The following is a 144179-nucleotide window of genomic DNA, read 5'->3' on the forward strand; positions in this document are numbered from 1 at the left end:
CAGAGAATGCAATGTATCCTTATGTATCAGTGCCTATAACTCTGCACCTTTCATACACTGCAACAATGTACCAGATCTGATCAGAGAATGCAATGTATCCTTATGTATCAGTGCCTATAACTCTGCACCTTCCATACACTGTAACAATGTACCAGATCTGATCAGAGAATGCAATGTATCTTTTTGTTTCAATATGAAATGTCCAAAACTCTGCATTTTCCATAAACTGCAACAATGTACCATATGCTGCTGATCAGAGAATGCAATGTTTCTTTTTGTATCAGTATATACTGCCTATAACTCTGCACCTTCCATACACTGCAACCATGTATCGGATCTGAACAGAGAATGCAATGTATCCTTATGTATCAGTGCCTATAACTCTGCACCTTCCATACACTGCAACAATGTACCAGATCTGATCAGAGAATGCAGTGTATTCTTATGTATTAGTGCCTATAACTCTGCACATTTAATACTGTGAAACAATGTACCACTGTACCAGATGCTGCTGATCAGAGAATACAATAGATCTTTATGTATCAGTATATACTGCCTATAACTTTACACCCTCCATACACTCCAACAATGTACCAGATGCCACTGACCAGAGAATGTAATAGATCCTTATAAATCATTCTATACTTCCTATGGGCCGGTACACACCAGACCGCAGTTTCCCGCACTGCGCTCAAAACACACTGCCTATGTGATCTGCTGCGTGTGTCAGTATATTCCTAACAACACCCCAAACACAGATGACAAATGCAGAGCATTGCAGGTGGTTTAGCAAGCAGAGACAATGCCAGACACAGCAGAGGTTCTAGGTCCAAGTCCAGGCCCTGACACAATAGGTCGGTAAGGCTTCCCCGCTGAGAGCTGAATTTAAAAAGAAAATGTAAATAAAGAAAAATTGTTATAGATTACAAATGCAGTGCATTTGCCTGCCCCAGATCATATGATACCACAGTGATTTGGTGCAGCAGTGCAGTGGCAGCTGGTGCTCCATGGCCCGGGGGGGGGGGGGTGTCAGAAACACCATACCCCCCCCCCCCTGGACCACACCAGCCCACTCACCTCGAACATGTGGAGGGCAGGCAGCAGCAGCTTCTTCTCAGTCTCCTGCATCTCCTTGGCCAATGGCATGGCTTCAGCCAATCAGGAAACAGGTCTCAGTGAATAGTGAATATTCATTCGCTATTGTCACACAACTGGGTGGGCTCAGGGCGCAGTTCTCTGCGCCCCTAGCCCACCCTTTTTTTGAAGCCTATTAGAGCCTATAGCTCTAATCACATGCTTCAAAAAAGAAAAAACCCCCATTGGAATCCATGCGTCCGGCGCCCTGCATGTAGATAAGGGGGCCGGACGCATCTTTAGGGCGGCGCCCCTGCGCCCTAAATGGGCGGGCCGCCACTGGTGCAGTGCATTTTTGAAAAGTAGCGCATGCATTACTTTTTGTGCAATTTCAGCCCATTCAAAAGAATGGGCTGAAAATTGCACTGCACTGAATTGCACAGGAATGGAGACCGCCCTAACATCTACCATAGTGAATACGATGTATCTGCATTCATCAATATTTGATTTTATGATTTGTGATGTTGAAGTAAATGTTGAAACGTAAGGAACAAACCATAACCTGTTACTGTTTGGGAAAAATGTCTTCCCTACTAAAAATAGACGGTGTTATCTGCAAATAAACTGGGTGGAAGTCTTTGTAAAGTGGGTGAAGTCCATCTGCAACTGGTATTTGTGGGATTATTTTCACCTTATAGAGATATGGGAAACATGGGTGGAGGAATTGTCCATGGAAACTTTATAAACAGCTATATTATTATGATTATTATTATTATATTATTATTAGTATAATTATTATTGTTATTACTATATTATTGAATTACAAGTAAGCGCTGGTTCACATGTATGTGATAACAGACATTGCATGTGATTCGGAGCACACTGCTCTGCAAATCACATGCAATGTCTGTGTGATGCGAATTCAGCCATACAGATTGTATGGCTGAATTTGCATCGGATTCGGACACAAAACGCACAGGATCCTTTTTTGGGTCCGCACCAGAATTAGATTGCATGGGTTTTCACACCTATGCAATCTGATTCATGTCCGAACTGACAGATCGCCCTGCGATATGTGAACGGATCTGGGGTGTCATTAACTTTGTATTGACACCTCCAGTGATTCGCATATGGCAGTGAGAACTGCCTGCGAGTCGAGTGTGATGCAGGAACCCACAGTGGATTCGCAGGCTTCCTGCATCGCATATGTGTGAACCGGGACTAAGAATATATGTTTTTTTTTTTTTTTTAATAATACCTTGGTATTTTTTTATTATTATTTTTAAATCTGTAGTAAAACCAAAAGCAAACATTTATTAGGCCTCTGGCACACGATACACCTGCTTGAGCATCTACTTTTTAAGACATTTTTTTAATGTATTTGTGCATATTTATGTGCCCCCCCCCATAACCCAAAGCACCTTGACCCTATGTTGATAGGGACAAGGGCCTCTTCCTGACAACTGTGGGCTGTGGTTGTGGGGGTCTGGGGGCAGGAGGCTTATCGGAACCTGGAAGCTCCCTTTAACAAGGGGGCCCCCAGACCCCACCTCCCCCCTACGTGAATGAGTATGGGGTACATTGTACCCCTACCCATTCACCCCCCCCCCAAAAAAAAAAGCAATGTAGTGTAAATAAAATCAAGAGATGGTTTTTGACAAGTCCTTTATTAAAAGATATCCCCTGTTGTAGCTCCAATGTGTCTTCTCCCTCCCGCTGCTGTGTTCTTCCTCTAGTCTTCTCCCACCGTTCTTCTCCTTCGGGTGCTGTGTTCTTCCTCCGGTCTTTTCTGTTGGGTGCTATCTCTCCGCTGCTGCTATCTTCTCCGCTGCCGACCCGGGACATCACAAGGGGAAGAGTCTCATTGTGACGTCACCTCATGGCTATATATGAAACGGAATGGCAGAGGCCGGGTCGGCAGCGGAGAAGATAGCAGCGGCAGAGAAGATAGCAGCAGAGGAGAAGACAGCACCTGAGGAAGAAGACCGGAAGAAAAAGACACATTGGAGCAACGAGACTGGAGACAGGGATCTGGAGGTTCCCTTGTTAAAGGGGGCTTCCAGATTCTTATAAGCCCCTGTCCGCAGACCCCCACAACCACCATCCATGGTTGTCAGGAAGAGGCCCTTGTCCCCATCAACATGGAGACAAGGTGTTTTGGGGTGAGGGATGCAGTTCCTGCCTGTAATAAGCTGTTGCTGAGCTGACATCAGGCCTGTCAGCTCCTTTTAAGAAGTGAGCCAGCAGAAACCAAGTGTGTGCAGGTGGCTGAAGAAGAGGGAGCTGTATATACAAACTATATATAGGAAGTTGGCCCTGAAGTTCTTGAAGTCAAGTGGGCATCCCATAACCTCCCATCCCAATTCAAGTTGAAACTCCCTAATAAAACATAACAACAAAGCTTTGGACTGTTCTCTGTCTCTGGAATGATGGTGAAGATTTGGTGTGCCTGGCTGTGCAGAGTTAGGGGATCCCTTTAACCAGTTCCTGCCCGCGCTATACCTGAAAGACGGCTACTGCGCAGGCCTAAATTTCCGGGAGGGTGTCCATTTACATCCTCCCGTGCATGAGCTGCCTGCGCACTCCCTGCAGGCATGCGCGGCTCTCTCTGTGATCAGTGAGTCCATGAGACTCGGCTGATCACAGATCGGAGTAAGGGGGTGGTCTCGGTCCTATACCACGTGATCAGGTGTCAGCCAATGACAGCTGATCATGTGATGAAAACTGAGCCGGTAATCAGCTTTTTTTTCCGTGAGAAGAAAAAAAAAAAGCTGATCGTCCCGAAGAGGAAAAGACAATGCTGCCTCATGTGTGCCCACCTGTGCCACCTACCAGTGCCCACCTGTGCCACCTATCAGTGCAGGTCAGTGCCACCTATCAATGCCTACGAGTGCCACCTATCAGTGCCAACTAGTCCCCCATCATCAGTGCCGCCCATCAGTGTCACCTACCAGTGCCTAACAGTGTCACCTACCAGTGCCACCTATCAGTGCCCATGATTGCCACCTATTAGTGTCCTTCAGTCCCGCCTATCAGTGCCATCCATTAGTGCTGCCTTATCAGTGCCCATCATTGCAGCCTATCAGTGCCGTCTCGTCAGAGCACATCAATGACGGAGAAAAATTACCTGTTTGCAAAATTTTATAACAAACTATTAAGACCCCGTTCACATTAGGTCGCTCCGACTTAGGGGGCGACCTGTGAAGTCGCGTGCAGCGCGACTTGCACGGACTTCACATAATGGAAGTCAATGCAAGTCGCCCCCAGGTCGCCCCCAAGTAGAACAGGACCCTTTTTCTAAGTCGGAGCGACTTGTGTCGCTCCTATTAGAACGGGTCCTGTACTACACAGTGGCAGCGACGGTGCACGACTTGTCAGGCTGACCAAGTCGCCTGACAAGTCGTACCAGTGTGAATGGACACTTAAACTGTTTTGTTTTTTTGTTTTTCAACATTTTGGTCTTTTTTTGTTTGTTCAGCAAAAAATAAAAATTAATCAAATACCACCAAAAGAAAGCTCTATTTGTTTGAAAAAGAAAAAATGATAAAAATTTAATTTGGGTACAGAGTTGCATGACCGCGCAATTATCAGATAAAGTGCGACAGCGCTGAAAGCTGAAAATTGGCCTGGGCAGGAAGGGGGTTTTAGTGCCCAGTGGGTAAGTGGTTAACCACTTGCCGACCGCCGCACGACTATCTACGTCGGCGGTCAGCCCCTCACAGGCAAACTATCGTAGGTCTACGTCGCTTGCTTGTGAGGGTCTAGGGAGCGAGCGCGCGCCGCCGGAGGCGCGCTCCCGCGTGGTCACGGACCCCCCCGCGCGTGTGACCAGCGGACCCGATGTCCGCCGGTCACTCTGCGATCGGCGGGGGAGAGGGAGAATGTCAGGCAGCTTGTGTAAACAAGCCACCTGTCATTCTCCTCGCTGTAAAGACACTGATCACACGGATCTAGTATGTAGATCCATTGATCAGTGTCCTTACAGCTGAAGCCACAGCCAATCACAGTAGAAAGCACGCCCCTAGGGACACACACAGCCCCTCCCTCCCAAATAAAGTTAACCCCTTCACTACCAGTGTATTTTTACAGTAACAGTGCATATATATAGCACTGATTACTGTAGAAATGTCACTGGGACCCCCAAAAGTGTCAAAAATGTCAGTCAAGGGTCCGATCTGTCCGCCCAATGTCGCAGTACCGCAAAAAAAATCGCAGATCGCCGCCATTACGCGTTAAAAAAAAAAACAACAAAAATGACAAAAATCTTTCCCTTTGTTAGTAAACGCGATAACTTTTGCGCAAACCAATCAAAATACGCTTTTTGCGATTTTTTTTACCAAACATAGGTAGCATAAAACAAATTGGCCGAAAATGTTAAAAAATTTTGATTTTTACATTTTTTTGGGGGGGAATTTCATATAAAAAAATGTCAAAAATATTGTTATTTTTGCAAAATTGACGCTCTTTTTTTGTTTATAGCGCGTGATCAAAAAATCGCACAGGTGATCAAATACCACCAAAAGAAAGCTCTGTTTGTGGGAAAAAAAGGACGCCAAATTCGTTTAGGTACAGCGTCGCACGACCGAATCGCAAAATACCCCCTGGTCAGGAAGGGGGTAAAATCTTCCGGGGCTTAAGTGGTTAAACTGCAGATCCTATGTGGGGTGTGCTACATTATATAGCAGGGACATTCGCTTATGAATAATAAAGCTGTAAATGTACTTATGGGGTGAATTGGAGTTGTAGAAGTTCTTTCCTTTGTACTGATCTTCCGGGTTTCTTCATAGTCAGATCACATTATAGAAGAAGACACGTCTGCAGTGTTTGTATGACTCATAGACAGGGAAAAGCCCGTCTGTCTGTCTGGGAATACATTGGTTAGTATGGGTTGCACTTTTCTGTCACTCTGCTGTCTGGAGTGCAGGAAAACTTCGAGCCAAACATGAAATTCCGGAAGGAAAGGAATGTGACTTTCTAATTATTTGTTGTAGGATTGGAAGAAAGAATACTGTCCTGTAAATGGGACTAGTGAAAAGTGGCTGCAACATCCTCCTGCTTTTGTGGGTCCATGGGGCCAGATATTAGCCGTTATATGCAAGGCTGCTCTATCTAAAAGTGAGCCCTGCCTGTCCTCAGGCTCGATGAATGGGGGCAGGGGAGGACTGGGCCAAGGGGCATGGGGGCAATTGCCCACCGGGCCGCTCTGATGCCCTGTAAAAAGGCTGCACCACTTCTGACACAGACGTGCCTAAAGAATTCCTGGTGAAGAGAAGTAAAAATTCCCCACCGTTGACCTACTGAATGCGGGATTAGGACAGAGTGTGGCCTCCCACCAGTATTGATGGTGTAAACTGTGTTTGAGCGGAGGCTGGTTTCATGCCCCACTGGAGACTCTCCTCCCCCGGCCAACCTCGAGTTCAGCCAGTGAGTAGAGAGTACCTGGAGTGGAGCTTCAGCCTGGAATGGGGGTCAGGAGGAGGCCAGGAAGAGGCAGAGTGGGAGGGGGGCCGAGTTGCTGTACCATGGGCCTCTGGTTTGTACTTGCCCCCTGGGCCGAAAGTTTCCAGTCAGCCCCTAAACGGGGGATGTACAAATGGGTGCCTCAGTATCTGCTGCTTGAGTGCCGGCAGGGGATAGAGCCAATCCTGGCTCCTGTATTGGCTCAAAGGGAAAAGGGGTGACCCCTGATGCCGCACATCTGAAAGATCCTAGGGAGGTGAATGGAGTGGCAACCTCAGCCTCGATTCTGACCAGGCCACGCCCCAACACGTTTTGCTCCACCCCCTGGAGCTTAGTCATGGGGGCGTGGCCTGGTCAAAGTCCAGGCCTAGGTTGCTACTCCACTCACCTCCCTAGGATCTTTCAGATGTGCAGCATCAGGGGTCACCTCTTTTCCCATTGAAATATGAGGGACTGACGGTCAGTACGGATTTGTAAACTGTATCCCTCAGCAGAAGGTGCAGCTGCAGCTCAGTCATTCATGGCGCTCCAAGATCACATTTCCCGAGTACATTGATTTGTGATCTTGAGTGGAGCCATTGATCTACGATCCCAAGTTTCAGTAGGGTTGATTTACTAAAACTTAAAATCTTGTGCAGCCAGGGCCGGCCCTACCATGGGTCCCGTTGGGTCCATTGGACCCAGGCAGAACTTGGGGAGGGGCAACAAATTGACTCCCAAGATTTTTTTTTCATAGCAGTTTTGTGTGCCATCACGGGCGGCATTTCCCCATCTCATACTGCCGCCTGTAGTGCAAACTGATGAGTATGGGGAGGTGTAGCGTCTCTCACATGATTGTGATGTGCGCAATGACGTCAGACATCAGCGCACACCATCTCACACAGGGCAGGCTGGATCAGAGCCCGGAGTCGTGCCGGAAGTGACGTCAAGACATGTCAGATGACGCATTTCAAAGATTCTGTTTTTTTCTTCACATCTGGGATCTGGGGTCTTAGGATCTGAAGAAAAAGCAGGAACTTTGAAACGCGTCACCTGACACGTCCAGATGTCACTCCTGGCATGGCTCTGGGTGCGTTCCATGCTGGTTTCCATACTGTGCAGCAGGGTCCCGGGCCGGCTCATCCACCGGCCCTGTCTGTAAACCGCCTGCTATACTGTGATAGACCCCATGACCCTCCAGAGTGACTACGAACTCCATTTTAAACTCATGCTTGTTGATTCTTACATTATGTGAGCAGCCATTTGACTGACACTTTTAATAAATTTCCTTCCTGATTTTATCTGCTTCACCTAATTTGGCGCACCTTGTTGTCTCTTATTTGCCTTCCAGAGAATTGCTTCACTCTCAAGGGAGCTGCCACTAACGTGTGACATACAGTAGTACCTCATGGACTATATGACTTTTGCTATTCATATGTGATGTTACTAGTCCAGGATTTATGCTTATTTCTTTGTCATCATCTTCACTGATTACTGTGTGTTCCTTAACCACTTGCCAACCACCCGTCGCAGATATACTGCGGCAGGCTGGCTTAGCTGCGCGAATCATCGTACCTGTACGGCGATCCGCGGGAGTGATCCTCCTCCCCCCATTAGCCAGCGGGGAAGCTGACTAAGCTGACAAGCAATTGCTGCCGGGCACCAGGGATCACTCCCCGTGGAGAGAGAACGGCTGTCTGCTGTTTTTAACTGATTGGCTACCATGCACAGCTGCACCAGATTTTGCACTTCCTGGTTTTAGTAATTCAACCCCAGTGTGTCATTGTTCTGGACCCCCAAGTGTTAGTGTATCATTGTTCTGGGACCCCCAAGTCTCAGTGTGTCATTGTTCTGGGACCCCCAAGTCTCAGTGTGTCATTGTTCTGGGGTCCCAAGTGTCAGTGTGTCATTGTTCTGGGGTCCCAAGTGTCAGTGTGTCATTGTTCTGGGGTCCCAAGTGTCAGTGTGTCATTGTTCTGGGATCCCCAAGTGTCAGTGTCATTATTCTGGACCCCCAAGTCTCAGTGTGTCATTGTTCTGGGACCCCAAGTCTCAGTGTGTCATTGTTCTGGGACCCCCAAGTCTCAGTGTGTCATTGTTCTGGGACCCCCAAGTCTCAATGTGTCATTGTTCTGGGAACCCCAAGTCTCAGTGTGTCATTATTCTGGATCCCCAAGTCTCAGCGTGTCATTGTTCTGGGACCCCCAAGTCTCAGTGTGTCATTGTTCTGGGACCCCCAAGTCTCAGTGTCATTGTTCTGGATCCCCAAGTCTCAGCGTGTCATTGTTCTGGGACCCCCAAGTCTCAGTGTGTCATTGTTCTGGGACCCCCAAGTCTCAGTGTCATTGTTCTGGACCCCCAAGTCTCAGTGTGTCATTGTTCTGGGACCCCCAAGTCTCAGTGTGTCATTATTCTGGGACCCCCAAGTCTCAGTGTGTCATTGTTCTGGGACCCCCAAGTCTCAGTGTGTCATTATTCTGGATCCCCAAGTCTCAGCGTGTCATTGTTCTGGGACCCCCAAGTCTCAGTGTGTCATTGTTCTGGGACCCCCAAGTCTCAGTGTCATTGTTCTGGACCCCCAAGTCTCAGTGTGTCATTGTTCTGGGACCCCCAAGTCTCAGTGTGTCATTATTCTGGGACCCCCAAGTCTCAGTGTGTCATTGTTCTGGGACCCCCAAGTCTCAGTGTGTTATTGTTCTGGACCCCCAAGTCTCAGTGTGTCATTGTTCTGGGACCCCAAGTCTCAGTGTGTCATTGTTCTGGGACCCCAAGTCTCAGTGTGTCATTGTTCTGGGACCCCCAAGTCTCAGTGTGTCATTGTTCTGGGACCCCCAAGTCTCAATGTGTCATTGTTCTAGGACCCCCAAGTCTTAGTGTGTCATTGTTCTGGACCCCCAAGTCTCAATGTGTCATTGTTCTGGGACCCCAAGTCTCAGTGTGTCATTGTTCTGGGCAGTGGTGTATTTTGGTTTTGTGCTGCCCTAGGCAAGACTAAAATTGGGCGCCCCGCTACCACCCCCCCCCCCCCATGTAAATTTGCCCCTCTCCTTTTTTAACAGATGTGACTCCCTCCAAAATTGAAGGACTACAAGTCCCATGAACCCCTGAGATCTCACAAGAGGGGGGGGGGGAGAGAGAGAAGGGTGAGGGAGAGAGAGAGGGGGCTGGGTGAGGGAGGGAGAGAGAGGGGGGGTGAGAGAGAGAGGGGGAGAGAGAGGAGGGGATGAAAGAGGGGGGTGAGAGAGAGAGGGGGAGAGAGAGGAGGGGATGAAAGAGAGGGGGGTGAGAGAGAGAGAGAGAGGGGGAGGGAAATCAAAGAAAGAGAGGGGATGCGAGAGAGGGGGGGGGGTGATAGAGAGAGGGGTGATGAGAGAATGGATTGAGAGAGGGGGATGAGAGAGAGGGGGGATAAGAGAGAGAGGGGATGAGAGGGGGGATGAGAGAGAGAGAGAGAGAGAGAGAGAGAGGGGTGAGAGAGAGGGGTGAGAGAGAGGAGGGGGTGATAGAGAGAGGGGTGATGAGAGAATGGATTGAGAGAGGGGGATGAGAGCGAGGGGGGGGGATAAGAGAGAGAGGGGATGAGAGGGGGGGGGGTGAGAGAGGGGGGATGAGAGAGAGAGAGAGAGGGGTGAGAGAGGGGGATGAGAGAGAGGAGGGGGGTGAGAGAGAGGGGGTAAATGGGAGAGAGGGGGGTGAGAGAGGCAGCTCTAACAACCAGTGGCCAATAGAGTCTCACGTAGAGGGGGGAGGGTGGCTTTTTTGCTGCCCCCCTGCAAAGTGCCGCCCTAGGCCTGGGCCTTGTTGGCCTAGGCCAAAATACAGCACTGGTTCCGGGACCCCAAGTCTCAGTGTGTCATTGTTCTGGGATTCCCAAGTCTCAGTGTGTCATTGTTCTGGGACCCCCAAGTCTCAATGTGTCATTGTTCTGGGACCCCCAAGTCTCAGTGTGTCATTGTTCTGGACCCCCAAGTCTCAATGTGTCATTGTTCTGGACCCCCAAGTCTCAATGTGTCATTGTTCTGGACCCCCAAGTCTCAATGTGTCATTGTTCTGGGACCCCCAAATCTTAGTGTGTCATTGTTCTGGGACCCCCCAAGTCTCAATTTGTCATTGTTCTAGGACCCCCAAGTCTTAGTGTGTCATTGTTCTGGGACCCCCAAGTCTCAGTGTGTCATTGTTCTGGGACCCCCAAGTATCAGTGTGTCATTGTTCTGGGACCCCAAGTCTCAGTGTGTCATTGTTCTGGGACCCCAAGTCTCGGTGTGTCATTGTTCTGGGACCCCCAAGTCTCAATGTGTCATTTTTCTGGGACCCCCAAGTCTCAGTGTGTCATTGTTCTGGGACCCCAAGTCTCAATGTGTCATTGTTCTGGGACCCCCAAGTCTCAATGTGTCATTGTTCTGGGACCCCCAAGTCTCAGTGTGTCATTGTTCTGGGACCCCCAAGTCTCAATGTGTCATTGTTCTGGGACCCCCAAGTCTTAATGTGCCATTGTTCTGGGACCCCCAAGTCTCAGTGTGCCATTGTTCTGGGACCCCCAAGTCTCAGTGTGTCATTGTTCTAGGACCCCCAAGTCTCAGTGTGTCATTGTGGCGGGTGTACGGATCGGTATGCCCCTGTGAATGAGGTCTTACTGCAGAAACTGTTGGATGTTGAAATAAACTCTGCCAAAAAGTATCAATGTGTGACAATAAATCCGTCCCTTCTTATTCTTTTGATACAATGATGCTGACCGTCAATGATCTCTAATGTGAAATCCTCTGTCGGCAGGAGATTGTGTGACGGAGGAAAAGAGGATTATGGATCGGGATTGAGATCATTCCATGGAAAGTGCACCAGGCTGAATCCGGCCACCTGCCAGAGTCTGTGGATAACGTGCGGCCCCAGCGCCCGGTGAGTAATAGATTACTGTGACCTTGGACAGAGGCAGATGGTATGGCGGCAGAGATCCACCATGCCAGATAAAATATCAGCGCTCTGTGTGCTGTATCAGTATATCCGTTTTAGTGCATAGATCCCAAGTGTCCCATAAAGGAACCCAATCCCTGTCCCTCGTTTTAGCCTCTATATATCATTGGACTATGCAAAAAGCTGGTTATATGTTAGCTTTTGGTGGAGAATCTGTACAGCATTCTGCTCATCAGACTCTGTACTATATCTCTTCTAACCTTCCCTCCCCAATTGTAAGACCTGTTCTTTGGTACCCCATGCATGCACCCCTTTAAGGACTTCAGACCAGGCAGTTAACCTCCCTGGTGGTATTCCCGGGTGTGGCTCGGGGTTAACTTACAGTACCAAAAGCGGTAACCCCGATACACACTCGAGATTACCCCAGAATGTTATGCCTCGTACACACGTTCAGATAATCATACGAAAAAAATTGCTTTCGACTTGATTGCACGATAATCTGATCATTATTACACAGCTTTCGACAGCCGATCACGACAGTTTGTCCAACAAAATCCGAAGGTACAACAGGAAAACTTCTGTCGTATGATAGCCTAGCGAACAACAATCGTTTAATCAGTACAGTATGCGTCTGCTAAAAATCGATAGACAAAGACCACGCATGATCAGAAGCACAAAAATAACCTGGAAAAAGCCTGGCTGCCATTTGATATGTAGCTACGCAACCAGGAAGCTTTTCCAGAATCGTATGAAAAAAAAAATCATACGCTAAGTACGCATTATTGAATTCGATATTAGTATCATGCAACAAAATGCAAATGATACGTCGTACGATTATCTGAACGTGTGTACGAGGCATTACTCGCCTTCCCTGCGATCCCCCGGCGTCCTCACACTCTCTCCCCGCTCTGTGCTCAGCAGATGCCGACACCTGTGTTCCGGTTCCCTTCCCTGCGAGCGTTGCGACGCAGGGGGGTGGAACCGGCGGCAAATTCAAAAATGTAAATACACCAAATGAGATGATACAAAGCTGTGATCCTAACGGATTACACTGTATCATCCCATTTCACCACAGGATTTCACCTGGTGACTTTTCCAGTGCCCTGCCTGTGCTTTTCCAGTGCTTTGTGCCTGGAAAATAGAGAATGACCATGGCGTCCAAAAAGCATTCTTTTTGCGCAAAATCGCTTTTAGACGAACTGGAAAACAGCGACAGCGAAACCGAATTACTTGAAGAACTGAGCGATAGCGATTCGTGGGGAAAATTTGTCATCAGGTACGGAAAGTGACGACAGCGATGATTCTGAAGTGACAGCCGGGATTGGCATAGGGCTGACTGCCTGTCACTCACTGAAGCTCTAATAGGCTTCAGAAAAGGGTGGACCCGGGTCGCAGAGCACTCCGCCCTAGCCCGCCCATTTGTGTGACAATAGCGAATGAAAATTCACACGGATCCTCCTCCTGGCCAATCGGGAAGCGGGTCCGAGACCCGCTTCCTGATTGGCCGAAAGGCGAATTCATGCCATTGGCCGAGGAGGACTCGAGGAGACGCGGGGTACTGCGGAGAAGTCGCCGCTGCAGGTAAGTGCACTGGTCTCTCTTCATTGAAGGGGGCACGGCACGCTGTGGTCACTCTGCATTGAAAGGGGGCACGCTGTGGTCACTCTGCATTGATGGGGGCACGCTGTGGTCACTCTGCATTGATGGGGGCACGCTGTGGTCACTCTGCATTGATGGGGGCACACTGTGGTCACTGCATTGAAAGGGGGCACGCTGTGGTCACTCTGCACTGAAAGGGGGCACGCTGTGGTCACTCTGCATTGAAAGGGGGCACGCTGTGGTCAATTTGCATTGATGGGGGCACGCTGTGGTCACTCTGCATTGATGGGGGCACGCTGTGGTCACTCTGCATTGAAAGGGGGCATGCTGTGGTCACTCTGCATTGATGGGGGCACGCTGTGGTCACTCTGCATTGATGGGGGCAGGCTGTGGTCACTCTGCATTGAAAGGGGGCACGCTGTGGTCACTCTGCATTGATGGGGGCACGCTGTGGTCACTCTGAAATGATGGGGGCACGCTGTGGTCACTCTGCATTGAAAGGGGGTACGCTGTGGTCACTCTGCATTGAAAGGGGGCACGCTGGGGTCACTCTGCATTGATGGGGGAATGCTGTGGTCACTCTGCATTGAAAGGGGGCATGCTGTGGCCATACAATATTTATTGTTTTATTTATATATATATATATATATTGTTTTTCCTGTTTTTTGTGCAAATAAAATATGCGCATTGGAATTCGTTCATATTTTTTTTTTCAAACTATAGTCCGGCCCCCAACAGTGTCTGAGGGGACATCTTCTTACACCCACGCAAGTCTTGAATTTTACATTTATTTGAGCAGTAAACTCACCTTATAGACTAAATAACAGTATTATATTTCTATTATTATTGTAATATAGTAAATATAGTGAGAAACCTGCATGTAGAAGGTGGCAACGGCCATCTTGGTACATCCCGCACTGCTCTGAGACAAACTGATTATATAGTGAAATAGAATATTTTACTCGGTCACGGTGAAATAGTCTATTTCAGTCTATAAGGTGAGTTTACTGCTAAAATAAATGTAAAATTCAAGACTTGCATGGGTGTAAGAAAATGTCCGCTGCTGCTTCGTGTTCTGTCACATTTGGGAACCTATTGGAATGCATAGCGGACATGTTGGAACGTATGGCGCATGCGCAGTAAGTTGTTCTCGTCCGAACGTCGCTTCCTGTTGCAGAATCTGATAGGTAGTGGTATTCCGATAGAACACCTCCTGTGCTACTCCATCCAGAGTGGGGGGGGGGGGGGGGAGTCTAATACAGGAGGTGTTACTGACCAGATCACCAGGTGAAAAAACTTAAAAAAATAAAACAAATGCAGCCACCACATCTAATGATTGGCAAGCTGCAATATATTACATTTTATGGTTTTGGGTTAAAAGCGGAGCTCGACCCAAAAGGGGAAGCACCGCTTATTTGCCTCCTCCCCCCTCGGCTTACACATTTGGCATATTTCAGGGGGGCGGGTACCTGGCTCCCAATTCCGGCTGACTTCGGAAGTTCAGCCCCCCTCCTCTTTCCTCCACTGCCGAGCCATTCACAAAGCTCAGTGTGCTTTGCACATGTGCAGGAGATGGCGTTGGCAGCACCCGGGAGCTGATTAAAAAATCAGCTGGGGTGAAGACACCGCTGGATTGGTGGACAGGTAAGTGTGCAAATATTAAAAGCCAGCAGCTACAGTATTTCACATTTTTTCTGAAGGAGCCTGGAGTTCCACTTTAATACTGCCTTAAAACTGGATGGACCAATCAGAATCATTTTAAGGGCATCCAGTAGCCATTGCTGTAACTATTTTTTTCTTTAACTTTTTATATAGAGAAGAAAATCTGAATGTCCCTTCCCCCCTTTCTGTGTCCTGACCAAGCTGTGCAAAAGGAGCTGAAGTGAGGATCCCATCAATCCTGAACCTTTTCGGGAAGACTCAGGACCCTTCTCTGGCCTGGGTGCCTCAGGTGAAGTGAATTTCAGTTTCAAGAATTTATATTAAGTTTTCATGGTGAACTTCAAATACAACATTTGTAAAGTGTACCCGTATTGTCATCACAAATAAGTTGAACTGCATTTGACACATAGCAATGTCCCATCACATCTCTCTTTGTAGAAATGCCTATGCAAATACTGACTGTAACGGAACCGCGACCCACAATGCGCTTGTGTGCTTCCGTCAGAATACCGCTTCCTTCAGCCTTGAACATAGATATCAGATATTATAGCCACCCCCACACAAAGCTAGCCGAGAATAGCTTGTATAAGATCTGGAACATTTATTTAAAAAAACACACGCCGAATATATACCCCACCAGGTCAGGTGCCTGATTACATTATCATATGCAGCTGAAATTGTGTACAGAAATATAACTAACATATCTAAGGAACAACCAACACAAACAGTATTCTACTTTCCCACTAGCAACTAATAGATGACAGTGATTTAATTAACTTGAGCAAATTAACTAGCAGACTTGCCGTCACCGAGCTCATGAAGTACAATACACATTATTATAAGTGTAAACACATCACACCTTATTAATACACAGACTAAGCTTTGATTATTTAGGAGTCACAGACTTCATGGCAACAGGCTATAGGTCTCACAGTGTAAAGTGGGATTAAATCTTCATATATTTCTTTAGAGATATTGTTGATTAATATTACTCAGGGCTGGCCCTACCATAGGTCCCACTGGGTCCATTGGACCCAGGCGGTACTTGGAGAGGGGCGGCAAATTTAATCCAAATATTTTTTTACGGCAGTTTTGTGTGTCATCAGTTTGCGGCATGTTACAGGTGGCATTTCCCCATCTCATACTGCCGCCCATAGTGCAAACTGATGAGTATGAGGAGGCGGAGTGTCTCCTCCAGGGAATGTCCCTCGCGTGGAAAGTCCCTCGCGTGATGGTGGTGTGCGCAATGACGTCAGACATCAGCGCACTCCATCTAACCAGGGCAGGCTGGATCTTCTAGGGCGGTGTCCACAGCAGACACAGGAGTGACAGGAGGACTGAGGACAGACAGCGGGTGTTTGGTGGACTGGTCCAGTGGTAAGTTATGGAAGAAGATAACAGTATATATAATATTTTCTAAATGTTATATTTATATTAAATAATGGATGTTGGGGCCTTTTGGTGGGCGTAATTTTTTTTGGGGGGGAGGGGGGGGCAGCATTTCATTCTTGGACCCAGGCAGCACAATTTCTTGGGCCAGCCCTGATTTTACTGTCCCTTTTGAAGTAATCCAAACCATATTCTCAGTGTCTATTAAGTAGTTGTCCATCATTTTCTTGGTCACCCTGTGCCCGTAATAGACACAGGGTGACTTACACATAAGACGGGCCTAGGGAGCTGAGAGAGGGATTTCCCAACCTCTCTAAGGGAAGCTGTGTTCCACGGGCCCCCCAACCATAGTGACTCCCGTCACACTGACTTTCTGAGAGTCTGTATTTGCATAAGTGTAAAGACGCCTCCTTTTGGCAGTACTACAGTCTGGTGAGAGGTCATTCAAGCACTGAATGCTGAATTGTAGAGGGGAAAGGGGTGGCCTTCTTTTCCCGTACCCCAAAAGTCCTCAAATTTGAAGAGGTGTTTTATTACACTATGGGTGAGATCTGGCAATCAATGCTTAGCTCATAGCATTGTATCTTGTATATTGATGTACATTGTTGAGCCAAGAGATGTCATCAGATGAGAAAGGCCAGGACTCGTCTTTAGATCAGGGGTTCTCAACCATCAGGCCGCGGCGAGCCGCAGCCTCCCACCTACTTGGCCTCTAGCCAGCTGCAGATCCCCTAACTTCCGAAAAATGTCTCTCAGCTGCCATAGTGCCTCCAACCTTCCATAGTGCTCTCCAACCTCCCGCAGTGCCACTCAGCCCCCTGCAGTGCCCCCCAGCCTACTGCAGAGCCTCCAGCCCACCATAGTGACTCCAATCTTTAACAGTATCCTACACTGCTGTATCCTATCCTACACTGCTGCTTGACTTCCCTGCTGCAGTACCCTCCAGTCTCCCACAGTTTATCTGCAAAGACCCCAGCCTTCTGAGGAGACCCTCCAGTCCCTTTTAGAAACTCTATCTCCCACAGTTTCCCCAGTGCCCTCTTTCCCCAGTGCCCTCTAGAAAACACATTCCCTACAGGCTACTAAGTCTCGAGTCCCCCAACCCTCCAGAAACCTCTTTACCCCACCACCATATTGGTGTATATATAGATGTTCATCGCCAAGAGATATCATCAAAGAAAGGACAGGACTCCTCTTTAGATCTGTGGTACTTGGCCGTGGCCTGCTGCAAGGTTATGGCTTCCCTCTTGCCAGGGCTCTAGCCAGTTGCAGATCCCTTAACCTCCGATAGTGCCCCCAACTTTACATAGTGGACCTCAGTGTCTCTCAGCCCCCACAATGCTCCCCAAACTTCCACAGTGGTCTTCAACCACCCACAGTGGCACCCAACCCCCTGGAGTGCCTCCCAACCTACTACATAGATTTCAGAACCCCATAGTGATCCTATCTCCAGCAGTGTCCCACAGTTCCCCTTCCAGACCCGCAGCACCCTACAATCTCCCACAGTGCCCCTGCAAAATCCCCAGCCTCCTGGAGAGACTCCCAGTCCCCTCCAGAAACCCCATCCCCCAAACTTTCCCCCAGCCCTTTCCAGAAAACGAATCCCATACAGGCCTGCTAAGTCTGCTGCAGAGACCCCTAACCCACTCCAGAACCCCCCTCCTCCATATTGTTGTATACAGTATATTGATGTAAATTGAGAGGAGATATCATCTGAGAAAGGATGGGACTACTCTTTAGATCTGTGGTTCTCAACCACCAGGATGTGGCAAGCCACAGCCTCCCTCCGACCAGTCCTCTAGCCAGCTGCAGATCTCCTGACCACAGTGCCCCTCAGTCTCCACAGTCCCCCCAACCCCTACAGTGTTCGCCAGTCCTCCCACAGTGCCACCAGCCCCCTGCAGTGCCTTCCAGCCAACTAGGGTTTCTAGACCCCAATAGTGGTCCTATCTACAGCAGTGTCCCACATTACCCCCTGACCTTCCACGGTGCCTCCCCCCAGCCCCTGAGGCACCCTTCCATATTGCCCATGCAAAGTCCCCAGCCTCCTGGAGAGACCCCATCCCCCCAAATTTCCCCCAGCTCTTTCCAGAAATCTCATCCTCTACAGGTCCACTATGTCTGCTGCAGAGCCAGCTGCAGATTCCCTAACCTTTCATAGTACCCCCAACCTTCTATTGTAGACCACAGTGCCCCTCAGCCCACGCAGTGCCCCCCAACCTCTACAGTGTTCTTCAGCCTCCCAGATTGCTGCCCAGCCCCCTGCAGTGCCTCCCAGCCTACTGCAGAGTCTCCAGTCCCCAATAGTTGCCCTGTCCCCAGCAGTGTCCCAACCTCCCAACCTCTACAGTGTTCTCCTGCCCCCCAGATTGCCGCCCAGCCCCCTGCAGTGCCTCCCAGCCTACTGCAGAGTCTCCAGTCCCCAATAGTTGCCCTGTCCTCAGCAGTGTCCCTCATTGCCCCCTGACCTCCCACAGTCTCTGAAGCACCCTCCAGTCTCCCACACCTCCCCCTGCAAAGTCCTCAGCCTCCTAGGGAGACCCCTATGACCCCCACTCCCCATGGTTTTCCCCAGCCCCCTTCAGAAACCCCACCCCCTACAAGGCCACCAACAGGGCTTCAGAGTCCCCAAACCCTGTCTGGAACCCTCAACCCTCCTTTCCCTTCCCACAGTAACACCCAGCCCCACCCAGAGCCTTTTCAACATTTTAATACATACCTTGCATTCCCATACTTTTATTGGGTGAGTATAAACTTTTATTTTACTGTTGGGGCATGGTAGGCTTTAGAAGAATTTATTGGGCCCCATATATATATGTATCTGGGTGTAAGCACAGAGCCCCAGGAAATTATTAACAGATTTATAGCCCGTGCCATAATACAACCCTTTCAGAGTTCCTATAAGAAACCTCCTGCTTGTTTCCAGATGCTGACTTCATGATTGGGGCGAAGGTGAATACCCATGATTCTCTACGCCTGCCTTGTGAGGCTGCAAGATGGCCTCCCTCTCTCCGCCTCCACCGATTTCCACCCGAACATGCAGATTCTGGAGTGCAAGAGATGGGTGAAGAGGCTTTCCATCACCCTGTCGCAGCGCCCGCCCAGAGGCACCACCAACGTCTGCAACTTTCATATACAGTAAGTACACCTTGTTATACGAGGGCCGGTTCACCCACATGTGGTCTTCTGCGGAAACGGCAATTCAGTGTTTGAGTTAGGGCCCATACACAGGCGCATATTCCATTGTGGTGCATTAACCCACCAGTGTTAATCTGTGGTATGGCACATGAAAACATGGAGTTAAACCCTCTCATTTGGGCCTCATTCACACCTCAGTGTTTTGTAGCTGGAAGATCGAAAACTCCAAAATGCCGGAGAAGAAAAAATCAATAATTCTCTATGGAGATGGTTAATATCTCCACTCCAAGTCACCTGAAGCCAAACGCTTGAAGCTCAAAAAAGTTCTGGAGCTTTTTTTGGAGCTCGAATTGGGCAGATTGTTTTTTTTCCATATAGAAATGCACGGAAATGCTTGATCTGGGCGTTTTTGAGTGTTTTTCTGCAGAAAAGCAATAATTAACTAAAAATAAATAATAATTGAAAATAAGTAAATAAATAACAAATAAATGAAACACAAAAATAAATAATAAATTAAATAAAATCTCAAACCCTAATATTAAACCCAAACCCTAATCCTAACCCTTAATCCTAACAGATAACTCCAAAACTAATCCCAAACTCTGATATTGACCCCTAACTTTATTCCTAGCCCTAATATTAACCCCTAATCCCAACCCCTAAACCTAATAATAACCCCTAATTCTAACCCCTATCCCTAATATTAAGCACTTATTCTAGCCCCCTAACCCTAATCCTAACCCCTAATTCTAAGCGCTAACACTCATCCTAATCCCTATCCCTAATATTGATCCCTAACGCAAAATCCCCTAACCCAACAAATTATATACATAAAATTAAGTAAATAAATAATCTATAAAATTAATAAATTAACCCCTAACCTTAACCTTTAACCCCTATCCCTAAAACAAGTAAAAAAATAAATTAATTATTAATAGTAAATAAAGAATGAATCAAAACTTATGAAAAAGCTGAAAAACATAGCAACAAATGATGAAACAGATGATATTTTTTTCTATTGGCTAATAAAAAATAAAAAAAACGCCAAAGCTAAAAAATGCTTTAAAAACGCTGTACAAAAACACTCCAAAATGCGCATACAAATGCCCAAAAATAGAGCCGATAAAACGCTATAAAAACGCAAAGCTCAGGTTTAAATGCAGCCTAACAGCCAAGGAAGATGCCATTTTGGCCCCTGTTTTATTGATAATGACACAAGCCATTTAATGGCTTGACAGGTTTGTTGAGAGCACATGCATTTGGATTGCGAGCATAATTCGTTCTGGAAACATGCTTGTAATCCAAAGCACTCTTATATCAAAGCGAATTTCCCCATAAGAAATAATGGAAATTCAGATGATTTGTTCCACAAGTCCTTCAGTTTATAGTCCTATATACAAAGATTATAGCAATGTGATAGGTTGTGTAACCAGAAAATGTCCATCCACAATATGCAGCCTTCCCAAGGGGATTAGAAGCAAAAGCTAGCAGAGCTACAGAGTATAAAAGAGAAGAGAGGCGCCTCTAAGTGTAGCAATATGGTTACATTTAATGAAGGTTCAACATTTAGCAACTCACATGGTTGATGATTAAAATAGGCACATCTAAGTATGCAGGCATCCGGGGTAAAGCTGTCCACATAGACCATCTTCTGAATCACCGGCTCTCACCACTGTCAGTCTGCAATCCTGACCGGGAAGAATAGCCTGCAGTAGAGTGATCTGAAAGTGAGGCTTTGAATCACTCGTGGAGTGCAGCGGGGAAGGGATGATGAAGATGGCGGTGCAGAAGATGGTCTATGTGGACAGCTTTACCCCGGGTGCCTGCATACTTAGATGTGCCTGTTTTAATCATCAACCATATGAGTTGCTAAATATTGAACCTTCATTAAATGTAACCATATTGCTACACTTTAGAGGCTCCTCTCTTCTTTTTTATACATGACGCTACTTGTATATCAAGACATCGCTTGTATATCAAGTCAAAATTTATTTAAAAAAATGTGCTTGTCTTGCAAAGCGCTCTCAAACCAAGTTACTCTCAAACCAAGGTTTTACTGTATCTCTTTAGGAAATGGTTGAAGTATTATGTTAGCCCTTACCTTGTAAAACAAAACCATTCAAATTGAAATAGAAATGCAAGGCAAAACATTTGTGTATATATACAGTATGCTGTATATATACATACATATATATATACATATATATATATATATATATATATATATATATATACACACTTCTCAAAAAAATTAAAGGATCTCTCCCCCCCCCCCCCCTCAAAAAACATCTGATGTCTCATTACAGAGAACCTGTCACCTAAAAAGAGATCACATGGGGACTGTTTGTCCCCTTCGTGATAAAAAAAATAGTTTAGTGAAAAAAAATAAAATAATAAAAAGTGTAAAAACATAAAAGCTTCACCCAAGCATCTAAAATCCCTCCCTAATAATTTTCATTTCAGTGGAATATTTGTAACCATTCTATGTTTGTGCAGTTTTTTCTCATCAGGTGACATCTCCTCCTTGGTGGTTTGCTCCAGCACTTTCCCCTCCACCGCGGCATTCAACTTCCTGGAAGAGCTGGTCTGGGAGTTCTCCACTTCTTACAACAGCACAGCCATCACCCTGGCCTCCAGGCCCTACGCCTTCCTGGAGTTTGGTGAGTGTTTCCTACAGGATATGGCTTTGATGTTTATTCTGCTTATATCCTGTCTTCCTTGGTCCCAACCCTCCCTCCTCATCCATACAGATGGGCCGAACACCCCCCCACCCCCCGTTCGGTTTGCAGCAGGACTCCTGAACTGGGGAAATGTTCTGCCCCGAACTCTATTGAAGTCTATTGAAGCTGAACATGAGAAATCAAAATTGCTCATTGTGAAGGCTTATATGCAGGTAATTGGCCATAAAGGGGGTGTGGGGGGGTCCGGTTACTGCCCTAGGGTACATGTTTCAATGCAAATTAAAAAGCAGTGATTTAATTATGCTTAAAGCGCAATGATAAAAATAATAATATTCCTTTAAAAATAGTGCCTGGGGGGGGGGGGGGGGGTCCCATTAGTCTCCCTGTAAAGTGGCACATCTGTACCATGTATAGAACCTGCTGCAGCAAACATTACATTTCTAAAGAAAAAAAACGAGTCAAATCAATTTTAAATTGCTGCCATCCGGCTATTAAATAAAAAAAATAAAATAAAGAAAAAAACGATGTGGGGTGTCCCCCCTCAGCCCCAGTCCATACCAGATCCGAACTGGTATGGATATTAAGGGGAATACCATGCCAAAATGAAAAAAAAAAAAAACAACGTGGGGTCCCCCACCCCAAAATCCATACCAGCCCCCTATTCGAGCAAGCAGCCTGGCAGGGTCAGGAAAGGGGGGAGATGAGCAAACCATACCAGGCCACATGCCCTCAACATGGAGGGGTCCTTTGGTGCAGGAGGGCCCGCCCAAAAGCACCTTGTCCCCATGTTGATGGGGGCAAGGGTCTCTTCCCCACAACAACTGTTTTTATTTATGTTGACACTTTCTTGGTGAATGGGTAGGGGTGCTATGTACCCAATACTCATTCACATGGGGGGGGGGGGCGGGATCTGGGGGCCTCCTTGATAAAGGGGGCTTTCAGATTCTGATAAGCCACCTGCCTGCAGACCCCCACAATCAGAGCCCAGGGTTGTGGTGAAGAGACCCTTGTCCCCGTGGGGACAAAAATGCTTTGGGGTGGGGGCCCTGCCCCAAAGCACCCCCTCCTTGGCTTGTTGTAGGCATGTGGCCTGGTATGGTTCAGGAGAGGGGGGCACTCGCTCGTCTCCCTCCTTTCCTGACCTGCCAGGGTGCATGCTCAGATGAGGGTCTGGTATAGATTTTGTGGGCGACCCCACGCCGTTTTTTTTTTTTTAAATTTGGTGTGAGGTTCCCCTTAAAATCCATACCCCCACACTATTTTTTTCTTTCTTTTTTTTTTTTACCGGCAAATGTTTTTTTTTTTTTTTTATTCAACTGTCAGCGGGGAAGCCCATTGACAGCTGAGGATTCATTGGTTGTTAATGACGCCACAGCCGGCTACCTGGTACCGCTCCTTAACCACTTCTGGACCAGAAGGTTTTACCCCCTTTTTTGCGATTTTTTTTTTTTCCCCACAAATAGAGCTTTCTTTAGGTGGTATTTGATCACCTGTGCGGTTTTTATTTTTTGCGCTATAAACAAAAAAAGAGCGACAATTCTGAAAAAAAAAAAAAAACAATATTTTTTACTTTCTGCTATAAAACACAGCCAATAAAAAAAAAAAATGTAAAAAATCTATTTTTTTCATCAATTTAGGCCAATTTATATTGTGCTACATTTTTTGGTAAAAAAAAATCCCAATAAGTGTATATTGATTGGTTTGCGCAAAAGTTATCGCGTCTACAAACTAGGGGAAAGATTTATGTCATTTCAATTTATTTTACTTTTTTTTTTTTACTAGTAATGGTGGCAATTAGCGATTTTGATCAGGACTGCGACATTGCGGTGGACAAATCGGACCCTAACTGAAATTTTTGAGGAAAACAGTGACATTACTACAGTATTCAGTGCTAAAAATATGCACTGTTACTGTACTAATGACACTGGCAGGGAACGGGTTAACACCAGGGGCGGTCAAAGGGTTAATTGTGCTCCTAGGGGGTGTTTTCTAACTGTATGGGGGATGGACTCACTAGATGAACATGGAGATTCGTGTTTTAGTGTGTGTGTGTGTGTGTATATATATATATATATATATATATATACACATAGACACACACACTGAAACAACTTATAAAACTGAAACATTGTTTCTTCAACCCCTACCAATATATATATATATATATATGTGTGTGTGTATATATATATATATATATATACAGATTTATTTATTTATTTTAATTATACAGATATTGTCTGATCACTGGTGCTGTCTCTTAAGCCCCGTACACACATGTCGATAATTGGCCGTGAATTTTCGGCCAACGTCCGATCGGCCGATTTTCGGCTTGTTAGTATGATGCTTCCGAAAACCGACTCCGACTTTTCGGGCCGAAAAAAATCTGGTGTGCAGGCTATACAATTTTTGTTGGCCGTCAACACAACAGCCGATTTTCCATCAGTCAGTACAGATTTCGGCAGACAAAAAGCTGATGAGCAAGACTGGGCATGCTCAGAGAAGAAAAAACACACGGAAAGTAAACCCAGCACATGACATCACTTCTGAAGTAGATTTTTGTTGGGCGAGAAAATTCGTGTGCAGTCTAGGCACATTCCAACCAACGAAACACCACTCTGCACAAAAGTCGGACGACCAGTCGGCCGATAATCGTTGCGTGTGTACGAGGCTTTAGCACTGTTCAGTTCTTGAATCTCAATGCAAACTTTATTGACATTACAGCTTGTTTCCACCAGGTGGTGCTGTGTTTACACAATACAGCCAGTGTTAATTTCGTCATCTAAAATATTTTCGTCTACTAAATTCACACTATTTTAGTCGACTAAAATACAACTAAAACTAAAACAATTCAGATGACTAAAATACGACTAAAACTAAAATGACATTTTAATCAAAGGACTAATGACTAAAACTAAATTGAAAATTGACATCAAAATGAACACTCCTCTGCTGGCCATTTCTAAATCCACAACACAATTCCATCCGGAGCCTGTAATAATCGCACATTAAAGTGTAAACGTGTATTGCTCTACCGCATACGCATAAGTAAAAGGCATCTACTGATCTGCTGAAAGAGAAAAAAAATAAAAGCTTTTCTTATATTTTTTTTAATAATTAATGTTTAATATTTAATGTTGGTAATATATTCAGGTAAAATGTGCAATGACATTACAGCCAATACAGTTTACAGTTTTTGTGTTTTGTATTTTAAAGTTGCACTTCTGTTTGTCAAAAATAAATATTTTTGTTTGTTTATGAAATTTGGTTTTATTTAACCACTTAAGGACCGCCAGCCGCAGTTATACTGCGGCAGGCAGCCCCTCCTGCGCAAACCCGACGTAGGCATGCGTCGATCGCGTGCTTGCAGCTAGGGGGCGAGCGTGCGCCACTGTCGGCATGCTCCCGCCTCCACTTGGCAGCAGGGACTCCGATGCACGGGGCAAGCGGCTTCGATTGCTGCCTGACACCCACGATCGCTCCCCACTGAGAGAGAAGGACGGTCGGCTGTTGTAAACACAGCTGACCGATCTTCTCCCTGGAATGATCACAGAGTACCTGTGATCCTTCTATATATGATCACAGGTCTCTATGGTCATTCCATAAGTCCAGCCCCCATACAGTTAGAATCACTCCCCTAGGGTCACATTTAACTCCTTGATCACCCACTGTATTAGCCCCTTCCCTGCCAGTGTCATGGGGGAAGATGATTTGTGCTAGCAGGGAGGGATTTGGGGGGGTTGTACAGGGGGGAGTAGAATTGTCCCTAATAGGAAATGTTTTTTTGGGGGGGGGGGGTTGTGCTAGCAAGGATGATTCGGGAGTACTTGTGCTAGGAGGAAAAATTAAGGGGGGGGGGAGTATTTGTGCTAGGAAGAAGGGGGGGGGGATCTGAAGGGTAGAAGATTTGTGCTAGGAGGGATGATAATTAATTACAATTTTTTTTTTTTGGTGGGGGGGGGGGGGTTGTGCTAGTAAGGATGATTAGGGGGTATTTGTGTTAGGAGGGGAAAATGGGGAGGGGCGGGGAGTATTTGTGCTGGTAACTTGGGGGGGGTCGGTGAATGTGTACTCAGAGACAGAAAATTTGGGGGATTTGAAGGGTAGAGGACTTGTTCTAGGAAGGGTGAATACTATTTTTTTGGGGGGGGGGGGGGGTTTGCTGACATATACAGATCATACATTTTGGGGGGGGGGGGATTTGGCAGGTCTGTTCTGGGCTCTAGATTACATTCATCATTCTTCATTATGACAGAGGGACAACGCAGGACCACATATGGGAGACAAGGACAGAGCGTTGTCACCCCATAACAGGAAGTAGCTGAACAAGGACCCTCCTGGTAGGATCACCAGGGATTATTTTATTGAAAAGACTGAAAATGACTTTTGGAATGACATGAATGTGTTTAATCCTCCATGGGAGTTGTGTGATTGGGTCACATGTATTATAATGTCTATATAAAGCCTGTGTTGTGTCTCCTACAGATAGTGTTATACAACGGGTGAAGCACAATTATAACTCTGCCGGCAGCACCCCCCCAGTCCGCCTGGATCCCAGCCCCCCACCTATCTATGTAAAGTTAGAAGATATAGGGGAGGCCAACGGCTTTGCCAACGGGCACATAACTGCACAAGTGCACACAGGTAAGGGGGGGGGGGGTCAATTCTATTTATGAAAATGTAAAGCCAAAACTTTTTATTGTAGATGTAAATGGAGTAGGCAAGGGTTAGAACCCCTGTAAGGTTTTTATTGCTGTCTGTGTCCCCGATAGGAGATTCGCCCTCTCTGTTGGTCCACAAAAAGTCAGGATCTATCCAAAGTTAAAGCTGAATTCTTAGATGAGCAAATATTGTCTAAATCCATTCATTATATGTCTTCTTCTGGAATCTCAGTGTGCTTTGTGTATTTCTTCCAGATCTGTGCAGTGATCCAGTGTGAGACTTCCTGTAATAAAGACCGCCCACTGCTGCCCTCTCTCCTTGTGCAGGGTGACTGGTCTTGTCTCCGCCCCCTCCTGTAGTTTTCTGCAGGCAGTCTGTAGAGGGTGGAGCCTTCTGGGTCCCTCCCATAGGTCTGCGCTCTGCATAGTGTCTTGAAAGTGATCATGTGACTGAGGACCAGACAAAGCCTTCTTATTCTCTAAAATAATTCCATAAACATCCACTATTTAATGGCCCTGTAATCTATTACTCATGGAATTGTTTCCTCTGATCATCTCCTGTATCATGTCTGCAGTCTCTGACCATCTCCTGTATCATGTCTGCAGTCTCTGACCATCTCCTGTATCATGTCTGTAGTCTCTGACCATCTCCTGTATCATGTCTGCAGTCCCTGACCATCTCCTGTATTACGTCTGCAGTCTCTGACCATCTCCTGTATCATGTCTGCAGTCTCTGACCATCTCCTTTATCATGTCTGCAGTCTCTGACCATCTCCTGTATCATGTCTGCAGTCTCTGACCTTCTCCTGTATCATGTCTGCAGTCTCTGATCATCTCCTGTTCCATGTCTGCAGTCTCTGACCATCTCCTGTATCATGTCTGCAGTCTCTGACCATCTCCTGTATCATGTCTGCAGTCTCTGACCATCTCCTGTATCATGTCTGCAGGCTCTGGCCATCTCCTGTATCATGTCTGCAGTCTCTGACCATCTCCTGTATCATGTCTGCGGTCCCTGACCATCTCCTGTATTACGTCTGCAGTCTCTGACCATCTCCTGTATCATGTCTGCAGTCTCTGACCTTCTCCTTTATCATGTCTGCAGTCTCTGACCATCTCCTGTATCATGTCTGCAGTCTCTGACCATCTCCTGCATCATGTCTGCAGTCTCTGACCATCTCCTGCATCATGTCTGCAGTCTCTGACCATCTCCTGTATCATGTCTGCAGTCTCTGACCATCTCCTGCATCATGTCTGCAGTCTCTGAGCATCTCCTGCATCATGTCTGCTGTCTCTGACCATCTCTTGTATCATGTCTGAAGTCTCTGACCATCTCCTGTATCATGTCTGCAGTCTCTGACCATCTCCTGCATCATGTCTGCTGTCTCTGACCATCTCTTGTATCATGTCTGCAGTCTCTGACTATCTCCTGCATCATGTCTGCTGTCTCTGACCATCTCCTGTATCATGTCTGCAGTCTCTGACCATCTCCTGCATCATGTCTGCAGTCTCTGAGCATCTCCTGCATCATGTCTGCTGTCTCTGACCATCTCTTGTATCATGTCTGCAGTCTCTGACCATCTCCTGTATCATGTCTGCAGTCTCTGAGCATCTCCTGTATCATGTCTGCAGTCCCTGACCATCTCCTGTATTACGTCTGCAGTCTCTGACCATCTCCTGTATCATGTCTGCAGTCTCTGACCTTCTCCTTTATCATGTCTGCAGTCTCTGACCATCTCCTGTATCATGTCTGCAGTCTCTGACCATCTCCTGCATCATGTCTGCAGTCTCTGACCATCTCCTGCATCATGTCTGCAGTCTCTGACCATCTCCTGCATCATGTCTGCAGTCTCTGACCATCTCCTGTATCATGTCTGCAGTCTCTGACCATCTCCTGCATCATGTCTGCAGTCTCTGAGCATCTCCTGCATCATGTCTGCTGTCTCTGACCATCTCTTGTATCATGTCTGCAGTCTCTGACCATCTCCTGTATCATGTCTGCAGTCTCTGAGCATCTCCTGCATCATGTCTGCTGTCTCTGACCATCTCTTGTATCATGTCTGCAGTCTCTGACCATCTCCTGCATCATGTCTGCTGTCTCTGACTATCTCTTGTATCATGTCTGCAGTCTCTGACCATCTCTTGTATCATGTCTGCAGTCTCTCACCCTCTTCTGTGTATGCCTGCAGTCTGTGACTATCACCTATTTCATGTCTGCAGTCCCTAACCATCTCCTGTATCATGTCTGCAGTCTCTGACCATCTCCTGTATCATGTCTGCAGTCTCTGACCATCTCCTGTATCATGTCTGCAGTCTCTGACCATCTCCTGTATCATGTCTGCAGTCTCTTGTAAAAACAAAACCCCAAAAAATGTAACTTTGATATAAAAAAAAATTGACTAAAACTCTGTTTCTATGTCATCCATGACACTTGTCCTATACTATCCTCAGGCGTGAATTGCCGAATGTCCCCGGTGAGCCCTCTGGGTATCCTGTCCATGATGTTGAGCATCATGTGCGCCGCTCTAAGTCTGATCCGTGGAGTTCACCTGGCTGAGAATTCCTTCCAGGTAAGATCTCTTCTGTGCTAATGGGAAAAAAAACTCTGCGTAAGTCAGGACCGTACTGATGCAGCCATATACTCTTATGTTCATGCAAAAGCTCCGTCACTCACCAACTGTCATTGTGCAGCAGCTGGAAGGTGAAGAAGATAAAGTACTATAATATATTAGTCATTTGGTGTCCCTCAGCATTAGGAATGAGTTTTCACCTATTGATTAGAAGTATTAATATTAGTGGATGGAATATTCTACTTTATATTGCAGGGGGTTGGTTGCGGCACGCGCCTATTTTCTTGAATGTGTGCAAAACACAACGGGGTGGTAATTTTTACTGAGGCATGTATATAACCCCATTCCACCTTAAGGGGGCGGTAGGGGTTGTCTTTGGTAAAACAAAGCGACACAACCACCCTTTTTTAACATTCCCCCCCCACCCCAACCACTAATGTAAAGGAGACTATACTGCCATTTCAATCACAGGCGACTGGAAGATTCACCTGCAGTGAATGTTTGGTGAATGTCTGATTCTCTGCTTTACTAGAATACCTCTTACTGGGGAAGCTGGACAGACTCCCAACCTCCCAGAAGCAATCTGGGTTCCACAAGCCCCCCCCCAACCAAAGTGACTCACGTTACAACCGCCTACTTGGAAAATGATGTATTTTCAGTGACCGGGCCATTTTTTGCTAATTTCTTTACTTTAACCTCCCTGGCAGTCTGATTATGTCAGGATTTCTGTGCTGAAAGCGTTACATTGTTTTGCATAGAAATCTGTTGTTTTATATTTTAAAACTCACCTTCCCCTGAGATCCCCCGCCGTCCTCGCCCGCCGTCCTCCCCCGCCGTCTTCGCCCGCCGTCCTCCCCTGCCGTCCTCCACCGCCGTCCTCCCCCGCCGTCCTCCCGCTCTGTGCTCGTCCGATGCCGGCACTTGTCTTCCAGTTCCCTTTCCTGCGAGCGTTGTGACGCAGGGGGGTGGAACCGGCGGCAATTCCAAAAATGTAAATACACCAAATGAGATGATACAAAACTGTGATCCTAACGGATTACACTGCATCATCCCATTTCACCCCAGGATTTCACCTGGTGACTTTTCCAGTGCCCTGCCTGTCTATGTAAACAAAGCAGAGCTCTGTCCTGTCAGTGGGGATGTGCTGGGCTTTATTTCCCTGCAAAGCACATCCCTTAGTGAAAGCACCACATAGTACACACAAAAACACTGGCTAGGCACACATTTAACCCTTTGATCGCCCTAGATCAGTGATGGTTAACCTTGGCACCCTAGATGTTTTGGAACTACATTTCCCATGATGCTCATGCACTCTGCAGTGAAGTTACGCATCATGGGAAATGTAGTTCCAAAACATCTGGGGTGCCAAGGTTCACTATCACTGCCCTAGATGTTTAACCCCCTTCTCAGCCAGTGTCATTAGTACAGTGACAGTGCATATTTTTTAGCACTGATCACTGTGTTAGTGTCACCGGTTTCCACAGAGTGTCATAAGTGTCAGTTAGTGTCTGATTGTTTGCTGCAATATTGCAGTCCCGCTATAAGTCGCTAATCGCCACCATTACTAGTGTAAAAAACTAAAATTCCAGTATATATCCCATAGTTTGTAGACGTTATAACTTTTGCGCTAACCAATGAATATACGCTTATTGAAATTTCTTTTTTACCAAAAATATGTTGTAGAATACAAATTGGCCTAAAATGATAAAGATTTTACCTTTTTTTTTTTTTTTTTTGGAATGTTATATAGCAGAATGGAAAATTTTGGGCAGTTTTATGACTTTAGATGAGACACCGGCGAGCACTGCTCAGCGTCTCCATCCCTGTGTATAACAGAACTGAAGAGAAAAAGGGGATTAAAGAAGGTGTGTGTGTAGAAACCAAACGGCCCTTAGTTTGCTGTACTTACCCACCAGTCTGCTGACAAACCATATTAACTTGTCTAACATAATAGGTTAAAAACAGGGGTTTAGTTAACAGACATTTGCAAACGCATGTATAAGCTGCAGGCCACTCCAGGCACCCTGTGTATCCTGCAGTCCTAACACTACCTAACACTACTCAACCTGAGTGTCTACTGAGTGTCTCCAACATGGGAGTCCATGAATGCTAATGGATGGATGGGAAACAGGTGAGCTTGGAGGTGGCCCAATCCTCCCCCAACCTGCTCCCAGCCATGACTGGTATTGAAAAACTAATGGCTATGTGAAAGCCATAGGGTGCAAACTAAAAAATGACCAGCTGGGAGACACACACCCCCATCCCAATAATATAGATGGTAAAGGCAAATTGGGACTTTAGATGAGACACCAGCCTGTAAAGCAAGCGTCTCCATCCCTGACAACATGGAAAATTTTGGGCAGTTTGGGACTTTAGATGAGACACCGGGGAGCACTGCTCAGTGTCTCCATCCCTGTATATAACAGAACTGAAAGCAAAGAAACAAAAAAAGGGCGCACCGACCTAGCGCATTATCCTCAATAGAAGGCTTTATTAAAGTAACATTAAAAAATGGCTACTCACAGACGTAGATAAAGTAAGTCATATCAAGCTCAATTGCTCAAACGTCCGGGTGTAGTCTATACAATCGTTCATAACTGATGAGATGACGGCTGACGCGTTTCAAGGCCCAGCCTCTTCCTCAGAGCCACTGTGTCATGGCTATCTCCTTGGTTTAAGTAGTGATGTACTTATCCAGTCCCTACCCCTAGGTGGGAGTGTCTCTTCCCCCGGGGGAGTGGCTAAATCACTACAGCTCTTCCTCTCATGACCTCATTATTAGTGGTACACAGTGTCATAAATCAATCATGCAGATACAAAACAATGCTAAAAATATATGCTAAAAGTATATGTATACGTATAGTTAAAACCATGTGCATGAAAATAGGATTAAAATAAAATAAAAGTAAAAACCATATGCATAAAAACTATGAGCAGATACCAAAGACTGATGGAGTTGCTTGCTGAGTGCATATAGAGACACTGTAGGAGCTCCCTGAAACGACAATGGAGGGCAGCTAATGTGATCACTATTTGATAATAACCCCCATAATTTTCCTTTTTTACCTTTGCCGGTCTGCTGTGGTCTGGGCCATAATCAGTCAAAGGAGTCAAAACGGGGGTGGGGAGCCGATCGATCACCCCCGTTTTGGCTCCCCACCCCCGTTTTGACTCCCCCTGTTTGGAGCAGATCTTCTCCGCGCCCCCCCCCCTCCCCCCCTGTATGATGGAATCAATTTGGGGATTGTATGGAGAGGAATGGGTGAGATTATGGCCCAGACCACAGCAGACCGGCAAAGGTAAAAAAGGAAAATTATGGGGGTTATTATCAAATAGTGATCACATTAGCTGCCCTCCATTGTCCTTTCAGGGAGCTCCTACAGTGTCTCTATATGCACTCAGCAAGCAACTCCATCAGTCTTTGGTATCTGCTCATAGTTTTTATGCATATGGTTTTTACTTTTATTTTATTTTAATCCTATTTTCATGCACATGGTTTTAACTATACGTATACATATACTTTTAGCATATATTTTTAGCATTGTTTTGTATCTGCATGATTGATTTATGACACTGTGTACCACTAATAATGAGGTCATGAGAGGAAGAGCTGTAGTGATTTAGCCACTCCCCCGGGGGAAGAGACACTCCCACCTAGGGGTAGGGACTGGATCAGTACATCACTACTTAAACCAAGGAGATAGCCATAACACAGTGGCTCTGAGGAAGAGGCTGGGCCTCGAAACGCGTCAGCCGTCATCTCACCAGTTATGAACGATTGTATAGACTACACCCGGACGTTTGAGCAATTGAGCTTGATATGACTTACTTTATCTACGTCTGTGAGTAGCCATTTTTTAATGTTACTTTAATAAAGCCTTCTATTGAGGATAATGCGCTAGGTCGGTGCGCCCTTTTTTTGTTTCTTTGCTTTCAGGACCGGTGGACTACCCCAGTCCGATATGGGCAGCAAGACCTAAGCCATCTGAGAAGCCAGTTGTGAGTCCCGTGAGGAGTGTGGTCGAGGGGTTTGGATACCAAGCGCAGGAGGAGGGTGGTTACACCTTATTGTTTTTTGGAGCATATAACAAAACGGAACTGTTGTCAGGGATGGAAACGCTCGCTTTACAGGCTGGTGTCTCATCTAAAGTCCCAATTTGCCTTTACCATCTATATTATTGGGATGGGGGTGTGTGTCTCCCAGCTGGTCATTTTTTAGTTTGCACCCTATGACTTTCACATAGCCATTCGTTTTTCAATACCAGTCATGGCTGGGAGCAGGTTGGGGGAGGATTGGGCCATCTCCAAGCTCACCTGTTTCCCATCCATCCATTAGCATTCATGGACTCCCATGTTGGAGACACTCAGGTTAAGTAGTGTTAGGTAGTGTTAGGACTGCAGGATACACAGGGTGCCTTGGAGTGGCCTGCAGCTTATTCATGCGTTTGCAAATGTGTGTTAACTAAACCCCTGTTTTTAACCTATTATGTTAGACAGGTTTATTTGGCTTGTCAGCAGACTGGTGGGTAAGTTTAGCAAGCTAAGGGCTGGTTGGTTTGCACACACACACCTTCTTTAATCCCCTTTTTCTCTTCAGTTCTGTTATATAGCAGAAAATGAAAAATATTGTTTCTCTTACGTCCTCTGACAGTCGCCGCCCACTCATTCAGTCTTCACCAATGGATATTGACCTCTTATCCATAGGAGCAAGCCAGGCATAAGACTTGATAAAAACAAAGTAATTTACATAGACACACCTATGGGGGCTGTCCCACTGGTCCAATACCCCCCTGCTATCAGCCACCCCAAATCAGTTTGTCTTCTGCCTAGTTAGGAGTAAGATAGGCTCTCCTTGTGCTGGGGCTACAGTCTCAGCCTTCTTCTTCTATTTTTATGATTTTATTTCTGCAAATGCATTTTTCTTTGCAATACTAGCTGTTTATTTATCAGCCTTTAGTTAGTCACTTCTTCAAGATTATGACGGCGTCGCGGAGCTGGGAGTCACACTGGTCGTCCTGGTATCCCAGGACAGAGGGCCTTATGAAATCCCAGCCCGCCATCGAGCATTTAGCAGGCTATGCGTACGCCCTGGCCTCGCAAACGACCTGTTCCTGTCCTCATGGATGTAAGCCCGCGAGGTGGCCACCTCGCCTGGACGTCTCACCCAAGGTTCCGTGCGTTGCTAGCGTCCTGTGTTTTTGGCTGACGGCACCCCCGCCATCTGGGGTGGGAGGTTTCCCGTCGATGTGAGGCACCCCACGCCATCGGGTACGGTAAGTACATTCTGTGTGGGGCCTCTGTCTGGGGCTGGCAGTCCTGTGTGTCTGCGGTATCCCCTAATGTCTGTGCGTTTTTTTTGGGGCTCCCTTTCTCCCGGTCCCTGCGGGGGCTCTTACACAGCTAGCTCGCTATGTGGGGATGTTTTGTGTGGGTCCCTCTCCTATGTGACACTTATGGTGTGTGTGGAGGTGCAGACACGGGCGGCGACCGCTGCGGGGTTAAAAGCGGCCAGTCCGCCATTTTAGGTGTGGGCAGCATGCTGGCTTCACTGTGGGCGCTTCTACAGCGATGTATGTAGTGTTTTTTGGCGCCTTGCGGTGCCATCTTGTGTGTGGCAATGTGTTCTTCTGAGCACATGTCGGCGGCCATTTTCCCGGAGCCTCCCATTACTTTCTATGGGCAATCATTTTTCCTCTGTTGCCCCAGAATCCTAAGGGTAAGTTCTTCCGCGGCAAGCAGGGCCCCTCCTTTAAACCGAATCAGGGGTCCTTTCGTGCCTTCAAGGCGCAGGACAAGGGGAAACCTTTCAAGGGCCAGGGTGGCCAGAGAAAGCCCTGGGCGGGCAAGCCAAAAGCCGCCCAGGCTGGTGCGGCGGCCCAGTCCGCCAATGCCTGAAGGGGCGCCCTCACCCGTTTCAGGGGTGGGAGGACGTCTGCGCGGTTTCCTCCAACCTTGGCTGCTCGGGATTCCGGACAGGTGGGTTCAGGAAATCATTCTATTAGGTTACAAGATCAAATTCCTTTCATGACCAGGGGACAGATTCTTTACCTCAAATCTTCATTTCACCCCAGATCGGTTGCAAGATCTTCATCGGGTGGTTCAGGATCTACTCGCCCAGGGGGTTATCGTCCCGGTGCCACATCGGGACAGGTTTCGGGGGTTTTACTAGAATCTGTTCACTGTGCCCAGAAAGGAGGGCAAGGTGCGTCCTATTCTGGACTTAAAAGCTCTGAATCGCTTCGTGCGCGTTCAAAAATTCTGCATGGAATCGCTCCGCTCGGTGGTGGCCTCTCTGAGTCCGGGAGATTTCCTGGCTTCTATCGACCTAAAGGATGCGTATTTACACATCCCCATATTTGAGGGTCATCAGAGGTACCTCCGATTCGCTATAGCGGAGGAACGCTATCAGTTTGTGGCGTTGCCTTTCGGTCTCGCTTTGGCTCCAAGGGTGTTTACCAAAGTGCTGGCTCCTGTTCTGGGCCTGTTACGGGCACAGGGCATTGCGGTCTTGGGTTATCTGGACAATCTCCTGTTAAGATCGAGTGCCAGTCAGAGCCTGCTGCGCGATCTGTCCACTACGGTTCAGACACTCCAGGAGTTCGGATGGACCATCAACATTCAGAAGTCGACTTTGTCTCCTTTGGTTCGTCTCCCATATTTGGGAATGGTCTTGGACTCCACCCAAGCGAAGGTGTTTCTGCCGGAGGACAAGCTCCGGACCCTGCAGAGCGAGGTCAGGTCCCTCAGGGACAACAAGTCCTCGTCACTCAGGACCTGTATGCGGTCCCTGGGATTGATGGTGTCAGCCTTCGAGGCGATACCGTTTGCACAGTTTCACGTGCGGTCTCTCCAAGCGGAGATACTGGCCAGATGGGACCGGCTTCCTCAGTCCTTGGACCTGAGGGTGTCTCTGAGTCGCCAATCCAGATTGGATCTTCTGTGGTGGCTCCAGTCCCCGGCCGTATCTGAGGGAAAATCCTTCCGGCTGTTGCTGTGGATGGTGATCACCATGGATGCCAGCCTGTCGGGCTGGGGTGGCGTCCTGGGCAACCTGTCTGCCCAGGGCACTTGGTCGGTGGAGGAATCATCCCTACCGATAAACATCTTGGAATTGAGAGCGATAAGGCTGTGCCTGCTCCATTGGTCGGATCGTCTTCAGGGCCGCCCTGTACGGGTGCAGACGGACAATGCCAATGCAGTGGCTTACATCAATCACCAAGGGGGCACCAGGAGTGCCCGGGCGGCCCAGGAAGTGACCAGTATTCTGTCTTGGGCCAAGACTCACGTCCCGGTGATTTTGGCAGTTCACATTCCGGGTGTGGAGTATTGGCAGGCCGATTATCTGAGCCGCCAGACCCTGGACCAGGGGGAATGGTCCCTACACCCGGAGGTGTTTCAAATGCTGTGTGCGAAATGGGGATCCCCGGATGTGGATCTGTTTGTGTCCCGGCTAAACAACAAGGTGGGAAGGTTCGTGGCAAGCGTGCCGATCCTCTGGCAGACGCCTCGGATGCGCTGGTGGTGCCTTGGCACCGGTATGGTCTGATGTATGCCTTTCCCCCCGATTCGGTTGTTGTCCAGGTTCCTGCGCAGGTTGGTCTCGGAACCAAAGTTGGTGATTCTGGTGGCCCCGGACTAGCCACGCCGGTCCTGGTACGCGGACATCATTTAACTGGCCGTCGGGCCTCCATGGCGGCTACCGTTATGAGACGATCTACTGTCTCAGGGACTGATCTTCCATCCTGCTTTACAGCCGCTGGCTTTAAGGGCATGGCTGTTGAAAGCCAGGTCCTGAGAGACAGGGGTCTCTCATCTGAGGTCATTCCTACTTTGCTCAAGGCTAGGAAAGCCTCGTCCGGTAAGATCTATTACCGTACCTGGAAGTGTGAAACCAGAGGCTTCCCTCCTCGTTCATACTCGGTAGCGAGGGTGTTAGCCTTCCAATAAACGGGTGTGGACCAGCGTCTGGCGTTGACCACGATTAAGGGCCAGTTGTCTGCACTGGCCGTCCTTTTCCAGCGCCCACTGGCGTCTAACTCTTTGATTCGCACCTTTATTCAAGGTGTGCGTCACTTGGCCCCTCCTCGGAGGGCGCCTTTACCTCCTTGGGACTTGAACTTGGTTCTGTCCGTTTTGCAACGTCCTCCCTTTGAAAACATCAGGGAAGTTTTCTTTGCCTCTGCTGTCAAAAAAGGTTGCCTTTCTGGTGGCGATCACTTCTGCACGCAGAGTGTCGGAGTTAGCGGCCTTGTCTTGCCGTTCCCCTTACCTGGTGGTTCATAGGGATAAGGTGGTCTTGGGACCCAACCAGTCCTTCCTTCCAAAGGTGGTTTCTGATTTTCACCTTAAAGAGGAAGTAAACCCTCCTCTACAACTTGTACCTATAGGTAAGCCTATGATAAGGGTTACCTATAGGTACTGTAAATATCTCCTAAACATGTACCGTTTAGGAGATATTTACCTTACATGTCGCCAGTGACGTCACTGGCGCATGCTCTCTGAAGGAACGGCCGATCGTGCCGTTCCTTCAGAGCCCCGTGCCGTGACTGTCGGCTCCCGCGTGCGTGCACGGGAGTGACGTCACCGCGGCTCCGGCCAATCAGATGGCCGGATGCCGCGATCCCGGAAGACGGGCGACTAGACATGTCGCCCGTCATAGAGGTGAGTGAGCGGCACGGCGGGGGCTCGTTCTGAGGTAAGTATTGCATAATGAGCTAATATGCGATGCATACTAGCTCATTATGTCTTTCTTTTGCAGGGTGTAAGAAAAAAAAAAAAATGTATACGAGTTTACAACCTCTTTAATGAGGACATTGTTTTGCCTTCGCTTTGTGCGAATCCCAAACATCCTAAGGAGTTTGCCTTACATTCCTTGGATGTTGTCAGGGCAATCAGGGTTTACCTGTCGTCCACTGAATCCTTTCGGAAGTTGGATTCTCTTTTCGTCCTTCCTGAGGGACTTCGGAAGGGTATGGCTGCGTCTGCGGCGACCATTTTAAAATGGATCAGACAGTCGATTGTACAGGCCTATTGGATTAAGGAACGGGTACCGCCCTTCCCTGTCAAGGCGCACTCTACCAGAGCGGTGAGCGCGTCCTGGGCCTTCCGGCATCAGGCTTCGGTGGCCCAGGTGTGCAAGGCTGCGACTTGGTCGTCAGTGCACACCTTTTCAAAGTTCTATAAACTTGATGTTCTGGCATCGGCAGATGCCTCCTTTGGCCGCAAAGTTCTGTGTGCCGCAGTGCCTTAAGGGGACCCTAGTTTTGCAGGGCCCTGGCTGTTGGGGTTGTTTCCCCCTTGTTTATTTGCTTTCCTGGGTTGTTGCGCCAGTTGAGCTTTTCTGTTGCCCAGAGGATTTACCTTTCTGTTCGTACGTAAGGTTCCTTTCTCTGACGTGGGTGCTGCATTGCCTTTATGACGGTTGCGTTTCCCACCCCTCATGTCTACACTGCTTTGGGACATCCCATTGGTGAAGACTGTATGAGTGGGCGGCGACTGTCAGAGGACGTAAGAGAAAACTGAATTTTTGTAAAATCTTACCGTAAAATTCCTTTCTCTGAGTCCTCTGACAGTCACCGCCCCCGCCCCTCTATTTGGGGTTCTTTGGACTTTAACTGCTTGCTACCAAGCAGGATGGCTGATAACAGGGGGGGGGGGGGGTATTGGACCAGTGGGACAGCCCCCATAGGTGTGTCTATGTAAATTACTTTGTTTTTAACAAGTCTTATGCCTAGCTTGCTCCTATGGATAAGAGGTCAATACCCATTGGTGAAGACTGTATGAGTGGGCGGCGACTGTCAGAGGACTCAGAGAAAGGAATTTTACGGTAAGATTTTACAAAAATTCTGTTTTTTTTTCCAGAATTGTCGCACTTTTTGTTTATAGCGCAAAAAATAAAAATCGCACAGGTGATCAAATACTACCAAAAGAAAGCTCTATTTGTGGGGAAAAAAGGACGTCAATTGTATTTGGTTACAGCATCGCACGACCGCGCAATTGCCAGTTAAAATAACGCAGTGCTGAATCGCCAAAAATGGCCTGGTGATTAAAAGAGTAAAACCTTCCGGGGCTGAAGTGGTTAAATACCACCAAAAGAAAGCTCTATTTGTGGAAAAAAAAAGGACATCAACTTTATTTAGATACAGCGTTTCTCGACCGCGCAATTGTCAGTTAAAGTAACGCAGTGCGGAATTGCAAAAAATGGCCTGGTCATTAAGGGGGCAAATCCTTCCGGTCCAGAAGTGTTTAAGGGGGGGTAAATCTTCCGGAGGTCAAGTGGTTAAACATGAACGTGCATTGCTATCAATTTTCGCAACAACTTCGACAATACAGAAGAAGTCCATTGTAAGTGATGAAGTGCTCCTCGGTTTGGCGGTAATCCGCTCTTATTATAGTCCTGATCATATCCGCTCCATCCTGGAATTAGCACACGTTTCGGGGCCGATGGCCTCTATTGATATCTGGCCTCCTCCGCTGGGGAACACAAGTGTGCACACTTCAGCCGAGCTGCAGAGGTACTTGAGACCCGATAATAACCTGAGATTGCTGTTCCTGAGAAATGAACAAGCACAACAAGGGCTCAGCGAGGAGATGAGTCCTATTACAGCTAATGTGCGGAAAGTGCTTCGAGATACGTTGGCTCTCCTATAGTGAGTCATCCCGAGGAGTATATTGATTAATCTGAGAAGTAAACAGTTTATGTAGGAGATGAAAATATGGCGGTTACCAGTGCGGGGCGGGTCAGGGTGACAGGCGCTAACACCCATTGCAAACACTTTGGAGCTGAAGTCCGGACAAACTGCTAAATACATGTGTAGAGCACCCCCTTCTGGACCGGAAGATTTTCCCCCTTAATGACCAGGTAATTTTTTGCAATTCGGCACTGCGTTACTTTAACCACTTAAGCCCCGGAAGATTTTACCCCCATTCCGACCAGGGGGTATTTTGCGATTCGGCACTGCGTGACTTTAACGGACAATTGCGCGGTCGTGCGACGCTGTACCTAAACGAATTTGACGTCCTTTTTTTCCCACAAACAGAGCTTTCTTTTGGTGGTATTTGATCACCTGTGCGATTTTTTGATCACGCGCTATAAACAAAAAAAGAGCGTCAATTTTGCAAAAATAGCAATATTTTTCACATTTTTTTATATGAAATTCCCCCCAAAAAAAATTTAAAAATCAAAATTTTTTAACATTTTCGGTCAATTTGTTTTATGCTACCTATGTTTGGTAAAAAAAATCTCAAAAAGCGTATTTTGATTGGTTTGCGCAAAAGTTATTGCGTTTACTAACAAAGGGAAAGATTTTTGTCATTTTTGTTGTTTTTTTTAACGCGTAATGGCGGCGATCTGCGATTTTTATTGCGGTACTGCGACATTGCGGCGGACAGATCGGACCCTTGACTGACATTTGTGACACTTTTGGGGTTACCAGTGACATTTCTACAGTAATCAGTGCTATATATATGCACTGTTACTGTAAAAATACACTGGTAGTGAAGGGGTTAACTTTATTTGGGAGGGAGGGGCTGTGTGTATCCCTAGGGGCGTGCTTTCTACTGTGATTGGCTGTGGCTTGAGCTGTAAGGACACTGATCAACGGATCTACATACTAGATCCGAGTGATCAGTGTCTTTACAGCGAGGAGAATGACAGGTGGCTTGTTTACACAAGCTGCCTGACATTCTCCCTCTCCCCCGCCGATCGCCGAGTGACCGGCGGACATCGGGTCCGCTGGTCACACGCGCGGGGGGGTCCGTGACCACGCGGGAGCGCGCCTCTGGCGGTGCGCGCTCACTCCCTAGACCCTCACAAGCTAGTGACGTAGCCCTACGTCACTTTGCCTGTGAGGGGCTGACTGCTGACGTAGATCGGCGTTAGGCAGTCGGCAAGTGGTTAACTGACAATTGCGCGGTCGTGCAACGCTGTACCCAAATAAAATTGATGCCCTCTTTCCCCACAAATAGAGCTTTCTTTTGGTGGTATTTGATCACCTGTGCAATTTTTATTTTTTTGCGCTATAAACAAAAAAATAGCGACAATTTTGAAAAAAAAACAAACAAACAATTTTTTTCACTTTTTGCTAAATAAAAAAAAAAAAATATATAAAAATCAAATCTTTTCATCCTTTTAGGGCTCTTTCACACGGGCTTTCCATGTGAGAGCTCCGCTGCGGTCCTTTTTTTTTTTTTTTTCATGGAGCGGATGACATTTCTGTCATCCGCTCCGTAGGTCCGCATATCATCCCATCCGTTTGCGGATGATATACGGACATAATGTAAGTCTATGGGGATTGCGGATGTCAGCGGATGACACCGCTGACATCCGATTTTCCTTCCTTTCCGTTTTTTGAACGGAGGAAAAAATAGGGTTCTGTTCCGTTCCAAAACACGGAACAGAACTGAAAGGAAGGAAATCGGATGTCAGCAGATGGTATTCCGCTGACATCCGCAATGCCATTCACTTACATTATGTCCGCAAATCATCCGCAAAAAAATAGGATGATTTGCGGACATACGGAGCGCCCGTGTGAAAGGGCCCTTAGGCAAATTTGTTTTCTGCTACATATTTTGGTAAAAAAAAATCCCAATAAGCGTATTTTGATCGGTTTGCGCAAAAGTTATCGCATCTACAAACTAGGGGAAAGAATTATTTATGTAATTTCTATTTTTTTTTTTTTTTACTAGTAATGGCGGCAATCTGTGATTTTTAGCAGGACTGTGACATTGCCCTTTTAATGACCAGGCCATTTTTTTTTATTCGGCACTGCGTTACTTTAACGGACAATTGCGCGGTCATGCGACCCTGTACCCAAATAAACATGATGTCCTTTTTTCCCCACAAATAAAGCTTTCTATTGGTGGTATTTGATCACCTGTGCGATTTTTATTTTTTGCGCTATAAACAAAAAAAGAGCGACAATTTTGAAAAAATATATATATTTTTCACTTTTTGCTATATAACATTCCCAATAAAAAAAAAATGTAAAAAATCTAAATTTTTCATCATTTTAGGCCAATTTGTATTCTGCTACATATTGTTGGTAAAAAATATGCGTATAATAAGCGTATTTTGATTGGTTTATGCAAAAGTTATTTGCGTCTACAAACTAGGGTAAAGATTTATTTATGTTATTTTTATTTGTTTTTTTACTATTAATAGCGGCGATCTGCAATTTTTAGCAGGACTGCAACATTGCGGTGGACAGATTGGAACCCTAACTGACATTTTTGGGGGGGGGGGGGGACCAGTAACATTACTACAGTAATCAGTGCTAACAATATGCACTGTTACTGTAATAATGACACTGGCAGGGAAGAGGTTAACACAAGGGCGATCAAAGGGTTAAATGTATGCCTAGGGGGTGTTTTCCAACTGTGGGGGGGGGGGGGGGGCTTATGGAATCAACACAGGTCCGCACCAGAATCGGATGGCACCTATGCGATCCTATGCCTGTCTGAACTGACAGTTCGCACTGCGATATGCGAACTGATCTGGGGGCGACGGTAACTTTGTATTGACACCCCCAGCGATTCGCATATGGCCGTGTGAACTGCCAGCGAGTCGGGTGCGATGCGGGAATCCACAGTAGATTCCCAGGGTTCCCGCGATCTGGTGCTAAAGCTGCAGTAATGTACAGTGCATAGCCTGTGCCGTCCCCCTGTTAATACTCTATTGCCAACCTTATTCCTGTCCCTTTAGCAGGGTGAAAGTAACTTTACACATGTGCAGGATAAGTGTCAGATTATTTCACCATGTTAAAAGGGCAGATTGGAATAATAATAATAATAAAAAAAAAGGGCAGCAATATATGGTTAGCATTACAGTGACTGTTATTAATTATTTATTTGTAGCACTGCCCCCTTGAGGACTGCTGGATAATACACTCTCGGGTCCCCCTGGGTTACTGTTGGCAATTTTGGCATTCACAGATTAATACTTTTTTTCTTGGCTCAGACAATGAACAGTCCAGGGGTTTGTAGTTGTTTTTGGTGTTTTATTTTAAATAGGGATGGGAGAAGGGAATAGTGCGATACTCCAAATTGAACTAATCACAATAGATGAGGACTTCTGTCTGAAGATGCAGCCCGGCTGCAGGTTCACCTTGCCACTAGATGAATTTAGGTTAAGTCTCTGTACAGATGACTTAGTTGGGTAGATTATCTTCAGGATACCTGCTTAGTAGCCTAGTATCCCCTTTCACTCCACAGACTGACACCCGTCCTCTGACTATCTGGCTACACTGGGGTGGCCCCCCTCAGGTCAGGTCCCTAGACACGATCCCCTGTACTCACTATACTGTTTTTTGAGGGTCTCCAGTGTCTCTACCCCTCCAGTCAGTTCTCCCGGACCTCTGGGTTCAGTTCCTTTATTCTGGTCCCCAGGCCAACCACCTGTGACAACGTGCCAATGCTACAGAAGAGGTGGCAGCCGCCACCCTCCCTCCGGGACTCTGCTCACCAGCCAAAGACCCCGCAGCACATGTGCTCCTGACTTTTATATAATATCCCATAATGCACTGAGACAGCCAGTCTCTACCAATTACTGGGACTGTATCAAAGCCTGTGTACTCATTGGTCAGGTTTGCTCCCATTGTCCAACATGCTTCCCTATTGGACCAGTATGAAACACTCCTCTAGACCAGATGAATCACACACTGAGCACACTGAGCAGACCTCACTCACAGATCCTGCTCTCTGATAGGCAGAAAGCAATATAGATTTCCCTGCTGCCCCTCTGATAGGCAGACAGAGCCAAAAACTATTCTCACTCACCAGCACCTACCTAGGAGGGGGCTACACTCCACCCCCCGCCAAACCGAGCCATGTCCTCACCAGCACCTACCTAGGAGGGGGCTACATATTAATTATTATTAATATTATTAATAATCCAGCTTCACTAAATTAGTCAAAGCTCTAAAAAACGATCCATGTGGCAGAATGACAGAACGGGGGTCTTCCTATGTAAACAAAGCAGACAGCTGTTCTGTCAGGGAGGAAAAGAGAGATCCCTCTTTTCCTCTAGTGCATCCACTCCCCCTACAGTTAGAAAGCACTCCCTAGGAGCACACTTAACCCCTTGACTGCCCCTGATGTTAACCCCTTCCCTGCCAGTGTCATTTTTACAGTAACAGTGCATATTATTTAGCACTGATCACTGTGTTGGTGTCACTGGTCCCCAAAAAGTGTCACTTAGTGTCAGATTTGTGCGCCGCAATGCCGCAGCCCTGCTAAAAATCATTGATCGCCGCCATTACTAATAAAAACAAATAAAAAAAAATAAAAACCTCCCTGAAATTAGTTTTAGCAGGTTGGGATGTCTGCAGAGAGCAGTCCGTAACTTTGTTTTTTCATACTTGAAGATAGGATGGGTGACACAGCTCACACTTTCCCTGAAATTCCTCTCTGTGGTCACTGATCCCAGAACCACCTCTCCAGGCACTGCCAACCCACCTGGCTGCAACTGCCCCTTTTACTAGCCCTCCAGGCTAACTTTCCCCCCACAGTCCTCCAGACTGACCCTCTCCCCACAGTCCTTCAGACTGACACTTTCCCCACAGTCCTCCAGACTGACAGCCTCTCCCCACAGTCCTCCAGACTGACCCTTTCCACACACTCCTCCAGACTGACCCTCTCCCCACAGTCCTCCAGACTGACACTCTCTCCCCACAGTCCTCCAGACTGCACACTCTCCCCACAGTCCTCCAGACTGACACTCTCTCCCCACAGTCCTCCAGACTGACACCCTCTCTCCCCACAGTCCTCCAGACTGACACCCTCTCTACACAGTCCTCCAGACTGACACCCTCTCTCCCCACAGTCCTCCAGACTGACACCCTCTCCACACAGTCCTCCAGACTGACACTCTGCACACAGTCCTCCAGACTGACCCTCTCTCCCCACAGTCCTCCAGACTGACACCCTCTCCAGTCCACACAGTCCTCCAGACTGACCCTCTCCCCACAGTCCTCCAGACTGATACCCTCTCCCCCACAGTCCTCCAGACTGACACCCTCTCTCCCCACAGTCCTCCAGACTGACACCCTCTCTACACAGTCCTCCAGACTGACAGCCTCTCCACACAGTCCTCCAGACTGACACTCTGCACACAGTCCTCCAGACTGACCCTCTCTCCCCACAGTCCTCCAGACTGACACCCTCTCCAGTCCACACAGTCCTCCAGACTGACCCTCTCCCCACAGTCCTCCAGACTGATACCCTCTCCCCCACAGTCCTCCAGACTGAACCTCTCCACACAGTCCTCCAGACTGACAGCCTCTCCCCACAGTCCTCCAGACTGCACACTCTCCACACAGTCCTCCAGACTGACAGCCTCTCCACACAGTCCTCCAGACTGCACACTCTCCACACAGTCCTCCAGACTGACCCTCTCCCCACAGTCCTCCAGACTGATACCCTCTCCCCACAGTCCTCCAGACTGACCCTCTCCCCACAGTCCTCCAGACTGACCCTCTCCACACAGTCCTCCAGACTGACAGCCTCTCCACACAGTCCTTCAGACTGACACTCTCCCCACAGTCCTCCAGACTGACACATGAGGACGGCAAACAACCATTTTTGTTGTTGCTGTCAGGTGTAGATACTCTGCTCAGCAACTGGTCCCCATTTTTCTCCTTCATGTCTCAATTTTCATATGTTTTTTGTGATTTTGCAATAGTGATTTACAGCAGCGGATGCATGTGGTGTGCATGTTTTTAGTGACTACGTAGTCAATTTCTTTGGGTGGTGTGGTGGAAGGTTCTTTGTCTATTTTAGCTCCCTTGTTCCTGAATTCAATAAATTTAAATTTTATATTTGGAACTTTTGTGGGTGCATTTTTTGGAAAAATTACACAGTTTACACCTCTATACTCTACAGGATATGACGCTTTTGGGCATTTCTGTCTATATGCCCTTTTCTTTTTCTTTTTATGAGGTGGCCTGCCCCCTGCCAGCCTCTTTTTGCTGGGGATTGGCTGGGGCCCTCATAAATATTTTAAACAGCCCCTCCTAGCATCCACCAACTATATCTGGAAGCTTCTCCAAGGTTCCAGAGCACAGGGGGAGGCACCAGAAGAGCTGTCTGAATGAGTCATCCAGTCTTCCTGAGTCACTTATCCCAGACCCAGATTCATAACCCAGGCCTGGCTCTCAGCTAGGCCAATTTGACTACACCAAAAACTATGTATACCTAGCACACTAGCTAAAGGGTGCTACACATGGATTAAATATACAAATATGGGGGCGGAGCAGGGTGGGGGCACAGACAGGGGAGACAGATGAGAAGGGCAGAGCAATGTGCAGGAACCAACAGGGGAGATAGGTGAGAGGGGTGAAGTAGAGGGGGGGGGCACAGACAGAGAAGATAGGTGAGAAGTGTGGAGCAGGGTGCAGGCACAAACAGGGGAGACAGGTGAGAGGGATGGAGCAGGGTGCAGGCACAAACAGGGGAGACAGGTGAGAGGGATGGAGCAGGGTGCAGGCACAAACAGGGGAGACAGGTGAGAGGGGTGCAGCAGGGAGCAGGCACAAAGAGGGGAGACAGTTGAGAGGGGTGGAGTAGGGTGGGGCCACAGACAGGGAAGGCGGGTGAGAGGGGCAGAGCAGGGTGCAGGTTCAAACAGGAGACAGGTGAAAGGGGTGGGGTCACAGACATGGAAGACAGGTGATAGGGGCAGAGCAAGGTGCAGGCACTAACAGGGGAGACAGGTGAGAGGGGTGGAGCAGGGTGCAGGCACAAACAGGAGAGACAGGTGAGAGGGGCGCAGCAGGGTGCAGGCACAAACAGGGGAGACAGGTGAGGGGGCACAGCAGGGTGCAGGCACAAACAAGAGAGACAGGTGAGAGAGGCAGAGCAGGGTGGGGGTCCCAGACAGGGCAGACAAATGAGAGGGGCAGAGCATGGTAAAGGCACAAACGGGGGAGACAGGTGTGAAGGGTGGAGTAGACAGGGAAGACAGGTGAAAGGGGTGGAGCAGGGTGAGGTCATAGACAGGGAAGACAGGTGAGAAGGGTGGAGCAGAGTGGGGTCACAGACAAGGAAGACGGGTGAGAGGGATGGAGCAGGGTGGGGCCACAGACAGAGAAGACCAGTGAGAGAAGTGGAGCAGGGTGGGGCCACAGACAGCTGAGAAGGGTGGAGATGGGTGGGGTCACAGACAGGGAAGACAGGTGAGAGGGGTGGAGCAGAGTGGGGTCACAGACAGGGAAGACAGGGGAGAGGGGGGGAGCAGAGCGGGGTCACAGACAGGGAAGACAGGTGAGAGGGGTGGAGCAGGTTGGGGTCACAGACAGGGAAGCATAGGTGTGCGCAGCCTATTGCATTAGGGTGTGCACCCCAAAGTTTAAATACACATGCATGTGTTTGCCTACATGTATATGGCCCCGGTACATTACTCTCCCTGCTGGCAAAGTGAAATAGATGTGTGTGGCACTTCTCTTATGGCAGAGCAGGTCCGAGGGAGATCTTTCCCATCTCCTCACTGGCAAACAGAGTGATAATGCTAATGTGCCCTAGGTGATTAGGGTGTGCCCAGTCACACCCGGCACACCCTGTGCGCACGCCTATGCAGGGAAGACAGTTGAGAGGGGTGGAGCAGAGTGGGGTATTAGACAGGGAAGACAGGTGAGAGGGGTGGAGCAGAGTGGGGTCTTAGACAGGGAAGACAGGTGAGAGGGGTGGAGCAGAGTGGGGTCTTAGACAGGGAAGACAGGTGAGAGGGGTGGAGCAGAGTGGGGTCTTAGACAGGGAAGACAGGTGAGAGGGGTGGAGCAGGGTGGGGGTCACAGACAGGGAAGACAGGTGAGAGGGGTGGAGCAGAGTGGGGGTCACAGACAGGGAAGACAGGTGAGAGGGGCGAGTAAGAACACAGAATGATTGGACACTCACAGCAGCAGTAAAGATGTAGAGGAGGGACAGGAAAACAAGCAGGTGAAACACAAAATGAGCCAGAGAACAGAAGATGGGATCTCACAGATGGACATTGGCCATTGAAGGCTCATATAATTCATACAAAACGTCTACAAAATTATTTTAAAAATGTCCGTAAAATAAACACTTGAATGGGTTCTAGAAGCCCTGTGGGAAGCCTGCTGGATCTAGCTACCAGAGACCCACAGTGGTACCGATCCATTGTTCTCCTTGTCCGGAGTCGCTGTTTAATCTCTGCATTGAATAGTGTGGCCAATCACGTGGCCCGTCTTCCACCCGGACATCTTATACAACGTGATCTGGATGAGAGCAAAGTCTTTGTTCTGGCAGGGATCTCCTCCATTCCTCGTCTCTTCCCCGAGTGTTGCGAATTTCGTGCTCTCAGGCGATCAGTTTCATCCAGCGAAGAACAAAGTACAATTAGAGGGCTTTCCACAGCGATAGAAAAAAAAAACATCAAAGGAATTGCCACCATAACAATAAATTCAGATTTGAAGAGAAGCGTGTCTCGGCTAATCTGCCCCCCTTCCAAAGGAGAGTGATTGAACAGACGCACACCTTACAGTTTAATAGAGAGCTCGATGCATTTGTGTTCAGTATATCTTATGGGGGGGGAGGATATCAAGAAATGTCTAGGAGGCATCACAAGTACCATGCACATAGACACAGAGAGGGGGATAGTAGAGTGCCAATCAATGCGGAATGTTTGACACTTACGTGTTACTTTTATTCATGAGTATTACCTTCATTGGGTGTATTTATAAAGAACTCACAGAACCATTCACCCGGTGAAAGTGCGTGTACATTCATTCTGTGCGAGTGGGGCAAAAGAAAATTAATGTTATTGGGCTATTTCCTGTGCATGAATGTGTTTCATTGAATCAAAACAGAAATTACTTATTTGGCCACTAGATGGTGCTAAGTATCATACTTTACGCTTAGCGGCCGAACAGGAATTAGCTATGAAACTTAGCACCATCTAGTGGCTATATATAGTATTTTACACTTTAAGTCAATGAAAAACATTCATAAAGCACAAGGAATTGTTCCTTCTTTCTTTTATTTTCTTTCTCTCTCTTTCTTTCCCTTTTTTCTTTTCCCTTTTCTTTTATTTTCCCCAGAATGAAAATTTAACTTTTGCTGGGTGAATGACTATGCAAACTCTTTATAAATCAACCCCAAAATGTATGTCCACACATGACCCAAATTAACTTCTAAACTTTTCTCTGCCCCCCTCTAGATCATGTCCCAGTATTATTTATTTGTTTTTACTTTCTTCGAGAAACTGTTTTTTTTTTTTTTATCACTTCCTGTGACATCATCACCAGGCTTTTGAGATTATGGCAGGAGCAGCTGCTGAAAGTTCAGTCCCCATTGATGTAAGCATGGCCCCAGAACTACATCTCCCAAGAGTCCAGTCCCTATGCACAGTGTCTGGGCAGAAACCCCTCATAATGGGCACAGCAGGTGTAGAGACCCGGGACCTCAGCACAGGGATGGTGGGAACCCCTCATAATGGGCACAGCAGGTGTACAGACCCAGAAACTCAGCACAGGGATGGTGGAAACCCTCATAATGGGCACAGCACGTGTACAGATCCGGGAACTCTGCACAGGGAAGGTGGGAACCCCTCATAATGGGCACAGGAGGTGTACAGACCCAGGAACTCAGCACAGGGATGGTGGAAACCCTCATAATGGGCACAGCAGGTGTACAGACCCAGAAACTCAGCACAGGGATGGTGGGAGCTCCTCATAATGGGCACAGCAGGCGTACAGACCTGGGAACTCATCACAGGGATGGTGGAAACCCTCATAATGGGCACAGCAGGCGTACAGACCTGGGAACTCAGCACAGGGATGGTGGAAACCCTCATAATGGGCACAGCAGGTGTACAGACCTGGGAACTCAGCACAGGGATGGTGGGAACCCCTCATAATGGGCACAGCAGGTGTACAGACCTGGGAACTCAGCACAGGGATGGTGGGAACCCCTCATAATGGGCACAGCAGGTGTACAGACCCGGGAACTCAGCACAGGGATGGTGGGAACCCCTCATAATGGATACAGCAGGTGTACAGACCCGGGAACTCAGCACCGGGATGGTGGGAACCCCTCATAATGGGCACAGCAGGTGTACAGACCCGGGAACTCAGCACAGGGATGGTGGGAACCCCTCATAATGGGCACAGCAGGTGTACAGACCCGGGAACTCAGCACAGGGATGGTGGGAACCCCTCATAATGGGCACAGCAGGTGTACAGACCCGGGAACTCAGCACAGGGATGGTGGGAACCCCTCATAAAGGGCACAGCAGGTGTACAGACCCGGGAACTCAGCACAGGGATGGTGGGAAACTGCCATTCCACTCCCTGACAGCGAGGTGTGAGGTTGCTGATTCCTTAGCTCGTGTGCTTCCAGAAGCCAGGGGCTAGAGTTGTTTCTCTGCCCCAGGAGGGATGCTGGATCCTGGGGAGGACCCCGGCGGGGGCCCCCTGGATAGGCCTGAGACTAGGCCTCAGACTATGGAAGACATGGAGCTCGGCCCAAGGAGGGGTGAATCCCTATCTACCTTTAGACGGAGGATTGTGGACAAGCTGACAAGGATTGAGAAAGAGGAGGAGAAATTGGCAGCTTTAAAAACTGAATTTAAAAAGAAAAAGTTGTATTGTGCCAAACTGTACAGTAAGAAGAGACCGGCTCTGAGGCCTGAATTAAAGGACTTGGAGCAAGCTTTGAGGAAGCAGAAAGAGTTGGTGAGCTCTCTGAAGGAAAGTAGCGGAGCTTTTAAGGAAAAATACAGGAATGAGGAACGTTTCAGCCGTATGAGGAGAGGAGCCGTTTCCAGCATGGAGAGTGACCCAGCCAGTGAAGAGATGCAGGTACCGACAGAGTCAGCAGAGAGTGAGAAAGTAGGCCCGGAGGATGAGCCCAGCTCTTCAACACCTCAGACATCTGCTGAGCCCCCAATGGCGGAGGCCTCTGTCTCCCTCCCTCTGCAGCAGCAATGTGGAACATCTGAGCAGGAGGTTGAGGGGGGTACTGGCATGTTGGAGTTCATCGCTGAGCTGGAAACCCCTCTGGATGGAAGAAAGTTACATTTTTCTGCGGATTCCTCAGATGAGGAGATGGATACCGTTCCTCGCCCTATGAAAGAGAGACCTGTGGAGAGAGGAACATTCACCATGAAGCCTGCAACAACCAGGAGGAAGTTTGATCCCACCATCAACCATGACACTGCAGAGGTAACAACACAGCAAGCAGGTACAGTGTGTGTGCAAGGTGGTGATGTGAACTTTAATGACAATGTGCTTGCTGAGGGTTGTAGTGCTATGGGCTGTCAGCCCACACCCATAGACAATGTGCAGCATGCAGTGCAACCTGATGCACCTGCTAAAAAAACTTTAAATGCGATTGGTGGGAAAACTGAAAATAACTTTGAGCTTTTGGTTGAAGTGTCTGCAGAGAGGAGCACCACGGACATTGCAAAGGCTTTTCCTGACCCAAATAAAGCTGTTGTTCCTGAAAATGGTGCAGGAGATGCTGGGAGCAGTAGTGCTACAACTGTTGGGGATTCTGCAGTAAAAAAAACTGTGATTGAACCCAGGAAAGCAGCTGAGTGCTTAGAGAAGGGGGAGGGGGTGGGTCTTGTCTCTGCTGCTCCAAAGACTGCAAGGGATGTTTCAGGCTCCTTGTCAGCAGGTGTGGCTGTGTCTAAGGACAATGCTGTAATTACTGGTATGTCTGGGAGGAAAACCTATGCTGGTGCTGCTACAGGATCTGGTAGGGGGGAGCATGGAAATGGTTTATCTTCCTCACTATTTAAAAGGAGGAATGTGGTTCAGCTCAGATGGGAAGGCGAAGGTATTCCCCCATATAGGAGAGCTGTGGTTGATAAGATTCTGCAGATGGGGTTTAGACCCGAAGATATCTTCGCCCTGATCAGTCCGACCGGCTCCTATGAGTATGATTTGTCCTTTATCCGTCCGGAGTCTTTGGACATATTTTGGGAGAAATATGAGCATGTGTGTAGGAGCCTGCCGGACTGGAGAGGGCTCATCCCCAAAGTTGTGTCACGTCAGCCACTTATTAAAATGGTGACGATTCTTGTGCGCAATGAGTCCATACCACAAGGGGATTTATCTGTATGGCTGAGGAGATATGGAGACATCCTGAGCCCCTTACACAAAATTATGGATGACCGAGGAATATGGACGGGGGGATGGTCTGTGCAGCTAAAACTGAGGGTTATTGATAATGTCATCCAGCATCTGCCATCCTCAGCTTTCCTGGGGAGGGACAGACTGACCATCTTCTATCCAGGCCAGCCAAAACTGTGTAATAAATGTGGGGATAAAGGGCACTTTGCATCCTCCTGTCCAGTGATGAAATGCTCTCTGTGTCAGGATTTAGGGCATTTGGCAAAGGATTGCAACATTATAAGGTGCAACTTGTGCAATTCGGTTGGGCATCCTTATAGCCAGTGTCCCGAGGCAATGCATAACCAGCCTGAGCTCATGAGAGAGTTCTTCCGCCTGGACATGGAGGATGCTCAGAGCTCAGCAGCTAGGGTGCCTGCGATTCCCTCTGAGTCTGTGCCAATGCCCAGTGTGCCTGTGTCTTCCCAGTCTGTGCGTTTGCCTAGTGTGCCTGTGTCTTCCCAGTCTGTGCGTTTGCCCAGTGTGCCTGTGTCTTCCCAGTCTGTGCGTTTGCCCAGTGTGCCTGTGTCTTCCCAGTCTGTGCGTTTGCCCAGTGTGCCTGTGTCTTCCCAGTCTGTGCGTTTGCCCAGTGTGCCTGTGTCTTCCCAGTCTGTGCGTTTGCCTAGTGTGCCTGTGTCTTCCCAGTCTGTGCGTTTGCCCAGTGTGCCTGTGTCTTCCCAGTCTGTGCGTTTGCCTAGTGTGCCTGTGTCTTCCCAGTCTGTGATTTCCCAGTGTGTCAGTGTCTTCCAAATCTGTGGCGCCCCAGTCTGTGCGTTTGCATGTATCAGTTACCGAGAATGTGTCCAATCCTTCTGTGTCTATGTCCTCCAAAATTGCAGAGGCCGCAAGAGGTGCTGATGCAGGGGCATCAAGTGCAGTGCCAGTCCCACCCCCTCGACATTTCAGGGCTTCTATTGGGGACCAGGGGATGCAGAGGAGTGGGGAAAATGGTGAAGAGGCTGGCCTGGTGGCAGATAAGGTAAGGGAGAGTGGGGGTGAAGGGGAGGCTAAGAGTGGGGAGACTGTAATTTGCAGTTTGTCCAAGGATGATGTGGAATGGTTGGAGGAGAAAAGGAAGAAGGGCAAAAGAAAAAAAAAAAGGTGTTCAGTTGCCCAAAGTCCTAAGGTTTTGCCCTTGAAAAATAAGTTTGGGGTCCTGTCAGATGATGACGATGAATGGGACTCGTTGAGTACGGCGTCTTCTATGGATGATGAGTCCCAGGGTGCATTGAAGCGCACTGGTTCTCCAGGGAGAGAGAGTAGTCAGGCTAAGAAACGGCTGCCTCAATTATCCTAATGGCAGTTCCCACTCCGTTAAAAGTGGCAACCATTAATGTTGCCAGCTTAAAATCAGTGAGTGCTCGTCATATGGCCTTATTTTTGCTCAGCGAGTTTGATGCTGACATTTTGTTTTTGCAAGAGACCCATCTCAGTAATCTGGCTGATATACATCTGGCAAAGAAGGAGTGGAAGCGTGGTCCCTCCTTTTGGTCTCTTGCGGCCGAGCCTTACAGCGGGGTTGCGGTCCTTTTTTCCGGTATGGTAACATGCCGACGGGTAATTGAGGTAGAGATTGGGAGATGCATGATTTTGGATGTCTCTGTGAGGGGGCAGGACCTGCGCCTGATTAACATCTATGGTCCCCAGACAAAATGGGACAGGAAATGCCTCTTTACAAAGATTAAGCCTTTTCTTTTTACGGCTCAGCAGGTTATCTTTGGAGGTGACTTCAACACCATTACTAGGCCTAAAGACAGGAGAGGTTTCAGAGATAAGCTGGGCTATGACAGCCTTTTCCTAAATGCAATGGTTAGGGAAGCAGGTCTGGTAGATGTGCACATTAAGCGCTGCCCAGACAGCACGGGGTTCACTTTTCAGCGAGGTAATAGTCAGAGTAGGATAGATAGGTTTTTTTTAAAGGAGGACTCTGCTTTTTCGGCACCTGTTTGTCGGGCAGTGGAGTTTTCTGATCACTGTATTCTATATTTGACTCTGAATGCCTCAGGCGTGCCACCTAGGGGGAGGGGTATCTGGAGATTGAATTCGGCCCTCCTGGATGACGAGGAAGTAAGACAATCCTTTGAGGAATTTTTTCAGGCACAGGTAACTATCCTAGACTTTTGCAACAGTAAGTCAGAATGGTGGGAGCTTATAAAACAGCGGACTGTTAGGCTTTTCAAGGCCATAGGGAGAAAGAGACAGCAAGATAAGTATATCACCTACCAGCGTTTGCGGAGGAAACTTGACCGCCTTGTATCGAATGGAGGAGATTCTGGGGCGATCTCTGAGGTGAAGCTCCTCCTGAGGACCCATCAATATGACCGGCACGCCTCTTTGGTTCAGGAAAGGGACTATGGGAAATACCATTCGCTTGACCCTTACCAGAATTGTAAACAGAGCGTAGCAGTTAAGACGGTCAATGGCCTGAAGGACAGTACGGGCTCTCTGACGAAGTCTAGGTCAGGGATCCTGGAGGTCGTCAGGTCATACTATGCTGATCTCCTGGGAGGAAAGAACCTTGATCGGACAGGGATGTTGAGTTTTTTGGACTCTACGCCAGGTCTGGAAAATATTGTTCCTTTGATGAATTTGACAGATGAAATCACTGCAGATGAGGTGATCCAGGCTATTGATAAACTAGCCATCAGGAAAACGCCAGGGCCAGATAGTTTGACAGCCGAATTTTATAAATGTTTTAAGAAGATCCTGGCTTCACTCCTTGCGGAGGTTTTTAATGGCTGTTTGCATGAGGGTTCTCTCCCTCCTTCCATGAGGCAATCTGCAGTGGTTCTTCTGTCAAAGGGCAAAGATCCTTCGATGATTGAGAATTGGCGCCCCATTAGCCTTCTTAATGTCGATAGAAAGATACTGGCAAAGATTTTTTTCTGGCGATTATCATCAGTGGCAGGCGATTTGTTATCCCATCACCAGCACTGCGCAATCCAGGGTAGAAGCACTTTCTCAGCTGTGTTAGCTGTCCGGGAGGCCTTGGAGCGTTGTAGGGCTGCTGGTTGGGGTAAATATCTGCTGACATTGGATCAGGCTAAGGCCTTTGATAGGGTTAATCATGAGTACCTATGGCTCCTTCTTGGCAAGTATGGCCTGGAGGGGGGTTTCATTGATTGGCTCAAGATTTTGTACAAAGGGGCTGAAAGCTTTCCTCTGGTTAATGGTTGGGTTGGGCAGCCCTTTGTGGTTGGCTCAGGTGTGCGTCAGGGGTGTCCTTTGAGTCCTCTGCTATATGCGTTTGCAATCGACCCCTTCATTAGAAGGCTAGAGAGTGGACCATTGTGTGGGGTACCTTTGGGCATCGCTGGTGAGCCTCCTTTGAAGGTTGTGGCTTATGCTGATGACGTTTCTGTTTTTGTCTCTGGGACTGGGGAAGCGCAGGAGGTGGTCTCAGTGACAAGGCAGTATGCGGAAGCATCAGGTTCAAAGGTCAACCAGGACAAGTGTGAAGCTTTCTGGATGGGTGTGGAAGGTGAGAGCTTTGTTCTCCCGGATGACTTCCCGGAGCCCCAACAAAAAATTAGAGTTCTAGGCATTGAATTTGGCCCAGGTGACTATGGTCATGCAAATTGGGTGAGCAGGCTGGAGAATGCCAATGCCAAGGTGGCGAGCTGGAAAAGTTGGCGGTTTTCCTTAAGGGAAAAGGTTGATCTGATCAAAGGTTACCTGATTCCAATTTTTCTGTATGTCAGTTTTGTCTGCATTTTGCCAGTGTCTCTCTATACCAGGATCTATAGTTGTTTCTTCCAGCTGTTATGGGGAAACAGAATAAACCTTGTCAAAAGGAGTGTGACTTATCTTCCTAGGCGGGAGGGTGGTCTAGGAATGATCAACCCTGTAGTCTTTTTCTCTCTGATGTTTGTAAAGTACAACCTTGGTAACATGTTGGCAGAGAGACCGCCTGGGTGGGTTGGTATTTTCCAGTCCTGGTTTAGGCCCTTTCTGCGAAACTGGGAAAATGGTGGGCCAGTGAAAAGCCTGAGGGTCAAGCATGATAAGCTCCCGACTTATGTTGCCCCGTGTTTGAAAATACTTCGGCAGTGGCAAGTAACGGCAGGGGAGATCAGATCTCTTCCAAGGAAACTTCTTGAGAAGCGGATCATGAGCTCTGTTTTTTGCGAACCACTGGCCTTAAGGGATTGCCCAAGCCTAGTTTTGGGGGAGGGTTTGCGTTTGATTAATTTGGAGAGAATCCCAATGAAGTTTAGGGATCAGGCTTGGCTCGCTTTCCATGGAAAACTATATGTGAAGGGCAACCTGAAGTTTCTCTCTGTGAGTGATCGTGGCTGCCCGAGAGTAGAGTGTGGAGGTGCGGTGGAGTCCATGGATCATTTTTTGCTTCAGTGCCCTTTTAATATAGAGGTGTACAAGAGGGTAGGGAGGGCTCTGAGTGTACCCTTCCTCCCCCATATGAGTTATGCAGAGTGGGTGTATGGGGCATTCCAGACTCGCCGGGATTATGATTTGGAAACACTTTTTTTAGTTAGTGTAGTAGTCCGTTATTTCACGTGGAGTGCACGGTGCCAGGTATCCTTACGGAGTAAAATCCTCCCTGTTGAGGTGGTGGTGCAGAACATTCTGGGTGAGGTTGGGAAGATTCGGGGTCTTGAGAAAGACAGGTGGCAGCAGGAGGCCTGGATAAAGGCGTGGAGGAATATCAGGACTCTGTAGCTGCTGCCTGTTGATCTCGGGGTGTGCGGCTTTTCTTTCTGTCCTTGCTTCACTCCCCTAGATTTTCAGATAAAATATATTTTTGATAAAAGGCTACATGCATGGTGACGGTGATGTTCCTTAGTCTGGCTCTCTCGTAGGGTTTATGCTGTGCGCAATTTGGTTTATTTATTATGTTCTTGTTTGGTTTTTGGTTTTGTATAGTTATATTTAATTATTTTGTAAATATGTTATTTATTAATTTATTTATTATGGTTTTATTGTATATAAGTTGTTGTTTGTAAGATTTTTCAATAAACAAAATTAACCCCTCATAATGGGCACAGCAGGTGTACAGACCCGGGAACTCAGCACAGGGATGGTGGGAACCCCTCATAAAGGGCACAGCAGGTGTACAGACCCGGGAACTCAGCACAGGGATGGTGGGAACTCCTCATAATGGGCACAGCAGGTGTACAGACCCGGGAACTCAGCACAGGGATGGTGGGAACCCCTCATAATGGGCACAGCAGTTGTACAAAACCAGGGGCTCAGAGATTTTACCCAAAAGAGTCCTCAAGAGATGGAAAAAACCTGTTGGGTGGTTAAACTCTTCAGAATCCGCTAAACTCTGGAATATTGGTTTTGGGTGGAGAGAACATTGCAAGATCAAATTTCAAACCTTTCTTTATTGCTTTTTATTTAGGACGGGTATGAAAATACAGGAAGAGTTGTGGCTTTTCTTGCAGCCTTCTTTGCAAGCATATCGCAGGTAAGTTGCAGTTTGTAGCATTTTGTAGATGAGATTTCTTTCTCTCTCCTTATATTATATCCCCACACCTGTATGAAGCTTCCTGTGAAGATAATATACTGTAAGTAATGTGATGAGGACATTAGAGTGTGAGCCTTCTTGGGACAACACCTGTGACCGGCTCAGAGATCTCTGTACAGCACTGCGGTATATGTCAGCACTATAAGAACGTATAATAATAAAAATGTGTGACTGTGGGGGAGAGGACATTAGAGTGTAAGCTCCTCTGGTGACTGGGGAGGGGGGTGTATTAGAGTGTAAGCTCCTCTGGTACAGTGACTCATGTGACTGGCTCAGTGATCTCTGTACAGCACTGCGGTATATGTCAGAGCTATATAAATGTATAACAATAGTAATATTAGTGTGTGACTGTAGGGGGGCATTAGAGTGTAAGCTCCTTGGGTGCAGAGACTGATGTAGGTGGCTGCATGTTCTCTGTACAGCACTGAAGTATATATCAGCGCTATATATATATATATATATATATATATATATATATATATATATATGTGTATTATAATAATAATAGTGTGTGTGTGTGTGTGTGGGGGGGGGGGGGGGCATTAGAGTGTAAGCTCCATGGGTGCAGAGACTGATGTAGGTGGCTGCATGTTCCCTGTACAGGGCTGCAGTATATATCAGCGCTATATATATATATATATATGTATTATAATAATTATAATGTGTGGGGGGGGCATTAGAGTGTAAGCTCCATGGGTGCAGAGACTGATGTAGGTGGCTGCATGTTCTCTGCACAGTGCTGCAGTATAAATCAGCGCTATATATATATATATTTATGTATATGTGTATTATAATAATAATAGTGTGTGTGGAGGGGGGGGGGGCGCATTAGAGCGTAAGCTCCTCTGGTACAGAGACTGATATGACTGGCTCAGTATTCTCTGTACAGCACCACGGTATATGTCAGAGCTATATAAATGTATAATAATAATAGTGTGTGACTGTGGGGGGGGACACGTTGTACGTTTTTGCTTATTAAAAATCTTACAAACATAATAAAAACATATTTACATATATATATAAAATATATAAAAATATAAAATAAACAAAAATAGCTTACATCAGCATAGAAACAGAAAACTGCTTTTTTTGCCATAAAAAAAAAACAAGGAAAACTAAATATACCAACCAGACAGATTTTCATATTATTATCATGATTTACTCAACAAAGCCCTGACCTCCACCTAAACACCCCCTCAGGCTCAGAAACGATCACACATTGATCCCATGCATGCAGCCTTTTTCCAAAAATCCAATCTTTTAAAAAAATCTAGGGGACGTGAAAGGACAGAAAGAAAGGCCACACACCCAGAGACTGACAGACAGCAGCTACGGGGACCTGATATTCCTTCATGCATTTGTCCAGAGTCCCGGCCACCACCTGTCCTTCTCAAGACCCCGAATCTTCCCAACCTCAACCCAGAATGTTGTGCACCACCACCTCAACAGGAAGGATATTTTTCCGAGTGGAAACCTGACACCATGCATTCCATGTGAAGTAACAGACTACTAAGCTAACTAAAAAAAAAAAGTGTCTCAAAATCAAAATCCTGATGTGTCTCAAAAGACTCGTACGACCACTCCGCATAACTCAAGCGGGAAACGAAAGGGATACCCAGAGTCCCACCCACCCCCTTATAGACTTCTATATTAAAGGGGCACTGAAGCAAGAAATGATCCATCGTCTCCTCCACACCGCCACACTCCACTCTTGGACAACCACGCTTCTCTGCAGAGCGATGCTTCAAGTTGCCCTTCACATAGAGTCTGCCATGGAACGAGAGCCAGGCCAAATCCCAAAACTTTAAAGAGATTCTCTCCAGATTAATCAAACGCAGACCCTCCCTCATAACAAGGCCTGGGCAATCCCTCAAGGCCAGTGGCTTGCTAAAGGCAGATTTAACAACCCTCCTCTCCAGGGCCTTCCTAGGAAGAGACTTAATTTCCTCGGCCGTCACTCGCCACTGCCAAAGCATCTTCAGGCACAGGGCAAAGTAAGCCGGGACCCTCAGGCTTTCCACTGCCCTTTATATATAAGCTCTTCTGGTACAGAGACTAATGTGACTGGCTCAGTGATCTCTGTACAGCCCTGCAGTTTATGTCAGAGATATATAAATGTATAACAATAATAACAGTGTGTGACTGTGGGGGGGGGGGGGGCATTACATTGCAAGCTCTTCTGGTACACAGACTGATGTGATGTATAGCAGTATGCATCACATCTATATAACGGTATAATAGTAGTGTGTGACTGTGAGGAGACATTAGAGTGTAAGCTCCTTGAGTGCAGAGATTCATGTGACTGGGGGGGGGGGGGGGGTATTAGAGTGTACTGTTCTCTGTACAGCACTGTGGTATATGTCAGAGCTATATAAATGTATAATAATAATAGTGGGGGGGGGGGGATTGGGATATTAGAGTGTAAGCTCCTCTGTTACAGAGACTGGTGTGACTGGCTCAGTATTCTCTGTACTGGTGTGACTGGCTCAGTATTCTCTGTACTGGTGTGACTGGCTCAGTATTCTCTGTACTGGTGTGACTGGCTCAGTATTCTCTGTACTGGTGTGACTGGCTCAGTATTCTCTGTACTGGTGTGACTGGCTCAGTATTCTCTGTACTGGTGTGACTGGCTCAGTATTCTCTGTACTGGTGTGACTGGCTCAGTATTCTCTGTACTGGTGTGACTGGCTCAGTATTCTCTTTACTGGTGTGACTGGCTCAGTATTCTCTTTACTGGTGTGACTGGCTCAGTATTCTCTGTACTGGTGTGACTGGCTCAGTATTCTCTGTACTGGTGTGACTGGCTCAGTATTCTCTGTACTGGTGTGACTGGCTCAGTATTCTCTTTACTGGTGTGACTGGCTCAGTATTCTCTTTAATGGTGTGACTGGCTCAGTATTCTCTTTACTGGTGTGACTGGCTCAGTATTCTCTTTACTGGTGTGACTGGCTCAGTATTCTCTGTACTGGTGTGACTGGCTCAGTATTCTCTGTACTGGTGTGACTGGCTCAGTATTCTCTTTACTGGCGTGACTGGCTCAGTATTCTCTGTACTGGCGTGAATGGCTCAGTATTCTCTTTACTGGTGTGACTGGCTCGGTATTCTCTTTACTGGTGTGACTGGCTCAGTATTCTCTTTACTGGTGTGACTGGCTCAGTATTCTCTGTACTGGTGTGACTGGCTCAGTATTCTCTGTACTGGTGTGACTGGCTCAGTATTCTCTGTACTGGTGTGACTGGCTCAGTATTCTCTTTACTGGTGTGACTGGCTCAGTATTCTCTTTACTGGTGTGACTGGCTCAGTATTCTCTGTACTGGTGTGACTGGCTCAGTATTCTCTGTACTGGTGTGACTGGCTCAGTATTCTCTGTACTGGTGTGACTGGCTCAGTGTTCTCTGTACAGCACTGCGGCATATGTCAGAGCTTTTTAAATGTATAATAATAGCATGTGATTGTGGAGAGGATTTTAGAATGTAAGCTCCTCTGGTGCAGAGATTTATATGATTGTCTCAGTGTTCTCTGTACAGCGCTGCAGTATATGTCAGAGCCATATAAATATATGATAGTGTGTGACTGAGGGGGGACATTAGATTGTAAGCTCCTTGGGTACAGACACTGATGTGACTGGCTCAGTGTTCTCTGTACAGCACTGCTTTATATGAGCTATATAAATGTATAATAATAATAGTGTGTGATGGAGGGGGGGGGGGCATTGGAGTGTAAGCTCCTCTGGTGCAGAGACTGATATGATTGTCTCAGAGATCTCTGCACAGCCCTGCGGTATATGTCAGAGCTATTTAAATTATAACAATAGTAATATTAGTGTGTCACTGTAGGGGAACATTAGAGTGTAAGCTCCTCTGGTACAGAGACTGATGTGACTGGCTGAGTGATCTCTGTACAGCACTGCGGTATATGTCAGGGCTATATAAATGTATAATAATAATAATGTGTGATTGGGGGGGGGGGGGGCATTGGAGTGTAAGCTCCTCTGTTGCAGAGACTGATGTGATTGGCTCAGTGCTCTCTGTACAGCACTGCGGTATATGTTAGAGCTATATACATGTATAATAATAATAGTGTGTGACGGAGGGGGGGAGGACATTAGAATGTAAGCTTCTCTGGTGCAGAGACTGATGTGATTGGCTCAGTGCTCTCTGTACAGCACTGCGGTATATGTCAGGGCTATATAAATGTATAATAATAGTGTGTGACTGTGGGGGGGACATTAGAGTGTAAGCTCCTCTGGTGTACTGTACAGCACTACAGAATATGTTAGAGCTATAAATCATTGCTATAAAAGACTCATTTGGAGCAGGATGACACTTTTTTATTTATTTCTATGTTCAAAGTTCTTGTCTTCTTACAACTCTTCCTAATAAAATAGCAAGCCGCAGCAAATCATTTTATTATTTCGGAATCTTCTCACGGACTGCACATGCCTTTAATGTAAAGATCTGACAGCGCCAGCGGCTAATTGCCATAAATCTGATGTATGTCAGTGAGGATTAGTGTTGGTTTAGCGCTCTGTAAAGGATGCCGTTTATTGCTGACTTGCAGTTTTGTTATAACAAGATTTCATTAATCTGTGCCTGAAAATATCAGATGGTGATGTACCCCCCCCCCCCCTTTCCCCTCCCTTCCCCCTCCCACGCCATCTAAGAGTCAAACTTCTTTAACTAGCTGTTTGACATTTAGTTTGCTCTGTTCTCAATTGCCATTTCTTTTCCAATTTCAGTGTTGCTGGTCTCCTCCAGCCTCTTTCAGACACTTTCTGTCATTGCAAATCATTGGGCTATCTGTCTGATGATGACATGGGACCATGCCTGTGCAATGTGTGTCAAACTGCCTGTAGTCTCCACCAGGGGGCGCATGTGATAAGGTGACAGCTCAGGAGCACAATTAGAAGACAGAGAGCGCCGGCAACCTATAGCAGGAGGTGCCTGAGGAAGGATCTTCACGACAGGATCAGCAAGGATCATTTTTAACCACTTAAGCCCCGCAGGATTTGGCTGCTCAAAGACCAGGGCCTATTTTGCGATTCGGCACTGCGTGACTTTAACGGACAATTGCGCGGTCATGCAGCGCTGTACCCAAATGAAATTGACGTCCTTTTTTTCCCACAAACAGAGCTTTCTTTTGGTGGTATTTGATCACCTGTGCGATTTTTACTTTTTGCGCTATAAACAAAAAAACTGCGACAATTTTGAAAAAATAACAATATTTTTTACATTTTTTTTATATGAAATTCTCAAAGAAAAAAATGTAAAAATCTAAATTTTTTATCATTTCAGGCCAATTTGTTTTCTGCTACATATTTTTGGTAAAAAAAAATCGCAATAAGCGGATTTTAATTGGTTTTCGCAAAAGTTATTGCGTTTACTAACTACGGGAAAGATTTAGGTCATTTTTATTGTTTTTTTTTTTAACGAGTAATGGCGGCGATCTGCGTTGTTTTTTTTTTGCGGGACTGCGACATTGCGGCGGACAGATCGGACCCCTGACTGACATTTTTGACACTTTTGGGGGTACCAGTGACATTACTACAGTAATCAGTGCTATAAATATGCACTGTTACTGTAAAAATGACACTGGCAGGGAAGGGGTTAACTTTATTAGTGATCAAGGGTTTAAGTGTGTCCCTAGGGACGTGATTAAAACTGTCAAGGGGCGTGGCTTGTGATGTAACCACAGAGACATACGATCCTACATAGCAGGATCGTATGATCTCGGCTGTTACACCAGAGAGAATGACAGGCGGCTTTGTTTACATCAGCCGCCTGCCTTTCTCCCTCTCCAGTGGGAGATCGCGAGTGGCCGACGGACATCGGAGCCGCCGGTCACTCACGCGGGGATGTCAGAGAACAAGCAGGGGCGGGAGCGTGCCTCCGGCATGCGCGCGCTCGCCCCCTAGAGGCTCGTGGGTGAGTGACGTACCGGTATGTCACTTTGCCCAGGAGGGGCTGACCGCCGCAGTAGATGTACTTTCGGCGGGAGGCAAGTGGTTAATTAAATCTGCAGATTTTATAAATGTTGAAAATAACGTGAACACGTTAACCACTTGACCTCCGGAAGATTTACCCCTCTTCATGACCAGGCCATTTTTATTTTGCAACGTGCCACTGCGTTACTTTATCTGACAATTGCACGCTGTACCCAAATAAAATTGATATCATTTTTCTTCCCCACAAATAGAGCTTTCTTTTGGTGGTATTTGATCACCACTGAGGTTTATATTTTTGGCGCTATAAACAAAAAAAAAGACGGACAATTTTGAAATAAAAAAAACAATATTTTCTACTTTCTGCTATAAAACACATCCAATAATCCAATAAAAAAAGTAAAAAATCTTATTTCTTAATCAATGTAGGCCAATATGTATTCTGCTACATGTTTTTGGGGAAAAAAAAAAAAAAATCCCAATAAGCGTATATAGATTGGTTTACACGAACATTATGGCGTCTACAAACTATGAGATATATTCATGTATTTTTAATTTAATTATATTTTTTATACTAGTAATGGCAACGATCAGCGACTTATAGCAGGACTGCAATATTGTGGTGGACAAACAGACACTAACTGACACTTCTGACACTTTGTGGGAACCAGTGACACTAATACAGTGATCAGTGCTAAAAATATGCCTAGTGTTTAACCCCTTCTCAGCCAGTGTCATTAGTATAGTGACAGTCACTGTACTAATGACACTAGCTGAGAAGGTGTTAAACATCTAGGGGTGATCAAATGGTTAAATGTGTGCCTAGCCAGTGTTTAGCTGGTAGAGTGGGGGATTTCTGCGAATACGCACACACGCCCCTGTTTCTGGTATCTGCTTTATTTGTGTGCATGCATAGAAATGTTACTGGGTTTCTGGCAGTTCCCAAATACCTGGCAGAGCAGCGTCTTGTCTGCCCATCTTGTAGGCACCAATAAATGGGAAATAAATCAACCACAGCTCATGGAACCCCCTAGTAACTTCTGGAGGAAACCTGGTTGAGATTAGTTGGTCTAGTGCAGGGGTCTCCAAACTCTCTAAAATAAGAGACAGTTTATTTTCCTTCAGATTTTAGGTGAGCTGGATTGTGGCCAGTGGGAGTAGAACATGTCCCAGCATCAGTGGGAATAGGCACTTAGGCTCGGTGTTGGTGGTGAGAGTAAAAAAAAAATTACATAGACCCCAATGAACAGTAGGAGGAGGAATAGTGCCCCATCATTGGTATCAGGAGGAGGAATAGTGCCCCATCATTGGTATCAGGAGGAGGAATAGTGCCCCATTATTGGTATCATTGGAAGGAATAGCGCCCCATTATTGGTATCAGTGGAAGGAATAGTGCCCCATCATTGGTGTCAGTGGGAGGAATAGTTCCCCATCTCTGCTATCAGTAGGATGAATAGTGCCCGTTGTTGGTGTCAGTGGGGGAATAGTGCCCGATGATTGGTGTCAGTGGGAGGAATCATTCCCCATGGCTGGTGTCAGTGGGGAGAATAGTGCCCCAATATTGGTGTCAGTGCCCCATTATTGGTATCAGTAGGAGGAATAGTGCCCCATCTTTGGTATCAATGGGAGGAATAGTGCCCCATCATTTGCATCAGTGGGAGGAATAGTGCCCCATCATTGGTATCAATGGGAGGAATAGTACCCCATCATTGGTATCAATAGGGGGTAATAGTGCCCCATCATTGGTATTAGTGGGAGGAATAGTGCCCTATCATTGGTAACAGTGAGAGGAATAGTGACCCATCATTGGTAACAGTGGGAGGGATAGTGTCCCATCATTGGTAACAGTGAGAGGAATAGTGCCCCATCATTGGTAACAGTGGGAGGGATAGTGTCCCATCATTGGTATTAGTGGGAGGAATAGTGTCCCCATCATTGGTGTCAGTGGGAGTAATAGTGTCCCATCATTGGTGTCAGTGGGAGGAATAGTGTCCCATCATTGGAATTAATGGGAGGAATAGTGTCCCATCATTGGTATCAATTGGAGGAATAGTGTCCCATCATTGGTATCAGTGGGAGGAATAGTGCCCCATCATTGGTATCAGTGGGAGGAATAGTGCCCCATCATTGGTGTCAGTGGGAGGAATAGTGTCCCATCATTGGTGTCAGTGGGAGGAATAGTGTCCCATCATTGGTGTCAGTGGGAGGAATAGTGCCCCATCATTGGTGTCAGTGGGAGGAATAGTGCCCCCTCATTGGTATCAGTGGGAGGAATAGTGTCCCCTCATTGGTATCAGTGGGAGGAATAGTGTCCCATCATTGGTGTCAGTGGGAGGAATAGTGCCCCATCATTGGTGTCAGTGGGAGGAATAGTGCCCCCTCATTGGTATCAGTGGGAGGAATAGTGTCCCATCATTGGTGTCAGTGGGAGGAATAGTGCCCCATCATTGGTGTCAGTGGGAGGAATAGTGCCCCATTATTAGTATCAGTGGGAGGAATAGTGCCCCATCATTGGTGTCAGTGGGAGGAAAAGTGTCCCATCATTGGTGTCAGTGGGAGGAATAGTGTCCCATCATTGGTGTCAGTGGGAGGAATAGTGTCCCATCATTGGTGTCAGTGGGAGGAATAGTGTCCCATCATTGGTATTAGTGGGAGGAATAGTGTCCCATCATTGGTATCAGTGGGAGGAATAGTGTCCCATCATTGGTGTCAGTGGGAGGAAAAGTGTCCCATCATTGGTGTCAGTGGGAGGAATAGTGTCCCATCATTGGTGTCAGTGGGAGGAATAGTGTCCCATCATTGGTATTAGTGGGAGGAATAGTGCCTCATCATTGGTGTCAGTGGGAGGAATAGTGCCCCATCATTGGTATCACTGGGAGGAATAGTGCCCCATCACTGGTGTCAGTGGGAGGAATCTTAGGAATTTTAGGGGGGGGGCTGTATTGTGGTCAGTTGGAGTAGAAAATGTCCCATCATCAGTGGAAATAAACACTTCCTTAGCTTGGTGTTGGAGGCGGGAGTAAAAAAAGATCCCCTCGTAGCTGTCCTGAGAATGAAGATTTCCTGGCCTGGTCCTGGAGGGGTGTAAAGTCCTAGTAATAAAAGAAGTTCTCTGCTCTTCACCTAAAATGGAAATATCAGTTTTCCGTAGGCATCCGATATACTGTGCATAAATCTACGTATACCTTCGTTCCTCAAGCCTACAAGATATACCCAACTCCCACAATTTTCTCAATTCTTTAGCTAATAAAAATGTCTGTCCGCACCTCAAATGTAAAACCTAATTTTAATCTTTTTCCCTTTTGCAGTGTTACCTGTATCTCTTCTACTCTCCGGCACGGGCAGGGAAAGCCTTGGGACTTGTTTTGGTGATCTGTTTGTGTAATGTATATTTATATGGACTGCGCAACGTCTGGCAAATTCTCTTCCACGCTTCCGTGGCGCTCCTTTTGGCACAGCAAATTGTAGAACGGAAACCTCTGGAAAGGCACAATGAGGGCGGAGTTTAAGAGGAACCAATGATGTACAGATTTTCATTTTTATACAGAAGTAAGAATACAAGAGAAAAAAAAAACCTTCCTGTGGATTGATGTAACAATAAACTGACTCAGTGGTGTAAGTATTAACTTGAGGCCCATGGATGTGAGGCCTTCAAAGCATAATCCACCTTTAAAAAAAAATGTAATAAATGTGCGCCAACAATTAAATAAAAAAGTGCATTTATGACATTTTTTTATTCAAGCCTGCAGAGTATTGCAACCAGGATCAGAGTGCGGCCCTGGCACCAATATTAAATTTCCAGCAATAATTTCCTGGCAAAACAAAGTGTCAATATATCAAGAGTTTGGTGCTGGCGTGTCAACCTGCAAAAGATCTGTGTGGAGAAATCATCTTTAACAAAAAGAAGCTGATCCAGTTCCCAATTCCATAAAACACGACTTTACTCCTCATTTAGGATACAAGAAAATTGTTCCTTAATGCCCCTGTGCCCAGCGGCAGCATGGGCTGAGAGGAAGACAAACTTATGTGTTCCTGCTCTATATGTCTCAAAATTGATTTGAAATGTATTGCTGTAGAAAATATAGATAAATCAGGCTCACACCTATAGCATCTACAAGCTGTAAATGTCTGAAGTCATGGGCTCCCACCACCATTTTGGGAGAGTCTGTTGTGTCAACTGTGCACCTAGATCAGTTAGTTTATGGCAGAGCTATAAAATATGGCCAAAAGGTTGTGGACAGCTGACCATTACACCTACCTTGATGGTGGTCTACAATGTGTATGACATCAAAACATTGTTTAATGTGTAGAACAGTCATCTCCAAACTGTGGCCTGTGGGCCGAATGGTGCCCTTTGATTGCCTTTATCTATTCCTCCCACTGGCACCAACAAGTGGGCACTATTCCTCCCACTGATACCAATTATGGGGCACTATTCTTCCCATTGATACCAATGATGGGGTGCTATTAATCCTACTGATATCAATGATGGGGCACAATTCCGCCCACTGACTCCAATGATAGGGAACTTTTTACCCCCCTGACACCAATGATGGGGTACTATTCCTCCCACTGATACCAATGATGGGGTACTATTCCTCCCACTGACACCAATGATGGGGTACTATTCCTCCCACTGACACCAATGATGGGGTACTATTCCTCCCATTGACACCAATGATGGGGCACTTTTTATCCCATTGATACAGCACTATTCCTCTCACTGACACCAACAAGGGGGCACCGTTCCTTCCACTGACACCAACAGTGGGGAACCATTCCTCTTGCTGACACCAAGAAAAGGGTGTTTTTCTTCCACTGACACCAATGATGGGACACTATTCCTCCAACTGACACCAACAATGGAGCATAATTCCTTCCACTGATATAAACAGTTAGGCACTATTCCTCCTTCTACTGACTACAGGCACTATTTCATTTTTTTTACTCATGCTGGGGCATTTTCTTCTTCCACTGGCCACTCCGCCCCCCTAAAGTCTGAAGGACAGTAAACCAGCCCTTTGTTTAAAAGGTTTGAAGACCCCTGGTGTAGAGGAACTTGAGTGGTGTGCACAGAGCCCTGAGCTGTGAGAAAGATGTTGTCATCCAACTTCAGTACCTGACCTTAAGATATGCTTTTGAGGCTAAATGGGTACGACTTTCCACAGACAGGTTCCAAAATCATACCTTTTAGTAGTTGGTCAGAGTCTGTAATGTTGAAGATGTTTTGTAGCTTCTCCAAGCCACTTCTTTAGTTCTAATGAGTGTCAGGAAGATACCCCAACATTGATAACCACATAGGCAAATATTTTCAACCATTCACCATGGAAGGTGTAGATGTTGATTTCCAGGATCAGGGTGGCAGGTCTGAAAGTTTCGGAAGTACCCTGTTCTAGTTACACAATCCCATCCTTAGTTTTAGGAAGTCTGCGTAGGTGTTAATCCTTTGATTTACACAGCTGAAGGGGTGAACTGTCACATTGCCGGGGGGTGGGGATGTTAAAACGACATTGTATGTGGAAGACAGATAGTGTTGAAGGCCCCCACCCCCATTCAGGGATAATTGTTCCAGTATGGAATAGATGGTCTCTTTTACGCCTCTTGTGAGGCAGATGTCAAGAATTCTGCATTGGTGGTAATCCTTTGATTTACACGGCCGAAGGTGTAAACTAACCCCTGGTGTAGAGATGTTCAACTTGCACTATATGTAGAAGAAAGATGGTGTTGAAGCCCCCACCCCTGTTCAGGGACGATTGTTTTAGTTTGATGTAGATGGCCTCTTGTGAACCAGTAGTCCTGTCTGTCCAAAATGTACATTTAACTTTCATACTTCCTATCCTATTCTTCAACAATTAACATCTACGCATTCCATGGTGATTGGATGACGGTGTCTGTTCTACCTCTTTGGATATAAATGTTGGGGTATCTTCCTGGCAGTCATTGGAAATGAAGAAATGGCTTTAACCACTTAAGCCCCGGAAGATTTTACCCCCTTCCTGACCAGGGGGTATTTTGCGATTCGGCACTGCGTGACTTTAACGGACAATTGTGCAGTCGTGCGGCGCTGTACCTAAACGAATTTGACGTCCTTTTTTTTTTTTTTCCACAAACAGAGCTTTCTTTTGGTGGTATTTGATCACCTGTGCGATTTTTTTGATCATGCGCTATAAACAAAAAAAGAGCGTCAATTTTGCAAAAATAACAATATTTTTCACATTTTTTATATGAAATTCCCCCCCAAAAAATGTAAAAATCTAAATTTTTTAACATTTTTGGCCAATTTGTTTTCTGCTACATATGTTTGGTAAAAAAAAATCGCAAAAAGCGTATTTTGATTGGTTTGCGCAAAAGTTATCGCGTTTACTTACTAAGGGAAAGATTTTTGTCATTTTTGTTGTTTTTTTTTTTAACGTGTAGGCGATCTGCGATTTTTTTTGCGGTACTGCAACATTGCGGCGGACAGATCGGACCCTTGACTGACATTTTTGACACTTTTGGGGTTACCAGTGACATTTCTACAGTAATCAGTGCTATATATATGCACTGTTACTGTAAAATTACACTGGCAGTGAAGGGGTTAACTTTATTTGAGAGGGAGGGGCTGTGTGTGTCCCTAGGGGCGTGATTCTAACTGTGATTGGCTGTGGCTTGAGGTGTAGGAACAATGATCAACGGTCCTACATAGTAGAACCCTATGATCATTTTTTCTACACAGGGGAGAATGACAGGCAGCTTGTTTACATCAGCCGCCTGCCTTTCTCCCTCTGCACCGACAATTGCCGAGTGACCGGCTCCCCAGAGCCTCACAGGCTAGTGACGTATATATACGTCACTTTGCCTGTGAGGGGCTGACCGCCGCAGTATATGTACTTGCGGCAGTCGGCAAGTGGTTAAGAAGCTTCAAAGCATCATGAATATTACCAAACCAGTCCAGTTGACTGTGACCAACTACTACTAGATATACCATGACCTGGATATGTGAGATCCTTTATAGATACTCAAAAATCTTGTGATAATCCTTCCTCGAACAGTGGTGGGGATGAAGGGGGACCCTATACTAATGTCCATTGTTTTAGAATGGGATGTCCAATAAGCCTACTGTATATAGGTGTGATGGTCAGGTGTCCAGCAATTTCTGGACTTCTAGAGTTTGTGTAAAATTTATTTGAAATAAAGCCCCAAATTTATGTCACCAAAAAAAATTACATCTGGACATTTATAACATGGGGTATCATCCTGACATTGAAATTGAAGAAGTGGCCTGAAGAAGCCTTGAAGCATCCTTAAAAAGTCCAGTTGACTGTGACCAACTACTGCTAGATATACCATGACATGGATACATGAGAACTTCCAAAATCTTGTAGAAATCCTTCCCTAAAGAGAGTTGAGAATGGGGGGGGGGGGGGGTTGTATTCCATAATATCGTCTCTTGTTTCAGAAATGGGGTCTCCAAAAAGCTTACATAGCTGTGATGATCAGATGACCACCAACTTTTGGCCATATAGAGTTTGTCCAAATTTTTTTTTGAAATGAAGCCATACTTTTACGCTACAAAAAAAAAAAATACATCTGGAAATTAAACCTTTGATGAAGTGATTTGGAGACGCTTCAAAACATCAATATTACAGAACAAGTCCAGTTGACTGTGACCAACTACTACCAGACATATCACCACCTGAAGAACCTTCCTGGTCACTCCCAAAAGAGTGGTAGGGATGAGGGAAGACCACATATTAATGTCTATTGTTTAAGAATAGAATGTTCGATAAGCTTATATAGGTGTGATGGTCAGGTGTCCACCAACTTTTGGCTATATAGAGTGTGTGCAGGGCTTTTTTTCTCAGGGAGTAGGTGCAGGAACTCCTCCCTTCTGAGTCACCCCTTGACTCTGTCCCCTACCCACCCCCGAGCACCATTCCTTGGTTTCACCTCCTACCCACCTCCCAGTACCACCCCTTTTAGAGAATTAAGGATAACAAGAAAGGCAATATAATAGATCTAGAAACAATGGACACCCCAGCGACAATAGATCCACCCCTGCAACAATGGACTTCCAACATCCAGCATCAATAGACTCTCCAGCAGCCAGCAGCATTAGGCCCCTCCCTCAACAGTAGATCCCTCCCAGCAATGATTGATTCCCTGCAACATCATACCCCACCAGCAACAACAGACTTCCCCAGCAACAATAGACCCTCTGCGCAAATAGATCCCCTCCAGCAGCAAATAGATCACCTCCAGCAACACTAGATTCCCCAGTAGCCAGCATCAATAGACCCTCCAGCAGCCAGCAACAAAGACCCCTCCCTCAACAATAAATCCCTCCCAGCAACAACTGACCCACCAGCAGCAACAATAAATCCCTATGAGCAACAGAAGACCTACCCAGCAACAATAGACCCCCATCCTCTGCAGCAATAGATTCCCTATTAGTCAGCATCAATAGACCCTCCAGCACACACCAGCACCCCTTGCCATTACATACATTCAGTTTTGGAGGTGCCGGAACTGCGTTCCCCCGCGTTCCCGCTGAAAAAAAAAGCCCTGCTACTACCAGACATACCACGACCTAAAGAACCTTCCTGGTCACTCCAAAATCTTGTGGAAATCTCTCCCAAAAGAGTGATAGGGATGAGGGAAGACCACATATTAATGTCTATTGTTTAAGAATAGAATGTTCGATAAGCTTATATAAGTGTGATGGTCAGGTGTCCACCAACTTTTGGCTATATAGATTTTGTGTAAAGTGTATTTGAAATCAAGCCACAATTTCATGTCACCAAAATAATTGCATCCTGACAATTAGAGCTTGTGGACATTTGAAGAAATGGCTTGGAGGAGCTTAACCACTTGCCGACCGCCACAAGTACATATACTGCGGCGGTCAGCCCCTCACAGGCAAAGTGACGTATGGGTACGTCACTAGCCTGTGAGGCTCTGGGGAGCGAGTGCGCGCCGCCGGAAGCGCGCTCCCGCTCGGTCATGGACCCCCCCCCGCGCGTGTGCCTGGCGGACCCGATGTCCGCCGTGCACTCGCGAACGTCCGTGACAGCGGGAGAAAGGCAGGCGGGTGATGTAAACAAAGCTGCCTGTCATTCTCCCCTGTGTAGGAATAGTGATCATACGGTTCTATTATGTAGGACCGTTGATCATTGTTCCTACACCTCAAGCCACAGCCAATCACAGTTAGAATCACGCCCCTAGGGACACACACCACCCCTCCCTCAAATAAAGTTAACCCCTTCACTACCAGTGTCATTTTACAGTAACAGTGCATATGTATAGCACTGATTACTGTAGTAATGTCACTGGTACCCCCAAAAGTGTCAAAAATGTCAGTCAAGGGTCTGATCTGTCCGCTGCAATATCGCAGTCCCGCAAAAAAAAAAACGCAGATCGCCGCCATTACGCGTTAAAAAAAAGACAAAAATCTTTCCCTTAGTTAGTAAACGCAAACCAATCAAAATACGCTTTTTGTGATTTTTTTTTACCAAAAATATGTAGCATAAAACAAATTGGCCGAAAATGTTAAAGTTTAATTTTTACATTTTTTTTTGGGAATTTCATATAAAAAAAATGTGAAAAATATTGTTATTTTTGCAAAATTGACGCTTTTTTTTAGCGCATGATCAAAAAATCGCACAGGTGATCAAATACCACCAAAAGAAAGCTCTGTTTGTGGGAAAAAAAGGACGTCAATTTTATTTGGGTACAGCGTCACACGACCGCGCAATTGTCCGTTAAAGTCACGCAGTGCCGAATCGCAAAATACCCCCTGGTCAGGACGGGGGTAAAATCTTCCGGGGCTTAAGTGGTTAAAAAAATCTTCAAACAAGTCCAGTTGGTTGTGACCAACTACTACTAGATATTCCATGACCTGGAGAACCTTCATGGTCACTCTAAAATCTTGTGGATATCTCTCTCAAAAGAGTGGTGGGGATGAGGGGGGACCCCATATTAATGCCTATTGTTTCAGAATGGGATGTCTATTAAGCCTAGATAGGTGTGATGATCAGGGGTACACCAAGTTTTGGCCATATAGAGATTGTGTAAAATTTATTTGAAATGAAGCCAACATTTTATGTCACCAAAAGAAATTGCATCTGGACAATTAGAACTCGTTTACAATTTTTAATTTGGAGAAGTGGCTTGGAGATGCTTCAAAACATCTTCAACATTGCAGAACAAATCCAGTTGACTGACCAACTGCTACCAGATGTAACATGCCTTGAACAACCTGGAGAACCTTAGGACCCCATTCACACTGGGTCGCCTGCCATAGAGCAGCACAGGACCCGTTCTAATAGGAGCGACACAAGTCGCTCCGACTTAGAAAAAGGGTCCGGAGCTTCTTTGGGGCAACCTGGAGCGACCGTCATAGACTTCAATGTTATGAAGTCCGTGCCGGCCGCTCCGAGGTGAAGTCGGGTCGCCCCAATGTGAACGGGGTCTCATGGTCCCTTCAAAATTTTGGGGAAATCCTTCCTAAAAGAGTGGTGGAGATAACCCATATTATTGTCCATTGTTTTAGAATGGAATGTCCTATAAGCTTATATAGGTGTGATGATCAGGTGTCCACCAACGTTTGGCCATATAGAGTTTGTGTAAAATGTATTTGAAATGAAGCCACAATCTTGTTTACATGTTGACTCCTCTTAGATTCCCGATGTTTTTTCTTTTTTATAATTTTGTTTACTCTGCGCTTAAAAGTTTTCCCCAGGAACAAAGCAGGATGGTAATGTCTTCGCTCAGTTTTCCGTTTTTTCTTTTCTTTTTATTGTTCACATTTAATTTTCAGCCCGGCATGTTATTTCCTTTTTATACTCGAAGAAACAACACCGATGTCTGAACGCTTTTTGTGAAAGGCTTTATTGTGTTTGGTGGCATTGCATGCTGTCAGATAAAGTGGAGGGAACTTTATAATTAAAATAATTTTTTTTACGATCATGTTGGATTTTGCTGTTATTTTCTTCAGACTAAGGAGACAACTTTAGCAAAAAAGTGAAAACCGTGAGCTGCTTATAAACGAGTCTGGAAACATTCCATGTACACCAAAGTTTCATATAGTCCATTGCAGCCAGAGGTGGCAGGCTTCTCTCTGGGGTTTTCTGAGGGACTGCAGCTTCTTGATGCAGGATTCTGGGCCGTGCAACCTCCCTCTCACGGTGCAGTGTCTCTGAATGGAGTTGAGATGGGCTTAGAAAACGGGTGGGGCTTTCAAACAGAGAACACATTGAGGTCTATTTATAAAACATTCCTTGGAAGATTGTCAGAAGCATTTGTACAAGCTAATTGGAATTTCCCCAAATTGTTTCTAATTAAATAATTCCTATTTCATCAGCTCAAACTAGCCAAAATGCATGAAATTTGGGGAACATTCCTTGAGCTTGCGTCAGCTCCATCTAGTGGCCAAAATGCAGTATATTTTTGCATTTTGGCCACTAGATGGAGCTGATGATACAAGAAATAATCAATTACACTGTAAAGCGCCGCGCAAACTGTTGGCGCTATAAAAATCCTGTATAATAATAATAATTTGGGGAAATTCCCTTCAGCTTGCATTCAGTATATTTTTGCATTTTGGCCACTGGATGGAGCTGACAATACAGGAAATAATTAGAAGCTGATGATACAGTAATTACATATAGATACATAGTTACATGGGTTAAATCGCTTCTCCTCTAATCGCATTGTATGGCCTAGTGTTATCTTACATTCCTTGCGACTGAAATTAATTAGAAACAATCTGGCAATTATCCCTTGAGCTTGCGTCAGCTCCATCTAGTGCCCAAAATGCAGTATATTTTTCCATTTTGGCCACTAGATGGAGCTGACGATACAGGAAATAATCAATTATAAGCTGATGATACAAGAATGAATCAATTAGAAACAATTTGGTGAACAACCCTTTGAGCTTGCGACAGCTCCATCTAGTGGCCAAAATGCAGTATATTTTCGCATTTTGGCCACTAGATGGAGCTGATGATATAGGAAATAATTAGAAGCTGATGATACAGGAAATAATCAATTAGAAACAATTTGGTAAACATCCCTTGAGCTTGCGTCAGCTCTATCTAGTGGCCAAAATGCAGAAAAGTTTTCCATTTTGGCCACGAGATGGAGCTGACGATACAGGAAATAATCAATTATAAGCTGATGATACAAGAATGAATCAATTAGAAACAATTTGGGGAACATCCCTTTGAGCTTGCGACAGCTCCATCTAATGGCCAAAATGCAGTATATTTTTGTATTTTGGCCACTAGATGGCACTGACAATACAGGAAATAATCAATTTTAAGCTGACGATACAGGGATTAATCAATTAGAAACAATTTGGGGAACATTTCATGAGCTTGCATCAGCTCCATCTAGTGGCCAAAATGCAGTATACTTTCCCATTTTGGCCATTAGATGGAGCTGACGATACAGGAAATAATCAATTATAAGCTGATGATACAAGAATGAATCAATTAGAAACAATTTGGTAAATATCCCTTGAGCTTGCGTCAGCTCTATCTAGTGGTAAAAATGCAGTATATTTTTGCATTTTGGCCACTAGATGGAGCTGATTATACAGGAAATAATCAATTATAAACTGACGATACAGGGAATAATCAGTTAGAAACTATTTGGGGAAATTCCCTTCAGCTTGTGTCAGCTCCATCTAGCCACCAAAATGCAGTATATTTTCCCATTTTGGCCACTAGATGGAGCTGACGATACAGGAAATAATCAATTATAAGCTGATGATACAAGAATGAATCAATTAGAAGCAATTTAGGGAACTTCCCTTGAGCTTGTGTCAGCTCCATCTAGTGCCCAAAATGCAGTATATTTTTCCATTTTGGCCACTAGATGGAGCTGACGATACAGGAAATAATCAATTATAAGCTGATGATACAAGAATGAATCAATTAGAAACACTTTGGTGAACATCCCTTTGAGCTTGCGACAGCTCCATCTAGTGGCCAAAATGCAGTATATTTTTGCATTTTGGCCACTAGATGGAGCTGATGATATAGGAAATAATTAGAAGCTGATGATACAGGAAATAATCAATTAGAAACAATTTGGTAAACATCCCTTGAGCTTGCGTCAGCTCTATCTAGTGGCCAAAATGCAGAATAGTTTCGCATTTTGGCCACTAGATGGAGCTGACGATACAGGAAATAATCAATTATAAACTGATGATACAAGAATGAATCAATTAGAAACAATTTGGTAAACATCCCTTGAGCTTGCATCAGCTCTATCTAGTGGTAAAAATGCAGTATATTTTTGCATTTTGGCCACTAGATGGAGCTGATTATACAGGAAATAATCAATTATAAACTGACGATACAGGGAATAATCAGTTAGAAACTATTTGGGGAAATTCCCTTGAGCTTGTGTCAGCTCCATCTAGTGGCCAAAATGCAGTATATTTTCCCATTTTGGCCACTAGATGGCGCTGACGATACAGGAAATAATCAATTAGAAGCTGATGATACAGGAATGAATCAATTAGAGACAATTTGGGGAAATTCCCTTCAGCTTGCATCAACCCTGTCTAGTGGCCAAAATGCAGTATATTCTTGCATTTTGGCCACTAGATGGCACTGACAATACAGGAAATAATACATTTTAAGCTGATGATACAAGATGATAGAAGAATGAATCAATTAGAAACAATTTGGGGAACATCCCTTTGAGCTTGCCACAGCTCCATCTAGTGGCCAAAATGCAATATATTTTCGCATTTTGGCCACTAGATGGAGCTGACGATACAGGAAATATTGTATAGTACATGCGATTTCAAATTTGCATAGAATTCTTACCAGCAGGTCCCATTCCTGCACCCAGCAAGAGTAACTGCGAGGCCTTGGTTATGGTGTTCAGGCACCACAAACAGCAAAGGCCCAATTTTTGGCACCTGTATGACAAGTACATTCAATTTCATATTTGTATGGATTGTTTAGCAGCAGGGCCCGTTCCTGCACCCAGCAAGAGTAACTGGGAGGGGTTACGGTGTTCAGGCACCATCAACAAGCAAGGCCCAATTTTTCTGCACCCGTATGACAAGTACATGCGATTTGAAATTTGTATGTATATTTGTATATGACATTTTTTCCTTTAGAAATGTCAGTATTGCTGCAGCAGGCTACATACATCATAGAGAAGCACTATTTTACAGGCACATTAAGGGAACCCCCCAGGCACGATATTTGAAGGAATTTTTCATTTTTATACTTTCACTTTAAGCCTCATTAAAATCAGTAAATCACTGCTCCATTAAAAACAATCGACTTTAAAAACTTTTTTTCATTGCTACATGTTCCCCAGGTCAGGACCCGGACCCCCATACACTTTTTTGCCGCAATTTTGCCCGCAATTCCAAACCATTGCAAGTCACGGGACGCCCAAGTGATTACCGTGACTTGCAATGGCACCCCAAACGAGGCGTGATTTTGCAGCGATTGTCGCCTGACAAATTGCTGTAAAATCGCACAAACCGAATCACGGGATGCCTGACGTCCAAAAGAAGTACAAGAACTTCTTTTGGGCGACAGGCGTCCTGCAATTCTGTTTTGCCAGATTTTACCACGATTCGTCGGGCGACAATCGCAGCAAAATTGCACCGTGTTTGGAGTGCCATTGCAAGTCACGGGAATCGCACAGATGTCCCGCAACTTGCAATTGTTCCGGATCGCGGGCAGAATCGCAGCAATTCAGTCCGGGATCTGAGACGCCTATAAGCCTTTTTCTGACACTTGTTGCTTACAAGATAAAATCAGTATTTTTTGCTAGAAAATTACTCAGAACCCCCGAACATTATATACATATATATATATATATATATATATATTTTTTTTAGCAGAGACTCTGGAGAATAAAATGGCGATCATTGAAATCTTTTACGTCACGTTTTTTTTGGGGAAGGGGGCGTGTCCGGAAGTGGTCATGAGCGATCTCGCTCCGTAAACCTCGCAAGAGACTCCCTCCCGACAAGCCTGGGAAACCTACCCGAGGGACGACCCAGGGTTCGGGCATCTTGGAGGAGGTGTGAGCGGTGGGCCCCCGTGGGTCCGTTATCTGGTGCCGCTGGAGCTCGTTTGGCGGCTCGTCGGCTCTCGGTGGCCGGTCTCCGCAGCGGATCTGCTACCCCGGGAATATCTCCCGATACACCCACGTGGTAGGGTACGGGACTGGCTCTGAGAAATCAGAGACGCTGCCGGCTGGAGCCCGCACCCGGAGGCGGCAAGGAAGGATACAGTGGAGCGGTGAGGCGTGGACGCTGCAAAGGCGGCCGTGGGCTTCAGCTGCCTGGTTCCTCGCTCGGGTCACTGGTGAAGGCTGGACGCTCTGTGCCGGCCGATGCGGCGGAATCGAAGTTACAGAGCCACATCGCCTCCTAGCTGGGACGTGTAGCTGGTCGGTGAAGCCGAGGACAAGAGAGGGAGAGTGGCAAAAATAAGGGAATATACAGCAAAGCCTGTCATAAAAGAGAGAACACCTAACAGGAGAAGGTAACTGCTGTATCATTATTGAACTGAGTTTATTTACCTACTTTCTGCTCGATCAGTGGGAAGCACAGAGACTGGGGAGGAGATGGAGAGACGTGATCCCTAGGGGAGAGAGAGGTGAAGAAGGGACAAAACCCCATCAGACTGTGAGTGATATCACCAGTTATCTGGTATCATCTGTTACAACTTTCAGCAAATGGAATAGATTTGAGGAGGATACACTGTTGATATTTGACTTGGAGGGATATCGTAGAAAATGGAGAGGGACTTGTAGCTCTGTAAACCCTACTTAGCGGCCCGATACCCTGTAAAAAAAAAAAAAAAAAAAAAGCTAATATGACCCTCACAAAGAAAAGAAAGGTTAAAAAGAATACTGTAAGAAATTCAGGAAAATCGGAAGGAGAAATAAGGAAATTCTTATCTACTAACCAGATACCAACAGCAGCAAGTAAAATGGCGGATGTAGTAGATACACAAACAGAGTGGGACTCAAGTGACATGACAGATTCTAGGGCTACATCTCCCTCGCCAGAAGGAGATATGGGTCTGAAAACACAGGGAGAAGGGAGTATACCCTCCCTGAATGCCCAATGGGCTGCACAAATGGCGGAATTTAAAGCAATGATATGTTCCCTTCCGACCAAGACTGACATGGAACAGCTTGTGGGGCGTGTAGAGGAGACACATAAAAAAAGAGATCCAACTTATTAAAAATGAGATGCAGGCATTGTCCATCAGACTACGAGAGGAAGATGTAGAAATAGCCTCAATAAAGGAACGGTTGTCAGCTTTGGAGAAGAGAACAGAACAACAGGGAGACAGAGATGCAAAATTACAGTTACAGATTGAGAACATGGAAAATCGAAGCCGCCGTAATAATTTGAGAATTCGAGAGGGTTAAAAGAGGCATTAAAGAGTCCACAGCTGGAGGAATCAGTTGATATGCTATTTAAAAACATCCTGGGTGTGAATTATCTGGGTAAAATAGAATTGGATAGGATACACAGAATATCAGGCCCAAAGAAGAAAGATCAGGAAAAACCCAGAGATGTAATATGTAAGTTGCACTACTATTCCCAGAAGGAGAAGATTTTGAGGGAAGCTCGGGAATCTAGAGTTTGGAAGTTGGAGGAGATGGACATACAGGTGTTCTCAGACATCTCTAAAGGGACTTTACAGAGAAGAGCTGTATTGAAACCGATTCTGGAACTAGCTAAAAGTAAAGGTTGCACGTACAGATGGGGCTTCCCATTTGCAGTAACATTTAATAGGGATGGACGCTTTTTTACGCTACGCAACTTTCAAGATAGAATGGCCCTTTTTGATTTCTTGGAGGTCCCACCTATAGAGGCCCCAAATTGGCTGGGAAGATTACCAGGGAATTAGCCAGGGATCATAATGGGAGATCAGGGGGGAGGGGGTGGGAGAGAGTAGGAAGTGGGATCTATCTAAGATAATTGATGGGTATATTGAATGGTGTGGTGGTTTTCTGGTTCCGTGGAGGGGTTGTTCCTTTTTTTTTTTTTTTTTTTCCTTGCACAATATACATACTTTTTTGACACATATGTAAATTTGAGGGGTAAGCCCCTCCTTAAGAATTTTTTGGGGAGAATTTAATTTTTTTTTTTTTTCTTTTTTTTTTTCTTTTTTTTTTTTTTGGTGAATCTAGCACATACACATAATATGAGGAGCACAACACAAATTTAAATTTTTTGCACAACATACATACTTTTTGACACATATGTAAATTTGAGGGGTAAGCCCCTCCTTAAGAATTTTTTTGGGGAGAGGTTTTTTTTTTTTTTTTTTTTTTTTTCCCCCTCCCCTATCATGGGGCGAGAATAGAATATAGATCTTTAAAATCAACAATGAAATGTCATGGGTTGTCTACTCTGCCCCTGCCCCCTCCTCCTTAGAGGATCTTTGAAAAGATAAGAGAAGGTGGGAAAAATAGATATCGGTATATATAAATAAGGATAAAGTATGAGATAATTAAGTGTTCAGATAGAATCCTATATAAGTGTGATATGTTGTGGCCTCCCTCTTCCCCCCTCTTCCTCTCCCCTTCCCGCTCTCGGCCAGCCCTTTACCTCACATCCCCCCCCCTTTTTTTTTTTTTTCTTTCTCGCCTCCCCCGTCCCATCTCCCTGCCCCTTTTGCGTGTTTAAACTTATTATATAGAGGGAGGGAGGAGAGGGGGGAGGTGATTGGGCTTGTTTAGTTGTTATACTAAATTGGGGGGAGGGATGGACCCCCTTAATAACTTGCTGGGGCAAGGGGGAACAGGAGCCCCCCTTTCTCTGGGTTGATTTCTAATATTAGTCTCTTCTTTTTCTTTTCTGGTTGGTAGAACTATTATGAAGAGAGTTAATTTGTTATATGGGGAGAATAGGAGAGTCCCAAATTGTTATTCAATTAGAGAGGGAAGGCATATCTAGATATTAAGGCTCCGGAGTGGGGGGAGGTGGGGGGGGGGGGTAGGAAATGGGGAATACAAAGTATTTAAACAGGGAAGGGAGGGAGGAGCGAGGAATTGTGACTGCTCTGGGCACTTACCCCTAGGAAATTAAGAACACATTGTGGCGGTAAAACGCAGTGTGTTAGAAGGATTTACAATCCGACCTGTGGAACCCAACCAGGGTGGGCATTGAACTCCCCCTGGAGGGGGGGGGGGGCTCCACAGGGGAAGGGAAAGGAGTGAAAGAGAGAAGGAAGGAAGTGTGTTGAGTGAGTGAAAGGGTGAGACTGGGTGGTGAAGAGTGATTGAGTGAATTCTTTTTTGTGGAGTGAGTTGTTTTTCCCCTTTTTTCTTTTTTTTTTTCTTTGTTGGGGACTCTTCCCCCTTTGCCTCACTCAATATCTGCCCGAGGTAATCAGGTAATCTAGCTTAGCCCCATTATGGAAAATATAAAAATAGTCTCCATAAATGTAAAAGGTTTAAATACTCCAGAAAAAAGAAGGATATTACTAGCAGAGCTCAAACGTGTGAAGGCAAACATAGCGCTAATACAGGAAACGCATTTTAAAACGGACAGGCTACCATATCTGCAAAATAATGCGTACCCATTTATATATCACGCAACATATACACAGTCGAAATCTAGAGGAGTATCGATACTAATTGATAGTAAAATTCCATGGCAGCTTGAGGAAAAAATATGTGATGACAATGGGAGATTTCTCTTTTTAAAAGGAAAAGTGGGGGAAGCCCGGATGACGATAGCAACCCTCTATGCTCCTAATAAACAACAGGATAAGTTTATAACTAGAACATTAAAGTGGAGTTCCACCCTATTTTTATACTTACCTCCATCTTCTCGCTCCGGGTCACCTGAAAAAGAAATGGATAATCGCATATTTTTTTTTTTTTTACTTACCTCGTAGCGAAGAAAATATACTTACCTTACTTCCTTCTTCCTCCTTCCTCGGCCGCGGCCCGTCGTCACTTCCTGGCTCTGCAATGATTCCTGGGAGCTGGACGTCATAGCTCCCAGGAATCATTGCGCCTGCACCGGCCCCGACGTCAGTTCCGGGTCGCGCGCGTCATCCCCTTCTAAACAGCTTCTGGGCATGCCCAGAAGCTGTGGAGGGATGACGCGCGCGACCCGGAAGTGACGTCGGGGCCGGCGCAGAGCATCGTGGGACCACAGAAGGCGGAAGAAGACGCCGAAGAGGACGCGCTGGCTTCAAGCTGCCCACATCTGAGATGGCAGCGCTGGACAAGACGTTTGCAAGGTAAGTATTTGTCCTAACAGGTAAGTGCAACCCGGGACAGATCAGAGGCTAGCCATTGTGGAATGCACTAGCCCTGACTGTCCCGGGGGTATTAAAAAAAAAATCCAGGGTGGAACTCCGCTTTAAATACGCTTAGAGACTTCTCTCAGGGACAATTGATATTAGGCGGGGATTTTAATATGCCACTGTCTTCCTCGATGGATGTATCCAGAACTAAAATAGTGTCCTCTGAGAGGATAGGTAAACAGATAATAAGGACGTTACATAAGGAGCAATTGATAGATGTGTGGAGACTCCAGCACCCGACTGAAAAAGAATTTACATTTTATTCACACCCACATGGAAGCTATTTGAGATTGGATTTTTTCTTGGTCCCCCATGCTTATTTGCAGGCGGTTATATGTACAGACATAGATAGCATTTCGTGGTCAGACCACGCAATGATTACGATGATATATAGTGCCGCCTCAGCTGAGTCCAGAAAACAAAGATTCTGGAAACTTAATGAAAGCTTGCTTCAGAGAGAGGAAGTAAAAACGGAAGTACAGAAGGAGCTTAAGGACTATTTTAAAAATAATGATCAACCAGGGTGCACCATTGGTTTACTATGGGAAGCACACAAGACAGTAATAAGAGGAATACTAATTAAGCATGGGGTGAGAATAAATAGGGAAAGGAATAAACAGCTGCAAATACTATTGGACAAACTTAAAGTATTAGAAACAGAACATAAAAAAAAAAAGGCAAACGCAACATTAGGGGAGCTGAGCATAGTAAGAAAACAAATATCAGATATATTACAATACAGAGCGAAGGCCGCGATACAAATATCGAGGAAGACAGTTTATGAATCAGGGAACAAGTGCGGGAAGACCTTGGCAAGATCTATTCAAAGTCAAAAGATAAGGTCATATATCCCACAGATTGTGTCGCCAGAAGGAATTAAAAAGGTAATACCAGAACAAATAACGGAAGAATTTAAGAATTTCTACGCTAGGCTATATAATCTACCAGAAATAGGCAAAACGCAAAAGGAAAGGGAAGAGTACTTAGCTAAATCCGGGTTACTGAAACTTACAGAAGAAGAGAGAGAAGATTTAGAGAGTCATATTTCAAGGGAGGAAATAGAACAGACTATAAAGAAGATGAAAAAGGGTAAGGCTCCAGGCCCAGATGGTTTGACACCACAGTACTTTCATGTATTGGCCCCCATATTGGGACCATACATGGAAAGACTGTTTAACCAGAGAGGGGTGGAGGGGGCACTATCAAGAGACACGCTAACGGCATATCTAACATTGATACTAAAAGAGGGAAAAGACCCAGCGAACTGCGGCAGCTATAGGCCTATTTCACTCTTGAACACGGATTTAAAAATCTATACAAAAATCCTAGCAACCAGATTGGCAAAGGTAATGGCAAAAATAATACATCTTGACCAGGTGGGATTCATGGCATCGAGAGAAGCCAGAGACAGTACCACTAGAGTTTTAAACTTGATACATATAGCTACCAAATCAGGTGCCCCGTGTGTTATACTGAGCACCGACGCAGAAAAGGCTTTTGATAGAGTCGAGTGGGCCTTTATGCAGTCGGTGCTCAGACACATAGGAGTAGGGGAAGTGATGCGAGAAAGGATCGCTAGAGTATACTCTAATCCAACAGCAAGGGTAAAGGCAAATGGGACATTATCAGAACCTTTTAGTATCAAAAATGGTACAAGGCAGGGGTGCCCGCTATCCCCCCTGCTCTTTGCATTAATATTAGAACCATTTATGAATAAGATTCGACTAAACCCAGATATAAAAGGCATCAAGATAGGGAAAGAACAAGACTGCAGCATATGCGGACGATCTATTGTTTACATTAACAGAACCAGAAATTTCTACACCGGTACTTTTGGAAGAATTCAAACAGTATGGCGAATTATCAAATTTCAAAATAAACTATGGGAAGTCTGAAGCGCTAGGTATAGGAATAACAGACGAAAAAAAAGCTAGATTAAAGAGCAATTTCAAATTCGCATGGGTAGATAAGGCCGTAAAATACCTAGGAACTCATATAACTGCAGATCTGGCTCAGTTATATGAGCTAAATTTAATCCCCCTGATGGAAGAAACAAAAAAAAAAATTGGAGCAATGGAGAGGGGGCCTTCAATCTTGGTTCGGTAGAGCAAATTTAATAAAAATTAACATCCTACCAAAATACCTATACATAATGAGGGCTCTTCCAATTAAAATACCAAATAGTTTTTTCAAAATAATAAATGGAGTGTTTGGTAGATATATATGGGCCGGTAAAAAAACACGCATAGCCCGTAACAGTCTGACATTACCAAAAAATATGGGGGGGTTAGCAGTGCCTGACCTCCGCAGATATTATCACGCGATTCATTTGAATCGAATATTAGATTGGTGGCATCAGGTAGATTCAAAAAGATGGGTCCAATTAGAGCAAGCGCAGACATCGGTAGTATTAAAAAGAGCGATTTGGTGTTATAAGACACTTCCTAAAACCCTGAGGACACATCCCTTAATAGGAAATACGCCAAAAATAGGTTACCAACAGTCCCTGAGACAATGTCTTACCACAGCAGAATCCCCACTGTATCCGATATTGGGGAACCCTGAGTTCGTACCTGGATTAAACATCCAACATTTTAAAAAAATAAGGGAAACAGGACAAGATGATGTTAAATCATACATAAATCAGCGGAGGTGGCCCCCAATATCTAAGTTAATGGAGAAGGAAGGACCATATGGTCTTTGCCTATGGGAAGCTCTTCAACTTCGACATTTTTTTGAAACTCTACCAGCCCCGGAAAAATTTGAGAGGCCTTTAACATCTTTTGAAAAGCTATGTGTGAAAACAGGAGGAATAGAAAGACCCCTATCTTTCTTATATAAAATGATGAATACACCTGTAAATCAACCAAGATTAGGATGGCTAGAAAAGTGGAAACAAGAATTAAACATAGAAATAACAGAGATTCAAAAACAGAGAATGTTTAGGGCAGTATTTAGACCAACAAAATGTACTAAAATTCAAGAAATTAATTACAAAATCTTAACTAGGTGGTACAATACACCAGACAAGTTACATAAATGGTACACGCAGGAATCGGACAGGTGTTGGAGGTGTGAAGAAGGAGAAGGTACATTGTTTCACATATTTTGGACCTGCCCAGAGATTAAAATATACTGGATAGAGATAGGACAAATAGTACATAAAGTAACAGGGTATAAAATTGAGGAAGATGCGGCTTTTTGTCTATTGCATATATCGGAGTGGCCAGTAGGGAAATACGAAAAAACAGTTTTGCCTCACATGATGAATGCTGCAAGAGCGTGTATACCATCACTTTGGAGAAAAAGACAAGCTCCGTCGGTATCTGATTGGGTTAGAAAGCTAGAATATATCAATAAAATGGAAGATCTAGTGCTTTCGGCACAATATAAACAGGATCAATATAAAAGGGTATGGAGAAATTGGAACCTGTTTATGAGCTCAGAGGAGGGGAGGCAAATGTTAGGCTCGGTTCACACTATTGCGATGCGGGAAGGCTGCGAATTCGCAGCCTGTTCCCGCATCGCACACACACCCCCGGCAGTTCACACTGCCATATGCGATCCGCTGGGGGTGTCAATGTAATCTTAACGACACCCCCAGTTTGATCGCATATCGCAGTGCGATCGTGCAGTTCGCACAGGATCGGATCGCACAAGTGTGAACCGCTGTGCGATCCGATCCTGATGCGGCAGCAAAAATGCCTCCTGTGCGTCTTTGCTGCGGGTGCGGTGCGAATTTAGCCATACAAACTGTATGGCTAAACTCGCACCGCACAGCTGATCGCATGTCATGTCGGAGCAGTGCGCTCCGACATGACATGCGAACCCCGCACACGCAGTAGTGTGAACCGGGTCTTAAGGTCTCCACCTCAGAATGAGGAAATTATATGCTAGACTTGGAGGAGAGGGGGGTAGAGGGAAAGGGGAGAGTCCCCATCCTTTCCCCCCCCCTCCCCCTTTTTTTTTTTTTTTTTTTGTCTGCTTTTTGTGTTGTTGGTGGAATGACAGTAGGAGTATGTTGTAGGAGAAGAATGGGATTGAATGTGGAGTGTCAAGAATGAGAGGGGTGGGAGGGGAGGGGATTTAGAGGAAAAGGGAAGATATGGTGAAGAAGATAAGGGGATGATAGATGAATTTAGGACCTAAGTAGTAATTGAGACAAGAATATAAAGAAGGAAGTTAAGGATAAAATGAATAGGAGCAAAAAGGAGACTTACTAAATTTATATTGCCTTGCCCTTGAGATAATATTGGTTAAGTGATAGTAAATGTCTAGACTGAAACTTATAGAGGAGTAGAATAGTCTCCTGAGAAAAGCCTAAAGTATATGATGATTTGATAGATTACCAACCTTGTCCTATGTAATATAATGTATATGTATTGATTTTCCTTGAAAACAAAATAAAGAGATAAATAAAAAAAAAAAAATAAAAAAAAAGAAATCTTTTACGTCACACTGTAGTTGCGCAGAAGTCTTTCAAACGCAGATTTTTGGGAAAAAATACACTTAAAGTCAGCCCAATTTTTTTGTATAATGTAACACAGGGGTCTCCAAATTTTCTAAACAAAGGGCCAGTTTACCGTCCTTTAGACTTTACGGGGGCTGGACTGTGTCCATTGGGAATAGAAAATGTCCCAGCATCAGTGGGATTAAAAAAAATACCCACCGTTTTGTTGGATTTGTGAGTCTCTTGTGACACAGAGAGAGAGATAAATTATTATGAATTATCCAAAGTAACGAATGCCGCATCTAAACGAATGGAATGTAACGAATACGAATGAATCCGAAGTAACGGATGCCGTATCTAAATGAATGGAATGTAACGAATACGAATTAATCCGAAGTTACGATTTATCCGAAGTAGCCAATGCCGTATCTAAATGAATGAAACGGAACGAATTTGAATGCATCCGAAGTTATAAATTATCCGAAGTAACGAATGCCATATCTAAATGAATGAAACAGAATGAATATGAATGCATCCGAAGTTACGAATGATCCGAAGTAACGAATGCCGCATCTAAATGAAGGAAATGGAACGAATATGAATGCATCCGAAGTTACGAATTATCAGAAGTAGTGAATGCCGCATCTAAATGAATGAAACGGAACGAATTTGAATGCATCCGAAGTTACGAATGATCCAAGTAACGAATGCCGCATCTAAACGAATGGAATGTAACGAATACGAATGAATCCGAAGTTACGATTTATCCGAAGTAACGAATGCCGTATCTAAATGAATGAAACAGAATGAATATGAATGCATCCAAAGTTACCAATTATCCGAAGTAACGAATGCCATATCTAAATGAATGAAATGGAACAAATATGAATGCATCCAAAGTTATGAATTATCGGAAGTAACGAATGCCGCATCTAAATGAATTAAATGTAACGAATACGAATGAATCCGAAGTTACAAATTATCCGAAGTAACGAATGCCGTATCTAAATGAATGAAACAGAATGAATACGAATGCATCCGAAGTTACGAATGATCCGAAGTAACAAATGCCGCATCTAAATGAATGGGACGGAACAAATACGAATGAACCCAAAGTTATGAATTTCCTGATATAACGAATGCCGCATGTAAACAAATAAAACGTAACGAATACGAATGTATCCGAAGTTATGAATGATCGGACGTAACGAATGCTGCATTTAAACAAATGGAATGTAACGAATGCGAATGCATCCGAAGTTAAGAATGATCTGATAAACGAAAAAAAAAAACCCCAAAAAAACAAATAGAAGGAAACAAAACACATTTTTTGGTAGTGCACATGTCTAGACATTAGAGGCAGAAAACAAAATTAAGAAAAAATGCCGGACGCCCTCTAGGAGCAGCAGAAAAAACGCCCCGTGTGCATGAGGCCTTAAGGCCCCTTTCACACTTGTGTGACTTGTCCTGCGATTTGGGACTGCAAAGTCACATGACAAGTCATACTCCATGATTTCCAATGAGTACCGTTCATATCTGTGAGACTTCAAAGTAGTCCCTGCACTACTTTGGGCCGATTTTAATGCGCTTTGAGGTCCATAGACATAGGCATTGCTTCAAGTCCAGTCAAAATTGCGTCAAAAATCGCATCAAAATAATCGTGACAAAATTGCGGTAAAAGTGGAAATACACTTGAAGTCTATTTCATGTACTCTTCTGTAGCTGCCACAAGAGGGCAGTATTGGCCAGTGGGAGCCTCTTTCATGTCTCGCCGCTGTAGTAGATTAGTTGTCACGTTCGCTGAGAGCGAGTGAATACATTTCATCTATCGCTCTGTAAATATGACACAGATGGGATAAAATCTCAGCGCTCACCCAAACAATTTTCTCTTTTTTTTTTTTTTTTGCTATTTTTGCGGGTTCCTTTTTCCAGAAACAAATTTACATGCAAATCTGAGAAATGAATGGAGCCGTCACACTTTTCTGAACGAGCGATCATTTCCAATTTCTGAACAAATTACGTTATTGAGAACGATCCTCAGCAGAGGTGTGATGGAGGCTCTCTATGGACTTAACCACTTGCTGACCACCGACCACAGATATACTGCGGCAGGCTGGCTCGGCTGCGCGAACCGCTGTACCTATACGGAGGTTCGCTGGTGCGCTCCAGGGGCGTGCACACGCCGTCCCCTTTAGGCAGCAAGAAAGCCGACCCACTGGGCCAGCAGCCACGATTGCCACCTGACACCCACGATCGCTCCCTGTGAGGAGAGAAGGACGGTTGGCTGTTGTAAACGCAACAGATCGTTCTTCTCTCTGGAATGATCACAGTGCTCCTGTCATCCTTCTATATGGGATCACAGGTCTCTATGATCATTTCACAAGCCCCTCCCCCATACAGTTAGAAAACACTCCCCTAGGCTCACACCTAACCCCTTGATCACCCACAGTGTTAACCCCTTCCCTGCCGGTGTCATTATTACAGTAACAGTGCATATGTATAGCACTGATTACTGTAGTAATGTCACTGGTCCCCCCCCCCCAAAAGTGTCAAAAATGTCAGTTAGGGGTCCGATCTGTCCGCCGCAATGTCGCAGTCCCGCTAAAAATTGCACATCGCCACCATTACTAGTAAAAAAATAAATAAATAAATGAAAATGACATAAATCTTTCCCCTAGTTTGTAGACTCGATAACTTTTGCGCAAACCAATCAAAATAACGCTTATTGCGATTTTTTCCCCCAAAAAATATGTAGCAGAATACAAATTGGCCTAAAATGATGAAAAATTATAAAAATATTTTATTTTGGGAATGTCATATAGCAGAATGTGAAAAATATTGTTTTTTTCCCCCCAAAATTATCGCTCTTTTTTTGTTTATAGCACAAAAAAAAATCGCAGAGGTGATCAAATACCACCAAAAGAAAAATGTTTGTGGGGAAAAAAAGGACATCAATTGTGTTTGGGTACAGCGTCGCACGACCGCGCAATTGTCCAATAAAGTAACGCAGTGCCGAATCGCAAAATATGGCCTGGTCATTAACCACATGCCGACCGCTCACATTGAGCCTACTGCGGCAGAGTGGCTCTCCTGGGTCCAGCAAAGTAGGCCGCAGGAGGCTCGCTCCCGCTGTATTCGGACACAACAAATATGTAGCAGAAAACAAATTGGCCTAAAATGTTAAAAAAATAATTATTTCTAAATTTTTTTTTGGGAATGTTATATATCAGAATGTGAAAAATATTGTTTTTTTTTTCAAAATTGTCGCTCTTTTTTTCAAAAATTAAAAAAATTGCACAGGTGATCAAATACTACCAAAAGAAAGCTCTATTTGTGGGGAAAAAAGGACGTACATTTTATTTTGTACAGCTTTGCACGACCGCGCAATTGTCTGTTAAAGTAACGCAGTGCCGAATCACAAAATATGGTCTGGTCAGGAATGGGGTAAAATCTTCCAGACTTAAAGTGGAAAAAAATATGCTCATTGAGAATTTTTTTGTCAAAGACATGTAGCTAAATACATTTTGGCCTAAATATATGACAAAAATTGAATATATTGGATATTTTTTAACTTTCAAAGTAGAAAATGTTAATTTTTTCGCAAAATTTTCGCTCTTTTTTTATTAACCACTTAAGCCCCGGAGGATTTGGCTGCTAAACGACCAGAGGGTATTTTGCGATTCGGCACTGCGTGACTTTAACGGACAATTGCGCGGTCGTGCGACGCTGTACCTAAACGAATTTGGCGTCCTTTTTTTCCCACAAACAGAGCTTTCTTTTGGCGGTATTTGATCACCTGTGCGATTTTTTGATCACGCGCTATAAACAAAAAAAGAGCGTAAATTTTGCAAAAATAGCAATATTTTTCCCTTTTTTTTATATGAAATTCCCCCAAAAAAAAATGTAAAAATCAAAATTTTTTAATATTTTCGGCCAATTTGTTTTATGCTACATATGTTTGGTAAAAAAAATCGCAAAAAGCGTATTTTGATTGGTTTGCGCAAAAGTTATTGCGTTTACTAACAAAGGGAAAGATTTTTGTCATTTTTGTTGTTTTTTTTTTTAACGCGTAATGGCGGCGATCTGCGATTTTTTTTGCGGTACTGCGACATTGCGGCGGAAAGATCGGACCCTTGACTGACATTTTTGACACTTTTGGGGTTACCAGTGACATTTCTACAGTAATCAGTGCTATATATATGCACTGTTACTGTAAAAATACACTGGTAGTGAAGGGGTTAACTTTATTTGAGAGGGAGGGGCTGTGTGTGTCCCTAGGGGCGTGATTCTAACTGTGATTGGCTGTGGCTTCAACTGTATGCAGAGTGATCAATGGATCTACATAGTAGATCCATGTGATCAGCTCTCATACAGAGAGGAGAAAGCAAGGCCCGAAGCGAAAAAAAAAAAAAAAAAAAAATAGCGCAGGGCAGACATGACCATGTGAAGAGGGGAGACAGGGCAGGTGTGAGTTAAATTAAATTGTTTTGAGTTGGGGGGTATCCAGGGATTGGTGTATCAGGTTTGGGAGGGGTTGAGGTACAGTTAGGAGGGGTGGCCCCCCAGATTGGAGGTCAGTGGAAGTTCAACGGACGAAGGAAGAAGAAGCTTGGTCACCCACCTTTTTCACTGCAGAGCATCTCACCTCAGCTTCCCTGGTCTGTGATGGCGGATTTGGACGTTTTGCTGGAGCAAATCAAGGCCGCTGCCGCGGTGAAGGGGACTGAGTGGCTCCGGTCCCAGGTCTCCACGTTGATGGGGGTTCAGGACTCTGCACGGGATTCGGAGGGGCTTGCGGTCCCGCGGGCTCGGCGGTCACGGCCGCCGGAGCGTTTTTCACCGGACCCTTCCCCTCGAGCTCAGCGTCATCCTAGGAGCCCCGACAGGGACCCTTCAGGGCCGCCGGCTAAGCGTACTCCTGCTGCGGCCGTGCGCGCCTCTGGGAGGAATCCTCTGCATGGACGGAGCTCTGGGGGTAGTGGGGGGAGGCGGCCTTCGGTCTCTCCCCGTCCCTCTCGCCGGGGTGCTACTGGACTGGCGGGCTCCCCTACTGGCGATGCTCCGGTCGGGGGGGTGCCTCGGCGTGGGAGCGGCTTCATGGCGGCCGGTGGCAGCGGTGATCGGCGGGACTCGGAGTCGGCCTCGGCTGGGCGCAGAGAGATGACGCGGCGGGGCAAGTCACGTGGCCGGGTCATCGGAAGTTCGGCTGGTTCACAGAGGTCTCCGTCGGGCGGAGCTGGAGTACGGGGGCGTGGACGCCTGTCGCTCGGCTCTGCAGATGGCGGGAGTGCGACACCTGGTGGACGGATGTCGGCGGTGCCCGGGGACGATCGTTCGGAAGGCGAGGTGTCCGGATCGGATGTGGAGGAGGATGTCGGTGGTCGGTCGGCGACGAGGGAGGCTGGATCGGCGGCTGGGGGCGCCCCCCCTGGGCAGACAGGTGAGGTCACAATTCCTTCTCTGGCTTTGTCTGATTTGCGGGGCTTGTTTGATGTGGGGGGTGGGAGTGCTGGAGGGGCTCGGGGGGTGGGGGTGTCCCGGCCAGTGGGGGCGGGGACCCCGGAAGGGGGTGATGATGGGGGTTTGAGGGGCTTCCTCCTGGGTCTACGGGACCTCTTGGGGCGTTTGCCCCCGGGGGACGGGGGCCGCTTGTCTCCAGCGGCGGCTTGGGTGCCTCCGGCGGGGGGCTCGGGCACGGAGCCGGGGGGGGGCCCCGGGGCTGGCGGGGCCGTCTTCCGCGGGGCTAGTTGCGGGGGGGCCTGGGGCCCCTCCCCAGGTTGTTGGTGCGCCGGCAGTGGTGGCAGTGACGGCCGGGGCGGCGGGGGACAAGACCGGGACGGCGAAGGAGGGGAAGGCGGACGCTGTTCGCCTGGACGATTCAGCGAAAGGTGAGGTATATGTTTGTTTTGAGGGCCCGTTGGGGGCACATTTGAAGCAGGAAGTCCGGGAGAAGATCTGGAAGGGTGAGTACGTGGAAATCTTCACGCTGTTGCCCCTCGAGAAGTTTCACCTGGACAGGGTTAAACCGGAGGAGCGCAAGAAGGAGGACGAGGAGGCGCGACGCTATCGGCTTATCCCTCGGACCTTCGCCAATTGGCTGCAGGCCTTTGCCATTCTGGCGGGCGTCATAGGGGAAAAGGCGCCGGAAAACTGCTCGGCCCTGTTCTGCTACATGGACGCTGTAGGGGAAGCCTATCGGGTTTACGGGGGGTCGGCCTGGCTGCGGTACGACGAACAGTTCCGGCAGCGGAAGGCGGTTAGGCCGTCCTTGCGGTGGGACCACAAGGACATCAGCCTGTGGATGCGGCTCATGTCGTCTGCGAAGGCTCCGAATCAGTTTTTTCCAGGGGGGGCCGGTGGTTCTGCGACCCCGGGACAGCCGGCCGCAAAGAGGAGGGGTTTCTGCTGGCAATTTAATGAGGGTTCCTGTAAGTTCGGTGGCACATGTCGCTTCAAACATGAATGCTCCGGTTGCGGAGGTTCCCATTCCTTGGCTCGGTGTTTTAAGTCCGGAAAAGGGCGGTCCGGAGAGCCTTCGCACAAAGGGGACGACGCCGGTGAGGGTGGAAAGGCTGCGGCCTTTTCTAGATAGGTACCCCGATAGGGCGGCTGCCCGACTTCTGGGGGAGGGTTTTGCGGTGGGTTTTCATATCCCTTGCTCTTTGGCCTCGGTGCCGCCGGTGGCGAGGAATTTGCGTTCGGCATTGCGCCACCCTTTGGTGGTGTCGGATAAGTTGCACAAGGAAGTGGCTCTCGGTCGCATGGCGGGCCCGTTTTCGGAGGTGCCGGTGCGTGACTTGGTGGTTTCGCCGTTGGGGGTGGTTCCCAAGAAGGAACCCAACAAGTTTCGCCTCATTCACCACCTCTCCTTCCCAAAGGGTGGGTCTGTGAATGTCGCCATCGACCCGGATGCCTGTACGGTGTCTTACATTTCCTTTGACGCCGCGGTGGCCTGGGTGCGACATTATGGGCGGGGGGCCTTGATGGCCAAATCGGACATTGAGGCGGCGTTCAGGTTGCTCCCGGTTCACCCGGACAGTTTTCGGTTGCTGGGCTGCCGGTGGCAAGGGGCGTATTATGTGGATCGCTGCCTTCCTATGGGCTGCTCCATATCGTGCGCGCTGTTTGAGACCTTCAGTTCCTTTGTGGAGTGGGTGGTTCGGGAGGTTTCCGGTGTGAATTCGGTGATCCACTATTTGGACGACTTTCTGTGTGTGGGCCCGCCCTCTTCCAACGGGTGCGCGATCCTGCTTGCCACGTTGCAGCATGTGGCCGGGAGCTTCGGCATTCCGTTGGCCCCCGACAAGACGGAAGGCCCGACCACGGTGCTCAGCTTCCTGGGCATTGTCGTGGATTCGGAGGCCATGGAGTGTCGCCTACCGGAGGATAAATTGGGGGCTTTGAGAGCTGAAATTGAAGGGGTGCTGGGTTTGCGCAAGATTCAGTTGCGCAGCTTGCAGTCGTTGCTGGGTAAATTGAATTTTGCCTGCCGCATTATGCCCATGGGACGGGTTTTCTGCCGACGGCTGTCGGCGGCGACTTCGGGGGTGAAGTTGCCCACTCACTTCGTCAGGCTCAACAGGGAACACAGGGATGACTTGCGTCTGTGGCACGGTTTTTTGGCCACATACAACGGTAGATCCTTGTGGATGGCCGGGCCGATCAGCAACTTTGATTTGGAACTGTTTACCGATGCTGCTGGTTCGGCGGGGTACGGGGCTTTTCACCGGGGGGCGTGGAGCGCCGCCCCTTGGCCGGGGGCATGGCAGGTAGCGGGGCTGGTCAGCAACTTGGTGTTGCTGGAACTGTTCCCGGTGGTGGTGGCCCTGGAGATTTGGGGGGCAGAGTTCAGGAACCTGAAGGTTCGCCTCCGTTGCGACAATCTCGGGGTGGTTCAGGTGATCAACCGCGCGTCGGCTTCGTCTCAGCCGGTGGTGCGCCTCCTCAGGTATTTGGTTTTGCGGTGTCTACGGTTGAATGTTTTCCTGTACGCTGTGCACATTCCGGGGGTTAAGAATGATATTGCTGACGCGCTGTCTCGTTTTCAGTGGGACAGGTTCCGGGAGTTGGCACCGGCAGCGGAGCAACGCGGAGTCACGTGTCCGGAGTGGCTATGGGGGATTGCCTTGGGGTCCTCGCTGGATGGATCAGGAAGTCGGTGAGCGAGTCCACGTGGTCGGCTTATTGCAAGGTATGGTTGGAGTGGCTGGAGGTGTTGCGGGTGGCATCGGTGGATCCTCTGGGTCCGGAGGTCAGGTGGGTGTTGCTTTCTTTTGTCTCTGATCATTTTGAGAGGGGCGCGTCGGCTTCCGCTGTGGCTCGCAAGTTGTCCGGCTTGGCCTTTCTGTTTAAATTTCTGGGTTGTCAGGATTACACGAAGGACTTCGTGGTGAGACAAGCGTTACGGGGCTATTCCAGGGCTTATCGGAGGAGGGACACTAGGCGCCCGGTGTCCTTCGCCCTTTTGCAGGACATCTGCCGGCAATTGGGGGAGCACTGCGCCTCGAGTTACGAGGTGGTGTTGTTTAAGGCGGCCTTTTCTCTCGCTTTTTTCGGGGCTTTCCGGATTGGGGAATTGGTCAGCTCCTCCCGGACGGTGCCGGGGGGCCTATTGGGTCAGGATGTCTCTGTCGGTCGGGAGGGGGTTACTATCCTCCTTCGACGGTCCAAAACGGACCAGGGTGGCAAGGGGGTCAGTGTCCGGTTGTTCGCGGTGCCGTCTTCACCGCTGTGCCCGGTAGGGGCGGTTCGGGATTGCTGGGCAATCCGCCCTTCGCGGCCCGGTTCATTTTTAATGCATGCGGACGGGTCGTCGTTATCTCGTTTTCAATTTGTATCGGTGTTCAGAAGGTGTGTGGGCTCTTTGGGTTTGGATGCCAGTAGGTTTGCATCTCATTCCTTTCGGATCGGGGCGGCCACTGAGGCTGCACGCTGGGGATTGACCGACGATGCGGTCAAACGCATTGGGCGCTGGGAGTCTAGGAGGTTCTTGTTGTACGTTCGTCCACAGCTGTTGGTGTAGGGTATGTACGGGGGGTGGTTTTTGTCGCTGGGGGGGTGTGGGCCCGGCTGGTTATCTGATTATTGGTTGGTTTTCTTTTCCTTTTGTCCCCTTTTCTTGTAGGTTTGGAACCCTGCCTTGTTTGGATCGTGGGACACTCGTATGTTTTCTGGGGGGCCCGGAGAGCTGATGTGCGTCCTAATGGTAGACAACTTGGTTTTTCTCGGCACGAGGCTTGTGTCAGGTGGCTGGGGGTGCCGGGGCTTACTTGGGGCAGGGTCCTTCCCGAAGTGCATCGTTTCGCCCGGTTGGACAGGCAGCCAGATGTTTTGGTGCTGCATGCCGGGGGCAACGATTTGGGGGCCAGGTCCGCGCGGGCCTTGATCAGGGACATAAAGTTGGATTTCCTTAGGCTGCGCACGGCTTTTCCGGCGCTGCTGGTAGTTTGGTCGGATATGGTGGCCCGCACGTCCTGGCGCATGGCCAGGTCGGTCGCGCGCCTTAATAAGGCTCGGATTAAGTTGAACAAGGAAGTGGGGCGCTTTGTGTGTCGGAATGGGGGGTTGGTGGTTCGCCACCTGGAGTTGGAAGTGGACGCATGGCGGTATCTGCGGGATGATGGAGTCCACCTCAATGCGGTGGGTATAGATTTATGGGCCCTGGGATTACAGGATGGGATCCAGCGAGCCTTGAGGGTTTGGAGGGGCACGCAAGGGTAAGGTGTCACCCTTGGGTGCTGGTGGCGTTTTGTTGGTCTTTGCTGGCGGGGGAGGTGAACAGTTTAGGATAAGGGTATGGTTGGGACTCATCGTTGGTATGGGTCCCTATGGTGCATTCCATTTAATGTCAGTTTAAATGGAATTCAAAATGGTGGCACTGCGGGGAGTGGTTTGTCTCCGAGCCGGTGACGCGGCTGGAGGCCTATCAGGGCACAGGTCCCGCAGTGCAGGATTTGGAATTATTTGGAGGAGCCTCAAAGACCAACAGGCCTAATGACTGATTGTTTTATGTTTGTAAGGAATGTTTTTCTCCTTATGTTAATTTTAAGGTAAAAGGGTTAATAAAATGGCTGCTGTGGCCAATTAACTCCAAGCACGGTGTGGTCTCAATTATTTAGGTAAAGGGAAAGGTTTATGGCATGGGGGTGGAGCCTTTGGCTTTAAGCAGCCTAAGAGTTTGGGGGTGACATCTATTCTACATTGGTCATGACAGGCAGCTTGTTTACACAAGCTGCCTGACTTTCTCCCTCTCCCCCGCCGATCGCAGAGTGGCCGGCGGCGATCGGGTCCGCCGGTCACACGCGCGGGGGGGTCCGTGACCACGCGGGAGCGCGCCTCCGGCGGCGCGCGCTCGCTCCCTAAACCCTCACAGGCGAGCGACGTAGACCTACGTCACTTTGCCTGTGAGGGGCTGACCGCCGCCGTAGATAGTCGTGCGGCGGTCGGCAAGTGGTTAATATTGCAAAAAATGGAAAGCGCAGAGGTGATCAAATACCACCAAAAGGAAGCTCTGTTTATGGGAAAAAAAGGACATAAATTTTGTTTGGGTACGGCATTGCATGACCGCGCAATTGTCAGTTAAAGTCGCGCAGTGCCAAGTTGCACAAAGTGGCCTGGACGTTCAGCAGGAAAATCCTCCGGTCCTAATGTGGTTAAGGGGGAAAATCTTCTGGTTGGTTGACGCATTCAGCAGGCAAAATGATTGGCCAATCTTCTCCCAAGCTGATAAATGCAGCGCAAAGTTGGACGCCCTGTGTGACTTTTTACCCCCCCCCCCGGGACATAGAAACTGCAATCTTATCTGTGCTAATTAATAAATAAATAAATGAGTCAATAACTGTTCCTCCCCCAGCCATATATATATATAGTAACTGTCTGCACTGTGCAAATAGCAGTTCCCTGTATTTATAGCATCAAATGATACGGGAAAAGGCGGCTTCTAAAAGAGGAAGCGACCTTCCATCCCCCGAGTAACCCGACTATACACAAGTAGAATTTTATTTATTATTTATTCGGCCTCATGCACACTGGAAGTTATAAGAACGCCAGTAGCTTTGTATTGATTTTTTCAGTGTTTTTTTTTTTTTTAGCTTTTTTGCATTGGCGTTTTTTTAGCGTTTTTCAGCATTTTTTGGCATTTTTTTTTTCTTTTTTGGTGCCCGAACAGGGACTTGAACCCTGACTTAAACCTTTTTTGGCATTGTTAGCTAAAAATCACCTCTCTGCTATTTTAGTAACTCCGACTTTCCCACAATGCAATGCTTGCCAGAATTGCATCGCATGGATGTTCACACTCATGCGATAAGATTTAGGTGCGGGGAAAAAAGGGTCCTATAACATTTTGGTGCAAATGTGGATCTTTTCTTCACCGCATCAAAATCGCATCGCATGGATGTGAATACCCATGCGATGCGATTCTGTCAAGCTCACTGCATTTTGCAGTCTGTTTCGGGGGTGCCGTTCATGGAACATTAACCCCCTCGTTCACATCGGACAGATTTGACATGTCAGATCAGAGCCTATTACCGGCAACGTCACTGTCCGAATTGGTGCAACTCTGATTTTGCAGCGCCGCACCGATTCCCAAAAGTAGTTTCTGCACTACTTTTGGCAACTTCAGAGCGATTTCAATAGACGTCTGTGCATGAACCCGTACAGATGTCTGTCAAATCGCACTGACATGCGAATTTGAAATCGTGCGCGTTCAGCTGAATGATTTCAAACCCATCATCAGTGTCGTTGCCAGCAATAGGCTCCGATTTGACGTGCGATTCAACATGAGAAATCGCATGCCAAATCGGCACAATGTCCACGGGGGCTTCATGTTCCATGAATGATACCCCGAAACAGATTGCAAAACGCAGTGCGCTTGCCAGAATCGCATTGTATGAGTGTTCACGCCCATGCAATACGAAGGGGTGTGGATAAAAAAAGGGACCTACAACATTGTGGTGCAAATGTGGACCTTTTCTTTCCCGCATCAAAATCGCATTGCATGGGTGTGAACACTCATACAATGCGATTCTGGCAAGCGCACTGCGTTTTGCAATCTGTTTCGGGGTGTCGTTTATGGAACATTAACCCCCCGTTCACATGGGGCAGATTTGACATGTCAAATCAGAGCCTACTGCCGGCAATGTCACTGTCCAAATTGGTGCAACCCTGACTTTGCGGCACCGCACTGATTCCCAAATGTCACTACTTTTGCCGACTTCAATAGACGTCTGTGCATGAACCCGTACAGATGTCTGTCAAATCACCCCCCGAAGTCGCACTGACATGCGAGTTTGAAATTGTGCGCGTTCAGCTGAATGATTTCAAACCCGCCCTCAGTGTGAACCGGTGCCGTTGCCGACAAAAGGGTCCGATTTGACATGCGATTCGACATTACAAATCGCATGCCAAATCGGCATAATGTCAACAGGGGCTTCATGTTCCATGAACGATACCCCGAAACAGATTGCAAAATGCAATGCGCTTGCCAAAATCGCATCGCATGGGTGTTCTCACCCATGCAATGCGATTAGGTGTGGAGAAAAAAAAGGGTCCTACAACATTGTGGTGCAAATGTGATGCAATTTGAGGCATACAAAATATATGGCTCAAATCGCATCACACAGACATCACATGTGATGTGCACAGGAATGCGGTGTTCAGCATGCATCAGTGTGACCCCAGGCTATGTTCCATCAATGACACCTCCAAACACAACCCAGGCTTAACAAAATCAATGAAATAAAAAACGTCAAAAAACGCCACTCAAAACCCATTAGTTTTTGTTTTTTTTTTAACAGCCAGAAAACGCCCCTGCCAAAAACTGCTGATAACAGCCTGTGTGTGCATGGAGACATAGGAGAACATGCTGGGGAGACACAGGAGAACATGCTGGGGAGACATAGGAGAACATGCTGGGGAGACATAGGAGAACATGCCGGGGAGACATAGGAGAACATGCCGGGGAGACATAGGAGAACATGCCGGGGAGACATAGGAGAACATGCTGGGGAGACATAGGAGAACATGCTGGGGAGACATAGGAGAACATGCTGGGGAGACATAGGAGAACATGCGGGGGAGACATAGGAGAACATGCTGGGGAGACATATGAGAACATGCCGGGGAGACATAGGAGGACATGCCGGGGAGACATAGGAGAACATGCTGGGGAGACATAGGAGACATGCTGGGCAGACATAGGAGAACATGCCGGGGAGACATAGGAGAACATGCTGGGGAGACATATGAGAACATGCTGGGGGGACATAGGAGACATGCTGGGGAGACATAGGAGAACATGCCGGGGAGACATAGGAGAACATGCTGGGGAGACATATGAGAACATGCTGGGGGGACATAGGAGACATGCTGGGGAGACATAGGAGAACATGCCGGGGAGACATAGGAGAACATGCTGGGGAGACATAGGAGAACATGCTGGGGAGACATAGGAGAACATGCTGGGGAGACATAGGAGAACATGCCGGGGAGACATAGGAGAACATGCCGGGGAGACATAGGAGAACATGCCGGGGAGACATAGGAGAACATGCTGGGGAGACATAGGAGAACATGCTGGGGAGACATAGGAGAACATGCTGGGGAGACATAGGAGAACATGCGGGGGAGACATAGGAGAACATGCTGGGGAGACATATGAGAACATGCCGGGGAGACATAGGAGGACATGCCGGGGAGACATAGGAGAACATGCTGGGGAGACATAGGAGACATGCTGGGCAGACATAGGAGAACATGCCGGGGAGACATAGGAGAACATGCTGGGGAGACATATGAGAACATGCTGGGGGGACATAGGAGACATGCTGGGGAGACATAGGAGAACATGCCGGGGAGACATAGGAGAACATGCTGGGGAGACATATGAGAACATGCTGGGGGGACATAGGAGACATGCTGGGGAGACATAGGAGAACATGCCGGGGAGACATAGGAGAACATGCTGGGGAGACATAGGAGAACATGCTGGGGAGACATAGGAGAACATGCTGGGGAGACATAGGAGAACATGCTGGGGAGACATAGGAGAACATGCTGGGGAGACATAGGAGAACATGCTGGGGAGACATAGGAGAACATGCCGGGGAGACATAGGAGAACATGCTGGGGAGACATATGAGAACATGCTGGGGGGACATAGGAGACATGCTGGGGAGACATAGGAGAACATGCCGGGGAGACATAGGAGAACATGCTGGGGAGACATATGAGAACATGCTGGGGGGACATAGGAGACATGCTGGGGAGACATAGGAGAACATGCCGGGGAGACATAGGAGAACATGCTGGGGAGACATAGGAGAACATGCTGGGGAGACATAGGAGAACATGCTGGGGAGACATAGGAGAACATGCTGGGGAGACATAGGAGAACATGCCGGGGAGACATAGGAGAACATGCTGGGGAGACATAGGAGAACATGCTGGGGAGACATAGGAGAACATGCCGGGGAGACATAGGAGAACATGCTGGGGAGACATAGGAGAACATGCTGGGTAGACATAGGAGAACATGCTGGGGAGACATAGGAGAACATGCTGGGGAGACATAGGAGAACATGCCGGGGAGACATAGGAGAACATGCCGGGGAGACATAGGAGAACATGCTGGGGAGACATAGGAGAACATGCTGGGGAGACATAGGAGAACATGCTGGGGAGACATAGGAGGTCATGCTGGGGAGACATAGGAGAACATGCTGGGGAGACATAGGAGAACATGCCGGGGAGACATAGGAGAACATGCCGGGGAGACATAGGAGAACATGCTGGGGAGACATAGGAGAACATGCCGGGGAGATATAGGAGAACATGCTGGGGAGACATAGGAGAACATGCTGGGGAGACATAGGAGAACATGCTGGGGAGACATAGGAGAACATGCCAGGGAGACATAGGAGAACATGCTGGGGAGACATAGGAGAACATGCTGGAGAGACATAGGAGAACATGCTGGGGAGACATAGGAGAACATGCTGGAGAGACATAGGAGAACATGCTGGGGAGACATAGGAGAACATGCCAGGGAGACATAGGAGAACATGCTGGGGAGACATAGGAGAACATGCTGGGGGGACATAGGAGACATGCTGGGGAGACATAGGAGAACATGCCGGGGAGACATAGGAGAACATGCTGGGGAGACATAGGAGGACATGCTGGGGAGACATAGGAGAACATGCTGGGGAGACATAGGAGAACATGCTGGGGAGACATAGGAGAACATGCAGGGGAGACATAGGAGAACATGCTGGGGAGACATAGGAGAACATGCTGGGGAGACATAGGAGAACATGCCGGGGAGACATAGGAGAACATGCCGGGGAGACATAGGAGGACATGCAGGGGAGACATAGGAGAACATGCTGGGGAGACATAGGAGAACATGCCGGGGAGACATAGGAGAACATACTGGGGAGACATAGGAGAACATGCTGGGGGAGACATAGGAGAACATGCCGGGGAGACATAGGAGAACATGCCGGGGAGACATAGGAGAACATGCTGGGGAGTTTATTGGCTGCAGAAAAGAACGTCTGACGCCAAAAACAGCCGCTGTAAAATCGTCCTGTGTACATGAGGCCTTATTATAAAGTCTAGTTCATGTTTGTACTGTCCACAAGAGAGCAGTGTTGCCCAGTCAAGGCCTCCATGGCATCTTACCACTGTACCATGTTGGCTGTCACCCTAGCACAGGGGGTGTCAAATTCAAATAAATTTGGGTCGCATCGGCATTATGGTTGCCCTCAAAGGGTCGATTGTATCTGTAAGACTAGATATCCGAAGAACCCTCCCTTACATCACAGTGCACCCCTCTTACCACGGGCTGCTGCTGGAAAGAGGATGGAGGTTGAGCTGGGAAGTAGAAAGTGCAAGGTCTGGAGGAGGATCCGAGGAGGGCTGGAGTCAGCTGCTGGAGTCTTCTGAATGCTGAGACCAGGGGATGAGGAGATGAGGGGGCTCTGTGACTGCACAGAGAGGTACAAGATCAGTAGGAGGAGTTCTGTCCTCCTCTCTGCTGCCGACTGCTGAGACCAGGTATAGATGGAGACATGGGGGTTAGTCACTATCACATAAAGCCCAGGCATTCAAAGGTTTGAGAAACCTGATGTAAAAGCAAAGATGATCCTCTCTGTTTTGGGTCCGTGCAGGCGGCGCATGCATGCACGTGAGGTCAGTACGTGCTGTGACATCACGTGCCGTGCCTCTGTGCACAGGGCCACAAATCTCCTCAATTTTCTTGCATCGGGGCTCCCCCTCCCCTGGCGTGATAGCACCGGGGGCTGGGGCTGAGGACAGCGGTTCGCGTGGCTGCTGATTTCAGTCCCCGCGTGAGCTGCGACTCACGATTATATATTTTCAAAAGGGGAAAAATAAGCCGCTCCGTACCAGTTTTCAGAGCGCTGATCGCCGCTCACGTGACCCGTTGCCTCTCCCCTCCTCTTGGTCTCTCCTCCTCCCCTCCCGACTGACGTCAGCAGGAAATCCTCAGCCCCACCCTCTGCAGACAGCTGTCAGACAAGGAGAGGAGAGAGCAGGTGGGTCACGTGAGCGGCGATCAGCGTTCTGAAAATTGGTAAAGAATGGCTTATTTTTTTAAAACACAGACACAGGGGCACACAGGATTATTAAAGAGACCAGACAGGATGGTATAAAGTGACTTAATAACCACTGTAAAGGGGAAGTTGCGATTCCAGGGGGGGGGGGGGGCACTTGCCCCCCCATGCGGACGCCCATGCCAGGTGGAGACAAGGGGGTGTCGCAGCTGCAGCTGTCTGACACGTGTGCCCTAGCACATGACTACAGAACACCACCCCCTCTCCTCTACTCCATACCATTTGGAGGTGTTCTGTAGTCCTTAGAGAACTGGGAACAATAAAAGTGAAAACAGTCAGCATGGGCAGAGAGCGCAGGAAGTTATCAGCTCACAAGATTTCTGGCAGGATCAATGGGCATTTTTTGCAGCTGGAGAACAGCTTTACCAAAGCAATTTTTTTACCCTACTACTTTAGCAGCACAGGGCATTCCGGGGGGGGGGGGGGGGGGTGCACAGGATATTTGGTTTTAGTTCACCTTTTCATTTTTTAGAAAAAGGTGAACTTACCCTTTAAGCAACCTTCAGTCCAAATCATCAAAGTGTAAGCAACCCCCAACGATGGAGTTCCCTTATTTGCTCTGTTTGGGCTGTTAGATATGCAACGTTCCATTCAAAGTGTTTTCTTATACCTGTGTGATAAGTGCAAAAAATACCTGTTGATCCTGCCAGAAATCCAGTGCTTTCCTATGTCCTGAGCCTCTCAATTAACCACTTCAGCTCCAGAAGATTTTCCCCCTTAATGCCCAGGCCCTATTTTGCGATTCGGCACTGCGTTACATTTAACAGACAATTGCGCGGTCGTGTGACTCTATACCCAAATAAAATTTACGTCCTTTTTTCCCCCACAAACAGAGCTTTCTTTTGGTGGTATTTGATCACCTCTGCGATTTTTATTTTTTGCGCTATAAACAAAAAAAGAGCGACAATTCTGAAAAAAAAAAAAATATATATATTTTTTCACAATCTGATATATAACATTCCCCCCCCCCCCCCAAAAAAAAAGTAAAAATCTAATTTTTCATCCTTTTAGGCCAATTTGTATTCTGCTACATATTTTTATTTAAAAAAAAAAAAAATCGCAATGAGCATTTTGGATTGATTTGCGCAAATGTTATCGCGTCTACAAACTAGGGGAAAGATTTATGTAATTTTTATTATTATATATATTTTTTTTTTTACTAGTAATGGCGGCGATCTGCGATTTTTAGCGGGACTGCGACATTGCGGCGGACAGATTGGACCCCTAACTGACATTTTTGAGGGGACCATTGACATTACTACAGTAATCAGTATTAAAAATATGCACTGTTACTGTAATCATGACACTGGCAGGGAAGGGGTTAACACCAGGGGTGATCAATGGGTTAAGTGTGAGCCTAGGGGAGTGTTTCTAACTGTATGGGGGAGGGACTTGTGAAATGACCACACAGACCTGTGATCCTATATTGGAGGATCACAGGAGCTCTGTGATCATTCCAGGGAGAAGAACGATCTGCTGTGTTTACAGAGAGAGAGGAGAACCTTCCAGAAGAACAACCATATTTGCATCACTCCACCAATCAGGCCTGTATGGTAGTGGCCAGACAGAAGCCAGTAAAAGCCCACCTGGAGTTTGCCAAAAGGCACCTGAAGGATTCTCAGACCATGAGAAACAAAATTCTCTGGTCTGATGAAACAAAGATTGAACTCTTTGGCCTGAATGGCAAGCGTCATGTCTGGAGGAAACCAGGCACCACTCATCACCTGGCCAATACCATCCCTACAGTGAAGCATGGTGGTGGCAGCATCATGCTGTGGGGATGTTTTTCAGTAGCAGGAATTGGGAGACTAGTCAGGATTGAGGGAAAGATGAATGCAGCAATGTACAGAGACATCCTTGATGAAAACCTGCTCCAGAGTGCTCTGGCCCTCAGACTGGGGCAAAGGTTCATCTTCCATCAGGACAACGACCCTAAGCACACAGCCAGGATAACAAAAGAGTGGCTACAAGACACTCTGTGAAAGTCCTTGAGTGGCCCAGCCAGAGCCCAGACTTGGACCCGAGTGAACATCTCTGAAAATGGCTGTGCACCGACGCTCCCCATCCAACCTGATGGAGCTTGAGAGGTCCTGCAAAGAAGAATGGGAGAAACTGCCCAAAAATAGGTGTGCCAAGCTTGTAGCATCATACTCAAAAAGACTGGAGGCTGTAATTGGTGCCAAAGGGGCTTCAACAAAGTATTGAGCAAAGGGTGTGAATACTTATGTACATGGGATTTTTTTCATTTTTTATTTTTAATAAATTTGCAAACAAACTTCTTTCACGTTGTCATTGTGGGGGATTGTTTGTAGAATTTTGAGGAAAATAATTAATTGAATTAATTTTGGAATAAGGCTGTAACATAACAAAATGTGCAAAAAGTGAAGTACTGTCAATACTTTCCGCATGCACTGTATGTCATATTGTTTTTTAACCATCTTTGGCTATGCTGAGCGTGTGTGACAGTGGAACGCATGTGTACGGTGCCCGGGCCCTTGAGTGTGTTTTTTAGGGTGACAACGTTGTCTGCCCTTTTAACCACTTCTGGACCGGAAGGATTTTTCCCCCTTAATGACCAGGCCATTTTTTGCAATTCGGCACTGCGTTATTTTAACGGAAAATTGCGCGGTCGTGCGACGCTGTACCCAAATAAAATTGATGTCCTTTTTTTCCCACAAACAGAGCTTTCTTTTGGTGGTATTTGATCACCTGTGCGATTTTTATTTTTTGCGCTATAAACAAAAAAAGACCGACAATTTTGAAAAAAAACAACATTTTCACATTCTCCTATATAACATTCCCCAACAAAAAATTTAAAAATCATATTTTTCACCCTTTTAGACCAATTTGTATTCTGCTACATATTTTGGTCAAAAATCCCAATAAGCGTATTTTGATTGGTTTGCGCAAAAGTTATCACGTATACAAACTAGGGGAAAGATTTATGTCATTTTTATTTATTTATTTATTTATTACTAGTAATGGCGGCGATCTGTGATTTTTTTAGCGGGACTGCGACATTGCGGCGGACAGATCGGAACCCTAACTGACATTTTTTACACTTTTGGGGGGACCAGTGACATTACTACAGTAATCAATGCTAAAAATATGCACTGTTACTGTAATAATGACACTGGTAGGGAAGAGTTAACACCAGGAGCGATCAAAGCGTTAAGTGTGAGCCTAGGGGGTGTTTTCTAACTGTGAGGGGGATGGGCTTGTGGAATCAACACAGAGATCTGTGATCCTAAATAGGAGGAACACAGGATCCCTGTGTTGATTGCTGACAAAACAATGGTCTGCTGTGTTTATAACAGCAGACCGCCGCTCTGTCTCCACGGGGAGTGATCATGGCTGCCGGGCCCAGCAGATCAGCTTCCCCACTGGCAAATGGGGGCGCGCCCCCTCGATCGCTTCCGCAAAGCGCAGTACAGGTATATCTGCGGCGGCTGGTCGGTAAGTGGTTAAAAGAGTTGTAAAGTCAGAAGTTTTTATTTTTTTTTTTTTTACTAGTAATGGCGGCGATCTGCGACTTTTAGCGGGACTGCGACATTGCGGCGGACAGATCGGACCCCTAGCTGATATTTTTGACACTTTTGGGGGTACCAGTGACATTACTACAGTAATCAGTGCTAAATAATATGCACTGTCACTCAGTGCTTTAAGTGGCCCAAAAGAGGTGCCGGTCAGTGCTTTAAGTGGCCCAAAAGAGGTGCCGGTACTCTATTATAGCCTATAAAGTTTGTCGCCCCCCCCCACCCCACATCAGGGTCCCCACAGAGCACCACCCCTGGCCTGGGCTGAGACTCCGGAGCAGGGGGACTCACTGGTGGTGATTGGTCTGGCTGTGGAGTGGGAAATATTCTTGCGGGGGGGGGGGGGGGGGCAATTGAGGGCGCAGATGTCCAAAATGAGAGTACTGGTACGCTAAGGCGCACGGAGAGGTGGCGGTATGCTCAAGAGCCATATTTGGAAGTGGTGGTACTGAGAACCAGTGCATACCGGCCCACTTAAAGCACTGCTGTCACTGTAATAATGACACTGGCAGGGAAGGGGTTAACACAGTGGTGATCAAAGGGTTAAGTGTGAGCCTAGGGGAGTGTTTTCTAACTGTATGGGGGATTGGCTTGTGAAATGATGACCTGTGTTCCTATATAGAGATGTCGCAAACCTAAAATTTGCCGTTCGCGAATGGCGAACGCGAACCTCCACAAATGTTCGCCAACGGGCGAACCGGGCAAACCGCCATAGACTTCAATAGGCAGACGAATTTTAAAACCCACAGGGACTCTTTCTGGCCACAATAGTGATGGAAAAGTTGTTTCAAGGGGACTAACACCTGGACTGTGGCATGCCGGAGGGGGATCCATGGCAAAACTCCCATGGAAAATTACGTAGTTGACGCAGAGTCGGATTTTAATCCATAAAGGGCATAAAAATCCTAACATTCCTAAATTGTTTGGAATAACATGCTTTAAAACATCCAGTGTGTGTATACGATCAGGTATGATGTTGTATCGATCAGGTAGTGTAAGGGTTACGCCCGCTTCACAGTGACAGACCAAACTCTGACAGACCAAACTCCCCGTTTAACAGTCAGTAAGTCACAGTCAGTCCATTTGCACAAGGTTGGATACCAAGCTAGCCATGTCCCGTTCCTTGTCCTCACTGACATCATTGAAGGTCTCTTCCTCCACCCAGCCACGTACAACACCAAGGGTCCCCAAAAGGTGACAACAAGCCCCCTGGGACGCCTGCTGTGGTTGGTATTCCACCTCCTCAAAGCCACTTTCCTCCTCTGACTTCTCTTCTTCAGACCCCTCTCTCTGCGTTGCCACAGGTCCAGCAATCGACAACGACAAGGCTGCTTCTGGTGGTGATGGGGACCACAACTCTTCCTCTTCATGCTCATCTACGGCCTGATCCAGCACTCTTCGCAGGGCACGCTCCAGAAAAAACGCATATGGGATGAGGTCGATGATGTTGCCTTGGGTTTGACTGACCAGGTTTGTCACCTCCGCAAAAGGACGCATGAGCCTACAGCCATTGTGCATGAGCATTCAGTAACGTGGCCAAAAAATACCCAGCTCCGCAGAGGCTGTCCTCTTTTTTTTTCTTTAAATTAAAAAAATCTGTTCTTATCAGTTTAATCCCTGTTACGTTACGCCCCCTATCAGGGGCCGGTGTATGGAATAGATTTTAGGAACCGGGAGATGGAAAAAGATGGTTGGTCTGTCCTCTTACTTCAAATTTTGGGCACTGCGCGTGCACCGTGCAATGTACTGTGCCGTCCTATATGAGTGGTGTGTTAAGTAGTACTATTTTTATCAGTTTAATCCCTGTTACGTTACGTCCCCTATCAGGGGTCGGTGTATCGAATAGATTTTAGGAAAAGGGAGATGGAAAAAGATGGTTGGTCTGTCCTCTTACTTCAAATTTTGGGCACTGCGCGTTCACCGTGCAATGTACTGTGCCATCCTATATGAGTGGTGTGTTAAGTAGTAATATTCTTATCAGTTTAATCCCTGTTACGTCCCCTATCAGGGGTCGGTGTATCGAATAGATTTTAGGAACCGGGAGATGGAAAAAGATGGTTGGTCTGTCCTCTTACTTCCAATTTTGGGCACTGCGCGTGCGCCGTGCAATGTACTGTGCCATCCTATATGAGTGGTGTGTTAAATAGTACTATTTTTATCAGTTTAATCCCTGTTACGTTACGTCCCCTATCAGGGGCCAGTGTATGAAATAGATTTTAGGAACCGGGAGATGGAAAAAGATGGTTGGTCTGTCCAATGGTTGCTCATCACTTATTTCTTCCAACTGATGTGTAAATAACTCCTCTGACAGATCAAGTGAAGCGGCTGTGGTGCTAGTGTTGGTGGTGGTGCCAGCGGGCGGGCGAGTGGTAAATTGAGAGGTGCCCAAAGCTGAGCTGGAGGAGGATGGTGCATTAAGGTTCAGAGCGGAAGCTGTAGAAGATTGGGTGTCCTGTGTAAGCCAGTCAACTATGTCCTCAGAATTTTTTGAGTTCAGGGTACGTGGCTTCTGAACACTGGGCATTATTCTAGGGCCAAAGGAAATCACAGCACCACGACCACGACGGCCCCTGCGGGGTGGCCTGCCTCTGCCTGTCATTTTTTTAGATTTGTGGTACTATGCGTGCAAGGTGCTGTGCCACCCTATATGAGTGTTGGGCAGTGGGTACAGTACAGTGTGTGGACCTGACACTCACTGGCAGGCAACTATAAAAAATATATATTTTTTAATTTGCAAGGTGCTCTGCCACTGTATATATGAGTGGTGGGCACTGCAGTGGGCACAGTACACTCTGTGGACCTGACACTCACTGGCAGGCCAGGCAACTGCAATTATAAAAAAAAAATTTTTTTTACATTTGCAAGGTGCTGTGCCACCGTATATATCAGTGGTGGGCACTGCAGTGGGCACAGTACACTCTGTGGACCTGACACTCACTGGCAGCCGGCAGGCAACTGCAATTATGACAGAGGAAAATTTTTTTTTTAAACTGCAAGGTACTGTGCCACCCGATATGAGTGTGGTGTGCACACAGTACAGTCTGTGGTGGGTCTGTGGCCTCTCACACAGGGCGGGCAGGCAACTGCACAATAGATATATATATATATATATATATATATATATATATATAAAATAAATTCACTGAAATACGAGCCCTAAAAAGGGCTTTTTGGGGTGCTGTCAGGATGCTGTCCATACAGCAGGAGTGGACCGAGAACACTATCTAACACTAACAACTGTCCCTATTAACAGCAGCAGCAGCACTCTCCCTGCTCTCACTAACACACTGCTTCAGAATGATTTAAGATGGATGCTGCCCTTGCTTTTTTATAGGAGGTGGGAGGGTGTGGGAGGGAGGTATGCTGATTGGCTGGAATGTGTCTGCTGACTGTGAGGTACAGGGTCAAAGTTTGCCTCAATGATGAAGTATAGGGGGCGGACCGAACATCGCATATGTTCGTCCGCAGCGGCGGACGCGAACAAGCGATGTTCGCCGGGAACTGTTCGCCGGTGAATAGTTCGGGACATCCCTATTCCTATATAGAAGGATCACAGGATCTCTGTGATTATTTCAGGGAGAAGAACGGTCAGCTGTGTTTACAACAGCTGACCGTTCCTTTTCTCTCAGCGGGGAGCTCCCCGTTGCCTAGTGGGGGCAGGCGGCGTGCGCTCGCCCCCTAGCACCAGTCGCGCGACCGACGTACCCACTACGTCATTCTGCGCAGCCGAGCCAGCCTGCCGCAGTAAATCTGCGACCGGCGGTCGGCAAGTGGTTAATATGGTGTTTGGAGGATTGTCATAAGGCTTATGACAACTCATGGGCATTGGAACCAAAGCGTTCCACTGTCAAACATGCACAGGCTATACACATACATAGCTGTAATCAGATCACTGATCCTAATCATGACAGAATCCAATGATTTCTGATGTGTCCCATGTTCACCCCCAGACATCGCAAGTCCTGTACATTTTCCTCTTATTGTTCCTGATGAGGACACCCAGCCACCCATGTGATGATCGCCCACCCCATGAGGGATTGCAGTCAGTTCAGCACTCTCCTGTCTCTGGCGTCCAGTGTTGGTGTGCCTGGCAGAAGCTTCTCCTTTTGTTGGTGCCTGTGCTTGCCCTCTTCCTACTGCTGCCTCTCCTCACCATCTGTGGCCACCAGCATGGCCTCCCGTTGGCCCAATCCCTTATGCCTGCTAAACTTCATCCATCCCAGCAGCCCCGATTCGTCTCGTCCACGCCCACCCAGACATGTCACCCCTGGCCCCAGAACCGTGTGGGAGATGTAGATCTATGGATGCATTTGGATGCTCTATTTTGCATGCTCTAATATTTATATCATATTGAATGGGGACTCTCCACGCAGCAACACACGGGACAGCTCTACATGGTATTTGCAGGTGCAGTCTATTTTCTCCACTGAAGGTGGCGCTCATCCGCAGCAGCAGTGCAGAGGGAAGGGAAGTCAGGAAGAACATGGTTCCTCTATGGTTTCCTGGATCACTGGGACTACCCATATAAATCTGGTGGCCATCTTGGGTAGGCAGAGTCTATTTAAGGAAAAACAACAACAAGAGAAGGGCGCACCAACCTCGTGCACCAACAGTATCTCTCCTGCGCTCCAGTGATGTGAGAGAAGGTGAATAATCTGAATGGTCTTTAGCACAAAACTTGCGACCTTGCTGCCCCCTCAGGACCAAGGGTATCTAATTATACTGAAAAACAACAACAAGAGAAGGGCATTACCACTAAAAATGTTTATTAAAATCCAAAAAGGTAGCATACATTGTACTCACAAACGTAAGATGTGTAAACGCATGTAAGAGATAGAGACCAATCGCCTCCAGGATACTCCTATATTGCTGGATGACGTGACGGTATCCGGAATGGTCTGGCTGACGCGTTTCGAGGGAGAACCCTCTTCTTGCGAGTAGCACTTTTGGCTCTGAAGAAGAGGGTTCTCCCTCGAAACGTGTCAGCCAGACCATTCCGGATACCGTCACGTCATCCAGCAATATAGGAGTATCCTGGAGGCGATTGGTCTAATTAGATGGCTCCTCTATGGTTTCCTGGATCACTGGGACAGCCCATATAAATCTGGTGGCCATCTTGGGTAGGCAGAGTCTATTTAAGGAAAAATAACAACAAGAGAAGGGCGCACCAACCTCGTGCACCAACAGTATCTCTCCTGCGCTCAAGTGATGTGCGAGAAGGTGAATAATCTGAATGGTCTTTAGCACAAAACTTGCGACCTTGCTGCCCCCTCAGGGCCAAGGGTATCCAATTATACTGAAAAACAACAACAAGAGAAGGGCATTACCACTAAAAAAGTTTATTAAAATCCAAAAAGGTAGCATACATTGTACTCACAAACATAAGATGTGTAAACGCATGTAAGAAATAGAGACCAATCGCCTCCAGGATACTCCTATTTTGCTTGATGACGTGATGGGACCCGGAATGGTCTGGCTGGCGCATTTCGAGGGAGAACCCTCTTCTTGTGAGTAGCACTTTTGGCGCTGAAGAAGAGGGTTCTCATTCGAAACGTGTCAGCCAGACCATTCCGGATACCATCACGTCATCCAGCAATATAGGAGTATCCTGGAGGAGATTGGTCTCTGTGACGGTACTCACCCTCACTGGGAGTGAAAGACAGATACTTAAAGGTTTGGATTGCTTCAAATGGGTTCTGTGTTTACTTATGATAATGTGTATTGAACTTCAATGTCAGAGACAGGCTTTCCCTATTGTCTGTGTATTGGGTTGAGACGTGTATTCTGTTAAGCCTGTCTGTTCCATTGTTAAATGTTAATGAACTCACATATTGTTCTGTCCAGATGGCTAGATAATTAGTTCAGGTTAATTCTATTTCTGTATACAATATCATCTGCAAAGGATAATGTAATCAGGCAACCCCTGACCTGTGTTTGGTAATATGATCAGGAGGGGGATGTGCTCATGTGTGTATAAATTGAGTTTGAAATTGTTCAATAAAGGTGAAGATTCCAGTACAAGCTAAGTTGTCGGCTAGCTTTGTATGGGGGCGGCTGGAAAATCGGATATTTATGTTCACAACTGGGAGGAAGCCGTATACTGATGGAAGTCCACAAGTAGAGTGTGGGTTGCGGTTCTGTTACAGTCTCTAGACCATTCCGGATACCATCACGTCATCCAGCAATATAGGAGTATCCTGGAGGAGATTGGTCTCTGTGACAGTACTCACCCTCACTGGGAGTGAAAGACAGATACTTAATGGGGTTGATTGCTTCAAATGGGTTTTGTGTTCACTTTTGATAATGTGTATTGAACTTCAATGTCAGAGACAGGCTCTCCCTAATGTTTGTGTATTGAGGTGAGATGTGTATTCTGTTAAGCCTGCCTGTTCTATTGTTAAATGTTAATGAACTCACAAATTGTTCTGTCCAGATGGCTAGATAATTAGTTCAGGACATAATGGTAGGTTAATTGGATCCTGTATAAAATCGGCCCTACTATGTATGTATGAATGTGAGTTAGGGACCTTAGATTGTAAGCACCTTGAGGGCAGGGACTGATGTGAATGTGCAATGTATATGTAAAGCACTGCGTAAATTGACAGCGCTATACAAGTACCTGAAATAATTCTATTTCTGTATACAATTTCATCTGCAAAGGATAATGTAATCAGGCAACCCCTGACCTGTGTTTGGTAATCTGAACAGGAGGGGGGTGTGCTCATGTGTGTATTAATTGAGTGTGAAATTGTTCAATAAGAGAGAAGATTCCAGTACAAGCTAAGTTGTCGGCTAGCTTTGTATGGGGGCGGCTGGAAAATCGGATATCTATGTTCACGACTGGGAGGAAGCCGTATACAGACGGAAGTCCACAAGTAGAGTGTGGGTTGCGGTTCCGCTACAGTCTCTATTTCTTACATGTTTACACATCTTACGTTTGTGAGTACAATGTATGCTACATTTTTGGATTTTGATAAACTTTTTTAGTGGTAATGCCCTTCTCTTGTTGTTTTTCAGTATAATTGGATACCCTTGGTCGTGAGGGGGCAGCAAGGCTGCAAGTTTTTGAGCGCAGGAGAGATACCGTTTTGGAGAGTCTATTTAAGGCCCCGGCTCCTGGGTTGGGCGCACATTTTAGCGTGTAGATATTGAGGGGACAGGTTACCCATCTGCCAGGGACAGTATTAACGGTAAGAAGAGGTTCCAGATGACAATTAGGGAAAGCATAGGGATCCGCCACACTTGCTGGAAACATCCCCTCTTGGGCTTGGACCGGCCAGGCCACATTCCACCCCTCAAGACAGACGCTGTCAGCTCGGCTGAGATCTGCTCCGCTACACGCTGCTGTCATCCGGGAGTGTTCTCGGTTGGACCTCCTTGTTGTGAACTGCTTTACTTTGACTTCATTACAAGATCTTTAAATTGCATCTGGACTGAGTGTGTTATTGCCGCCGCACCATGCTGCACACACCCACATGTGGGTTTCCAGTCCCCCGGCATGATCTCCTTTAAGCTATAGCAATATCTGATGGTGATTAAATATTCATACTAATTTATGTCCACATGCCAAACAGCTGATCACTCCCAGACATCTGCCGCTGCGTCTGATTGTCCCGCCACCGGTGGACACAGCTGCAGTACCTGCTGATAAATATGTAACATTGTTTGCTATGCTTGAACCTTGTCCTACTTAATTACGGCTCGTCTCTCTCTTAATGGCTCACTTAGAACGGCAACTGGAGTTTTTATTCTCCTCTATTTGTATTGAAAGCGTGGAAAGGAAAATTAAACACTAATTAGTCCTTCTTCCACTGTATAGTATGGCATTGACAGAGGCCAAGAGGTTAAGGGTATATGGAAGGTTATTTAAGGGTTAGAAAAAGGGTTAGGTTTAGTTAGTGTTAGGTTTATTCAGAAGGTTTGTGTCAGGGTGACAGGAAGGGTTGGTGTTACAGGGAGGGTAGGTGCTGAGGTTACAGGGAGGGTAGGTGTTAAGGTTACAGGGAGGGATGGTGTTGAGGTTACAGGGAGGGATGGTGTTGAGGTTACAGAGAGGGTTGGTGTCACTGTACTAATGACCTGGCAGGGAGGGGGTTAACCCATGGGCGATCAAAGGGTTAAATGTGTCCCTGGGGGGTGATTTCTAACTGTGTGGGAGATGGGCTTATGGAATGAACACAGAGACCTGCGTTTATTGCTGAAAGGACAGCGGTTTTGTCTCCACGGGGAGCGATCGTGGGTGCCCGATGGCAATCGCAGCCACCGGACTGCAGACCATCCCCCCACTCGCAGTCCCGCGAACTGACATACTCTGAATGTACTGCCAGGGCTGCCTGCTGTTAGAAACCATGGGGCCCCATACAGACAACCTGCCACGGGCCCCACACACCCAATGATTCAGTTATGAATGAACACAGTGGGTGATCGGTATTGATCACTCATTGTGTTCATTCAGGAAAGGAAGGGAAGCCAGCAGCGCTGAGGGGGGTAGGGGGATCTGGCCAACAGGAGGAAACATATGGTGCACAGGGAAGGTAATCATTGTGGCGGAGGCATCACTAGAACTGACCCTTTGTATGGCTCCCTCTGCTATAGCGGAAATGAGAGGAGAGCCTTTCAGCTTCACAGCTGGTTCCCTACTGCGCATGCGTGAAGTGCGCTGCACTTTCTAATTAGCCCGGCGGTGAAAGAAGAAGGGGGCGAACTCCCAAAGGACAGCTCCGCGGCCCTGTCTCCCGGAAGTGGGGAAGGGTACTAGTCAAAAACAAGTATTCTTTCCCCCCTCCCCCCTGAAAGGTGCCAAATGTGGCACCAGAGGGGGGGGGGGGGAAGGAAGCAAATACTGTAAGCTAAGGTGACCAGATTTTTAAAATGAAATCCGGGGACATATTTTTTTTTTTTTTTATTGGCAAATCGTAAACTATTTTATAGGCATATTTTCTTCAAATTATATATGCAGTGTATGTGGTATGTGTTGATTGTATGATATATACAGTACGTTATTTCTCACATTTCGTACAGGAGATAAAAAAAAAAGGAAGAATGCAGGGCTAAGGAGTGCGCTACATAAAGAATGCAGGGATAAGTAGCACTCAGCCTGCTACATAAAGAATGCAGGGCTCAGGAGTGTGCTACATAAAAAATGCAAGGCTCAGCTTTGCCCATCTATGCAGCCTGACCAGTGGCCAGCAATGCAGCCTGACCAGTGCCCATCCAATGCAGCCTGACCAGTGCCCATCCAATGCAGCCTCACTAGTGCCCTGCAATGCAGCCTGACCAGTGCCCATCCAATGCAGCCTCACTAGTGCCCTGCAATGCAGCCTAAACAGTGTCCATCCAATGCAGCCTGACCAGTGCCCATCCAATGCAGCCTCACTACTGCCCTGCAATGCAGCCTGACCAGTGTCCATCCAATGCAGCCTGACCAGTGCCCATCCAATGCAGCCTGACCAGTGCCCAGCAATGCAGCCTCTTCCGTGCCCAGCAATGCAGCCTCACCAGTGCCCAGTAATGCAGTCTCACAAGTGCCCAGCAATGTAGCCTGACCAGTGCCAAGCAATGCATACTGACCAGTGCCAAGCAATGCAGCCTGACCAGTCCCCAAGAATGCAACCTGACCAGTGGCCATCCAGTGCAGCCTGACCAGTACCCAGCAATGTAGCCTGACCAGTGCCAAGCAATGCATCCTGACCAGTGCCAAGCAATGTAGCCTGACCAGTGCCCAGCAATGTAGCCTGACCAGTTCCCAGCAATGTAGCCTGACCAGTGCCAAGCAATGCATCCTGACCAGTGCCAAGCAATGCAGCCTGACCAGTGGCCATCCAGTGCAGCCTGACCAGTGCCCAGAAATGCAGCTTCACCAGTGCCCAGCAATGCATCCTGACCAGTGCCAAGCAATGCATCCTGACCAGTGCCAAGCAATGCAGCCTGACCAGTCCCCAAGAATGCAGTCTGACCAGTGGCCATCCAATGCAGCCTGACCAGTGCCCAGCAATGCAGCCTGACCAGTGCCCAGAAATGCAGCCTGACAAGTGCCTAGCAATGCAGCCTGACCAGTGCCCATCCAATGCAGCCTGACCAGTGCCCAGAAATGCAGCCTCACCAGTGCCCAGCAATGCAGCCTCGCCAGTGCACAGCAATGCAGCCTGATCAGTGCCCAGCAATGCAGTCTCACCAGTGCCTAGCAACGTAGCCTAACCAGTGCCCAGAAATGCAGCCTGACCAGTGCCCAGCAATGCAGCCTCACCAGTGCCCAGCGGTGCAGCCTCACCAGTGCCCAGCAATGCAGCCTGACCAGTGCCCAGCAATGCAGCCTCATCAGTGCCTAGCAATGCAGTCTGACCAATGCCCAGTGATGCAGCCTCATCAATGCCTAGCAATGCAGTCTGACCAATGCCCAGTGATGCAGCCTCACCGGTGCCGATCTATGCAGCCTCACCAGTGCAGGGGATCAGAGAGAAGAGGAGAGCTGGCCTGATCATCACACAGGCCGGCATTGCCCGCTGTGTCAGCTTTAATTTGAATCACTGGGCACCTGCTGTCACACAAGCCCCTCCTCCTGGATCGGCTCCCACCTATAATAGACAGCACACGTCCCATCATTGGACAAGTGTGCTGTCAATAAAAGGAGTCAAACCAGAAGGAGGGACTTTGGGTGACATCAGGCTCCCAGCGATTCAAATTACAGCTGACACAGCAGGCGATGCTGGCCTGACTCCCCCCCCGCCCAATGTGTGGCATCTGGGGTGTACTGCCCCCCGTTGGTATGTCACTGGCCTCGCACCCGCCAACGATTGGCCCTGTACCTAGCGCCGTCCCTGCAATCCGGGGACAAATCTGGGGACAGACTGGCTCCGGGGCCAGTGTCCTGAATCCGGGGACTGTGCCCGGAAACTGGGGACGTCTGATCACCCTAATATAAGCGGAAGTTCAACTTTTGGGTGGAACTCCGCTTTAAAGTTCATGTGCGTGTAAAAGCAGGCGTCCCTTTTAGTAATATAGTGTATATTAAATAAAATGTCAGATTTACAGGTCTCCAGTTGAAAGTCACCATTGGTAGATTTATATGGAGCCGGGACGGCAGACATTCATACACACGGGATTGAGCCCTCTCCCCCATCTCCGGCATTTCCTGCAGTAAATTCAGCCGTGGATCTTTCCGTTTGTCGCGCTCCCTCTTCATCATATCTATAAATACCGCTGAGCGCTGAAGAAATACAAGTTTATTCAGGGCTGCCAGAAGGCCGGATCGAAGCTCCTCTTTGATTTATTAATGAAACATTTAAGTAAAGTAGCTGAGGCTGTTTAATCCGATGAATTATTCATCCGAAAAATGGACCGCTCCTGCTTTCGGTTTTTATCACTGAATCTTGGAACGCCAGCGCCGTCGCTGCCAATTCATAATCATTACTGACAATATGTCATCGTGGCGGCTGACAGGGAACCAGATTTGCTTACAGCAGCATTATCATTTCATTGAATTTTTTAAGGCACACGCACAAAAAAAAAAAAGTCAAAAGGCAAAGGGTGAAAGTGACATTCCCGATCAAAAGAAAAGCTTTGATAGATGGTATTTCACAGAGTAAAGAGCTGGCAGATCCTTTTATTCGATTCCTATTGAAATTCACTCGATAAAAAAAAATTCTCTTTATGACAGCCATCAGTACATCTAAAGGTGCCGATAGACATCAGATACAAGAATGAAGCACCAACATAAAGTACGAGTCCAAATGTAAGTTTTATTAAAGCGGAGTTCCGGCCTCAAAATCGATTTTGGGCCATCCGCTTGCTAAGGGGAACCTGAAAAATAAATGGATAATGGCGATTTTTTTTTTTTTTGGTCACTTACCTTATTATAGAAGAAAATATACTCACCTTCCTTCCACTTCCTCCCTCTGCGGCCGCGGTCCGCGCCATCACTTCCGGTTTGCGATGATTCCTGGGAGCTGAACGTCATCGCTCCCAGGAATCAATGCGCCTGCACCGACCCCGCTCGTCACTTCTGGTGTAGGCGCGGCATTCACTGCTAAACAGCTTCTGGGCATGCCCAGAAGCTGTGCAGGGATGCCGCGCCTGCACCGGATGTGACGAGCGGGGCCGGTGCAGTGCCTTCTGGGACTCCGACGTCATGAAGAGAACACGAAGAGGGACGCTGCGGCTTCAGCTGCCCACACCTGAGATGGCAGCGCTGGAGAAGAAATTTTCAAGGTAAGTATTTCTTCTTACAGGTAACTGCGATCCGGGACAGTTCAGAGGCTATACATTATGGAATGTACTAGCCCTGACTGTCCCGGGGGTATTTTTAGCTCAAATTGACCTCCGAGGCCGGAACTCCGCTTTAACAGGTCCTTCCAAGAATATATCCAGCATGCTTCGGGGGTCAAGGGGGTGTACCCTTCATCAGGATTTATTGGGATTTATTGATGAGGGTGAGACGTGTTATGGGGGACTTGCTACCACCTTATTGTTGAACATATGCTGAAAGTATGGTCAATAATTCCAATGTGCGCAGGGAGCAGACCGGATGAAACCAGAAGTGTTTTTATTGAAAAGTTTCTGCAATGACATAAAGCATGACCTTCAGTCTGATAGACAGGATAGCAACTGCTATGCTGTTCATACATAATAATACACACATATATACAGTATCTCACAAAAATGAGTACACCCCTCACATTTTTGTAAATATTTTATTCTATCTTTTCATGTGACAACACTGAAGAAATGACACTTTGCTACAATGTAATATAGTGACTGTACAGCTTGTATAACAGTGTAAATTTGCTGTCCCCTCAAAAATAACTCAACACACAGCCATTAATGTCTAAACCGCTGGCAACAAAAGTGAGTACACCCCTAAGTCAAAATATCCAAATTTGTCCCAAAGTGTCAATATTTTGTGTGGCCACCATTATTTTCCAGCACTGCCTTAACCCTCTTGGGCATGGAGTTCACCAGAGCTTCACAGGTTGCACTGGAGTCCTCTTCCACTCCTCCATGACGACATCACGGAGCTGGTGGATGTTAGAGACCTTCCGCTCCTCCACCTTTCATTTGAGGATGCCCCACAGTGGCTCAATAGGGTTTAGGTCTGGAGACATGCTTGGCCAGTCCATCAGCTTTACCTTCAGCTTCTTTAGCAAGGCAGTGGTCATCTTGGATGTGTGTTTGGGGTCGTTATTATGTTGGAATACGGCCATGCGGCCCAGTCTCTGAAGGGAGGGGATCATGCTCTGCTTCAGTATGTCACAGTACATGTTGGCATTCATTGTTCCCTCAATTAACTGTAGCTACCCAGTGTCGGCAGCACTCATGCAGCCCCAGATCATGACACTCTCACCACCATGCTTGACTATAGGCAAGAAACACTTGTCTTTGTACTCCTCACCTGGTTGCCGCCACACACTCTTGACACCATCTGAACCAAATACATTTATCTTGGTCTCATCAGACCACAGGACATGGTTTCAGTAATCCATGCCCTTAGTCTGCTTGTCTTCAGCAAACTGTTTGCGGACTTTCTACTTTCTTTTGCATCATCTTTAGAAGAGGCTTCCTTCTGGGATGACAGCCATGCAGACCAATTTGATACGGTGTGCGGCGTATGGTCGGAGCACTGACAGGCTGACCCCCCCACCCCTTCACCCTCTGCAGTAAGGCTGGCAGCACTCATACATCTATTTCCCAAAGACAACTTCTGGATATGACGCTGAGCATGTGCACTCAACTTCTTTGGTCGACCATGGCGAGGCCTGTTCTGAGTGGAACCTGTCCTGTTAAATTTCTGTATGGTCTTGGCCACCGTGCTGCAGCTCAGTTTCAGGGTCTTGGCAATCTTCTTATAGCCTATGCCATCTTTATGTAGAGCAACAATTCTTTTTTTCAGATCCTCAGAGAGTTCTTTGCCATGAGGTGCCATGTTGAACTTCCAGTGACCAGTATGAGAGAGTGAGAGCGATAACACCAAATTTACACACCTGCTCACCATTCACACCTGAGACCTTGTAACACTAACAAGTCACATGACACCGGGGAGGGAAAATAGGTAATTGGGCCCAATTTGGACATTTTGACTTAGGGGTGTACTCACTTTTGTTGCCAGCGGTTTAGACATTAATGGCTGTGTGTTGAGTTATTTTGAGGGGACAGCAAATTTACACTGTTATACAAGCTGTACACTCACTACTTTACATTGTAGCAAAGTGTCATTTCTTCAGTGTTGTTACATGAAAACATATAATAAAATATTTACTAAAATGTGAGGGGTGTACTCCTTTCTGTGAGAAACTGTATATAATAACATTCTCATATACAGGAATAATGTCCTCATAGAAAATAATAAACAATTTAACATGTGCTAATATGTTATTACTCATTCCGCACCACATGGTCTAATAATACAATCTAATATGATATAAAAAACATAACACATGATAATCACATTCCCGGTACACTGGCACCATGTGACGCGTCGGTGTGATCCACTATCGTTTGTGTTATTTAATCACACAGTAGCGACGCCAGCCTTTACTGATCACAGGGATGTAAATTAAATCAATCTCGTCTTGTTTATAGCCCTAAATATGCTTCCTCTTAGCTGATATGACATAAAGCATGACCTTCAGTCTGATAGACAGGATAGCAACTGCTATTCTGTTCCCACCAGAAAAAAAGGTCTGTCTTTTTGGTTCCCCCTGCCATATTAGCAGTGTTCCACTAAAATGTACACTGTGTCATTCAGGCTTTTAGCTCAATACTGCCCTCTGTTGGTGATTTAATAGAAATGCCATGAGTTTTACTTTCTCTATGAACAAAACTATAATCCTAGACTGCTGGAGCTGGAAATGTGATACTTATTAGTTTTTTTTTTTTCATGGGGTACCTGACTTTTGGCATCCCTTACATTATCAAGGGGTTCTCCACCAAAGACATATTTCTTCCGATTTTACTATTGTAGGGCACACCCCAATAAGCGCCCACTAGTTTGCACCAGGTTATTTTCCCAGATTGGAGTAGTAGCAGCCAGGCACACCGAAACAGTCACTCTTCTGGCTTAATGAACAGTCTAGGGCAGAAGTAGGCAACCTTAAAGAGGTGGAGATCTACCTGAACAACATGGGAGAAGTCAAAGGACCCCGGGCACAGTGTCACCTCCTCACACCTGGTTTTAACCTCTAATTGCCCTACTACTGTGTCGCAATCATGTGCATAGCACGGCAATTATGGGTTTAAATCCGGTTGGTTTGGATGCAACATATCGCCTCCTCACCACCTGTCAAACACACTTGGATCACTTTTCAAAGAAGCAAAAGTGCCTGCTGCACTTGTGAATGAGCCCTTAGTTGCATTCAGCAGTGGCACCTTTAGGGCTCGTTCACGTGTAAAGCTTTGGGGTGGTAAATCTCTATGGTTGAGTAGTGGTTTTTACAGCCCCCAATCTCTACCCCCCGTTAGCTGCTGAGGCAGCAGCCAAAGGTGTACACATGCCGCAGCAGGAATTAAACCCTCTGTTGCTTTTGGTGGGTGATACCACCTGCCAATCACAACCCATTCAAGTTAATGGGGAGACTCTGCAAGCGCCCCACATCTGCATGCATCTTAGGGGTTAGGACAGGTGGTGATAAAGCAACACAACGCTGCCTGCTTTAACCCCTTGTTTGCTGCACTGCACAAGGTCGCAGGGAATGTTCAGTGCAGCCTCATTCACCTGAATGGGTCATGCTTGGCAGGTGCTACACCCACCAACCTTGACAGGGCGTATAACTCTGCGTCATGTGTACAGCCCTGGCCACTGCAGCTAAGGCTCCATGTACACGGGACGTTAGAAAAAACGCGCTGCAAAGCTAGTTCTGACGCCGGGAAAAAGCAGCTGTTAAACATGCTTTCAGTAGCTTTTTCCATTTGCGTTATTGCAGCGTTTTTTTTGCCTCCATTCAAAATAAATGGTTCCCTATGGGAGCCTATTGATTTGAATGGAAGTTGCACCGCAAGTCGGATCAGGATGATCCGACTTGCGGCGCGACTTGTGCTGTGAGAATCTTGAGGGGGAACTCCACGCCAAAAATGGGAAAAAAACTGCGTGGGGGTCCCCCCCAGATTCCAAACCAGACCCTTATCCGAGCATGCAGCCCGGTAGGGCAGGAAGGGGGAGGGGACGAGCGAGCGGCCCCACCCCCCCTGGACCATACTAGGCCACATGCCCTCAGCATGGGGGGGGGGTGTTGGTGCTTTGGGGCAGGGGGAGCTCTGCACCCCCCACCTCAAAGCACCTTGCCCCCATGTTGATGAGGACAAGGGCCTCATCCCCACAACCCTGGCCGGTGGTTGTGGGGGCCTGCGGGCAGGGGGCTCATAGGAATCTGGAAGCCCCCTTTAACAAGGGGGCCCCCCAGATCCCCGACCCCTTCCATATGTGAATGGGTATGGACTACCCTCAAATTCCATACCAGACCCGAAGGGCCTGGTTTGGAACCTAGGGGGGACCCCCACGCAGTTTTTTTCCCATTTTTGGTGTGGAGTTCCCCCTCAAGATTCTCACAGCGCAAGTCGCGCCGCAAGTCGGATCATCCTGATCCGACTTCCATTCAAATCAATAGGCTCCTATAGGGAACCATTGATTTTGAATGGAAGAAAAAAAACTTATAACGTGGCTGAACGTATGTTCATCACGTTCGGTCACGTTTGGTCATGTTCGGCCGCGTTTCTGCGTTTGAAACGCCGGGAAACACACGTTCGAACGCAAATAATTGCGTTCCAAAAAACGTCCCTGAACTCAACTGCCTGCAAATGACTGTAAACGACCCTGTGTACATGGACAGATAAGATAACATGTAGGTGGGTTCAGGGGCTTCTGAAAAAAACGCCCAACTGCTCCTAAACGGCCATTTACAACGTCCCATGTACATGGAGCCTAAATGGGGCACAGTTTGGGCGGGGGTGGTGAAAACACATCTTCACTATGGGGTTTTATCACCCCCAAACTGCAAATGTAAATGAACCCTTACTGTTCTGAGCCCCTATAAGGCTGCTTTCACACCGATGTGCTGCGGTTTACTTGCACCGCGTGTGCAGCACAGCGCATCTGCGACTTTCCTGGGTTACTGCACTTTGCCATAGACTTCTATTAAATCCTGCAGGTGTTGCACTTTCTGAAAGCGCAGCAAAACTACTGCATTCACAGAGTGCACCAAACCCACAGGATATAATAGAAGTCTATGGCTAAGAGCAGCAAACGTGCAGGAAAGCTGCAGGTGCACTGCACCGGTGGTGTGGGTAAACGGCAGCACATGAATGTGTGAGCCGCCCTATACTATTATGCCCAGTGTATCGCTTCACACTGACCTGAAGATCTTTTCTTTTCTGCTCCTGGCACCACTCTGGAGACCGCTAGCTCTCCTTGTGGAGTGAAATTGGTATCACTCCACATGGGACAGGGGCTGGCACTACAAAGGAGGCATCGGCCTTAACAAGTAGTCCTTCTGCATTGCACTCTAATGCTCTGGGATGGCGGGCCAGCAAACCCAGACCACGATCTACCAGTCACCTGGATCTACATGTTGCTGATCTCCGGTCTAGGGCTTGGGTGCTAAACCTGTGGCCCTCCAGCTGTTGCAGAACTACAAGTCTCATAATTTGCCTTTGGGAGTCATGCTTGTAACTATTCAGCCTTGCAATGCCTCATGGGACAATAAATTGAGGCCACTCTTCACTATAGTACTACTTCTCAGTACCGCTCCTCCAGAAAAGGCCAAGAAAATGGACTACACCAAGGTCCCTTCAATAATGTCCCTGGCCAGGCAAGCATTAGTATTTATATGCTAGGGGTTTCAGCTGCAACAGTCACTAGGATCCTTCACTCAGGTCTATACCTACAATGTTCCAGAATACTTGGATGCCTCCCTCAGACAATTCCTCAGTGAATGTTCCAGACTGGATCCTCAGTGAAATCCCTAGCTTAGCTTCAGAGTTTTTTTTTTTTTTTTTAGCAGAACAGGCCCCCTAGCCCTGCCGCAGCTGGGACCTCGATTAGCACAGGTAGAATCTTCAGCTGAGGGGCCCAGAAGGGCAGTAGCCCTTCAGGCTGGGAACTTCTCCTCCTGGACAAGCACAAGACTGCTTCAGACCCAAGACTGTTTATGTGCTCTGCAACCACCTACTGGGCACCCTCCCCAGGGATTGGTTGAGACCCATAAATATTCAGGCTACTCATTGGATTTGCTCCTCTCCTTTGTTATGTAGTCTTCCAGAAGATTGGAAGAAGCAATCAAGTTTGCAGCCTGTGAGACCCCGGTCAGTCCAAACAAGACTAAATTAATTTTCTATCTTCCTAGGTGATCCTGTTCAAGGGATAGTATGGTTACCAGAGCGCCCCACCCTCTCCCCACCGCTGTCCTACCATCAGGGCCGCTGATAGGGGGACCACCAGTCCTCCTGTAAGGGGCCCAGGCACACAGGGGGGCCCCAACAGCATGGGGAATCGGTGCGGCTCTCTGCAGCAGCTGAATGCCAGTTTCTCCCCCTCCTGCCAGCTTTCAGCTGCTGCAGGGAGAGACACAGACACAAGGCATCATTCCTGTAATTATTTCTCCGACACTGATCCCCCTCCCTGTTCTGCCTGCTTCTGATCCCTCCTCTCTCCGTGTACCCCCTATAACTGTGCCTCCTTCCCCTCCCGAAGTGCTGCAGGCTTCCCTGTCTTGTAAAGAAAATAACAAATTGTAAAAAAAAATAATAATAATAAACATTGTAATAAATAATTTAAAAAAAATTGTAAAATAAAATAATTGTAAAAGATTTTAACATTTAAAAAAAAAAAAATTATAATTTTTTTAAATGTGAAAAACAATTAAAAAAGGGTTAATTCACACGGGTTCTCTGTTATGTTTGTGTTTTTTTGTGTGAACATATTGGGGATAGATAGGGGGGGGGGGGGGCTGTCCTGCCAGGTAGGCTGTATGGGGCCCCGTGATTTCTAACAGAAGCCCTGCCTACCATACATATATACAAAGGAGATGAATAATGAATTAGTCGTCATTGACAATGTTTGCCTTGGGCCCCAGGCACTTACCTGATACAACTGCTGTCATGATGTATGCAGGGGGAGGGGTATGTCAGCTCCAAGGCTCATGAAAAAAAAAAAAAAAGGACTGATTTAATCACTTACTGAGTATGACGTTTCTTTATTTCTCAATTATTGCCTGTGTTCTAGTTCAGTTCTGTTTCAGGGTGGCTGCTTTCTCTTGTAGCATCCAATGGAGCCACCCTTGCATGCAGGGGCTAGAGTTGTGTCTCCCTATCAGGGCTGGGACAGGGGGGTGGGCAGGAGGGACACCTGTCTTGGGCACTGTGGTTTCATGTGAGGTGTTGGGATGGGCAATTTGGGGTGGGGGGGGGGGTGAGAGGGGGGTAAGGATTGCGAGTGGAGATTTTAGGGTATTTGTGTTGGGAGGGGGGGATGGGGGAAGAGGATTTGTGCTAGGAGGGGGTATTTTTCCCAGAAGAGGTGATATGGAGAAGGGGGGTGGAGGATTGTGCTAGGGGTGGCATTTTTTGTTTGGTGGTGGGGGGGGGGGGGGGGATTTATGCTAGGAGGGGGAATTTGGAGTGTGTGTGTGTGTGTGTGTGTGTGTGTGTGGGGGGGGGGGGTGTACTCGTAGGGAAATTTGAGGAGTAGAGGATTTTTTCGAGGAGAGGAGACTTTTTTTGGGAGGGGCATTTGTGTTGGGGGGGGGGGGGATTTGGGGGATAGGGGCATAGATTTGTACAAAAATTGGGGATTTCAGCAGGGTGATGATTTGTACTGGAGGAATTTATGCTTAGGGTGTGACCATGCTCAATTTTTGGGGGGGATTTATGCTTAGGGTGTGACCATGCTCAATTTATTTTGGGGGGGGGGGATTTATGCTTAGGGTGTGACAATGCTCAATTTTTTTGGGGGGGGGATTTTTGCTGACACATAATGCTCACACATCTCGGGCATGTTTGCCCTGGACTCTAGGTGACCTTGTCCCGGCACTGCTCCCTATACTGTGTGCATCAATAGAAGCACACAGCCCCAAAGCCTAGGATGACAAGACACTCCCCTGCTCTTCCCTTCTCCAAGCTAACAGACTGACTGTGAACTGCACTGTCCACTTTTAACTCTTTCCTGTGAAGACTAGACGTTTAGAGAAGCAGTACTGCAACAGTAGGAGGCAGCAGCATTGAAAGCTGTAAGTGCTGAGGTAAGAATTTTTACAAAAAAGTTTACTGTGGAATGTTTATTTTATTGTGCTCAAAGTGTTAAACCAAAATACGCGGAGGGTTTAATACTACTTTAACTAAAATATAGAACGGCAAGGAGGGTAAAAATGTGAGAGCAACAATAAAAAGTACTTTTGAGTTACTGCTATAATTCTCTAGAGTTCCCCTTTAAGAAAATGTCTTATTTGAGAGGGAGATGAGTTTGCTTCGGCAGACAGCTGGAGACATCTCCTGATACCATTCACACTCATTCGCTTCAGCTTGCAACCAATTATTCACCATTTCCTTCCTAATGAGGAATCTATATTCCTGAATGAGATATTCAGCCCTTTCACTCATTTGCACAGGTATTACATTTATGCAGTTCTCTATTAATTTAACTTGAGAGTTAACCGTTTACGTTACAGGTTGGATGTCTTCTGGCTCACAACAGATGTCTTCCTTCCCATGATAACTTCATTACTTGCCATCCTTTCAAAAAAATTCAATGTATAGTTAGAAAGGAGCTATAGGGACCGTTGATGTATATTTAATCACTAGTTGGGATTAAAGCATTAGAACACAATGCATATTACAGTACTGGACCATATGCTAGTTTTCTAGATTTCAGTATTGAATGAACATGTGCATGTGTTGTAAGAGACAGCAGAAGCTAAAGTAATTGTTACATGAACCCTCTATAGTGAAAATATAGAAATAGGGTAAGACACAAAGGTATCCCATTGTAATTCCCTTTTTGGCCACTAGATGCCCCCATAGTCAGGAGTCAGAAGTGTAGGGTGGGACACAGAAGTGTAGGGTAGAAGTGTAGGGTAGGGCACAGAGGTATCCCATTATAATTCCTTTTTCGACCACTAGATGTCCTCAAAGTCAGGAGTCAGAATTGTAGGATGGGACACAGAGGTGTAGGGCAGAAGTGTAGGGTAGGACAGAGAGGTGTCCCATCGTAATTCCCATTTTGGCCACTAGATGTCCCCATAGTAAAAAGTCAGAAGCGTAGGGTAGGACACAGAGGTGTAGGGTAGAAGTGTAGGGTAGGACAGAGAGGTGTACCATTGTAATTTCCTTTTTGGCCACTAGTTGTTCCCATAGTAAAGAGTCAGAAGTGTAGGGTAGGACAAAGGAGGTGTAGGGTAGGACAAAGAGGTGACCCGCTGTGATTTCCTTTTTGGCCACTCGTTTTCTGAATAGTAAAAAGTCAGAAGCGTAGGGAAGGACACAGAGGTATAGGGTAGACCTGTAGGGTAGGACACAGAGGTGTCCCATTGTAGTTCTCTTTTTGGTCACTAGTTGCCCTCATAATCCAGAGTAAAAAGTGTAGGGTAGGACACAGAGGTGTAGGGTAGGAAGCAGAGGTGTCCCATTGTAGTTCTCTTTTTGGTCACTAGATGCCCTCATAATCCAGAGTCAAAAGTGTAGGGTAGGACACAGAGGTGTAGTGTAGAAGCAGCGTAGAAGTGTAGGGTGGGACGTGGAGATGTCCCATTGTAATTCCCTTTTTGGCCACTAGTTTTCCCCATAGTAAAGAGTCAGAAGTGTAGGGAAGGACACAGAAGTATAGGGTAGAAGTGTAGGGTAGGACACAGAGGTGTCCCATTGTAGTTCTCTTTTTGGTCACTAGATGCCCTCATAATCCAGAGTCAAAAGTGTAGGGTAGGACACAGAGGTGTAGGGTAGGAAACAGAGATGTCCCATTGTAATTCCCTTTTTGGTCACTAGATGCCCCCATAGTCTGGAGTCAGAAGTGTAGGGTAGGACACAGAGGTGTAGAGTAGAAGCAGGGTAGAAGTGTAGGGTAGGATGCAGAGATGTCTCACTGTAATTCCCTTTTTGGCCACTAGATGCCGCCATAGTCAGGAGTCAGAAGTGTAGGGTAGGACACAGAGGCGTCCCATTGCAGTTCTCTTTTTAACCACTAGATGTCACCATAGTCAGGAGTCAGAGAAGTCTTAGAAGTCAATAGAGTTAGATTCCAGCCCTGCTCCTGCTAGGAGAGGGGCACCCTAGGTAACGGTATATTAGGAGGGTCAAAAAGCTTTCTAGGTTAGTTGCCAAAGGTAGAGTGATTATTGTTTTTTTATGAGTGGGTAAATTAGACCAACTCATCATGTAGGCAGTTGGGCCTCATTTGTTTAGCTTCCCCTGTGGGGTGAAGCCTGGAGCGATGGAAGGACTGTATACGTTTTATGGACCTAGTTTTATCCCCGTTATGGGGTGCCTGACTCTAGGACACCCCCTCCTGTGTGTAATGGGACTGTCGTCTCTCCGTTCATGCCACATCTTTCTGAACTAGCTCGACTGTTTGTAACCAAAGCTGAGGACCACCATCTTCAAGAGACTATCTGCTTCTTTGCATTCAGTAAACTGTTAAAATGCATTCCTGGTGGGGATCCCACCTCTTCCAAACCTCTATACAGGGACATCTCCTGGAAATGAAACTTGTGCCCAAGGGGCAGAGACCAGTCCATTGGTGTAAGGTCTAAATGCTGTAGGTGTGCTGAGGATTGTTAACAGGTTCAGCATCAGGTAAAGCCTAAAAAAAGCCCTATTAACAAATAATGATCACTATACCCCAAAAGAAATGAAAACCCCCGAAATACCCCCCCCCCAAAAAAAACAAAAACAAAACAAAAGCTGAAACAGAAGAGCAGTTTGCTATGAATGGGACAGAAGCTTGAATTGCACTTAAATCAACCTCAAACAACAATTACACTGATCTACAAATTTTGGAAAATTATCAACCTCCGAGATAAAAATGTGCTAATTCTTACAAACTTTGAAAATATAAATTAGAAAACAGGTAATAAAGGGGCTGGTTGGATAAAGTTTTCAAGATATTTCACAATAAAGATTTATACACAGGTGAGTATATTTGCCTACAAGGGAGGGAAGTGTCTGATGACCATGATGCCTCCTAACTTCTCCACAAAGTACGGTAGAACAATGAAAATGGTACCACATGGAAGTGTATAAATTTATCTTCACTTTGAGACTAAATATCATTATCGAATTGTAATTTATCATTCTTTTATTGCAAGGTACATTTGTCTCGGTCAGATCTACGCATCATACAGTCACATCTGGTGGCTTGTGAAAGTGTCATTGCCTAACATTTCCAAGGAACAGTTGCGTGATATTTTCCCTCAGAAGCCAAGATGCTTCAAAACTGTGTAAACAACACAGATAACTACTGCTACATTTGTGACGATGTTACATTTGCATCACAAAAGTGCAGTATGACAGCAGGGATAAAAAAGGCATTCCACCTATAATTTGAATGCAAAATAGGGGATCAGGGCAAGAGTTAGGTCCCTCATAATTGGTGCATTACATGTGCAACTTATCTGCGTCATTGGCTAAGCAAGAAGAAAAAGTCCATGCTAGTCATTTGCAGAATTAATAAATTTGTTTAGTTTCCTTTCGATTCTGTATTTACATAAATTAGTTCAGATAAATTCCTTTAATTCATTTTCGGAATTTGTTTTGTCTATTAGAAATTGAATTGATTCAATTTCTCAGAATTTGGAAAATTTGTATTGATTCGAATTTCCTCCAACCTGCATTCGAATTAGAATGGAATCCCATTCGAATTCCATTCTAATCGAATTCCATTCAAAATTGAATTTATTCTATTCTGTTCGAAATTTGAATTTTAGAAGATTGTTATATTCTTATTCTTTCTTCTCCATTCTATACTATTGTTTTTTTTCTATTCTAGTCTTTTATTTTATGTTCTATTCTTTTCTTTTCTGTTATATTCTATTATTTTCTATTCTATTCTAACTCAAATTTTTATCTATTCGAAATCGGAATTTTCGGAAAAGTTATATTGTTATATTCTTTCTATTCTATTGTTTGTTCTATTTTGTTCTATTCTATTATTTTATTTTCTGTTCTATTCTTTTCTATTCTATTTGAATTTATTCTATTTGAAATTCTAATTTCAGAAGAAGGTTATATTCTCTCTATTTTATTCTATTCTATTCTTTTTTTCTATGCTATTCTTTTTTCTATTCTATTTTCTATTGTATTCAAATTTGAATTTCATCTATTCAAAATTCAAATTTCAGAAGATGGTTATATTCTTTTTATTTTATTCTATGGTATCCTTTATTTTCTAGTCTATTTTATTCTGTTCTTTTATTTTCTATTCTATTCTATTTTGTTTTGTTTTACCTTATTCTTTTATATTCTATTCTTTTATTTTCTATTATGTCCCTTTATTTTCTATTCTATCCCTTTTATTTTCTATTCTTTTTTTTTTTTTTTGTATTCTGTTCTGTTTTACTCAATTCCATTATATTCTTTTATAGTCCATTCAATTATTTTCTATTCTATTCCTTTATTTCCTGTTTTGTTTTTTTATTCTCTTTGGAAATTTGAATTTGATTCGAAAATGATTTGATTCTGGAAACCATTTGAATTTCATTCAAAAACGATTTGAATTCATATTTCGTCCAAAGTTTTGTTTCATTATTTTGGATTTTTTTAAATTCATTACTATTGTAATTTGGGATCTCGGATACATCCGAATTTCTGAATAACGAAAATTGTGTCCGAATTTCAATACGGAATGAAACTATTCCATGGCTTTCACAGTCACATTGTTGTGGAGGGAGCATGAAATTGTTACATAAAAAAAATAAAAATAAATAAATGTTGGCACCATTCTCATTGCTATATCACATTTTGCAGATAAGTTATTGAGCATAATCGCACATGCCCCTCGTAATTTTGAATTATTTGATGCAATTTTGACCCGAAGCTATATCTTGGAAACTCAAGCAAATTAATAGTCAAGACCTCATTTTTCTTTATTAGTGACCCAATTCTGGTAAAATGTATCTACTTTAATTTCCGAGGCTTTCTCCTTGTAGACCAGTGTTATCAACAAAAAAGTCTCCAATAATAATAATAACAACAAAAAAAATAACAAGGTGATTGCCCAAAGAGCTAGCAATTAGAATTACACTACAGTTTCCTCTATGCATTTTGTCTTCCTTCCTTTCGCTTTCTTTACAGTATCTTGTAGAGCTGCATGATTCTGGATAAAATGAGAATCATGATTTTTTTTGCTTAGAATAAAGATCCCGATTCTCGGCATAACATCATCTTTCATATTGTACAAAATAATTGGGAATTTGAAATACTGCTGCGCAAATACAGTGTGACATAAAATATTGAAATGGCTGCCATTTTATTCTCTAGGGTCTCTGCTAAAGAAATATATAGAATGTTTGGAGTTTCTAAATAATTTTCTAGCAAAAAATACTGAATTTAACTTGTAAGCAACAAGTGTCAGAAAAAGGCTCAGTCTTCAAGTGGTTAAATTGACCTCATTTACAAACCGAAGTTCAACCCTTTGATCTAAAAGAACCAAATGATACAATGTTTATAGTTATCTCCCAGCGCTTGCCGAGGATCTTTTTTTTTGATAGCTGTGAGTGAGCAGAGAGCGGCTCTGCATTGTATGAATTGTGGAAATTCCAGATTAACATCGTGAGGGGGGGTTGAATCGAGATCGTGATTTTCTAACAATTAATCGTACAGCTCTAGCATCTTGAGTATATTGATGCTTTGGCTGCTCTGTGCCCCCCATTGATGGTGCATGGACTGTTGTATCCAAAATCCCAAATTTTGGCCCCTCTAAGCCTGCTAACTATAGTTCAAAGATCATGCAGTGCATTATGGTTAAAAAAAAAAAAAACGCCTGGGCAAACTGGGACATAAATTGACCAGGACAATTAATTTTGAACATACAGGTTCCCAGCCTCATCCCTAGTGACTGGTTGCAATAGAAACTTCGTATTGGGGAGGAGCTTGAGTATGGCACCAGCAGGAAGCAAGTGCTAGGAGCTCCAGGAAAACTCACCCAGCCAATGTAGTGAGTGGAAAAGCCCACTTGCCCCCAAATCCCCGCACCGTCAGCCCTCAGGCCATACAACGGAGTGAGAAGGCATAGGTCGGGCTGGACCTCTTGTAGCGGCTCCTGGAGGCGCCCGGTGTCAGAGGCGGAGAGGAGGAAGCAGTGAGAGGAGGCAGGGGTGAGAGGAGAGGTGAGAGGACCACAAGAGCGAGAGACGCCGGAAGCTGGAGGGGAGAAGCCGGAGAAGCACTCAGAGGAGCACAGAGAAGCTCTGGTGGCAGGACCCGTGAGACCCGGTAGTTGGTAGAGGGTCGGGTGGCCAGGGCAGGCAACAGAAGTGAGCCAGAGGCAGAGCAGGAGCGCTCCAAATAAAGGGATACATAGCCTGAAAAAAAAGAGCCCCAACAGACCCTGAGTGGAGCCCAAGAAGGAGATACAAGAAAGAGACCCCCCCCCCTGCATAAAGAGGAGTAGATGTACATCAGAGTAAAAGTACAACGTATAAAGGGCTGAAGAAATTAGCAGGAGATCTCCTGAGGACTGAAAAACGAACCATCAACTGCCTCCAAACTGCCAGGTGCAGCAAGTCTCTGCAATTTACTACCCCCCTGAGTATTTACAGCTTACAAACTGTAAACTGTGTCTCTCACTTTTTTATCAACTTAAACCAACTCTTTGGCCAACTGTGTCTTACCAACTATAGACTGGCTGCTTATCTCCCCCCCCCTCAGTGACACTATTCTTCTTTATACACATTTGTATAAGATCGTATATAAAACGAGAGAGAAGAGACATTCCCATATATAGAAGCAGGAAAAATAAAAGGGAAAAAAAAGATGAAGGACAAAACAGTTAAAGGAGGGGGAGCGGTAAAATCACAAAAAACAAGTGCAAGCCCAGGATCAATAAAACATTTATGTCACAAGATGGGAGTAGCGACAAGATGACATTGGACAGTCAGGAACTTGGGCAAAACAGGGGACAGGAAACGGCAAGATTGGACAAAGCAGGCTATTGGGAAGGGGGGGACGGGACATGTATGCTTAGCCAATCAAGAGCAGATATTGAGATTGAAAGTGACTTTGAAAACATACAAATGGAAGAACAAAGATCAAACACCCAACTACCTACTACAAAGTCATAAATGGCAGACATGTCCTCAAAATGAGAAAACTCCTTAAAACTGACATGGCAAAAATTCAAAGAGACCTGGGCCAGATCTTAACAAGGGTAGAAGATACAGAAAGGAGACTAGACAATCATACATAAGTAATACAAGAGTTAAAAGATGAAATTAAAAATTTACGACTGGAAAAAAGAAACATGGCTTACAGATTAGAAGATCAGGAAAACAAGAACAGAAGGCAAAATCTAAGAATTCAGGGCCTACCAGAAAAGACACAAGGTGAGGATCTAAAGGAAATAATGAAAACAATATTCAACCCTTTGTTGGGAAGAACTATGTCAGATCCGTTAAAAAAAGAAAGGGTCTACAGGATCAGAATACCAGAAGGAATATCATCAGATACCCCAAGATATATAATAATCAGGTTCCACCATTATGAAGAAAAGGCACAAATATGGGGTTGCCTGAAGAATGTAGCACCATATGAAAGTGCAAATCTTCAGATCTTTGCTGATCTTTCACATGAAACACTAATGAGAAGGAGACACCTTAAACCATTGCTGGAGCAGATACGCAAATATATTATACAGCATAACCCTGCATGTCTGGTAGGCCGGATGGACGGTTGTTCAGCAAATCTTAGATTCCCAGACAAATTACATGACTTTTGTAAGAAACTTTCCAGTCCCATATATTCCAGATGGTCAGGGAATAGGAAAAAAAGTTTGACCCCAGGAGAAGACCAATGGCTACTGATCCCAAGAAAGAGCACAACATCAAAGAGATAATAGAATGGGGCATTAAGCAGACACATTGAAGAAAGTTTGATTCATACAGAGATTAGATGGGGAAGGCGGGGAAGAAAGGGTTACAGAAGTAAAAGGGTGGGTGGTTCCGGTTTCCTGGGAAGCTCTTGACCTTCCTCCCCAAGAGAGAGAGGGGGGGGGGGTTAGCAGGTGCACCCGACAGAGCACCACCCTAATTTAGAAAGAGTAGACGGGAGATAAAGACCTAACGGGAGAAAATAAGAGTCTACTCAAGACCAGAGTTGGCCAAGGTCTCAATGTATAGGAGGGGAAAGGGGGGGGGGGGGTAGCTGGTGGGTGGGTTAGGGGAAAGGAATGAGGGTGCCAAGCATTCAGATCACTCATCTTCTCTTGTCTCTCCTTCCACTCCAGTACGGGTACCCTCTCAGCGGCTTTAAGGAGCCCTCCCGACTCCTGTGCTCGTCTAAGGATGGGGACAGGAGGAAGGAGGGAGAGGGAATCATGGGAAAGTGGAAAGGGGAGAGACAACATGATAACATGAAGAGCAATAGAAAGAAAATGTCTCACGCTATGGGAAAAATTATTTAAAATGCGTTTAAGCTGCTGCCCCCTATCACAACGACCATGGTTGGTGGAGTCTGTAAGGTTTGTTATAGGAAGAAATAGGTGTGGCGCTGCTTGTTGAATATGTGCCTTAATGGTGTCTATGTATAACCCAAATTAATTGCCAAATACAAACATGAATATGTGCTAAAATATATATAAATTTCTAATAAAGTGACTTCACTATATTAGCAAATATTTTTGTGAATAAAGTGACGTGCTAAAAACTTAACAAAATCAAAATCCGTTCATAAAAAATCATCCAAAATTATTAGTGAGTCCATAAAGTGACATGTGCCTTTAAGAATTCCATATCCAGTGACAACAAAACTTTATAAAGGGGATTGGTGGTGTCCACTCGTGCTCCCCCTTTTCCACCTCACTCACCAGAGATTCTGCCCTGTTTAGGGGCAAGCCAGCATTCACAGCATTGTGTGGCTGTACACAATCTCCAAATGTATTCCACTCCTCCAGTTTCTATGTTTCCAGATCCCTCACATGGAGAGACATAAATCAAGCAAGCCCAATAGTGTAAATCCGTATGTGAACTTTAATTTAAATATGCCAAATTTGCACTCACATTTACAGCAGAAACCATGAGCATTTAAAATCAGGAAGTTCCGGGACGCCGATGCATTCCAGAGACCCGAAATCAGAAGTGACGCACTGATGCTGCAAGCTCTTCCCTACGCATTTCGTCACACTGACGTCATCAGGAGCGGCGCCATGTTGCGGCACTCCCGGACTTATATACACACCCGTATCCTAGCAACCTGAGGAAATGTGACCAGCGGCCATCTTTATGTTTAATCTTAACATCGCTGAGAATCTTAACCCTTTCTTATTATGTGTTTTCCTTTTTTGTTTACTGTATATGTTGCCTTTGTAAACCTTATTTTGGTCCTATGTTCCAGAGGGTGTCAGGGTACATTTAACATAACGTTTAACGTTTAAAAGTTTAACGTTAAAGCGGAGTTCCGGGCACAGAAATGATTTTTTGCTGAACATACCCCCGGGACAGTCAGGGCTAGCACATTCCACAATGGCTAGCCTCTGATCTGTCCCGGTTCGCACTTACCTTTTAGAAGAAATACTTACTTAGAAAATTTCTTCCACAGCGTTTCCATCTCTGTTGTGGGCAGCTGAAGCCGGCGCGGTCCTCTTCTCTGTCTTCTTCCGCGTCTTCGTGTCCCAGAATGCACTGCACCGGCCCCTCTTGTCACTTCCGGTGCGGCGCCGCATTCCTAAACAGCTTCTGGGGGAATGCGGCGTCGCCCGGAAATGACGAGCGGGGCCGGTTCCTGGGAGCTATGACGTTTAGCTCCCAGGAATCATCGCGAGGCAGGAAGTGACGGGGTGAGCCGCGGCTCCGAGGGAGGAAGCAGTCAGAGGTGAGTATTTACGATCTTCAATAAAAAGGTGAGTAAATAAAAAAAATAAAAATAACTATCCAATTCCTTTTCAGGTGAGCTCTACCTAGTGGAGGGGCACAAAAAAAAATTGTTTTTGTGCCCGGAACTCCGCTTTAATATTATGGGGACTTGTTATCCTTTAGGCCTGTGTCTTGTTAGTATGCCCCTTTATTATTGCTCCTTATTCAAACATTTGTGATGAAACAGTTTAGATCTATATCCATATTAAGACCTTCAGGTTGAAGAGTATTCAATAAAAACAATCCATTTAGTTTAGTTTTGTGAAACGTTTACCCTTTTATTATCCCTCCTCCAGTGTCCCCTTATCTTATCAATTTCCGCAAAAAGTCATCTATGGGGGGGTCTCTTTGGTGCCTTTCCCTAAAGTGTCTTGACAGGCTATGTTTGGTGGCATCACCCGGTACTGTTTTTTAGAGCTGGCGGTCGGCTTTCTGGAGATAACAACGGATGCAGCTTAGCAGCCACACGGCTGCTATCCCAGTGAGTGGGAGGGGACATCCGCCCTCTCCCCCGCACCTTCCCCTGCTCTGCCCGAGTCTCCCATCCCACCGGGAGACCCGAGAAACCAGCTGGCACTTCTGCCGGCTGGTTGGAGTCCCGAACAAAGCCCGATTCGGCTTCGATCAGGTCTCGGATCATGTAACCCGGAAGCGACATCACTTCTTGTTTACTCGGCTGCCAACGGCATTGATTTAAAAAAAAGTGTTAGTATTCAAAAATGCAGATTTTGACATTTTGAATACTTTGAAGTGCAGTGGAGAGGTTTGGGATCTATTAGACCACAGATTCATCCATAAAGAGTACCTGTCACTGCCTATTACTGTCACAAAGGATGTTTACATTCCTTGTGACAGCAATAAAAGTCATCAGATTTTTATTTTAAAAATAAAAAATAAAATAAATTAAATAGGAAATTTCTATTTTTTTTAAAGCGCCCCCATCGCCGTGAGCTTGCACACCAAAGTCAAAATTCATAAGTCACGCCTGCAGTGGCGGCCTGCCCATAGGGGGCGCCGCCCCCCCCCCCCCCCCAAAGAAAAGAAGAAGAAAAAAAAAGATAATAAAAAAAAAAAATAATAATTTTTAGCCCACTAGGGGCGCCGGACCACTAGGTGGGTATGGGGGGGGTTTCCACCGCATGTGCGGCGGACAGAGGTGCCGATTGACTGCCTTCTGGGGGTCATCGGGGCGCAGAGCAATGCGCCTCGACACTCCCCTCTTTTGTGATGAACTGCCTGTGATTGGTCCAGACTCCAGCCTGGACCAATCACACAGGAGGACATCCCGGGACCTGTGATGTGGCGCGTGGGGGCGGTGCATGCGCCAGTTACTGCGTCCCAGGCCGGCGTCACACGTCACAGGATCACCGTCCGTCCGACACCTTCCCGCCAGAGAGCCGCTCAACCGCGCATCAGGAAGAGTGCAGCGCAGGACTCAGGACGGAGAAGAAGTTGTTCCGGTGAGTCTCTAGTCCAGACAGTGAGTGACCAGAGTCAGACCACCCACCACCTGGTTCAGTTCCCGGCCCGGAACTCCGCACTCCACCAGTCCGCAGCCAGCCACTGCCAGGGGCCATTCTCAGAGACAGAGTGACTCAGACTGTCAGACAGACAGTGTCCGCATTTTTTGCCGCAAATTTTTCTTTTTGCGCCCCCCCAAAAATTTTGAGCACCAGCCGCCACTGCACGCCTGCAAATGTAAACGGTATTCAAATCACACATGTGAGGTATTGCCACGATCGTCAGAGGGAGAGCAAGAATTTTATAAAAAGACCTCCTCTGTCATTTTAAACTGGTAACTGTTAAAAATGTTTAAAGTGTCGTCATTTTTAAGTACCGTAGTTTGTCACCATTCCACGAGTGTGCGCAATTTTAAACCTTAACACCTTAGGTATGTATTACGCGACGTGATATCATCTTCCACAATGTAAAAAAAATTGGGCTGACTTTACTGTTTAGGGAGAAAGATATATAATAGATAGATACTCAGCAATATCCCTATATATATATAGTAGCGCAAACTTGTCAAGAAGCAAGTGCCAAAAAAATACTGTGCCCACTGCACAAAAGTCCGAAATGCAATAGATGTCACATAGGCAGCAGGAAAAAGTTCAGAAATGACTCAAACAGTCCATAATCCTTCACTCTATCTCCTGGGATGATAATGTACGAAGACGTGTTTCTCAAAAGGATCACCACCACCACCGTGCTCCAAGGGGGGAGGAGAATTGCCCACTCACCAGATGCTGTGGCCCAACCCACTTTCGTGTTTGAGCATTCAGGCTTATAATGATGGTCACTGGTCCAGAGTATCCACAACAGGAATCGCACCAGCGCAGTCAAAAAAAGCTCAGCAGCATATGGGGAGGAGAGAACATAATCCCAATAGCGTGATACCGTTTGAAAGGGTTTTATTAAATAAAATAAAACATAAGGTAACACACTCACATGTCTTGTATGTCATCCAACGCAAAAAAACAGTCACGAATAGGGGAGGGATGCCCTTCGGGAGATGATGTCCAGGCTCCACGCCGTGGACGCCGCGCCTTCTGGGTAATCCGAACTCCTCTTACACAGCCTGGTTACATCGCCTGGTCACGTGACCAGGCGATGTAACCAGGCTGTGTAAGAGGAGTTCGGATTACCCAGAAGGCGCGGCGTCCACGGCGTGGAGCCTGGACATCATCTCCCGAAGGGCATCCCTCCCCTATTCGTGACTGTTTTTTTGCGTTGGATGACATACAAGACATGTGAGTGTGTTACCTTATGTTTTATTTTATTTAATAAAACCCTTTCAAACGGTATCACGCTATTGGGATTATGTTCTCTCCTCCCCATATGCTGCTGAGCTTTTTTTGACTGCGCTGGTGCGATTCCTGTTGTGGATACTCTGGACCAGTGACCATCATTATAAGCCTGAATGCTCAAACACGAAAGTGGGTTGGGCCACAGCATCTGGTGAGTGGGCAATTCTCCTCCCCCCTTGGAGCACGGTGGTGGTGGTGATCCTTTTGAGAAACACGTCTTCGTACATTATCATCCCAGGAGATAGAGTGAAGGATTATGGACTGTTTGAGTCATTTCTGAACTTTTTCCTGCTGCCTATGTGACATCTATTGCATTTCGGACTTTTGTGCAGTGGGCACAGTATTTTTTTGGCACTTGCTTCTTGACAAGTTTGCGCTACTATATATATATAGGGATATTGCTGAGTATCTATCTATTATATATCTTTCTCCATATGTTTTAGTTAAGTAGCTGCATAGCCAATTTATTTATTGGTGAGTGGTCCTCATTTGAAGCGCTTGGGATAGCTTATACCTTTATTTGGTTTTCGTTGGGCATTTAAGCTGTCATATTATATGACTTTACTGTTTAGTTTTTTTTAATTCAGCGAAGTGTATTTTTTCCCATTGGTGGATGATCGCAGGATCCTCTCTATGGTAAAGGAAAACCCATTCACAACATCCAGAGACAAGTGAAGTAATACTCTCCAGGAGGAGCACAGCGGGACGTACCGCACAGTGGAACGCAAGCCGGAACACTCCGCTCGCCACTCTGCTAGTCAGCGGTTGTCTGGAATCTTGGAGCCATTTTTGAATACCCCATGTGGAAAATAAACTTTTAAAAAACGTATTACACCATCTGGAGCATATTATTTCTTTGCATAACCCTGACCCCACACCCTGAGGAGTGAAACCAGGTGGGGAGGGATCTAACCTGCACCCCACTTGGAGCGGCACAGGGGACCCCCTATTATTGGCCTGGAAGGCCTCCAAGCGTGTCTGGTCTTAGTGCTATACAGCACATAAGACCCACTATCTCTGGTAAGTGATTTAATTTTTACCATATGCCACTGGAAAAAGGAACCCACGCCACGAAAGTCACAAACTTTTTGTTGGACTCTATTTCTCACTATTAATAATCTTGCACAAATATTTGCCACAATATTTGCTACCATTATTTACTATTTATTATTCATCATATTTTTGTATTCTCTGAATTTTCCATATTTATTCATTATTTATTTATTATATATTATTTATTCACTTAACCTATATTTATACACTTATATTGCAATAGGTTATTACCAAGCGCTGTATATAGCCTAGGCTATTCTTTGACAAACATCCTCAGTGCCGGTTCACACATATGTGATGCGGGAACCCTGCGAATCCACTACGTCACACTGCGAGTTCCCACATCACACCCGACTCGCAGGCAGTTCACACTGCCATATGCGACTCGCTGGGGGTGTCAATACAAAGTTAATGACACCCCCAGATCAGTTTGCATATCACAGTGCGAACTGTCAGTTTCGGACAGGAATTGGATCGCATAGGTGTGAACCCTCATGCAATCCGATTCTGGTGAGAACCAAAAAAAGGGTCTTGTGCGACTTTGGTCCGAATGCGATGCAAATTCAGCTATACAATCTGTATGGCTGAGTTTGCAACGCACAGACATCGCATGTGATTTGCAGAGCAGTGCGCTCCGAATCACATGCGATGTCTGACATCGCATATGTGTTTGGAACGGCACTCAAAGCTGGAATCATGTCGGTACCGGCACTCCCTTCCCTCTATTCGCTATCGGTGATTGACGCAGGAAGGTATACGCAGTATCTCTATAAGGAGGAGTGCTGTCTGCAGCTGTAACCGGCTTCATGTCTGAGCTCACACCTGCTCCTGTCCCGGAGGCTTGTCAATGAATGAGTCAATAACTCGCAGCTCTGCAAAATTGTAAATGCCATTATCATAAAAATGTGCCTTTTGTGTGTGAATGGAATGATAGATGGTTAGTCTGTTGGCCGTAAACCCATCCCCCCCTACCCACCCCCACCCTCTTTAGAAGTAATTGAGATTTATACGGCTAAGAGCGTTTTTTCTTCATCACCCCCTTTATTATTATTTTTATTTACATATGAGCAAGTACTTGAAGAATTATAATTAACACTATTTCTAGTACAGTGTGTGCAAGCCCTATAAATAAACATTTGCTCCCTTCTTTTAGTCTGTTCAATATACAAATGACATCATTTTGTTATAGCTGTTTGATTAGTAAAAAAATACCTTTTGATCCTGCCAGAAATCTTGTGAGCTGATAACTTCCGCCGATCTCTGCCTGTGCTAACTGTTATCAGTTACATTGTTGTCAGATATCTCTGACTACAGAACACCTACAGTATATTATGGAGAATAGGAGACTGGGAGGCATTCTGTATCCTTACCCACTTGCCTACTGGCAGAGGCATAGCATGGGTTGTCAGCACCCTGGGCAAGGCATGTAATTTGCGCCCCCTAAGCTATGGACTTACCTATTCTCTGCTCCCTCCAGTCTGGTCACATGATCCTCTGTGTTAGTTGGCGGTGGCTGCAGGGGAGAGGAGAGAGCACTTGACAATGGCTGGTAAAGCCTGGAGTGGTGACATCACCCATATGTTCCTATGTCCCATTTGTTGTTGTGGTCACTTGCAGTGTTTTTTAAACCCTTCATAAAGGGGTTAATTAACAATAACACTGGTGCCACTAAAACAGCATCTAAGATCATTAACCCCTTCTTGCTGCACTTTACTGACTAACGATATTGTTAATGAATGAACCCACTGACCCCCACCAGGAGTTCACCAGTCCAGTTAACAGGAAAGAAAGCCGGCGGCAGGGGGTGAGAGAGAAATGGGGAGCTGAGAAAGGGGGCAGAGAGAGAGAGAGAGGGGGTGAGAAAGATGGGGAGTAAGAGAGAGAGGGGGCTGAGAGAGAGAGGGGGCGAGAGGGAGCGAGGGCGAGCTGAGAGAGAGAGAGAGAGTGGCTGAGAGAGGGGGGGGGGGCTGAGAGAGAGGGGGCGAGAGCGAGCTGAGAGAGAGAGAGAAAGAGAGAGGCTGAGAGAGAGAGGGGGGGCTAAGAGGGAGGGGGCGAGAGCGAGCTGAGAGAGAGTGAGAGAGAGGGGGGGGGCTGGCAGAGAGAGAGAGGGGGCTAGAGGGAGTGAGGACAAGCTGAGAGAGAGAGAGGGGCTGAGAGAAAGAGAGGGGTTGAGAGCAATGTTCCCTCTAATTTTTTACTGTGCTGAGCAAATAAAAAAATTTCTGAGCACAAACCTTTAGACTGAGCAATGGGGGGGGGGGGGGGGGGGGGTACTGCTGGCGGATACTGCTGGTGGGTACTACTGGTGGGAAACGCTGGCTGGTACTGCTGGTGGGTACTGCTGGTGGGTACTGCTGGCTGGTACTGCTGGTGGGTACATCTGGCTGGTACTGCTGTGGGTACTGCTGGCTGGTACTGCTGTGGGTAGTGCTCACTGCTGGCTGGTACTGCTGATGGGTACTGCTGTTGGGTACTGCGGGCTGGTACTGCTGGCTGGTACTGCTGTGGGTATTGCTGGCTTGTACTGCTGGTGGGTACTGCGGGCTGGTACTGCTAGATGGTACTTCTGTGGGTACTGCTGGCTGGTACTGCTGTGGGTAGTGCTCACTGCTGGCTGGTACTGCTGATGGGTACTACTGTTGGGTACTGCGGGCTGGTACTGCTGGCTGGTACTGCTAGTG

General features: G+C 46.5%; 1 protein-coding gene across 1 annotated transcript; it reads left to right on the plus strand.

The window, feature by feature from the left end:
* The first annotated feature begins 14613 nt into the window (after window positions 1-14613).
* Window positions 14614-67372, plus strand: SEC22C (SEC22 homolog C, vesicle trafficking protein). The gene is made up of 8 exons (XM_082259272.1): window positions 14614-14664; window positions 14836-14971; window positions 18998-19209; window positions 21706-21869; window positions 26373-26531; window positions 28997-29115; window positions 57610-57675; window positions 66985-67372. Exons 3-8 carry the CDS (start codon window positions 19034-19036, stop codon window positions 67183-67185), a joined length of 885 nt encoding a protein of 294 aa, XP_082115398.1. The 5' UTR covers window positions 14614-14664; window positions 14836-14971; window positions 18998-19033; the 3' UTR covers window positions 67186-67372.
* The last annotated feature ends 76807 nt before the right edge of the window (window positions 67373-144179 follow it).

This window comes from Pelophylax lessonae (assembly GCF_965119305.1).
Source record: "Pelophylax lessonae genome assembly, chromosome: 5".
Lineage (NCBI taxonomy): Eukaryota > Metazoa > Chordata > Amphibia > Anura > Ranidae > Pelophylax > Pelophylax lessonae.

Bases quoted from the DNA above. Each gene is read 5' to 3' on its own strand.
- SEC22C (XM_082259272.1), top strand. From the start codon at position 19,034: ATGATTCTCTACGCCTGCCTTGTGAGGCTGCAAGATGGCCTCCCTCTC. The intron at 19,210-21,705 runs GTAAGTACACCT...ATGTTTGTGCAG, and splicing joins GTCTGCAACTTTCATATACA to TTTTTTCTCATCAGGTGACA. The intron at 26,532-28,996 runs GTAAGGGGGGGG...TACTATCCTCAG, and splicing joins AACTGCACAAGTGCACACAG to GCGTGAATTGCCGAATGTCC.